General features: G+C 32.8%; 8 protein-coding genes, 1 long non-coding RNA gene and 2 other non-coding genes across 31 annotated transcripts; 6 read left to right on the top strand and 5 right to left on the bottom strand.

Moving 5' to 3' along the window:
* Positions 1-21,755: 21,755 nt before the first annotated feature.
* Positions 21,756-23,867, bottom strand: LOC100253170 (transcription factor TCP20). The gene is made up of 2 exons (XM_010662427.3): positions 22,086-23,867; positions 21,756-21,987 (listed from the first exon to the last, which is right to left on the bottom strand). The coding sequence occupies exon 1, from the start codon at positions 23,196-23,198 to the stop codon at positions 22,308-22,310; it is 891 nt and encodes a 296-aa protein (XP_010660729.1). The 5' UTR covers positions 23,199-23,867; the 3' UTR covers positions 21,756-21,987; positions 22,086-22,307.
* A 10,635-nt stretch (positions 23,868-34,502) lies between these two features.
* Positions 34,503-43,565, bottom strand: LOC100260063 (probable metal-nicotianamine transporter YSL6). The gene is made up of 7 exons (XM_002274523.5): positions 42,865-43,565; positions 40,034-40,206; positions 39,347-39,444; positions 37,922-38,059; positions 37,060-37,249; positions 36,426-36,558; positions 34,503-35,549 (listed from the first exon to the last, which is right to left on the bottom strand). Exons 1-7 carry the CDS (start codon positions 43,223-43,225, stop codon positions 34,615-34,617), a joined length of 2,028 nt encoding a protein of 675 aa, XP_002274559.2. The 5' UTR covers positions 43,226-43,565; the 3' UTR covers positions 34,503-34,614.
* Positions 43,304-50,299, top strand: LOC104881647 (protein LAZY 1). The gene is made up of 3 exons (XM_010662435.3): positions 43,304-43,492; positions 48,722-48,788; positions 49,302-50,299. The coding sequence occupies exons 1-3, from the start codon at positions 43,304-43,306 to the stop codon at positions 50,297-50,299; spliced, it is 1,254 nt and encodes a 417-aa protein (XP_010660737.2).
* LOC100242979 (ABC transporter I family member 11, chloroplastic) lies at positions 46,436-66,007 on the bottom strand. 18 transcript variants are annotated; one of them, XR_009467660.1, is made up of 12 exons: positions 65,527-66,007; positions 65,368-65,425; positions 64,679-64,758; positions 64,179-64,230; positions 63,951-64,084; positions 54,676-54,790; positions 54,440-54,526; positions 54,245-54,293; positions 53,772-53,856; positions 53,045-53,180; positions 50,698-51,014; positions 46,436-46,742 (listed from the first exon to the last, which is right to left on the bottom strand). XR_009467660.1 is itself a non-coding variant. In XM_059742705.1 (10 exons), the coding sequence occupies exons 1-10, from the start codon at positions 65,640-65,642 to the stop codon at positions 53,102-53,104; spliced, it is 855 nt and encodes a 284-aa protein (XP_059598688.1). In that variant the 5' UTR covers positions 65,643-66,007; the 3' UTR covers positions 50,474-53,101. The 18 variants fall into 18 exon arrangements, 6 of the variants coding, with proteins under 6 accessions (XP_059598688.1, XP_010660735.1, XP_059598691.1 ...); XR_009467663.1 differs by lacking the exon at positions 46,436-46,742 and having other exon boundaries at positions 50,474-50,839; positions 50,953-51,014; XR_009467662.1 differs by lacking the exon at positions 46,436-46,742 and having other exon boundaries at positions 50,474-50,839; positions 50,953-51,025.
* Positions 66,008-68,982: 2,975 nt separating this feature from the next.
* Positions 68,983-69,818, top strand: LOC104881653 (uncharacterized). Its single transcript, XR_009467639.1, has 4 exons — positions 68,983-69,171; positions 69,294-69,425; positions 69,516-69,619; positions 69,729-69,818. It is a non-coding gene; the product is annotated as an uncharacterized LOC104881653 (long non-coding RNA).
* Positions 69,819-70,419: 601 nt separating this feature from the next.
* Positions 70,420-70,513, bottom strand: LOC132255129 (small nucleolar RNA Z122). Its single transcript, XR_009467747.1, has one exon. It is a non-coding gene; the product is annotated as a small nucleolar RNA Z122 (small nucleolar RNA).
* Positions 70,514-84,628: 14,115 nt separating this feature from the next.
* On the top strand, positions 84,629-88,339 carry LOC100258305 (uncharacterized). Its single transcript, XM_002271314.5, has 4 exons — positions 84,629-85,136; positions 85,223-85,422; positions 85,686-85,915; positions 87,790-88,339. Exons 1-4 carry the CDS (start codon positions 85,045-85,047, stop codon positions 88,066-88,068), a joined length of 801 nt encoding a protein of 266 aa, XP_002271350.1. The 5' UTR covers positions 84,629-85,044; the 3' UTR covers positions 88,069-88,339.
* Positions 88,340-104,982: 16,643 nt separating this feature from the next.
* LOC100263502 (probable WRKY transcription factor 75) lies at positions 104,983-107,814 on the top strand. The gene is made up of 2 exons (XM_002274351.4): positions 104,983-105,489; positions 107,455-107,814. Exons 1-2 carry the CDS (start codon positions 105,116-105,118, stop codon positions 107,627-107,629), a joined length of 549 nt encoding a protein of 182 aa, XP_002274387.1. The 5' UTR covers positions 104,983-105,115; the 3' UTR covers positions 107,630-107,814.
* Positions 107,815-111,861: 4,047 nt separating this feature from the next.
* LOC100241234 (squamosa promoter-binding-like protein 18) lies at positions 111,862-116,261 on the top strand. 4 transcript variants are annotated; one of them, XM_059742795.1, is made up of 6 exons: positions 111,862-112,078; positions 112,191-112,206; positions 112,329-112,387; positions 112,709-113,237; positions 114,446-114,582; positions 115,175-116,261. In XM_059742795.1, exons 4-6 carry the CDS (start codon positions 112,831-112,833, stop codon positions 115,765-115,767), a joined length of 1,137 nt encoding a protein of 378 aa, XP_059598778.1. In that variant the 5' UTR covers positions 111,862-112,078; positions 112,191-112,206; positions 112,329-112,387; positions 112,709-112,830; the 3' UTR covers positions 115,768-116,261. The 4 variants fall into 4 exon arrangements, with proteins under 4 accessions (XP_059598778.1, XP_010660740.1, XP_010660739.1 ...); XM_010662438.3 differs by having other exon boundaries at positions 111,862-112,206; positions 112,316-112,387; XM_010662437.3 differs by having other exon boundaries at positions 111,862-112,206.
* A 952-nt stretch (positions 116,262-117,213) lies between these two features.
* On the bottom strand, positions 117,214-117,312 carry MIR171A (microRNA MIR171a). Its single transcript, NR_127782.1, has one exon. It is a non-coding gene; the product is annotated as a microRNA MIR171a (primary transcript).
* A 7,469-nt stretch (positions 117,313-124,781) lies between these two features.
* LOC100263446 (uncharacterized) lies at positions 124,782-125,388 on the top strand. Its single transcript, XM_002271208.4, has one exon. The coding sequence runs from the start codon at positions 124,831-124,833 to the stop codon at positions 125,173-125,175; it is 345 nt and encodes a 114-aa protein (XP_002271244.1). The 5' UTR covers positions 124,782-124,830; the 3' UTR covers positions 125,176-125,388.
* Positions 125,389-133,373: the final 7,985 nt, after the last annotated feature.

Genomic DNA, 133,373 nt, shown 5'->3' on the forward strand with positions numbered 1-133,373 from the left:
TCAGTAAAGTTGACACCCAGGAGGCTTAAGCACTTGGAAGATTCCCTGCAATACTGGAGCATCATAATCAATGCTTTCCACATAACGTGGACGATCTGTCCCGAAAATGGGCTTGACCAGGCCAGCCCAGCCCAGCCCAGCTAGCCTAAACCCTTTTCTCTATTTTCCCTTTAAATCAAATAGAAGTTTGACTCTTAAGATTGTCAACATCAGCGTGAACCGGTCCAATTATTTACGGCCACGTGGTGGGGGTGTGAAATATGAAATTTCTGGAAAAAGAGTATGGGATGATTGGGCTTGGGAGGATGGAGGGTGGATATGAACCGAGAGCCGCCTAAAAAGGGCCCACTAAGAAGATAGGTGCACACTAAGTTACATAGAATTAGTTTGGTGGGCTAATAATGGAACAAAAGGGTGGGGCCCATTTCCTTAATGTTGGAATCATAATATACTGGCCCAACTTGACAAGGGCGGTGTTTACTGGATGCAGATTGCTGACATGGCACCTTTCCCCAGATATTTTTTATTTTATCAAAATTTCTTCAACTTCTACATTTAGATTTTTTTTCCCTCTGTATAATTATTTAAATTATATATTCGATAAAATTTTTTAAAAAAATTCAAAAATGTGCAGAAAAATGTCAATTTTTTAGAATGTTGGGGAAAATAGTTTTGAAAAACAGTTTTTTAAAATTGTTTTGTAAAAAATAGCTTTGAAAAACAGTTGTATGATAAGAATATGATTTGGGGAATAAAGTGGAGAAGAAGATCAGGATGGAAAAGAGGCACAGGTGGAAGAGGGAGGAAAACACAAATTGAAAGTAGAATATCTGGTTGGTTCCTGGACAAGGTGGTGAGCCCACATCGAATCCAAGGATTAAGACATCAAAGTTGATATCTTATATGCATAGAATTTTAAATAGATGGAGCATTGACTAAGACATTGCATTCCAAGTATCCCTTTGAAAGTCATACATTATTGCTATTATTCTAATGGCTTAGCAGCCCCCTCAAGGGTTATTTGCCTGTTTGGATGCACATTAAGTTTGCCTCCAACATTGAAAACCCATTCAACACTCTTCACACGAATATCAAATTCAAAGATTCCAAACACTCCTGTAAAGATTTAAGATTCGGTTTTGTAAAACATTAATATTTTTAAAAATAAAATACTAAAATTATTTTTTAAAACTATTCTAAAAAAATAAGTGAAAACAACTCAAATATATTATAAAAAAATATCATGTTTTTTTATTGTTACTAATAAAAAACATAAAATAATTTTTAGTTATCAAACTTGTTTTCTGTTCTAAAAAAGAATTTTGGAATAAATTTTGATGATTTGCTTTTGGAAAAAACAATTGTGTAAGAATACCTTCCATACATCATTATTTTTTTCTTCCCTTTATGTACCCTAAGTCTTTATTTTTTTATTTTTTTTAATTCAAGATATTTTAGGTGTAGTCAAGCATATTGTAAAAGTCTTTGTAAGGTTATACCAATTGTCCTTTTTCTTTTAGGTGTTGGGAAGCAGCTAAGAACACATGACAAAAATGTGGATAAATCATAGGATGAATTTACTACGGTTTGTCTATTCCGAATCTTGACTTGGTATGGCAAATTATTATGATTCTTTGCTTTATCAGAAACTTACACACTATCTAAAGTAGTAGAATTCTTTGGTAGGGCCCTTTTTTTAACAACTGGGTATGTGATATTATGACTTAATAAATCATATAATATAAATATATTTATACTAAAAGAGAAATAATTCCCTTTCTGCAAATGAAACCCACTCATCTGACACCACAGCCCCTTCAATTAATGGAGTTGGTGATGAAAAATATGGAGTGCAAGTGCAACAAAGAGCACAAGGCATGGGATTTGAATGGCTTTGTGGCATCAGATCAGCGTCACCCCTGCAAATGAATGAATTCCACCAAGGATGATGCCATCACGTCAACATGACAAAAGAACCCTCGAATAAATAAATGAAGGAAAACTCTCAAATAGAGAGTGAGGGTTTACTTGAGATGTGAATGGAGGAGATGGGGTTGTTGCTTGTTTGTGGTTATTGGGTGATGTTGACTGAAAAGGTTAGAGGTGGCTGATGGCTCTCTCAATCTCAACGCCCCAAAATCTGATAGTGGGAGTTGAGTGTCAGAGTCAGCAATGAAGGCCTTTGGTTCGATCATGGTTTTTGCCCTTTTGGCTTTGTGAAATGTAGGTGCGGAAGGGACGCTTCCATTTCCACTACACATGTACTGTGTCCACGCTATATTCTCTTAGTGGGTCGTCCCCCCTTTCTTCATATCTATGTGCCTTGCTCCCTGCTTCCGGTTAAAAATATGAAATTGAATTAGGGATTCATACACACAGAACCCACCCTCCGGTTGACACCTCTCATGAAACCTTCTGAAATGGGCCACCTAGGCTACTTCATAGGCCCAATGGGCTAATGGGCTACTCCTTACTTTTGCTTGATTTAGATCAGGCCTGGGCCTTGCTCTAGGTTTCGTAAATTGGAGTCTGTATCTGGTTTTTTGCCCATTTAATGTTTTTCTTATTGTATAATTCAGTAGTGTCTGCCCATTTCATACATATACACATGATGTTTTGGAAGTGATTTTGGTTAAAACGTTTCTTATTTGCAACACTTATTTAAGCGAATGTTTTAATGATATTTGCTATGATGTTCATGAATGGTTTAGAATATTACAAAGATTTTAATCTTTGGACCGTTAGAGATGGGGTTACTTCGATAGTTTATACAAGTATTTTTGCTTCACTAATTACTACTATTCTAGATACATGATGGTATGGGATTATTTGGACTACAAGATCAAACTAAATTATAGAGCAAGATTTGATAAGTAATAGTCAACAAATTGAAATTCATTTGTGAAGTTGTATGTTACAAGAAAAGAGAAGTTGGGATCCTTAACTAGAACGAAGAACAACCAACTATTTTTTATCATTTGTTCTTTACTTGGGTAGAGAAGAATGCTATGTTGATGTCATAGCTTCTTAATTCAATGACTTCAGATATTAGTGTCACTTTCCTTTCAACTTCCTACGGTTCATGCTATTTGAGATGTTGTGGTTCAAACATATTTTGATGGTAATGATGCTTCTTAGATTTATGAACTTAGGCGCAAGCCACATGTCGACCACCCAACCATTTTGACCATGATCGTGTCGTCCAAAGAAAACTTGTCCATACTCCAATAATGTTTTCTCTTCCTTTTTGATAGTGAGTAATTGTTCATGCCCCTAAAAAGCTAATATGAACTAGCTAAAAGAATGATATGGTGATTTAACAAGTATAACAAATCAAACATTTTTATACCTTTGTCCTAAGCCATGATGAATTGAAAAACTTTGTCTTAGTTTGACACTAGCTTTTTTTATCAAAGCGGAATTGTAACATAAATTTTTGAAGTCTCTTAAATATTCTTCAAGAGACTGTGACCTTTTCTTTTTAGTCATCCAATTTTTTTTTTAGATTTTTTCTTTCTCAATTGTAATTAAAGCAATTACTATTTAAGAGAAGTTCATGCCTCATATGTCATTTTAATACTAAAGATCATCTTCAAAACATCTTCTTTCATGGTTGCAAGAAGCCATGGAGTGACAATTCCTTCATTATTGATTCATAGTTGGTATTGTGGGACATGGCTTCTATTTCCTTCATTATTTTCAATTTCTTGGATATTAAGGTTAGTTTTTTTGTGGGTTTAAAGAGAAAGACATGGCTTACAAGGATATGTCAACCCAGCATTTGACTACAATCATTTGCATTTTTTATTTAAATAATATTATTTTAAAAATTTTAGGATGATGTGTCTTATTGTGCCATGATTTGACATCATCATCGGAGTAATTAGAGGTGAAAAAAGTAAGGATGGACATGAATATAAGAGTTATAAAAACCATGGTTAAGGTGTGTTTGGTAGTTTAAAGCATTTGATCAAGGTTTGGTGGAGATGACTTCTTCAATGGATCCTTTATATAAAGCCACTACCATTTTAAACGAAATATTAAAATCAACGTCATGCAAAGTATATGAAGCTTAAAAATGTGCATGTCTTCAAAGTCATGCAAATTCTTTGCATGACTTACATGCTCTATGGATATTGCATGCATGTCGCTTAAATAAAGTCTAGTTGATTTTTTAATTGCATGGAAAGAACATGGTAGTATGATTTAGTCGAGATGGGATAAAAAACAACATTGATATTGTACTTGTGTTTCAAAAATAGTTGTGCACAGATCATGCATGTAAGAACTACTTTTGAAACAAATAACCATTAGGAAAGAATTTAGAAAACCAAAAATAACCTTTAAAATATGTTGTGATTGCAAACTTCAAAAACCATTTTTCTAAAATACACATTCATTATTTTATACAAGGTGTGAGTGTCATCATTGAGTGAGAACACATTATCACTTTGTGAAAAATATTGGTCAACAAGGTGCATCCAATGTCGGGATCAATAATTTGTTAAGCTTAAGAATGCTATGCCTATTGAGATTGAGACAATCATTTCATACAACCTTTTGTCCTTCATTCCAACACTTAAAGAAGAGTAGAGATATGTTACTATGAGTGATCATGTCTTGTTCCAAAGGAAGTTAGATTCATATGTTGAGAAAATCATACTTTTGTTTAACCAGGGAATGATCAGGCTTATGGTTGATTATAAAGTACTCACAAATCTAAGGATAGCATGCCTTATTGCACCATGATTTTACATTATCATCGGGAAGCAACTAGAGATGAGAGGAACAAGCATGGACATGAATATAAGAGCTACAAAAACCATGATGGAGGTGAGTTTGGTATCTTAAGACATCTTATCAAGGTTTGTGTGGAGATAATAACTTCAATGGTTGCTTTATATAGAGCCACTACCATTTTAAATAAAACATTAAAATCAAAGTCATCCAAAGTATATGAGACATAAAAATGCACATGTTTGGAAAGTCATGGAAATTCTTTACATGAACTACATGTTGTCGGGATATTGCACGCATGTTTCTTGTATCAAGTTAGGTTGATTTTTTAATTGCATGAAAAGAATGTGATAGTATCATTCAATCGAGATGAGATCAAAAACAACATTTATGCTATAGTTGTACTTCAAAAATAATTGTGCACAAATTGTACACCTAAGAACTTTTTTGTAACAAATAATGAAAAAAATGAAAAAACCACTCAATGTAAAACAATGAATGAAACTGATGTAAGAGTTTATAGACAATAGACACTTACCCAACTGTAGTTGAATTGCAGGTGGTAAAACATCCTTTAACTATCTTACTTTTAGTCACTATGTGTTGGGATTGAGCTCTTAATAGTAAGAAATGATGCAACAAAGTTAGACTTAACTATCCCCTTACTATTCTTTTAGTGTATTGATATTGATTTGAGCATTCAACCCATGTCTCTTATATTGTACATGACTTAGGTGCATTAGGAGTTGTACAGAAGATACAAGTCATAAGTTCCTTGTAAGTAGATAAGTTGTCCATAATTGGTTCATGAATTTAGGCAATCCAATAGAGACTGCAGTGCACCACCTTCTAATTGGAAGGATGATTTGTATTAACCGTCGAGATAGGTTTCCCATGGTGAGTGTACTAGTATATGTGATGCACATTGGACAAGACATATAGTGAATCATGCCACAAGGCTATCAATTGTCATGATTCATTAAGATATTATACTGCATGGACTCTTAACCTTGAGAATATATTAAGTTTGTGTCAAAATCAACAGGAGGCTTTAACCTATGGATAGGATCCTAAAGTAGTTATATATCCTTATAGGTTGAGTTATTATTGAAAGAGACTGGTAGCAATAAGTATTCTCAATAGAGGCACCATGATATCTTATGGGATTAAGATAGTATGTCCCATTGGGTGATCCAAAGGACATGTGATCATACATTATGTTGTCATAGTAATTCCTTTAGTGGAATTTAACATATGCTCCTAGGAGTTAGAGCATGTTGTTTGATCATATAATAAGTAAGATTTGCAACTCAACAATTTGAGAAATAATCTTGATAGGTGATAGTACTACTTTGTTAGATTATAGACACCAGTTCATGGGAAGTCTGCTTGCAGTGGATAGTAGGTCACAGATTCGAGTAGTTGGTGTCTCGTTGTAATATACATAGAGTATTAGAGTGCAGTTGACTCTCTGTAGTGGGATATTGAGTCAATTTTAAAATTTAATTCTAAGGGAGTGAGTATCCTATGTGTCCTAGTGATCCCCACTTTGAGCTAATATTCCTTGATGACATGATTTATAAGGGTTAAATGAATTTTTTACTTCACTTTTGTGCATAAGGGCGTTTTGATAATTATGCAAGATTCACAGGGATAAGTGAGTGGTATCTCTAGACTAAGTTAATTAATTAATTATGGTATTGTATGGCTAATTAATCAATTGGGGAACTTTTTTAAGTTAGATGAAGTGACCCAAACCCATGGTAGACTTAAGTCACTTAAGCCCAATAGGAAACCTATAAATACCCCTTTAAAGATTAGGGTTTCCATATCCTATCATTCTCTCCTTCAGTCCAAAGAGAAACCCTTAGTCTCCACCTTTGAAATCTTCACCATCTTAGTGCCTAAACACAAGGAAGAATCATTGGGTTAAAGATCATGGTGTTTACTAGATCCATTACGACTTTAGGGTTATCTACATCGATTGGAATGGATTTGAGAACATTCAGATCAAATGAATGAGACATTATTCTCTAGATCTATGTTTTTTTTTTTTTTATGGTATTCATATTGTTTTTTTAATGCATGTTTATTTACTGCAATAGATTTAAAGAGCTTATGATAGATTTATATGCACCCTACACAATCCAGTGCATGAGAACAGAGTAATACGAGGTTCCCAACACTATGGTTTTCCAATCTCATCGCCCAACAACATAATATTCTTCAAACCACTAACGATATGAACATTCTTACTATAAGTCGTTGCCTTTAGATATATTACATACCTTTCATTTCTCGATCCTTAAGATGTTGCATTATTACTCCTATTGTTATGTCATCCCCAAGCTATCATTTGCCATCACAATATTCATTTGGAGGTTGGTAAGAGCTCTACTTAACCATTTTTAAGCATCGACTTGGGTATACCTAGTGTTGGGATCAAAAGCTTCATTAAGTTTAAAAATGATGTGCTCGTTGGAGACAGTCTTTTCATGCAACATTTTCTCGCTTATTCCAAATCTAGAAACCTAGCTATGTGTTATTATCAATGTTTGAAATATCGATAAACACGGATATATAGGTACTTATTTGAAATATCAATAAACACGATATATCAGTACTAGGTACTTGTTTGAAATATCAATCAATAAACACGATATATCAGTACTTGGATTTTACGGTACTTAGATTTTACAAGTATATCGGAAATATCATATAATTATCGTTTAAAATTCATGAAAATGCTTAGAAAACTTTCAAAAAAAAATGTTAAAATAAGAAAGAATACACATATTAAATATATTTTTTAAATGTAAATGACATAAATATGATTAAAGATAATATTTATCAATTTTTTTATATAAAAATAGTTTAAATTCCTTTAATATATTTATATCCATTTATTTTAAAAATTAAAAACCACTTTTATTAAAACATATTTTATTACATTTTAAATAAAAAAAATTAAATTGATTTACATAAAATAATTTATTTGAGATTTAGTTTCTAAAATTTTATTACAAATTTGTAGTTACAATTTTTTCTATTAACATTAATTAATTAAAATTATTAATAATTTATCTTATCAAATTAATTTTAATTTATAAAATATTAGAACTTCATTAATTGCTTTTATATTTCAACAATTTTTTAATAAAATTATATTTTTAATATTTTAAAATAAAAATATTTAAAATGAAATAAAATTAAAAGGATAAATATAAAAAATATTTAAAATTGAAGTGATAGTGATTTTTTAAAATAGGATTAATAAGATAAATATGAAAAATAGTTAAAAATAAAATAATAATATAAAATAAAAGGATAATACAAATTTAAAATAAAAAATAAATTAGAAATGAATAATTTAAAAACAAAAAAAATGATAAATATTTAAAAAAAAAAACTGGTCTTTTTTCGAAAAAGTTGCTAAAAATCAACTATTTTTCCAAAACAAAAAGATAAATATTTAATAAGAAATGAATATTTTTTTTTAAAAAGATAATTTTTTTTTTTTAAAGAGTTTTTTTGGCCAAAAAATTGCCGATTTTTTTGGCGATTTTTTGCTCGCTATCCTCCCCACGCGAGACTTTCAATTTCACTAATTTTCCCCATTTTTTGCCCAACCGATACTCGGTAGCCGATTTCGTTTGACCATCTTTGATATCTACTATTTCGCTAATATTTCGGTCAAATATCCCGAATTTTCAAACCTTGGTTACTATGAGTCATCATAACATAGTCCAAAACAACATTTATGATGTAATTGTGTTTCAAAAATAGTTGTGCGTAGACTAAGCATAAGTTGTGCATGTGTGAACTATTTTTTAAACAAGCAACCTTCAAAGAAGAAATGCAAAAACCAATATTTTTGGATTTTTTATTGTGAAAAATGACTAATTAAATTAAGATAATTACCTAAGATTGGGAAGGGGGTTGAATTGGGTATTAAGAATTTTTTTGAAAACAATCAATTATATGCAAACTATGAGAGAAATGATAAACAAAATAAAGAGCAATATAAAGAAGTTGAGAGAAGGAGATTTGCAAACACTTTTATAGTAGTTTGACAAGTCACCTACATCCATTCTCATGATCCCCCACGTCGAGTGAGAGCTCCACTGCTTTCAAGACTTTTAATAGTCAAAATCTTCAAATTCTTTACACATGGATTCTTAGATTCCAATGGACCTTCACAACTTTTTCAAATAATCAACTAACTTGAATAAGTTCTCTCACAAAGAGTAAGCTAGAGGGAATTTAAGAATTCCAAACCTAATGACAAGTTAGGCTCTCTATACAAGAAAAAACTAGGATGGATTTGAAAGTGTACAAAAAGATTTACAAGTTGAGAATTCAATGCACTTGTAAAAGAGAATTTATCAATTGAATATAGTTGTTCTCATGCCCATAAATGCTTTACTACTTTTCAATATATAGTATTCTAACTTGAGAACCCAAATAGCCAAAAATAGGTCTCAACCGATCAAGCAACTAGTTCACTAACCGTTGAGCATTTAATGCACGAGCAAGTGATTGTTAAGGCTCAGACCCTCAATCGATTGAGCAACCAATTCAATTGGCAACACCATAATTACTAACAGAGAGAGAAGATAACATACGCTCCTTGATTGGTCAAGCCTTATTAGCTCAATTGGTTCTAACCTCCTATACTGACAATATTATAAAGTGCTCAAATGGTCTGCTTTGAGATCTAAAACCTTTAATAACTTGTGAAAACATTTTTAAAACCTTTTAGAATAAGTTTTGAAAGAATTTAGCCTAAAATTTTTATTGAAATAATAAATCATCCAATTCTAAGATAAAAATGATTTTTTTTTTTTTTTTAAGTTCAAGGGTGGATGAAATTTATACTTTAAGTGCATAAAAAGGATTTCAACTTAAGTGCACCAACAAATACTTACACAATGTCCTAGATCAATTTAAGTCTTCAAGGATTCCAAGTCTTCACAATATTGATCTTCTATGGATGTTTGAGCTTTCTTTGAATTTTCACAAATAAACTTGAAAAACTTAACTTGATTTGAACTATTAATAATCTTAACCTTATCTTGTAATTAGTAAAATCCGATTAGGAAAACCCTTGGACTAACATTTGTCTAATTTAAGATATTTCTTATCAATAAAATAAATAAGAAGAGATTCACAATATATACATTTTAATATCTTCCTTAGTTCACGCTCTATATTCTAAAATTGCGACTAACCTTGAATTAAATCAAACCACGATATCAGACTTAGGAGTGTAACAAAGACAGTCCAAAAATATTCTTGCCATGGCCTTCCAAGGTATATCTTGATTGAGCTTTGGACTTCTAAAGTAGTTGATGCCTTACAATGAGAAGTCCAAACTGTAGTGTAGGACCACTGCCTGGTGGTTCAAAGCTCATTACTCTAAACAATCTTACGAAATGTCATGCCCTGAGCTAGGAACCCACGTCCAACCACAACTAAAATCCAAAAGCACAAGCACATATCTTAGCAATTAACATAATGTTTATATGCGACCTTGCATATGAACTAATATAGTTCAAATAAATCTCTCAAATTATTAATTGTATTTGGACCAATGAGTAGCATTAGTATAAGAACTTATATAGACAATTGACACTTACCAACCATAGTTGAATTTTGCAAAGTAGATCCTATGACACTCTTACTTTTAGTGAATATTATCTTTCCAATCTTATCACCTAACAACATGATATCCTTCAAACTACTTCCAGTATGAACATTCCCATTATATTGTTGTACCTTCATACACACGCACACACACACATACGTGTATATATATATATATTACATCTTCAACTTATCTATTGTTTAGACACCATATTGATTGTTGCTCCTATTGTTGTGAATCTTTTGCTACCATAAAATTGTTGGAAAGTGTCTTAAATTATTAATTAGTATAGAGTCTTTTTTGTAAAGAATATCATATGAAATGTTTCTGATATGTTATTATAATATTAGATTTTCTTATAGAATAAGAAAATTTATAAGAAATATCTTTATAAATATTCTAGGCTATGAAGGGAAAATTCATGAGATAGAGATGATTTTGTAAAGATTATACATGGTGAATAAAGATGTGAAGCAAAATGAGAAACGCCTAATGGAATGAGGGAGCTCATGATTCAAAATGTAGTTACAAAGAGTGCAAAAATATGGGATGTTTTAATAACCCAATTTTTGTCTTTTGTAATATTCTCTATGATATAGTGGAATGATTCTCTCATCCATAGATATAGGCGTGATTACTGGGAACCTCTTTTTGTTAAAATCGTTGTAAAGTGTAAAAGATGCCATGGGAATAAGGTTCTGCTTCCTTTAACTAATGGCATAATCACACTCGATACTGGGGCTTCTCCTTCGCAACTGCCATAGTTTTGGTCATTGCAGTTGTGTTCTGGAAAAAGCAGACTCGACATGGGCATAAAGATTCAAAACAACAACCTTATCAATTCTTGGATTGAATTTCTCTGGCAGTAGTGTTTGTGTTTTGAATCTTGTTTGAAAAAGATGATTCGAAATCAGTCGGTTGTAGTGGAGAGAAAGGTTTTCCAGGTGAAGTCTGAAGATTGCAATGGAGGAACGTGGATTTCAATAACAGAGAGAAGTCGAGGTTTTGTGGTTTCTTTAGGTTTTGGAGAGGAGGAGACGAGTTGGCTAGTGGAGCAGTTAGAGAAAGATGTGGATTTGGAGGCTTCCAGGGGTTTCATTCGAAAAATGAGGGGCAAGACTAGGACTCATCTGATGGAGATATGTTTTAATAGCAGAGGGAAATATATGAAAATCACAGAATATGTTGCAAAGAGAAAACCTTTGGTCTTAGTTGTTCCAAGAGGTGTTAATGGCTGTGGGTGGGAAAATCTTAGGAAGGTGATTGGTGCAGTCCAAGAGTTCTCTGTTCAAGCTGAAAGAGATTCGAAGGAGAAACAAAAAAAGCCTTAAGAGAGCAAAGGAATGTACAGAGGTGAGAGGTCCTATGCTGATGTGGTTGCAGAGAAAGGAAATAGGAATGGTGCAGAGATGCCAGTTGGAAAATGGGCAAGAGCTGTGGTTTGTGAAGGCAAAGGAAAAATACGAGACTGGTGTGAGGTTGGAAAAGCTATGGCAAGAAGGGTGGGGATGAAAGGAATGGTTTCTGTAACACCCATTTCTGCTTACAAAGGGTGTTTTTTTGTGGAATCTGCAAGGAAAACTCAATGGATTCAAGATCAAGGGAGTTTCACAGTGAGAGGAGAGGTTATTGCTCTAAGGAAATGGTCACCAAAAGAGAACTCAGTCGTTAATGGAAAATTTAGACGGGGGTGGCTGGAACTAAGAGGTCTCCTTTTCCACCTGTGGGATGAGGTGCAGTTGAGACACATTTTGCAGCAGTGGGGGAGGGTAACGAAGGTGGCGAGGAAATCTTTGGAAGTTTGTTGATTTGACGAAGGTAACATTGTGGGTGGAGATGCTTCCAAATGTCGTGCTTCCAACGCTATTAGAGGTAGAAGATGGAGATTGGACATACATGGTTGCAGTTACAGTCACCAGAGAAGATGACGGAGAAGATGACGGAGAAGACTCTATCAGGCCTGAGTCGAATCGCAGCAAGGACGAGCTGAGGTCAGCCGGGGGTTGCGTCTTGTAGAAGCCACAGATCATTGAGGGGCTACGAGCTATTGACAGGACCATTGAGTGCCATAGCTGGATGCCTCGTCATCGTTCCCATTTTAGTTCTTCAGATTCAAAATCGGCTAAAGGGGAGAAAGGAAAGAGAAGGTGGATGTTGGGCACAATGGTGAGAAGCAACATCAGGCCAACACCAGACGCCTTTGAAGCCCGTTCTGATTGGGCCCAATTTGGGGCAAAAGATTTTGGGCCCCTAGCAGGTCCAGCCCATAAAGGATCCTCTAATGGTGGCCCAGATGCATTTTCGTCTTCAAAGCTCCTAAGACCAGGGCTCACTACAAAGAATAAAATGTCGGAAGGTCTCCTTCAAGTGTCATCAAAGCTGAAAGGATCTTCAGTCTCCGTAAGGCGCAGAGCAAGAAGTGGGCCGCCGAGATTTGAGGAGGCATCTTCTACCCCGAAGCGAAACTTTGAAGGAGGTGGCTCACTGGAGACAAATCGAGACACTTCTCGGGGCAAATCTCACTCCAGAAAGAGCGATCTCTCCACTGGTTTTGAAACATCCAAAGTTTCTACCGGCGAGACAGAGGGAGAAGAGGGGATTCTGCAATGCAAATTGATCAATGAGGTGTGTACTCCTTTCTTTGCTGTATCTGAGCGAGATATTCCTCTGTCTGGGGCTTTTGAGCCAAATTTTATTCCCGAAACCTCTATTTCTTTGGTTCACCTTTCTCGCTGTCACTCTTTTTCTTCGATTCCGTTGGAGTCAAGCTACGCCTTTCAGCGTGGGTCTGTTTTTATCTCTCTTGTGGTGAATAACAACCATCGTGGTGGTGCGTCCTGTTCGAAAGGTGTGGTGGTTCCCCTAGAAATCTCTAACAAAAAATTTAAAGATCGACCCCTCTTTAGGGAAACTCTCAGTAACCCTGAGGTGCGTGGTGTCTCAGGTGAGGCTTCATTCCCAGTGTAAGAACTTTCCACCCTCCCGTTGGAAGGTTTTCAGGTTGAGGGGCTTACGCCTCGGAAGATGGTCAAGGTTCAATCAGTTCTGGAGAGTTTGAGGGTTAGAATTGTCAAGGATAATGGAAAAGGTGTGGAAGGAGAGAACATGAGTGCTCTCTCTGCGGACAAGGTTTATTCTAGAAGAAAAAAGAAAAATGACTCTGGAACTCGAGGAGAGGATTAGTTCTGGGTGTGGGTTGTGTCGGGTTGTGTTTGTTTTCATGAAGATCTTAAGTTGGAATACAAGAGGTTTAGGATCTAGGAAGAAAATGAGGACTGTGAGAAGGTTTTTAAGTACTCAAAACCCAGATGTGGTGATGCTTCAGGAAACAAAGCGTGAAATTTGGGATAGGAGGTCTGTGAGTAGTGTTTGAAAAGGTAAAAGTTTGGATTGGGTTGCTCTTCCTGCTTGTGGGGCATCGGAGGGGGATTGTGATCTTGTGGGATTCAGTTAAGTTCAATTGTTCAAAGAAGGTGTTAGGATCTTTCTCTGTTACTATAAAATTGAACTCTGATGAGGAAGGGTTTTTTTGATTAACCTCAATGTATGGCCCGAATAAGGCTGTGTGGAAGAAGGACTTTTGGATGGAGCTTCAAAACCTGCATAGTCTGACTTTCCCAAGGTGGTGCGTAGGAGGGGATTTTAATGTGATCAGGAGGATATCTGAGAAAATGGGTGACTCTAGGTTAACAGTCAACATGAGGTGTTTTGACGAGTTTATAAGGGAAAGTGGTCTGTTGGATCCCCCTCTTAGGAATGCGGCTTTTACATGGTCAAACATGCAAGTCAATCCTATTTGCAAGAGGTTAGATAGGTTTTTGTTCTCTTCTGAGTGGGATTCTTTTTTCTCTCAAAGTATTCAAGAGGCCCTTCCTAGATGGACCTCTGACCATAGCCCAATTTGTTTGGAAACTAATCCTTTTAAATAGGGGCCAACTCCTTTTAGGTTTGAGAATATGTGGTTGCTCCATCCTGAGTTTAAAGAGAAGTTTAGAGATTGGTGGCAAGAGTGTACGGTTGAAGGTTGGGAAGGTCACAAGTTTATGAAGAAATTAAAATTTATTAAATCAAAGTTGAAAGAGTATAATATAGTGGTCTTTGGAGATTTAAGAGAGAGGAAAAAGCACATTCTTATGGACTTAGGCAGAATTGATCGAATTGAACAAGAAGGGAATTTAAATCTTGATCTGGTTTCGGAAAGGACCTTAAGAAGGAAGGAGTTAGAGGATTTGTTATTGAAGTAAGAGGTACAATGGAGACAAAAATCTAGGGTTAAGTGGATTAAAGAAGAGGATTACAACTCTAAGTTTTTTCACAGAGTGACCACTGGAAGAAGAAGCAGGAAGTTCATAAAGTCTTTGATTTCTGAGAGGGGGGAGACTTTAAATAACATTGAGATTATTTCTGAGGAGATTGTAAATTTCTTTGGGAATCTCTATTCCAAACCCGAAGGTGATTCTTGGAAGATTGAAGGGATTGATTGAGCCCCTATTTCTTAAGAGAGTGCAATTTGGTTGGATAGACCGTTTTCTGAAGAGGAGGTTCGAATGGCAGTTTTCCAATTGAATAAGGAAAATGCCCCTGGCCCTGATGGCTTTACTATAGCAGTTTATCAAGAGTGTTGGGATGTGATAAAAGAGGATTTATGAGGGTGTTTTTTGAGTTCCACACTAAAGGGGTAATAAATCAAAGTACAAATGCGACATTCATTGCTATGGTGCCTAAGAAAAGCCAAACTTTTAAAATCTCATATTATAGACCTATTAGTTTGGTTACAAGGTTATATAAGATAATTGCTAAGGTCTTATCAGGGCGTTTACACAAAGTTCTACATGAAACAATCTTTGGCTCTCAAGGAGCCTTTGTGGAAGAGAGACAAATATTGGATGCTGTATTGATAGCCAATGAAGTGGTGGATGAGAAAAGAAGGTCAGGAGAGGAAGGGGTAGTCATCAAAATTGATTTTGAGAAGGCCTATGATCATGTGGATTGGGGCTTTTTAGATCATGTGCTTCAAAGGAAGGGGTTCAGCCAGAAATGGAAATCTTGGATGAGAGGCTGTTTATCTTCTTCTAGTTTTGCTATCCTAGTTAATGGGAATGCAAAGGGTTGGGTTAAGGCCTCTAGAGGTTTGAGACAGGGAGATCCTCTTTCTCCTTTCCTTTTTACTCTAGTAGCAGATGTTCTAAGTAGGTTGATGATTAGAGCTAAGGAAACTGGGATAACTGAGGGTTTCCTTATGGGGAGGGATAGGACTAGAGTGTCCTTGTTATAGTTTGTTGATGATACCATATTTTTCTCTAAAGCCTCTTTGGACCTTCTTTAAAACCTTAAGATTATCCTTTTGGTTTTTGGGCAAGTATCTGTTTTAAAAATCAACTTAGAAAAAAACACCATTTCAAGTATTAACACTAGGCAGGAGGTGTTGTTTAGTTTGGCTTTGGTTTTGGAGTGCAGAGTATCAAAGTGGCCTTTGTCTTATTTAGGCCTTCCTTTGGGAAGGAACCCAAAGACAATAGGCTTTTGGGATCCAGTGGTTGAGAGAATTTCGAGGAGGCTGGATGGGTGGAAAAAGGCCTATTTGTCTTTGGGTGGGAGGATTACTTTAATTCAGTCTTGTCTGTCTCACATCCCTAGCTACTTCCTCTCCCTATTTAAAATCCCTGTATCTATAGCTTCAAAGATTGAGAAGATGCAAAGGGATTTTCTTTGGTCTGGGGTCGAGGAAGGGAATAAAGATCACCTAATCAGATGGGAGGTTGTTAGTAGATCAAGGGAGATGGGAGGTTTGGGCTTTGGGAAGACTTCTATGAGAAATAGTGTCCTCTTAAGGAAATGGCTTTGGAGGTTCCCTAGAGAAAGGAGTGGTCTTTGGCATAAGGTTATTGCGAGTATATATGGGACACATCCTAATGGATGGGACGCCAACATGGTGGTTAGATGGTCTCACAGATGTCCTTGGAAGGCTATTGCTCAAGTTTTCCAGGAGTTCTCCCCTTTTGTCCGCCTAGTGGTGGGCAATGGGGAGAGAATTCGGTTTTGGGAAGATCTTTGGTGGGGAAACCAAACTTTGTGTTCTCAATTTGCTGATCTCTACAGAGTTATTTCTGTGAAAAACCTCACTGTCTCAAATGTCCTTGGCAATTCCTTACCATTGTCTTGGAATTTTAACTTTCGCCGCAATCTAACGGATTCAGAAATTGATCTCCTTCAAAGATTAATGTCCTCCCTTAATTTTGTGCTTCTTTCCCCTTCTTCATCAGACTCAAGAGTGTGGTCTTTGTCTTCGTCAAGCTCGTTTTCAGTGAAATCTTTTTTATATGCCTTGTCAAAAGTTTCAAATCCTTTAATGTTCCTTCCGGCCAAGTTTTTATGGAGCTCAAAAGCCCCTTCAAAGGTTAAGGCCCTCGCTTGGTTAGTAGCACATGGGAAGGTAAACACTAATGACAAGTTGCAATTGAGAAGACCCTACAAAGCCCTCTGTCCTCAATGGTGCATTCTTTGCAAAGGAAATGGAGAGTCGATTGACCACCTTTTTCTTCATTGTCCCGTTACCATTGGACTTTGGCACAGGTTGTTCAATCTAGTAGGTGTGATTTGGGTCCCTCCAAGGAGCCTTGAGGACATGTTGGTTATTTCTTTCAAAGGCTTGGGGAACTCATTAAGAGGCAAGACACTTTGGCAAATTGCTTGCCTTACTTTGATTTGGATGGTGTGGCAAGAAAGGAACAATAAGATCTTTGAGGATAAAGGGAAAACGGAAGAGATGGTTTGGGATTTGATCCGGTTTTATTCTTCTCTATGGGCTTCTTGTACTGAAGCTTTTAGAGGAGTTCCTTTAAGCATTCTACAACTCAATTGGATTGGGGTTTGCGTTTCAAGAGTTTGAAGATTGATGGGGTTTCTTTTGTTTTTAGAGTTCTATTGTTGGGTGTTTTTCTTTGGTATTTGTGTAGGAAGGACCTCTCATCCTTCCCTTGGTTTTTTTCTCTTTCTTTTGTCTCTTTTTTCTCTCCTGTATTTGTTCTTTTATTAATATAATCTTCTTCGTTTCTGATCAAAAAAAAAAAAAAAAAAATAGATATAGGCATGATTGATCTAATCACGTTAAAACCTCATATACCTTTATGTAAATTGTTTTATCTTTATATTCTTGAACTAATATTGTTTGCATTAAAACTTCCCTTGACATAACAAAAATTAACTAACAAAGCCAAAGAAAATATTGCAAGAGTTTCCATCACCAGACTTCACCCAAGATAGGAAGCCCCTTTTATAAGTAGGCCTAGCATATGGAACTTGGTTGATGGATAGGGTAGCTAATCAACTTGCAACATTGTTGGACATTAGTGGAACAATGTAGTCAATACATTTTTTTCTTGGTAGACCTTGTTAAAAAAAATGAAATTATTGATGATGATGATGATGATATATATATATATATATATATATCATTCATTTGTTTTTCCTTCTCTTTTTGTTTTCCTGATTGTTGCAATGGGAATTCAACACTCAAACAAGTTGAAAGTTGAGGGTGAGCAAATATGTAATTCCTTTAAGATAAATATTTTGTTAAAGAAAAGGGAGAAGAACACTTTCCCTAATTTCAAAAACCAAACCCCAAAAGCACAAAGGCAGTCCTATCCTATTTCTGGGCATGGAAAGGACAAAGCATTTACTTGGACATGAGCATTGGAAATTCGGAATCTTTCCCTTTAACTCATGCATGCAAAATGCAGCACTGACATTAACAAGCACATTGAATGATCCTTTCAGATTTGGTGCTACTGTCATGAAATAACTTCTGCTCCATTTGTGCCACACCCGCCATTTGCACTAAAAACATTTGTCTCTGTTTGAGAATCACACACCTCTTCTCCACATTCTCTTAGATTTCTCATTCCAATCTCCCATAGCCATCTTTCGGCACTTTCATTTATGGTTTTCCTTTTCTCTTTGTTTTCTTTCCCTCTAATCACCACCAAAAATCCACAATATGGTATTGTATGCCATTTTGAGGATTAGTTTTCATGTGTTATTCCCTGGATAGAAACATCAGCTTTCAGAAGGTTGTGAGGTGGGTGCCCATCATTCCCAATGTGTCCTTGACTTCAGCAGGTACACAAAGCCCTGTGACTCATCTTCAAACAACTTCATACATAGCATAAATACACATCAATACCCAACACAAACTGGGTTCCTGGGTCCACATGACCCAGTCAGGAAAAAACATTCAACCAAGAGAAGTTTCATATTTACTTACTCCCATGGACCCATTAATAATGTTATACATCTTCTCCCCTATCCTTTCATACAAGGTACAAGAACAACATGAACAAGATTGACATGGTATCAGCAAAATGCACTGGTGGGTGACTCTGATGACAATCCCATTGTTGACGATAACAACATGGAATTTTCACCTTTCATATTTTGTGTGAGTGGAAATGAAATTATTTCAAGAAAAACTGGATATTGTGCACAACAGAGTTGGTGTAACCAGGGATGATTCAGGACCAGAAGTCGGTGATCACAGTTAACCATCCTGTCACCAACACAGAAGATGGCGGAAAGTTGAATAAAGTGCAGGAGTCCAGAGAGTAATAAGACAATGAAATTTTGTGCCTGATAAGTCAAAGTAATGTGTGATGGGATTTAAATACCAACATTATGTTTGATAGTGAAACAGAACTAGAATGAAAGTGACTGCTTCTACAAGGCTACATGTAAAATGAGAGAAACCAATTCCAGGCAGTAAACTGTAAAATTTAGCCTCGACCTAAAATGATGTCTACAAGAAAATAGAACTCTTGAATGAGCCATGATATTGCAATAAGAAACAATTGCAATTTTCCTTTTTTGGTAGGAGAGACCAAATTTGTTGGTTTTGCAAGCAAGCAGGCTTCTGACTTCAATCAAGTTTAAAGAATAAATCCAAGCTAAGTCAATAAACCACAGTATCTTAGGAGATAAGAGAGTGACGTTTTTACCAAATTCAGTGGTTACTAAGTACACACTGAAATCAAGTCTGTAATCCTAGTTCTGAAGTCAGGTGGACAAAAATGGAGATTCAGAAGTCAAAACATCAAAAATTGGGTAGCAAAGAATGGAATTTTGTTTCACATGTGAACACTAGAAATTGAAATTTCTCTATTCCTAAACAAGGTTCAAATGCAAAGTTTTTTAGTTTTCTCACCACAATTGACATTTAAGTTGGATTTGCAATGGGAAATAAATTGGGTTGGAAAATTTCTGGCATAGATCTTTGAATCCTATGAGACAGACTAGGTGGATTGTGACATGAACATTAGCAGCGGCATGTTTACTGCAACAGGAAGAGCCCTTATCTCAGAAAAAGAAGCACATGTGCCACAAAGCACATGTACCATGAAATTCAACAAAAGGGGCCACCGAAAGAGTGTTGTTAATGACAGAGAGTGCAGGAGGAATAACAATTAGCAAAACCAGACCCTGTCCAGAACAAATGATGAAAAATAATTCACCATCAATAAAAGCATATAATAGTGCCTCAAATTTCAATCTTAAAACACTCAAAAACCCTTAACTTGCCACTATGCATGATATGAATTTTTTTTATGGATTTTGTTAATGAAATACACAAGACATTTGGCAATGTGTGATTATTTGCTGTTTCTATATGATTATTTTCTCCAAATTCTTAATGTTGCACAGTTATTGTTCCAAAGCTAAATATTTTTCTTGTTCAATAGGACAAGCTTTTACGAGGATCTGTTGACTAATGCTTAGTATCCACTCTAAAAAGTGTTGACACGTGATTTACAAATGGATGAACCATTATATTAGAAACTTAACCTTCGTTACATTCTCACTAAAACTTTGTAGAAGAAAACTTAAAGGTGGGAAAGAATGATGCAAGAACTAAATGCAGAAGAAGTGCAACAGGCACTAACTTCAACCAAAAACAAAATCTAGATCATTCATCTCGTGTGGAAAAATGATAATGGATCAAGGTGATGGAATCTAATTGAACCTAGAGAAGAGTATATAAACATGTATTATGGAAAGAGATTAATCTAATATTACAAGGAAAATGGGTAGAAAGTCTGAAGTAGGAAATATAATGTTGCCTGTTGAACACTGATGACAAAAGAATGAAAGTCAGAGAGGTGAAACAAATTCAAGTGCAAAGTTTGAGAGTTGCAAAGACTCCACAATTATATCAGAATTTAACCATGTCATCTCAAGGGCTGACACTTGGATATTTGGCATGAGACTTTGGATAATAGGGATGATGATCAAGAATGACACAAAATGTCCTGCCACTTAATACTCTTAAGACAAGGTGTGACATAAAAGACACATCTACTACACACCAATACTTAAGTTTTTTGCATTTTATTCAAAACAGACAGCTGCACACCTACTGTGGTTTCTGGAGTTTTTATGTGTTTGATGCCTGCAGACACTTTAGATGTAACTTTTCGGTGAATGTAACAAGGTCACTTGCTTTGTGAAAAAATGGCAGTGACATTAACATCCAAAGAGAAATAACAGGCAAAATCAAGAACTGAAGGAATTTGAGGGAGGGTTACTTTAGCAGAAATGTTTTTTGTTAGCAGCTTCTGGGAGTTTTGGGAGACATTGCAACCTACTTGATGGAACAGTTAAAGCACAGTATTCTGTCCTTAATATCCATCTAACGGGACTTAATCCTCTCCAAATCTTCATTTCTATGGAAGCAACAGCACAATACTGGTTCTGGCCCCTCAAATACATAGTATGCAAGTCAAAATGTTGTTAGTAACAAATTTCCGAAAATCTTATTTCCTGATTTTTATTATGTGCCTAGTATGAACAAAGGCCCTAAATGGCATCATGGTAGCTGAAAAGTATGAGAAATAATGGACTTGGGCAGCCAAAACTAGATTTTAAGGGCTACATGGGATCAAAGAATTAGAAGTCAAATTCTTGTACTAAAATTCATCTTCATGGGTTACTACATTGGTTATCACTGCCTCAATTAAGTCAAGGCCAAGGAACAACAAATCCACTGCAGTTTGAAACCAACTGAAATTTACAAGATCAAAGCTTAGACTTTTCAAGGGTAATAGTGAATACCAAAGAGGACAAAATGGATAAAATATCTCCAGACTTATGTATCGCCTAAATATGAAGCAGACCATGGATGCAGATCTTAGAGATAAAAACTCGGATAAAAAACAGAAAAATGTTTCAAGATAAAAAATCTTGGGGATAAGAAGCCAATGTGAATTTCAAGAGATAGGTGACTTGAAGTGGTAACTAGAGAATGAGGCGTACGCATGCGCAAGGAATGGAAGTTAAAACAAAGAATCACAGGCAGTCAGTGTGATAGTAGTGGTCCTTCCCGTGCCAAACACAAAAATATCATAGATAACAAAGAACCATTACAAGATCTACCTGAAAATTGAAGTATGACTATGGAACTCTACGTTTATTTTCACAAACAAGCTGAATATCACTCCATCAAGACCTAAGAAGAAGAGAATAATTAAGGATGCCTTACACTATAATCAACACACCTCTGAATTACACAAGAAGTTAAGCCCAAACCCAAGCTATTTGGCCCTTCACAGTTCCACCTGCACATTCCATACCGCAAGCAACACTACAATAATCAACACCTATATGGATTTACACAAAAGAAAATTTGCCCAAAAATATAAAAACTCGGAAGCACCTGTATTTGGAGACTTGGATGAATCTGTGGAGAAAAAGAAAGGGGCAAACCAAATCCAGTCCCTATTGAATTCTCTCAGGTATCACTTTCCTCACTTTTTTTTTTCTTTTTGCAATTATACAGTACAGAAGCCATTACAAAAAAAACCCAGGTTTTCAACAATGCTACTTCTTTGATGTTCTTCCCAAATCCTCTCCCTTTATGAAGTCGATTTCTCCAAATCTACTGCCCTGAACCTTGAGAATCATCCTTAGCAGGAGGTTGCTGTTGATGCTGATGCTGATGCTGATGTTGATGCTGCTGTTGCTGGTGCACCCTGGCCTGCCCCATCTGCTGGTAAATCTGGCTTAAGGCTTGTGAGTTCAAAACCCCAATATGACCATCCTGTGATAGGCCCAGCTCCAAACCAGGAAGCTGCTGGTTACTCCCACCCAAAATTGAAGTAAAACTCATAGGACCCAGATTTGTTGCAGGCAAGTCAAACCCAGGGAAGGCAATTTTTTGCAGATAATTGGAACTTTCATTCCCCAAATTGGTGGTTGATGGTCCAGATGATGACTGAAACCCAAAACCACTGACTGGGGGCCATAGCCCTGTGGCCACATGGGGTCTCCCCAAATTTGCACCTACCATTGCCCAACTGGTCCTACTACTCCCTGACCCAATACTGGACCCCCCCAATTCATCAATCTTTTGATGCAATCCTGCTGATATAGAAGTTCCCTGTTGCGACACAGAGCCTCCTGCCGCCGCTAAAGCCGACGCCGGTATTGTCCCAGTACCAGTGGCCGCTATTATGGACGGCTCGGCCTGCTGCAACAACCACTGTATGGTTTCCCCGTCAGATTTGTGACCCAATTCCCTAGTCAACTGAAAAATTCTGGCTGCACAAAGAGCCGGCATCCTTATTCTCCTCCCTCTGCCTTCAACCTTGGTGTGCCTGTCCTTGTTTGAGCTCCTCTTGGGGGCCAACTGCTTCTTACCCTCTTCCTTATCTGCAATCACAATCTGAAAGTCCTTCACTTCAGCTGGCTTGTTCTCTCCCATGTTTGGCTGAGGTAGGCTCAAGAAGTTTGGTACCTCCTGCGGCTGCTTTGAGCCCTTGGGATCCATGAACAGGGCGCGCACACACAAAAGAAAAAAAAGGGGGTCCTCTCTCAGTCCTCTTTGATTGAAGAAGGTGACCTGAAAAGTCCTACACTTTCATGAGTTTTCACTGTTTTTGGCAAGGAATGAAAGACAAAACAAAAAAATATTGAAATCCCAAGATGGCACCCATGTCACTCCCCCCTCTCCCTCTCTACGGTTCTACCCCAAAAGCGAAAAAAAAAAAAAAAAAAAGAAAGAAAGAAAAAAAAAGAAAAAAAAAATTTAACTCAGGTTCTAGCCGGTATTCATCTCTTCTTTATTTTCACTGTATTTGGAAGGGTGATAGGTTTTTAGTTTTGACTACCCTGATTTGATGCCACTTTTTAACTGCCAAATTCGCCACTTCATTTCATTTCATTTCAGACACAAACCAGCATTAAAACCCACCATTCCTACATTCCATGGATTCCCCCCCACTCTCTCTCTCTCTCTCTCTCATTATTTCTCCACCCTCCTGCATGCTATTATTGCAACACCCATTCTATGATGCCATCTCTCTCTTGTAAGCGACTCAACTCAACTGCACACGTGGTTGATTACCCTTCTGCCATTTGGATCCATTTCAGTGGATGGTGGGGTTGCTTCCAACCCACTCTAACCCCCCACCCCATCCTTTGAGGTATCTTATTAAAAAAATCATTACAAAAATTCAAGAACAATAACCTAAACCCCACATATAATGATACATAAATAAATAAAATAATAGAATCAACATAGGAGATGGCAGTGGTGGTGATGAAGGTGTTGTTGTTGATGATGCAGTCACAGATCATTGATGGTGAGGTCTTGATTTTTGTTTTCTGTTTGGACATCCAGTCTTAGTGGCCCCCTCTTAGCCCTTGGATTCAATAGTTTTTCAAAGTACATGGTTACATCTACAGAATCCTATCTTCCACATCACTATCTTCATCCACCCATCTCAATTTCCCACTTGCTACCACCTCTGTTCCATTCAATGACCAAGAAAGTTTTTAAAATGGGATTTCAGATTTTAACTACTTTAAAATTTGCACATAATCTTAATATGGAATGTTTCAAACCAGCTGTTCAGAAAAAATTTAAGAAAATTTGTGAGGGAGAGAGAGAGAGAGCGCAGAGGCAATCAATCAGGCAAAGGGAAACTTAGTTTAAGCTTTATGGTGAGGAAATCATGGCAAGTACACACTTGTCAAAATAGTAAAAGGCATATACGTGTGAGTGGATACCAATAAACAGCTCAAGAAAATGACAGGAAGTCCCTTGAACTTCTCCCATGACAAAGATGCCCAATTTCTTAAGAGCCTAACCCCATTTTCAATTCTGCCTTGAAAGCGACTACTATGCCTTAATAAGCTTTTATATGATACAAATCTACATATTCCCCAGTCCTCCAGGCGGAGAATAATTATTCCTGGGCTTTGCTGGTGGATGCTTGTGTACCTCATTTGTACAACTCACATTTGATGGAGTTCTTAACTCTCTCTCCAATCTCAATATACTTGCTCTCCAAAATTCAATATGTATTATTCCCTTATCAGAATTTTCCCTTTTAAAAATGGCTTTTTCTTTTTTCTTCTTTTAATCATAATAGAGTGCATTGGGACACACAAACAACAAATCTATTCCCATATCCTGGTGTGAAATAGTTTTGAATATGAGAACTTTAGTCTTGTGTGGTGCCTTGTTAAGTAGAATGAAAAGGAAATGTCAAAACCTCCCACAAATCACGCTTTTGGGAAGAAGAAAAAAATATTCTATCATTCATCATAGGTTTAGCCCCTTCCTGTGGATAAATATAAGTCCCATACTTGGGTTTTTTTCATATAGCACAAGCTGATTATGGAGGGGATGTGCCCATTCTGTGCAAAATCTATGAAGTGTAAAATCAGAGGTTATCATTTATGTAGTGATGGCCATGGAGTCATGCAAGCAGGGGGATTAGGTGGAGTAATCAGTCCAAAGTTGCTTTTCTCTTTTCTATTTGTCAAAATTCAAAAGCAGGACTAGTTATGATTATAGGAACTTTTTTTAACCATGGAAGGACTAAAGAATTGAAATCTAAAGGGAAGGGAATTGAATGCAAAGAGTGATTATTCAAAAAAAAAAAAGGGATGGTATAGGACAAGCAACTAGTAAAACAAGAGGGAGAGAGGGACATAGTCAAATTGATTTCCCATTGCATGAAAAATGCATGGAGTTGTTGAGAGGTAGTCATGATGCATAGTGGGGGGGGGGGGGGTCCCTAATACTTTGTTTGCCCTTTATTTTTAACCATCACCCATCTCTTTTATCATTCTCCCAACTTGATTACTAAGCAACTTTGGGGGGAGGGTTTTCTTTCCTTTATATAATGAAGGAGAGAAGAGATGGGAGAATGGGCTTCTTTTTCTCCCATCTTTCTCTTTTACAAATTGTTAGCTTTGGCTTTGATGTGGAGAAGACCAATTCATTGTTGTGTGCTGATAATAATGGTGGGGAGTGGTATGTGTGTGAAGGTCATTGCATTGCTTGTCACTTGTGCTTCCCATCTTGGAGACAAGGGAGGCCCCTCTTTGAAAGTTAGCTGTTGAAATATCAACCCCAATATCACATGAATTCAAAGCTTGAATGGGAAAAAAGATCTTGCTTTTTTTCTTTTGTTTTCCTTTTTTTTTTTTTTTCTTTTTCTAATATGGGATTGGCGGGGGTAGTTCTAAAGACATAATTTCTATTAGGGATAAGCTTGGATCTGTGTTTGTCTAAATCATTTAAACCCTCCAACCCCCATCTTTTTCAAAGCTTCTGTTCAAGCTCTTTTTTTGAATGCCCAGGGTGGTTGCAATACTTTATATGATGAAATCAAGCATCAATCAGATCCATCCTACTCAACTAATTTCAATTCCCATCATTGATTTATGGGCTCCTGCTCATATTTAAATAATTTCACAATCACTCATTTAATCTCAAATTACTTTCTTCTCCTAGTGCTGATGAGCTAACCTTCTTGTGAATAGGATGTAAAAAACAAACAGAGACAGAAAAAGAAGAGACTAATCAGTTGATGGAGAGTGCCCTCTAATATTTGACTTTTCTTTAAACTTTTTAATCAATGACCAAAAATGGCACTTACTCTAAATTATTCTCTTAATTATTTCATCAATGGATAGAATGATATTTTTAATAATTTCTATACTACAAAATAATATTTTCATACATTTGTGATTTCCTGAAATATAATTTTGGAAAAATGACATCACATTTGTTTGGCCACAAACATCTCTTTCAAGTGATGTCTCTAGGGATATAATTTAATACTAGATTTTCTAAAATCCTTCTTCCATCCTAGAGGTGTTGGGCTAAAACAGTATCGAGGTATCGAACCTAGACAGTATCGAGATATCGGGCTCAAACAGCACTAGCTTTTGACATGAATATTTAATAACCAGTTACTTGTCGACTCATCATGTCCAAGCTCAAGAACCAAACTTAGAAATCATAGACTCCTAAAACAAGTATCAAAGCATCTCTCCCACAATTATCAAAAGCAATTGAGCAACCCACAACTTTTGAATCACTAAATGCTTTCACACGTTTTAGCCGATAGCAACTAGTTAAGGCACATGCACCAGTAAATGCCTCCATGAGCGATCAACTCTCAAACTTTAGGTGAATCAAAGTAATGCATCTCCCGATAAACTCTAAAGGTAGATGCCAAACTTATCAACATTAGCCACCAAGGCAATTGCAACTCCTTATAGGTGCACATATCAAGAACCACCCATGAGCGTGTACGAGGAACAAATCCCAAGATGAAACCTATTCCATCAATAGAATACATCCCTCCGAGTCCACTATGCACGCCTCAACACAAGCTAGATCAACTAATGACGAGCTCGGTGAAAGTCTTAGACTCGCTAATTCTTAAGAGAATGATTGACTCATACTCCCACTAATCAAATTCTTGTAGGTAAAAACTATAAAAGCAAGTATGGGATTCAAGAAGGATGATACCACACCACAAAAAAAGAATTGAGAGAGAATTCCTTTTCGAGTCTAAGGACACTTGGCTAGATCGTAGGAGTCACTACTTGATATTATAGGATCCACTTTGAGTCCAAAAGGATCATGCACTAGCACATCCCTTGGTAGAGAATAATTAAAAAGTTAATCTCAAAATGTTTGGATATATTTCTTATTTTTACTTTAAAAAATAGAAAGTATCATATAAAATATTGGAATTTCTGTACAAAAAGAAGATGGACATCTCATGTATTTGAGAACATTTTTTTAAATTTTAAAAATTCAAGGAACTAAAAAAATTTCTTCAATTTTTAAAATTTTGAAAAAATATTTTTAAGAAAACAAAGTAAAGTTTTGCTTTTTGTATAATAATTATATTTTGTGTAAAATTTTCTATTTTTTAAAATAAAAAATAGAAAGGCTATCCAAACATCACCTTATTAGTTATAATAAATTTTTAGGAATATTTCTTCAACACTCTCAAATCATATATCATTCTATATCTTGAACAAATATTTGGAAAAAAATAAAAATTTATTTGAATGATTCCATGTCATATCAAATTTGGAATCTAAACTTTTGATGTGTATGATTAAAATTGGATTTGAGAATTTTTTGTTTTTAAATCTCATTTATTTTTAGGAATAAAATGTCATTTTAGAATTCAAATATGACAAATAGTTTCATGATCTATTTAAATTATTTCTTAAAATAATTTACAAAAAAAATATAAAAAAAAAAACACTTCAAATTTATTCTAAAAATCATCCAACTTTCAAAATAGTTCTTAAAAAAATTATTTATAGTCCAAAATTTGTTAAACAAGTTTAAAAAAAAAATGAAAACTCATTTCTTTTCAAGAACAGTTTTTAAATAGTTCTTTAACCAATAATAAATAAATAAAAAGGTAAAAAAATTAAATTAAAATAAAATAAAACCCAATTATGAAATTTGAGCATGTAGCATTGCTTATTATATACCCTTTTAAAATATTATATTAAAAATGACTTTTTTTTCTTTTAATTAAAAAAACTATAAATAAAATATCTACATATTCGATTAAAAAAGAACTATAATAATTTTTAAAGCCAAATTTTATAATATCTTTAAAAAAAAAAAAAAAAAAAATCTTACCTAGAAGTTAAAAGATTCAAAAAGTAACCTTTGAAGGGTATAGAAAATTCAGTGGGGAAAGAAAAAATGTCCACATGGACAGCAGAAAAATTCAACCAAAGGACCTCATATTCCCAACCTATTGCCTGTGCTATTACTTATGAATGTTACATGCATAAAATGAATGGACAATAAAATGTTGCCACGGTGAGATTTGAAATTCCATGTGTCACCAATTTCAGATTTCAATGTTCCTACCCCCTTTTTCTTGGCTTAGGACTTAGGAGTTGGAGCCATTGGATTTGACTTTATTTATTTATTTTTCTTTTTTTTTTGGGTACACGTCATTGAATTAGAGGCTTGATGGCATCTCCCATAAATGCATTTTGTCATTAGTGATTGTATTTCTGACTTGTTTTTCCTTTCATTTCTATCACTGTCATACATTGTATCTTAACGATCAAGCCAATAATTCCATAAATAATTTCAATTTTTAAGTTCCATGAATTTTATCTTGTCCAAAATATAACCACACCCCTGTCGAATTACGATAGGGATGGTAATGGGACATTTTGGGGACGAGGCACTTCATTCAATTTGTCTTGTTTATTTATTTTTATTTTTATCCTCGAGTCTAAAATGAATAGTTAAAGGATTAGTTAATTAAAAAAATAAAAATCATTCTTATTTTATGAATCTAATTTTTATTTATTTTTTTTTAAAAACTTATTTTGAATACAAATGTTATTATTTTTTGGGAGAATTACCGAACTGGAAAAAATAATGACTATGAAGACTCACTCTTTTATAGGATAATTTTACCCCTGAATATGTTTTCTATATTATTTAAAAATAAATTAAGATTGTCAATTATGTGGAACTCATATATGATGATAAGTACATGTTAATCAGCAATCAACGGTACATTTATCAGTTTGAAAAAATTGTTGTCACTTTTGAACAATCAAATGACTGTTTAAAAATTTGCTATTTTTTTTTTCAAAAAATTTGAGATTCTTTAAAGAACCTTGTAATAAAAATAATTTTTAATATCTTATAAATAAAAATCAAATCCTAAAGTTATTATATCGTTTTATATATAAAACATACAATTAAAAACTTTGTTATCATAATATAATGAATAATTATTTTTTACGAGCACTCATCAATTGAATAATATATAAATATTCAATTGATTAACACACACCTATTAAATGAAATAACTCACAATTATTCATTGAGTAATATAGCACGTGAAAAAATTAAATAAAAATAAATTAAATTATGTTGTAATATATTGTAATGATAGTGTATTTATATTGTAAGTATAATGCATTTATGTCATACCTATATTTCATTACAAAAGTAATAATTCTAAAAATATTTATTCATACCCTATTGGTATTAACACATCGTATCAATATATTAACAACATTTATTTAGTGTTTTGAAATTATTTATTATATACGTAAATTCAAATTAGTATTTCATTTGGTTTCAGAAATTATTTATGGTATAGATATGTTGTGAAATATGTTATGATCATACAAAATTACAATTTTTATAAAAAATTTCATAAATTTCATAATTAGGTTTTATTGTAATGTATTGTAATGTAAGTGCATTTATATTGTAATTATAACATATTTTTGTTGTGTTTGTATTTTATAATAAAAGTAATAATATTGAGGATCACCTTTTATACCTTATTAATATTCAACATATCAAATATATTAACATCATCCACTCAATGCATTGAGAAAAAAAATTTATATGAAAAAAAAAATACTATGCAAAGGAAAAAAAATCATATAATTTTTTTAAAATTATTTTATTATAAAAATAAAAAATGATTAAACCTTCTCTATCATTTTCTTATTCTTTTTAGAGAATCTGAATGAAAAATTAAACATTTTATCTTCCTTAAATTTAATACAAAAACATAATTTATCAATTTAAAATTATAATATATATATATATATGAAAAAAATCATCATTTTTATTATATAATTATAAAACTTATTTTTTTTTCATAAAATTAAAAATTAGAATAAAAATAAAAAAGGTAAAAAAACAATAAATGATATTTTGAAAATATTTTTTAAAAGTATTTTTATTTTAAATAGTAAATTTAAATAACAAATTATATATAATTGTAAGGGTTAAACCCAAAATTTTGATTTAAAATTGGGAAAATTATGTTTTGGGGGTAGATGGGCTCCCAAATTAACAAAAGGTCCATATAACTCTTCAAATTGAGTCCAAGACCCAATGAAAGTATGAAAATTGAGTTGAAGGATATCATTCTTCAGTATTTCCAAAAATGTCATTTGTTGATTTTGAGAAAAAAAATTAATATTTTTGAAAAATACTTTTATTTAATTTAATATTTTTTATTTAATTTAATATTTTAAAAAATAATTTTATGTAATTTAATATTTTTTAAAATACTTTTATTTAATTTAATATTTTTTTTAAATAAATTTATTTAATTTAATATTTTTTAAAAATAAATTTATTTAATTTAATATTTTAAAAAAATATTTTTTTAAAAATATTTAATTTAATATTTTTTTTAAATACTTTAATTTAATTTAATATTTTTGAAAAAAAAATTAATTTAATATTTTTGAAAAAAAAATTATTTAATTTAATATTTTTGAAAACTACTTTTATTTAATTTAGTATTTTTGAAAAAAAAATTATTGAAAAAAAATTATTTAACTTAATTTTATAAAATATTTTATATGTGTTCTTAAAGGGTATATTTGTCCGTTACTATTTCATATCCTTCAACTCAATTTGAAGAGTTACATGGACCCTTTGTTAATTTGGGGGCCCATCTACCCCCAAAAGATAATTCTCCCTTTAAAATTTAAATATCAATAATTACAATAAATGTGGGACCCATGTACCATAAATGTATTGACAAATCAAGTGAAATATTTTAAATGTTTTGAATTTTAAAAGTTTTAGTTAAATGGCAATTTTGGTATATTAAGTTTATTAAAATCTTCCTCAAGAATTATTAAAAGGTACCACCCTTTATAGTAATTGTTCTGCCCAGCTCACTCTTTTAGGTAATTCTCCCTTATTTTTTTTATAAAAATAATTTTTTCTTTTAAAACACACATAAATATAAAAAATATATTATTTTTCAAGACAAAAAATAAAGAAGGTTAAATTTATAAATATGATATCTTTTTATTCATTTTAATTAATTATTTCAAAATTAAATGAGGCAAGACAAGTGTAAGGAATTTCCATACCTTTTCCTCTTGCTTAATTTTTCTTTTATTTTTAAAAATTTTATTTAAAATAAATATAATTTATAAATAAAAAATATTTATAATTTAATTTTATGAAATTAATATTTTATAAATATTAAAAAAATTCTCATGATCTTTGGCAATGTTGTTGATCAATTCCATAATGAGTACTGTTTTACCCACTCCAACTCCCCCGAATAGTCCAATTTTTCCTCCACAGCGATAAGGAGCTAAAAGATCCACTACTTTAATTCCTGTTTCAAAAATGGATAATTTTGTATCTAACTGTATAAAGGCGGGCGCAGATCTATGAATAGGAGATGTTGTGCGAGTATCTACATGACCTAAATTATCAACAGGCTCTCCAAGCACGTTGAAAATTCGTCCGAGAGTCGCTCCACCGACTGGAACACTTAGAGGAGCTCCCGTGTCAATCACTTTCATTCCTCTCATTAGACCATCTGTAGCACTCATAGCCACAACTCTAACTCGATTATTTCCTAATAATTATTGTACCTCACAAGTCACATTAATTTATTGACCGACAGTATATCGACCCTTAACTACCAGCGCATTGTAAATATTAGGCATCTTGCTCTGGGGAAAAGCTACATCCAGGACCGGACCAATGATTTGAGTGATATGCCTTAGGTTTTTTTTTTCAAGCGTGAAAACCCTAGGACCAGAAATATATATATATATATATATATATATATATATATATATATATATATATATATATATATATATATAATCGAGCGACAGGAGGTAGGAACTCGAAAAAATAAACAAAAATTCTCCTACACTCGTCTAAACTCGTTTATCTTTATTTTAAATTTATCATATTAGGGTGGGATGGGATAGGAACTTGAAAAAATTACAATATTGTCATCCCAACGCCCGTAAAAGTCTAAGAATATATATTTATACTTATAGAACATATTATCAAAAACACTATTAGAATTATTTTTTATGATTATCCTAAAAGTGTTTTTCATAAAAACACTACGGAAGGAAACAAAGAAAAAAAAAATCAATGGATCATTAAATTTTTCTAGATGCTAATAAATTTTTTATATATTTCAATTTATAAAATTAAAATTATTAATATTTCAAATTTAATCTCAAGAGTGCTTTCTTAGGATATGAGAAAGGACATGTCTATTTATTTATTATATTTGGTCTAATATTTATCATAAAGAAGTTGACAAAGAAATTTCAATATTGCTCATGATTAAACTAGTTTACTTATAACTAAATATACCCAAGAAACCATATTTGGAATGAAAAATAGAATAGTATAGCAACAGGACATTAAGTAGAACCACCACAACCACCGATTACTGGCTTCCAACAAAGTAAGAATCCCCAACCAAATGGGTCCTTTTGATAGGACATACCTTACCATTATCTGCATGTCACATCCCTCCATCAACCATCTCTTTCTTTGCCCATTGTTTATTTACCTTTCTCCCTCTCTATCCGTCATTAATAATTTAGTTTTTCAATTCTCGTGAAGACCAAAAAGAGCGGGAAAAGAATTTTTAGTGTATGGTTGCATGACTACACAGTGTAGGTCAAGTGATTGTTAGGTGGGGATTATCCAGTGAATTGACTGAATTCATGGCAGTGTTTGTGTTTCCGGTTAGATAGGGCAGTGAGGGAGTGGCTTAGATTGATGAATTCAGTGAATTTTCCTTTTGGGTGGGATAGATTCCAACAGTGGCCCACCAAATGAAAGGTCACAGTCTGTGGCATGTGCTTGATGTGCAACCCTTTTTGTATACAAATGTTTGGGTCACCATTTTCCCTCTCAACGTAAATATCCAATTTTGTAGACACTCCCCTCCACCCAAAAAAAAAATCATACTTTTCTTGAATAAAATAGTATGAGATTATGAATAAATAAAGTAAATGGGAAAAAGGGTGAGTTGATGCCAAAAAAGAGAGTAGTAGTTAAACATAGATATGAGATGTGACATTGTATGAAGAAATTCCCAAAAGAAAGTATCACTAAAAATTTACACAACATTAAGAACAAATAATTGAAGACATCCTCTACTGTTCTTGAGACCAAGACAAAATTGAGTTGACACTTGTCTGTTCAAGTTTCTTAGTTTTTTGAATCCATACATTTAAGAAAGGGTATATATCACATATAGTAAGATGATAAGCTTCCATGGGGATAAATTAATGATTATAAGCTAGATGGGTATGCACAATAATAAAAAAGGGTATCAATGGAATTGAGAGTGATCCACGGATAGAGGCAGAGTTGGGGAGGGTCCCACTCAATGAACATTTGGCAGCAAGGCTAAAACAAAATTGGGAATCTGGGGGTATACAATTAATCAAAATTTGAAAGGCCAGACCAATGAAAAAGAGTAGTTGCAAGGCATTATTGTGTTTGATGATGTTTTGCAATAAAGATTGAAACAAGTATTCCAAAATTCTCACATAAGCTTCAGAAAAAGCAGCGGCATCTCTGTGTTTTATTTTGATTGGTAAAGGGCTAAGACTGTACGCATGGATCATGATGGGTGGCCGGCATTTTATCCGGGTTAAAAGACAAACATCTTATGTAAGGGAGGTTAGGACTGTTACACTGAATATAGGAAGAAAATCAGGTGGGTCTCGATCAAACAGAGGAGTACCTCTTGGCCACATATATGTGCCCCCATCCCTTCTCCAACTACTGGTTCAACCTTTTTTAGAAATAAGGTCTTGGGAGTTTGGTGGGGGCAATAACTATTTTCCCATTTCTTCTTTATTCATCCTTCTGTGAGCTGACATGTATTCTCACAGGGGAAAATGATGTGTATCTATATGTTTTTACACATGTAAATGTAATAATGGGCTACCCAGTAGGAAGCAAATTGTCTGTCTCTTAAAGTCTTAACCCACAGTAGGAAGCAAATTGCACCATACATTGACACATAAATACAATATTTACAGAATCCAACAACTGTTCCAATTCAAGAGTCCAAATCATTAGGCTGCTGGACATGGGTTACCCCAGCTCAGCGGCTCAAAGAAGGGCCAAAGTACATGCAGACGGGTGGATTGATCCTGAAAATGGAGAGACTGGCTGATGGTATTGTCCAAATCCCATCTCCACATATTAGGCCTGAGGCAACTGCCCCTGCAAAATCCTCTGCGCCCTTGCGGTTCATTCGTTCCCATACAAACAAAATCACTGTTCCGACAAACATGTCAATGGCAAAATAAGCTCCAATATAAAATGGCACTGCCATTGCCATTGGAATAGGAATAAATTGTGAGACCTTTGCAGGAGTCACGTCCCTGAGAAGGTTTATAACCAGAGCTGCCACAAAGAACCCACAGCATATGGCCAGGCAATGTTTAGGCAGCTCGGAGAAGCCTTCAACTCCTAGAATGGCCATTTCTCTGAAAATAACAGCATATGGTGCCTTATAGGGACCATCTGGGGATCCGATATCGAAAGCGGTCCAGAATAACCAGAATGTGAGAGGAGCAATCACACAGCCCATGGCTGTTCCTATCAATTGGCTCACAAACATAGACTTAGCTGATGATAGAGTAAGGTAACCTGTCTTGAAATCTTGCATGAGATCAGCTGCAGTGGAGACGATGGACATCATAACCCCACAAGCCACTAAACCAGCTACAACACCACCATTGCCTCCAACTACCGAAGCAATAATGAAAAGACCAATCTTTCCATAGGTTGAAGCCAAGCTCCAGTCAGTAAGTCCTGTGCCATAGGAATTACAGAAGGCAAGAGCAGGGGCAATAATGTATGAGCTGAGAACCAGATACCACTTGAGGGCCGGAAAAAGAACTGGTATCGTTGCTGTGGATATTGCAGCTAGGCCCACATATCCAGAAGCTGCAACCCAGGAGGGTATTTGGTCTTTTAGAAATATTTCATCTTGTTTTTTTCGCTGCATTAGTAGCTTGGAACTCTCACTATCTGCCAAGGCATGTATGTTAGAACAATTACTCCTCAGCAAAGAATAATGGATGACATAATTTACATGCTAAACATAATTTACATACAAGTATTTCCATAGCAACAACCTAGAGGTTTGGCTCTAACAAGCTAAACATGATTAACATGGACGGAAAATGATGATACTCGGAGCAAAAAAGTTACAGATATTTCAGGCAGCTCATCATAGAGACTCTTAATAAATGCTCCTCAACATCATAAATTGATTGCTCAACGCAATTAAATATGAGCAATAAAGTAATTGTACAGAGAGTAATAGAATATAAGATATAAGAATACCTGCAATAACAATATTGACAAGTTATGCAATAACAACATTGACAAGCTCCCAGTTTTTTTATTTTTCATTTTTGATAGGTAACAAGCTCCTAGTTTATCTTCATTTCTTCTGAATATTGTCCATTAGCAATTTCTGTTGTCCAATTTAATTATGTCCCGTCCATACATTTATTAGCAAACTAAAATCACATAATCATACAGACTATTCAACTTCCATTTTCAAGAATAACACCCTGATCCATGTTTACACTATATCGCATGAACTTTTTTAAATTCTTGAATGTTATAATCCATAGAGGAGACAAGAACAACAGGAAGTCCAATGCACAACATTTCAAGGCTGCACTGCATCACTGTTTGCATAGTCAAACCCAAAGTTGCAAAACTAAAGCAAATCCCAGAAAAAGAAACAAACAGAGCAGACTAAGGCCAAAATATAAGGGACAGAGAAAATAACTATATAACTCAAATACTTCTTTCTTGTCAATGGAAATGTACCCAATGAAATACATAAAGACACATTCTCACTGAAGATACTGGGACCGCATATTTTCTTACCTAGAACCTCTTTAATGATAGGAAGGTTATTCTGTTTGGTGCTGCTGTTCCACATTTCCTTAACAGTGATTGATATTATCTTGATCAGATTATAAAGACCATCTCCAAGGATAAGGGAAATGGCTATGAAAACCTGCAATTATATGAGGTAGAAATCCACTTTAGAGTGTAGTTATTCTAATAGGCAAAAATAAAGATGAAAATTTCCCCATATTTGCAAAGTATAAATCACTTCAATAAGAAAGGTTATAAGTCCCCTCCTCTCTTTGAAAAACACATATCGGCGAAAATCTTAAAATCATCTCATGCATAAAGGATACCACTGAAGGAAATAAAATCTATCCCAGTTGGATTAAATTTAGATTCCAGTAGTTGCAGAATACAGAACCACTTATAATCATAAAGGTCCTAACCCTTGAACCGTCATTGCAAAATAGAGCACAACTCATGGCACCTCATGCACCAAAGCACAGAGGCTCAGGTGAGGTCCACCTCTCAACGATATCTTGAAAAGTGTTCTACCTTGAGGAACACCTCAAGATGCAAGTCACAAAATCCTTCGATAATGATGGGTTAGGTATTATATAGGCATCAAGGTAGTGCACACTCTTAGGACAAAAAAGATTCACCATACCTTATATCCATAAAGACCTTTAAAGTCATTGCTGCCAAGGTCAGCTGGATACCAGTCCCCAGCATGTTGAGAAATGAAGGGCCAAAGAAAACCCCATGATATAATCGCCCCAAGAAGAACTGAACAGTTGACTATATGAGGGCAAATAAGACCACATCCAACATAAGTTGGACTAAAATCAAAATAAAACCTGCATCATGGAAGCAATGTAAATCACCAGAAATATGCTTATAAAAAATGTAAATTAATGGCAATGTGACCAATACAAATCAAAGCAACACTGTACTTCATATCTTATTGAAAGATAAATGTAGTTTTGTATGACTTTTTGTCATATTGGATTAGTCTTTCCAGGCACATAATTCAGATGTGGAAACAGCTCAAGAAAAATATAAATGAAAATTGAACATACAATACATTAAATTAGACCAATCTTCAAAACTCAGACTGATCACCTTTTTCTTTATCAGCCTCAACTGATAATTTAGTCATCTCTCCTGAGAATTAAGTATTAAACTTTCAACACCCAGGCCAGAGGGCAAGCATTGTAACACTTCCTAATTTATTACATTACCAATAGGAATCATACTAATAAAATCATAGATATTAATCATTATGCTGCCTCACAAGGAATGTATATTGTACGATACAGCAACCAAATTATAATACACACATTGAACATGAAATAACAGCAACAAGGAAATGGCATGAACATTAGTCATTCACCAGTGTGTTGCCCCACTTTTAGATAATAAACTGATGGAGTCAAGAAAGTAACAGATAAAATAAACACAATATTGATATATATATATATATATATATATATATACAGAGAGAGAGAGAGAGAAGCACAAAAACTTACGTGTTCTTGTATAATGTCAAGCCAAGGCTGGGAAAATTATCAAATCCACATGAATCCCCAATACCACTAAAGAACCACTTAAAGCAGCTCCAACTTAAACTTATGCCTAAATATTTTCCAAGACAGCTGACTTGCTTCCTGTAGAAATCCAGTCATTATAAGGAAGCATAAATCTTAGAAGGGGAGAAAAGAAGATCCAAAAGCTATAAACAATAGTAATCAATTCAGAAAAGAAAAGATAAAAACTGTTACATAACTTAAGTTTATGATGCAATCCACAGAGGTTCTGGGAGCTTCTTCAAATAATCTAGTGACGGTTATTCTTAGTTTTAAGCACACTAAAACACATTAAAAACAAATAAAAAAACCAAACAAAAAGGAAAAAAAGAATTATATATATATATATATGTGTGTGTGTGTGTGTGTGTGTGTGTGTGTGTGGGAGCTTCTTCAAATAATCTAGTGACGGTTATTCTTAGTTTTAAGCACACTAAAACACATTAAAAACAAATAAAAAAACCAAACAAAAAGGAAAAAAAGAATTATATATATATATGTGTGTGTGTGTGTGTGTGTGTGTGTGTGTGTGTGTTGTGTGTGTGTGTGTGTGTGTGTGTGTGTGGGAGCTTCTTCAAATAATCTAGTGACGGTTATTCTTAGTTTTAAGCACACTAAAACACATTAAAAACAAATAAAAAAACCAAACAAAAAGGAAAAAAAGAATTATATATATATATATATATATATATATATATATCTGTGTGTGTGTGTGTGTGTGTGTGTGTGTGGAAGACTGAATAAGTAATATTGACTAAGCTTATCTCCTTATGGATCAACAGAGAGGTTGTGGTTGAGTTAGATGATGTAAAGCACACAACTGCCATTTTGGGGCAATCTCTCAGTAGTTCACTATGTTGGTAAAAGTTTTAGTCTTAGAAAAAGATTAATCCTTTTTGGTTAAAGTCGTGTAAGGCACCCAATTACCATTTCGGGGCAAATCTCTCAGTAGTTCATTATGTTGGTAAAAGTTTTAGTCTTAGTAAAAGATTAATCCCTTTCATTTGAATGCAGAGAACAAATTACGGTCTCATTTATTGGATATTTAACAGTGAGTGTCTTAGAATTTTAGCTAATGCATGAATTGGATCTTCTTTAAGTTACTTTTTCTTCTGATAATTTCAAGTTATTTATCTATTTATATCATATTTTGCTTCAGAAAAATCCCTTTGAAGACAAATAATAATCATTTTTTTATTGATGATCTGTTGTTTACAATGATAAAGGTTTATATCCATTCTGCTTAAATGTTTCTGTTTGTTTCTCTTATTAGCATGCTTTTGCATACCGTCTTCTAATAACCTTAGAACAGGAGGAACTATACCAGAATATACAGAACAATTAAAATCCCATATATCTGGTGCTTACCCTGCAAGCTCAGCCCCTGTGTTTGTGTGGAAGCTATTTATCAACATTGCTGTAGCTGTCCCACTAGGGTATGTAAGCTCATAATCCATGACCATAACCTAAAATCACATAACAAAGAGAAAGGAAGGCAAGTCAAAAAACAAAAACACCAACCAGCTTTGTCATTGTCCATTCTAAGACTGAACATTGACACTATTATTAAGGTTCAGTTATAAAACTTACAGTTTTCAATTGCTTTATTAGTTAAGAATCCATTCAAAGTTTTAAACTACAATAATTACATCAAACTAATACACCAAAGATCCAGTGCTTCACATTCAATGGCACAGCATTATTAAGGTTCAGGTAAAACATTGAGATAGAAATTGATACTAGAACCATTAATTGATCTGCTTTTCTTTCATGTTTGGTCCAAAGAAAATTGAAGAACAAGTCAATTCAACAAAAATTAAAATAAAATAAAATAAAAATCATAACCTCAAATTAGAGTGGGCCAAGCCACTAGATTGTTGAAAGGAAAAACTGTCTTTAACAAGATTTAGATAAATTATTGGAATTTCAATCAAGAAACCATTTTGTTTTATAAAGATCAGGAAAATACAGCTTTGACTCATGTTCAAACTTATCCATCTAAAGCATCCATAGGCGTGATTAACAATACTGACAGAAATAGAAGTCAGGAAATACCTTACGAAGAGGAACAAGACTAAAAAGCCCAAGGAAACTGACAACAAACAAGAATCCAATCATCCAACCCAGCCCTGGGTTCAAAACATCTTCTGCTCGGTTACCAGGGTAATCCACACCAATAAGTTGGTATGTTCTCTCATCCATTGCCAATAAATATGAACCAAATCCCCCTGTCAATAATTGAATGTTGAGAAACTACATCAAACCCAAGAAACATGAATATAGAATGAAGTTGGGAACGACAACAACAGCCAGAACTTGAAACAGAAAAGAAAAAACCATTTCTTTTACAATTCAAAAAAAAAAAAAAAAAACCTGTTTTTCATCTATTGATACTTAATTTTATATTAATGGAACTTACTATTTTCCCTTTTTGGGGTGTCATGGGTGCTCCCATATTCAGTTAGAGAGGCGTTATTGGGGTGGCTTGGATCTTGTGTGGGAAAGAAGAGGAAGAAAGTGTGGCTTTCAGCTCCCTCGTGTCTTTTTTGGATAGTTTGGAAGGAAAGAAACAGTAGGGCTTTTGAAAATGAGGGTCATTCAGTTCAAAGGTGTAAATCTTTTTTTCCTTTGTAACCTATAGGCATGGGCCAAGGGGTTTTTAGACTCTGGCCCCCCTTTCATTGAGGATTTTGTAGATTGGTTAGGCTCTATTTAAAGGGTTCTTTAACCTCTTTTGCATACCACCTATATACTTTGGGGCGCTTCCTTGATGTGTCTTTTTCTTTTTATTAATATACTACTATTTATTCATCAAAAAAAAAAAATGCATATTAATGGGCATTCCAAGACAAGGGCTAACCACTAGCAGTCATTTCTAACAATAATCATCTTTCCAGTTTCTCCTTTCTACAAAAAACAAACCATTGGTTGGATAACTGGTCCAATCATGGGGTACCTATAAAATCTAAACCTTTAAAAGTATAATAACTAATCAAGTCATTCCTTCTTCTGCAATAACAGTATCCATTATTTGTCTATGTTCATGCAAGATGCAGCATTCCTTTCCCATTTAAAATATAAAAAATAAAATAAAATTGACATCAGACTAAAATAAATTTCAGTCAACAATTGCATTTGGATATCCTCCATTAAAGATAGAAGAAAAGCACATGACTTGGACAAAGGTGACCACCATCAGATCTAACCAAGGGGCTTCAACCTTTGGCCTATGTAAAACTCCAACCTCCCTAGGACCCAAAACATTTAATTTAGGGAAGTTCTCAGATACCAAGAGATGAAAGGCTGTAAATGAAATATGCATGTGTATTTTGTTGAATATGAGTGCAACATGGGAAACAGCCTCAGTATATATCTCTTCAGGGAGCAAAATCCTGGTATTTCTCAGGACAACTCTTAAAAAATTTCTCACTTTTTGCCATTGCATACAGCACACTCATAATCACCAGTAACAATCCAAACATTAGGTCCTTGTAACTCCATGACAACCACATCTCACACCACAATGATCAGTACAATTATAATATCCATTCTGTTTATTATATCAACAACCCATTTGATTTCTTATTTTCAAATAATCCATACACACACACAAATCTTGAAGCTTAAAAAATGGACTTTTAAACTTCAAGATTATCGTGAGATCACATTACTATAAATGGATGTTCAAATCTAAAAGATTATCATGATACCACAATTACTAGAACAAGCAAAGGGTGATGGAGGAAGCAGGGAAAATGAAACACCTCAAACACAATCGACATGAATATTAGGAAGCATCAAGAAAATAAGCAGATAGGAAAGATTCATAAAATACGTGAGAACTAGTCCCTAGGAAGTACCTAGAATCTAGAAAAACCTAGCCTGGCCACTCACAGCTATGAATTAACTAATTGCTGATCTCAGCAACAATTAGTTTAGCAAAACCTTCCAGGAATTTCACAATGCATTCTTAAATACTTGAGTATGATTTTTTTTTTTTTTGATAAGCGAGAGCAGAAAATATATTAAAGAAGGCCGAAAGGCTTAAATACTTGAGTATGATAGCCTCCTTTTTCCAGGAAACATACTATAAAGGAGGTGTAAATGTTGAAATTGACTTGGGACCTTCTATAGCATGCAGACTTTCATATTTGATGTATACTTAGATGCGTACAATGTTAGCATGTACCATAGTAAGCCCGTGTGAATTGACTTTATAGGAAGAAGGGAAAACTTCCACATGGAACAGAATAAGGCCCTCCGGATTCAGTAGTCAATATGTCATACATGTGTTCCAAGTCAACCTCCTAGTGCCCTATGGCAGCAACTCTTACCTAGAATAATTATTCCAGTCGTTATCTCCAAAAGTAAGAATCAGGGTAACAACCAGATCAGACCTTAGAGGACCAAATACGGCACGTGTGACAAAACAACAAAGACTTTTAACCAACACCAAATCAACACCACAAGAAACTCAACAATAAGGGCATGACATTCAAAAACTAAAAAAGGGTAATACATTCACAAGCAAAATTTCCAACATGGTTGAACAATTGAAGCCAAATGTCAGAAAAACCAAGCATCTCCCTCAAATCTTCGGGCAAGAAAAAGCCCGCATATAGTCATTAAAGCAGATTTTATTGTGCCTCCGTTTGGTTTGAAAGAAAATACAGAAAAATCTTTGTTAATAAATGGAACTTTAGAATCTTACGTTCAGGTATCTAGACCACTGTTTAAGAACATAAATCATCAATCATCAATTATTCTGAGCCCATTCATCCACTTATTTGCAAACTAAAACAACCGCATATCATGGAGATTTTCTTAGCAACCAAACACAACAAAAAAAAATTAAACAAGAAAAAAAAAAAAACAAAATAAGTTACCGCTAAAAGCGAGGCCATAACAAGCAACGACGCAGGTCTGGATGACAGTGTTCTCCTGTCTAGTGAAGGGCCGGACCGAAAACCCTAATGTAGACAAGAAGCCAGTCCATGACTTAACAAAGAAGAAGCCTAGCAAACCAGCAGCTACATTCAAAGAAGGGATGATCCCAACGGTGAGATTGAGTTTGTGGGTGATGATGCAGAAGAGGGAGCCCATCACGGCGCTCACCACCAACCCCCTGAGTGTGATCTGATCTCTCCATTCTGGAATCCTCTCCTCCAACTCAACCTCTCTGACCTTCCCAGAATCCAGCAGCAAGGGCTCCGATATCTCCACCGCCGCACCCTGTTCGGTCCCCATTTCTTGGTCTGAGGTTTGAGATCTGCAGAGATTTCCCTTTGGAGATTAGGTAGAATCCCTTTTGGGGTAAGTGACAGAATGGAAGACGTTGAACGGCAGTTGGAACCGAGCTGGCAGCCTCCAATGATCCCGGTTGTTCAGCTTCACACCCCCAATATTAAAGAAGGATTGGAAGCCACGTTTCTTCTTTCTTCTGACGTACGTTACCTTTGTGAATGGCCGTTGGGACTCCCTCCAGAATTTCAGATGATGTACGCCGATCCTACGGTCAATCTTTACCTGTACATCCTCCTCCCTATCATCATAACAGTAGTCCCGCTATATTTTTGGAAAAAAAAAAAAAAATCCACATGAACAAATTTATTTCCCAAATGATCCACGAGATACTTGATTAGAATTAAGAAAATTTTTAGTAGAGTTTTATTAGAAAAAATAGTAAATAGTAATGTGAATGTAATGACCGGTTTACAACTATATAAATATTGTCCGCTTTCACTTAAAAAAATCTTCACGGATTTAAAATATTTTAATATTGATATAACGCCAGAAACTCTCTCTAACATGATTCATCACAAATACCTTTATATGTAGACATAATATTTTTGTTGTGTCTCACTAAATTATAGAGTCAAATAAACAAACATTCATCACGAAACTAAGCAAACTTTCACATCGACGTTAAGAATCGACTTTGATACCATTTGTAACAACCTGCTATCAATCATATAAATATTATTCGCTTTAATTCAAAAAGGGTTTTCACAACTTTAAAACGTGACTACGTGGTTAAAAAATACTCATACTTATATAGTATCAGTTTGGGTTCCTCTTAGTTATGTAAATATATTTTAAAGTTCTGGTCTCTTTTAACTCGGAATGAACAATATTTATATAGTTAGGAATGGATTATTAACATGACAACAAATTTTGTTTCCATGTATAAAACGAATTAATAATTTTAAAGTCCGATTCATTGACGTTAATATTTGCTTTCTATACTTAATGATATAAAAGGTTAAAAAAAATAGCAATAATTATATTTTAAATATGATTAAATTGTTTTTTATAGATGATAATAAAAAGAATTTTAAAATATTTTAATCAAATAAAAATCTCGTGGGAATTTTAAAAGTTGGTATGATTCCCCCTCAAACATTATTTTTAACGTTTAAAAACTCTATTAAATAAACACGATGCCTTTTTTTAAATTCCTAAATAAAACTTCATAAATTTTGAGTCTAACATTGCACGAAACAAAACTGACGCACTTGATAGGTGACTGAAAGTGAAATGCTTTATAAAAAATAAAATCATTTTCAGAAAGTAATCGAGGGAGAGAGAGATACACTCTAATAACAACCCAAAAGGAAAAGCTGTAAGGTAGTTCATCAACTCTGCTTCTATGTTTTCCGCCACGGCATGTGATTAACGTAGGAGATGGTAAGTGGGTGAGGATATACAACATATGCCTTTTCCCATTTCCCTTCCATTATGATGAAACACAAAAAGTGAAGGTACAAATGATGTGTCCACCACATGATTCTTGCTTTTTTACTTTTTATGATAAGCATTCTCTTTTTATATTAAAATTTTATTTTGGACCTACTGGTGTTGGATATTTTTTTATAAGAAAATAGTTATTTTAAAAGCAGAATTTTATTTTAAAATATTTTTTACAATCAATTAAATAATTAAATATCGATATTTTGAGATATTAGATGATATGATTGTATGATACTTTGGTTTAAGTGAAATCAGAGGTATTTGATGAAATTTTAAATCAATGGAAGTTGTGTATTAAACTAAAATCTCGAATTATGTAAATGAAAATCCGAATCTATGAAAGAAAATATGTGTAAGATTTGAGTCTGATTAACGAATCATACCAAATTTTATCACCTTATTAAGCTTCAAATGAAGCATTGAACTTGGTAGGTTTGCAACGGAAGCATTGAACTTGGTTGCTTCTTCTCGGCTTCAATCAAGGCATAAAGAGAAAGGACGGCCAACCAGCATGGTAACTACTAACTAGCAGCCGACTCGGGTATCTGTCGTTTTGTTTGTGTACGACTATTTGTTACAACGCCTACCATCATGCTTATGTTACTCCAAAATCCCCTGTTTATGTTGCTTCTTAGAGATATTTTAGATGCCGAGGCCATGATTTCAAGAAATTTGTCCATTGTGGGGGAGTAGAGAAGAGCCAAAGCCTGAAATTACTCGGAAATTTCAACTTCCATCAACGCTCGATCCAAGATGAGGATGAGCTCACATCTCTCAACAAACAAACTTGGATTCATAGAAGACGGCTCAGAGGGTCAAACAATGTATCGATTGAAGCTAGGTGGATTCAATCAACAAAATGAAGAGGTGTACTTGGGTTGGTGTCAACTCATTGTTGTACCTCCAGCCCGAAGATAGGCCCAATCCCCAGCCCAACTTGAGAGAAATTTCCAGACAAGTACCGGGCCTGCCCATAATGCTAACTGCAAGATACAAATATTTTAAAGTATTATAATGAGGCGAATCTCGGAGAGATTTAATTCCAATTTAATATGTGGGAATTGGGTTTGTTAAAAAGTCAAAAAGCATTGTTTAGGTTTCCCAGAGGGGCACCAAAGGACAGGGAGCCGCCCAATTATATGAATCACCACACGTGGAGTCCTTGCCGACCTTGTGTGTGCGATGAAGGAAGGTGGGTGGGTGCAGTCGAATCACTACAAACTCATACGTTTTGCATATCTTGTGTTTGTTTGGCATTCTACTTTAAGAAAGGATAAGGGTCTCTCTGTCTCTTGCCCTCCAAACCTGCGTTTTATAGTTTGTTGTTGGTTAGCTTAATCCAAGGATCCATTAATGGTCATTTCAATACTGGAGCGCAGGCCCATACACCACCCACTGAGGGTGTTTTTTTTTTTTCTCTTAGGTGTTCATTTGAGGAAGGGTGGAGTCTATTCTTATCTAATCAAATGCTGCACTAGAAGTGGGTTATAAAGCTCCAAAAGTTCTCTCCCTTGACAGTCCACTTCGTGTATGAGGTACATAGTAAAGATCATTTCAGTGTATAGGGACCAGCAGTCAATTTTATTGATAGGATTATGGAGCTGACACCAGGCACCAGCAACCCACCCACAAAAGGAAAAATGTTAGGATTGACATAATCTTTATTTCTACTTATTTGATAATGTTTGATGGGTGACAGGCAAAATCAAACTCCAAAACCATATGCATCCTACAGCCAACTCGCAAATAATCCATATCATGTAAGGATAAACATAATAATCCAGAGATAATTGAATCATATATTGATTGATGTGGATCAAAGGTGAAAAAACAATTATTTCCTGTAATCATGGACTTCATCAGAGGATTTGGAATAGAGATTTCTGGTGCCTTTTTGGAGATCAACATGCTTACGAAACCAATGTATCATCTGTCATTATCTTGATACCATGGATGATCCTAACAACCATCACACTTCTCCACACTTCCAGCTGTGCTCTTGTTGGTGTTCTTCCTGTTGAGGAATCAGCGGAAACAAAGACTTCCCTTTAATGGTAATAACTTTAGCTGAAATCCACTATACCACAGGCTTAAGAAGTTAGAAATTAGTATGTTCTACACAGTAAGTTACAGTGAAAGTGCTGTACTTTGTTTAACCATATTTGTCCATCTCTTTTCACTTTTCTAGGGTTATTGGGTTGGCTTCCATAACAATAATACACATTTCTGGAGAAGGGTTTTTGGCTGCATGGCTTTTGTCTCCTAGCATACAACAGCTAGCTTTCTTTCATCAGCCCACTTTTACTTGCACAAATGTTTGTGGGGTATTCCGGTTTTTCAGGGTTAGCAGCCCCGTCCAAGTGGGCTCCTCTGCTGAGGAACATTTTCCATAGCAATCAAACCAGTTGAGAAGGAAAGCTTCTGTGATTGTTAAATGTCATGACACATGTGCATGAAGTGTATGGTTCCATGGCAAATGATAGTGACAAATCATGATCAAATGGCTTTGATGGCATCATCTACATGGCAAAGGTAAAATTCTAATTTACAGAAAGCACAAACCAATGGAATGTGATAACTTGAAAAAAGCTTGGTTCTGGCCTTAAATTATAAGCAAAATTGAACAGCTAAAACCAAAGAAGTTGCAGAATTTGAGGCATAAAGGAAACAAATCACTCATTGTTTGAGAAATGCAGCTTTGCAAAATCCAGGAAGGCCATCTGATCACACTCAACATATAATGCATAATTAATTAACTTAAATACTCCATCAAAAACAAATCTTCAATTGAATTTATGATACTTCCAAGACATCTATACTTAGGATTCAAAACCTGCAAGAAAGCACCCTAAATCGGAAAAGCAATCTTCCACTCTGTGAAACCGTTAGGAGACTCAATGTGCTAATAAATATCCAGGACCCACAACTACTAAAGAAAATGTGAACACTACTCAAAAGGAAAGGGAGAAAATTAAGTGTATGGTAAAAAAAAAGTGCTTTGAGTTGACTCCACAGGGCTAAACCTTGAAATGGGTCAGCATAAACAAACACTAATACCAAGTGGCTTAACAAGGACAACAATAGTGGCACTGGCAAACCAGATAAGAATCTCTTCAGTTAGTAATACTTTACGAAAAAGCAGACCTACTAAAATCTTTGGAAAATCATTCAGCCCCTGTGTCCCTAATGATATGTAAAATATCTTCATGTTCTATTTGTAATGTTCAAAAAATTCAAAATATTATTTACAGCCCTATTGATCATTGTGGGCTTCTCCTCCCCAACAAGTATCTCATAAAATATTTTGAAGTACTGTATGATATGATTCATGATTACAACACAAAGAAAGTTGATGCGCTTGTGGATCTGAATCTATTAATTCATACATCCTCGATCACTAATTGTGTGTGTCCAAGCAAATGCATTTAATTATGTGATCATAATATGCACAATCTCATTGATGTGTGGCCGACATGATGGACATTAATTTGTAGTTACATCTTAGTTAATGTCCATGTTAATCAATGGCTAATTGTGGATTTAGTCATGTGCCTGTGTAACCTACTCCAAAGCATGCACTATGAACACAAACGTAGCACCATCAACTTGTGGGTCTTGAACCTACTCCCCAATTTGTCCACATGATTTGATCTTGACAAAGAAAAGCTAACCACAATCTTGTATCTTTCTCTGTGTTTTCTCTCTACTCATCTGTATCTCAGACCCTTCTAGCAACAACTGACCTCCAATTCCTTACCAGTCACACTAAAAAGAGCCTCTGTTCTTTCATTATCAATGCTAAAGCTCTCCTCTTAAAACCCCTATTTCACTTGCTATCTAAATCTATCTCTATCTATGTCTCCCACACCGACCAAAGCACCCTGACATCAAGCCCTCTTAAGGAAAAAATGAAGGTGAGTCCAATTTCTTCTAGATTTAGAAGAGCACATGTCTCCAATCCTTTTAACTTCCTCTTTGCCTTCATTGTTGCAGTTACTTCGGTGGATGCATCATAAGTTACGGCAAAATAGCATCGAGCCATTCAAGGATTTCAAAATTGGTAATTCCCATGGTCCTAATCCACTTTCTTCTACTACGGCAGTTCCAAAGGCTTACATTGGCCACACAAAACAAAGGGAATGATAGGCCACCAGACAACCAAATATGATAACAACAATACCCTGCGTAACAACACAATGGAGCACTAGAATCTATTGTACTGACTCTTTCAGTTTTTCTTTATATCAGTTTGCTATGATATTCTAACCACCTCAGCAAAGGCTAAAAACCAGGCAGGCATGAGGGCCATGATCTGTCAGAAAATGCTCACTTTTATGTATTCTCTAAGACACCATACACATTTGATTCCCCAGTACCTCCTATCTATGTTGGTTTTACACATTCACTTAGGAACTGAACTACTCTCTTAGGTGAAAAGAATGTTCAAAAGCAGCTCAGTGGTGAAATTTTAGTCATGAAATTACTGCACATAAGCACCTTCCTCATTCACCCACATTCTTCCCAGTAATCTTCAATGTGTTCTAATGTATTCCCTTTGGATTTCTGGTTTCAGGAAACTCTTGTAGTTGCCTTTCAGGGCAGCAATGGCTAGATGACCAACCATATTATCCAACACCAACTTGCGGATTCAGACACTTTAAGCAGCCTCAAAAGGAATGTCAAAAGAAAATTTCTGAATGCGAAGCCAAGAGAGTTGAAGAAGACTATGAAGAAGAATCATCTAATGTTGTCTCTGACCTTTTCCATGGCTTTCTTGCCATTGGAACTCTTGGTTCAAATGAGCCTTCAACACCAACATTTGGTGTCTCCTCGGAGAACATGACTGAGAAAGAAACAGAGGTCACAGAGATTGACTTGAAGCTCATTAATGACGAGTTAGAGAAGTTCCTAGAGGCAGAAGCCAAAGATGAAGGGTCCATCGAATCACCAGGTAGGAACAGTCATGTTAGCATCATTACACTTTGTGGCAAGCAAATGGAAGCAGCTGATGTTGAAGAGTCTGGAAAGATGATAGTATGTCCACTACAGGGATATCTTTTTGGGTCTTCAATTGAACTGCCAGAGACAAGATCAACTGAGGTAAAGAAAGGGAAGGCATCACTCGGTGAACTGTTTCAGAGGACTAAAATTGCAGATGAATATGCTACAGTGAAGGATGAGAAAGGGGAGATCCAAGCCAAGGGAACTAACAAATCTGCCATGCACCTGGTGAAAAAGATACTGAGAAAGCTCCAGGCTTCTTCAAGGAGTACCTGTGCCACTTCTGCCAAAGAGCCACAAGGTTCTTTAAGGAGTACTTCTGCCATTTCTGCTAAAGAGCCCCACGCTTCAAGGAGCCCTTGGCCCACTTCTGATGGTAGAACTGGTGGTGATCCACTTTCAACCAAGAGGAAACTCCGTAAGGTGGGTTGCTTAGTAGTACAACTAAACTTCTCAGAGTCACTATCATACAGTAGTTGTCGACTTAAACTTGGATATTTCAGTTCCATAAGTTTGATGATTGATCAACATATAGTCTATATTAAGCTGAATGTGAATGCCTTCCTATAAGCACACAGCCGCAACATGCAGGACAAATGGACGTCAACAAATGAACATAGTGTAGATTGTCTAACTTTTTTTGCCTCTCTGGACCAAGAGTATCCCCAAAGCGGGACTTCAAATTAATGGTGGTTCCCCATTTGTGGTACCCCAAATGGGTCAATAAAGGTCAACAATAATGAGTAGGGAAAAAAAGAACCTAGTAAATAAATCATTAATTCCACCCCTATATTATATGTTCACATCTTAGAATCCTCATGTCACACACTTTAAGCAGCTACTTCTTTAATAATGGGGTCATATCACATGCCAATTCACACTATCTGACAATCCCAGTATACAATCAGAAAGATACCATTTGTATTCAACACCAATATCACAACACTTGTCAGAAGAAACAGAAATACCTGAAATATTTTGCTTGGCCATGGACCAGTAATGGAAATGCTAGCAATTTTTGTATTGGAGTTCTTAATTTCTTTCATGTGTGTGGCATGCAGGTCCTACGAATGTTCCATGGAAAAATTCATCCTGAAAGGAATACTGCAGCTGCAAAGGAGTTTAAGTATGAGATCAAGAATGCTCTCTATGATGATGGATGTGATAATAGAGATGAAGACAGCATAAAGTTTCCCCATGGATACATATCAAGGGATGCCAACCAATGTTTAAACCTTCCACAAGACATGCTCAGCAACAGTGGCTCAAGTGGGAGTAGGGAGCACTGGATCAAAACTGATGCAGACTGTAAGTATATAAGCAAATTACATTTCTAGTTCACAAACATGCAATAGCCCATAGTTCAAACACAATTTTTTTTTTTTGATAGGCAAAATGAGGATATGTATTAAAAGAGCCTGAGAAAGGGCACACCAAAGATCAAATGCAATTGATTTGGGTTGGTTGAATTTAGAATTAAACTGGCACTGAACTCACCTAAATCAATTAGCACTGTTTTACCCCCAACACTAAACCGATGGCCAAAGGGAGACTAACAGAATTTCAACTGACAAAATCTGGTTCTATCTTGGGTCAATTTTAGTTTTGAATTATATTTACTATATGTTATATAACACTAAGTATTACAAATGACATCTTTAGATGAATGATTTGGAACGTGAGTGGACCCAAATTACCAAGAAAACAATAATACCCACCCAAAATGAATAATTATGAACTCAAACAAAACCAGCAAGCCAATGAACTGGCAGGTCATTTCATTACTAGCTGTAAGCTCAGCCTCCTAACCTAGTGCTCGTGCTAAATACTTAGGTTGGATTGGTTTCACAAGCCACAAACCAAGTTAGCTTTGTCATCAATGACCAAATCCCACACAGGATCAGTCTCCCCCCAAAACTGTGGGAAATTTACACTTCCCACTAGTTTGACCATGTAGCCAAAATTTTCGAGGGCTTGACACCATTATCACTCTATTAGATAATAAATTTTGTGATCTATGGACCTTTGGAATAGTTTTATGTACCACTGCTGAGCACATTATAAATTTTGAGCCCTTGAGGCCTAGCTCAAGTAGTAAAGGGATGGGGAGGGTTTGTGGGAGGTTCCAGATTCAAGTCCCAATGGGGACAAAAATTTACCCATTTATAAATTTTGCAGTCTATTCTATTTATTGCATGGTTCATTCTAGAATAAATCACAGACATGCAATAAATCAATAAAAAAATTAAAATAAAATACAATAAAGAAATAGATGTAGCCTGCATCTGATTCAATTTCAAAATGTATCAAAACTATAAGTATCTCTGAAAATTTTTCCAAAGATACAACTGATTTGAGATGACATATAATGGACAAAGGGGACAGGATAATGATGACATTTAAATCTATGTGACGTTTGCACAGGCTTGAAAATATCTCCTGATGTCAAAATCAAACTGCTCAAATGATGCTAACCTTTTATTTGTATATTGCCTTATTGCAGCTGCAATTATTTTTAGGACCAAAACTGTAGTCATTATGTTAAGACAATAACCGTTGTCCTCTGGGAGTATTAAGATGATTATATCTGATGATGTATACAACTAATCATTATCTAATGTTGGCATTGTAGATTTGGTGTTGGAGTTGTAGATGACGAAGTTGTGAGAAATGATTATTAGTTGTGATCCTTTGGGCATGATACTTGGTAAGATCATATATTTCACTATGTAATTGTTGTTGTGAGTAATTAAGTGATGATGAACTCAAGTGAGGTGAGAGAAGACATCCCTCTTATTTGCCTTAGTGTGATTGTAAAGCTGTCTGTTACTTGTATTTCCTGTATCTTCCTAGTTAGTAAAAATGATTTCAGTTAACTGAAACTGTTATTTGAATCTTGAGAATCATTCTTGGTGTCATTCACACCAAGCAAATCTATCATTCTAGGTAGTGGAAAGTATTCAAAATTCTACTTGTCATTGCCACTCCTATCTTGGCCTCTTTCGGAGTGTCAGACAGCTAATGGTCTTGTAGAACACTGGCATATATGTTTATGCAATTACAGATATGAATTCAAACGGCTGGAATCTCAGGAGAAATTAACCTGCATAGTGTATCATTTCCAGCCTAGCAGATCATCTCAACTGCAATAAACTGCAGACATGGGTTTGCAGGCTGTCTGTCTAGATTTCATTACCTTGTGTGGTTTTTTTTTTTTTTCCTTCTTTGATTACATGTCAAATATTAAAATAGTTTCAATTTCCCAGAAGAAGAAAGAAAAAAAAAAACATATATATATATATAAATTAAAAGCACCTGGTTCAAATTTCACAAAAACTTATATTGATGAGGTAGCAGATGGTAACACCAAGATTAAAATGCTATAGGCTCTTCCTTAAGCACTCCACCCATTTCCATCCTCCAGGATCGATCAACTAGAGCTGCTAACTCTCTGGAAGGTACATCAGAAGTTCCGTGAGCAAAAAGCTAACAACCATCTGTGGATGATAAAAAAGGGAAAACAAGAGAAGAGAATCCATAGAGCACTTTATTGTAGGATTGCATTTTATTAGATTATTGAGCTCATCATATTGTATTCACAAAAAACAATCTTAAAATAATTACCAATACGATTCAGGTGGCTTGGCTGTGTCTTGAAGGCAAACCAACATTAATAATCTTACAGGGTATTTGGAATGTCTCTTGAAATTGAATGAATCTATTGAGACTTATATAGCATTCCAAGGTCTATTTAGGACTTAAATCATTTATATTCTTTGATGATTATGATGATTCCTCTGCATTATGTCACAAACAGGATAATTATGACAAGTGGCAACTGATGCAGATATGCTTTGTATTATATATTCAATTCAGAAGAATTGACATGGAATGTTAAAATATACACAAATGAAGTTCACCATTTCAGTTTTGGTCAACAACATATATTATGGATTATAGCTCTTGAATGGTATCAAGACAACAACCTGATTAAATAACAACAATAATAATAAACAGTAATATTAGGAAGGCATATACTTACTTGAGATCATGGCTCACAACAAGTATGGTTAATTCTTTTTTTAGATGCTTTAACAGCTCAACAACATCCGCACGTGCCTTCCAATCTGATGTCAAAATAGTATGAAAATAAATAAATAAACTATTTCAGTAGTTCTGAAAAGGTAACAGAAGAATGAGCTAAGGTCCTGATCTTGCAAAACAATGAGAACCACAAGGCTAAATTCTCCAAAATCAAGTCAAATATGATCAGTAACGACTGCCAACCTTTGACTCTGATTTGCAAAGAAGCCAAAGCAGGCATTTTGGAAATGTCATACAATTTTAGTACAAGTCTGACATAGTTGGAGAGTATCACAGAGATTGTAAAAAATTGTTGAACAAACTTAGTAAATCTTGTGTTTATGAATCATTAACTAGCTTTTTTCAGTTAATGGAAGATAACCAGTAACCAAGAGATGACAGGGTTAAAGATCAAGAAATGCATCATCATACCAAGACCAGCAAGAGGCTCATCCAGTATCAATAAATCTGGGATTTGCACCTGTAGAATAAAAAGGTTTAACTTTCAGAAATCAACTAACCATGAAAAGTTGTATGAGTATTGAGCTTCTGAATTGGTACAGTTAAAAGTAACTTTGCATGTGCCTGTCCCCATGTTTATATTTATATTTACATTCAGGTTCTTACTAATTGGATTGCCAGGGCAAGCCGACGTTTGTATCCACCGCTTAGGGAGTGAGGATCTTTATCCAAGGAGATCCCGTTCAATCCAACCTAAAATTATTAATAAAATAATAGATGGTGTTTACATTTGTCTAAGAGATATAGATCTTGAAAAGGGGAATGGAGAAAAAAATAAAAAATAAAAATAGAGATGCAATTAATATAGGACACTTTGTTTGAACTTATAAAAGCACAGGTACCCAATTAATAGCTCGCTCTAGTCCCAAAGCAAGATGCTCTTTCAATTGGAAGCTGCCCCTTTGCCTAGGCCACCCAAATGTAACTTCTTCAAGCACATTGTCTGCCACAAAATACCTATCCCACAATATAAAAATTTTATATACACTGAACATTAAAAATATTAACTGAAATAAGTGAAATAAATACGATCACAATAACACAATTTTGTAGTATAATGTGAAAAGGCAGGTAAAGAAATGTCCCTGTAATGTCCTCATATCAGTTGAGTTACTTGAGACAGCTATCCGGTGTGAGGTGGTTTCAGGTTTGAATACCAACTTAGCATTGTCAGTTAATTCCAGTTAGAAAGGTTCCTAATGTTGAGAAGTTAGCTCCATTGTGGGATGTGGTGTAGATAAACTGCCTTCTATGTATTTCAATCTCTCCTTGGGTGCTTATTTCAAATTTGGCTCAGTTTAGGATCTGATAGAGGAGAGGTTTCACAAAAAGGTTGGCTTCTTGGAAGCACCAACATCTTTCAAAGGATCAGAGATCGACCATGTTAAGGGGCTTGCAGATTTACTTACACCCCTTGTAATATCTAAGAAAGTGCAGTTGAGAGTAGAAAAGATTCAGTGGGACTTTTGTGGGGAGGTGATATTTTAGAAAAGAAACCTTTAGTAAACCGGTCAACCATTCACTTAGATAAAAGAAGATATGGTATAGGTATTAAAGGCCTATCCTTGTTCAACAAAGCCCTTTTTGGAAAGTGGTTTTAGAAGTTTGCAGCATGTAGGGATAGATTGTGGCGACTGTTATTTTGGGTAGGTTTGGCTTTGGCAAGCAGATGATTAGAGAGAAAAGTATGAAGTGAGCTTGTAAAAACCAATTAGATGAGGGTAGTAGGAGGTTTAAGCTAGGACCAAATTTGTAGTGGTTGATGAAAGGAAAACAACATTTTGGCATGATTCTGGTGTGGTAACTCCCCTTTGAGAGACGTGATTCAATTTTTGTTTTCCATTACCACTTCTAAGGATGCTTAGATAGCAGATGCTTGGGATAAGAGGGACAGTATGACATGTCTGAGCCCTTGCTCTCTAAGGAGTTTCCATGATTAATAGTTGGATAATGTGCAGTCCTTTCTTAAGCAAATTCAACAGCAGTTAAGGGTAGGGATCATAAAGACAAGTTGGTTTACACAACTAAAAAGGATGTGAAGCTTTCTATTAAATCCTTTATGGCTCATTGGAGTTGGTTTCTGGAAGTTCTTTCCTAGCCAAAGAAGTGTAAGGGGCACAAGTTCCTACAAAGGTGGGATTTTTTTTTTTAGAAAGCTACTTAGAAGAGAATTTTGACTATATACCAACTTAGAAGAGGATGGTCTCCAGCTAATTAGTGTTGTCTATGTAAGAGTGCAGAGGAATTGGCTAATCATATCTTACTTTACTATAATGTGGCTAGAAGCTAGTGACATTTTCTATTGTCACTATTTAATGTTAGCGGCTTCTCATTCAGTTGGTGAAAGGGTTGCTCTTAAGCATTGGTTTAAAAGGCCAAAGGCAAGCTTGAAGCATTTTTCCCTAAAGAAGTGAGGCATAAGCCTTGAGGAAAAAATAAAATAAAAAATTAGGAAAAATTAGTAATAATCACATAAAAATAGAATAATAAGAAAAACGTATATTTCATAATAAAAAAATTATTTTCTTGTCATCTTCAATAATATCTAATTTAGTTTCTTTCTCTTTTCCAAAGTCCAACTTTCTCTCCTAACTCCATCAAGTAGTCTTTAACACAACCATCACTATCACTAATAAAATGTTCCAAGAGTGACCTGATTTCTTCTTCTAACAAATAACGACTTTTTTTTTTCCTTTTTTTTTTTGGATTGGTTCTATCAAATAATGATTATATATGAACTGAACTACTGTGGGAGTCAACAACTCCTTTATTTCTTCTTCTCAATCTTTCTTCTTTCTTTATTTTACAGAGTGGATAGAAGCTAGCCAAGCTCTTATTTTATAAGAGATTTAACTAGAGGTGGACACTATTTTGCATGGTTTTGTTTTAACTCTACTTTTAACCAAACTAAGTCAATCAGTTAGGAAAATATATCTAACTAAACCAAACTATCCATATGGTGGTCAATTAGGGTAGGGTTGGTTAATTGGTTTGTGCTTAAAGTTTTTTAAAAAAAAATTAAATAAAATCTGTGCTTTGTAATTTATTTATTTATTTTTGTTGATTTCACTCATTTCTCCTGAGGTTTGAATTAAATACATCTAGTCACTATTAGTTTGAAATTACATCAACTATCTTCCCCATCCTTCTTATTTGTTTCTTTCACTAGCTTCCCATTTGATTCAAAATAAGGGAAGTATTTGATAAAATTTCAAACTCATGGTGGTTAAGTGTATTTAACCCAATCCTTAGGGGAGGTGAGTGAAATTTACCTAATTTTTTTTAGAACCAGTCCAAATGTCGGGATGTCTAAATTTTTAAACCCCCTTCAAAATATTGCTTTCTTAGTAGTTTCTATTGCTATTTTAGATGATAAAATCAGGCAATATAACTTTCTAGGCCCTAAATCATAAGTTTTCTAAAATTTATTTGTTAAATTGCAAGATACATGGAATAAAAAATTAAAGGAAAAAAATTAATACACAAAAATCAAAATGCACTGAGTTAAATGACATAAAAATCCTAACATAAAATATTTTATTAGGGAATTGGTTTGGTTCAGGTTAGTTCAGTTAGAAAAACTCCTACCCCACAACCTAGTGAAACTTAAATTAGGCAACGATCCTTGTTGAAAGAGAGAGAGAGAAAAAAAAAACCTTAATTCTCATTCATATTCATGACTACTTACAACTTACAATAGAGGAATATATATACAAGGCTAGGTTAAACTAACTACCATATATGTGACCTATATTAAGAAAGGAAAGAAATATTGTACACTATAAATACATTATATTCAACACTCCCCCTCAAGCTGGAGCATATATGTCATATGCACCAAGCTTGTTACAAATGTATTTAATCCTAGGACCTCTGAGAGATTTAGTGAAGATGTCTGCTAGTTGATCATTTGAATTAACAAAACTTGTAGCAACACACCCTAATGCGATCTTCTCTCTAATGAAGTGATAGTCAACTTCAATATGCTTGGTCCTTTCATGAAAGACTGGATTGGATGCAATATGTAATGCGGCCTAATTGTCATAGACTAGCTTTATCTGTTCATCTTTTCCAAATCTCAATTCCTGAAGGAGTTGCCTCAACCATATGAGTTCACATGTTGCCAAAGTCATAGCTCGATACTCAACTTCGGCGCTTGATCTAACCACTACATCTTGTTTCTTACTCTTCAAGGATATTAAGTTACCTCTAATAAAAACACAATACCTTGAGGTGGAACGCCTATCTGAGGGTGAACCAATCCAGTCTGCATCTGTGTAACCAACAATTTGGGTATGGCCCCTGTCTTCATACAACATACCTTGGCCTGGTGTTCCTTTAATATATCGAAGAATGCGGATCACAGCATCCTAATGGTTGTCACACTCACAGGAAATTGACTAACCACACTCACAGGAAAAGAGATGTCTGACCAAGTGATGGTGAGGTAGTTCAGTTTGCCTACAAGTCGTCGATATCTCCCAGAATCTCTTAGAGGCTCCCCCTGTCCTGGTACAAGTTTAACATTTGGATCCATAGGAGTGTCAACAGGTTTACATTCTAACATACCTGTTTCTTCCAAGATGTCTAAGACATACTTCCTTTGTGACATAACCACACTTGAACTGGATTGAGCTATTTCAAGTCCCAGAAAGTACTTGAGTTTGCCCAAATCTTTGGTTTGAAAGTGGTTGAAAAGGTGTTGCTTTAGTCTTTGGATACCCTCCTGATCACTACCTGTAATGACAATGTCATCCACATAAACTACCAAATAGATGCACTGGCTCGAAAAGTTATGATGATAGAAAACTGAATGATCTGCTTCACTCCGAAGCATTCCAAACTCTTGAACAACTGAACTAAAACGCCTAAACCATGCTCGAGGAGACTGTTTCAAGCCATATAGAGAGCGACATAACTTGCAGACTAAACCAGACTCCCCCTGAGCAACAAAACCAGGTGGTTGCTCCATATACACTTCCTCGAAAAGTTCACCATGAAGGAAAGCATTCTTAATATCCAACTGATAAAGAGGCCAATGACACATAACTGTCATGGAGAGAAATAAGCGAACAGAAGCAATCTTGGTAACAGGAGAGAAGGTGTCACCATAGTCACAACCATAAATCTGAGTATAACCTTTAGCAACCAAGCGTGCCTTAAGGCGATCAACCTGACCATCAGGACCAACTTTAACAGTGTAGACCCAACGGCATCCAATTGTAGATTTACCAGGAGGTAAAGAAACAAGATCCCATATGCCATTGGAGTGCATAGCATCCATTTCATCAACCATTGTCTATCGCCACCCAGGATGAGAAAATGCCTCACTAGTGCGCTTAGGAAGAGAAACAGAGCATAAAGTAGAGACAAAGGCAAAATAGGATGAAGATAATCGATGGTAGCTCAAAAAATTATAAATAGGATGAGGATTACGAGTAGATCGATTACCTTTCCGAAGAGCAATAGGCAAATGGTCAGTAGATGACAGGGTCGGGGTAGGAGAAATCAGTGAGACAGGAGGTGAGTCATCAGGTACCTCAGCTGAAGATAGAGGAGGAGCAACAGCACGATGTCGACGATGATAAACCTAAAGAGGACGAGAGAGCGCATCTGAAGAGGGGGATATATAGGAAAGTGGCAATACTTTAGAAATGGGAAGAGATTCAGAGGATGAGAAGAATGAAGAGTTCTCAAAGAAGGTGACATCAGCGGAGAGAAAATAACGATGAGTATCAGGGGAATAACAACGATAGCCCTTCTGAAGTCGAGAGTATCCCAAGAAGATGCATTTCGTAGCCTTGGCGGAGAGCTTGTCCTGTCCAGGTGTGAGAGTATGAACAAAGCAAGTACAGCCAAAGACACAAGGAGGAAGGAAATAAAGAGGTTGGGTAGGAAAAATGAGGGAATGAGGGATTTGGTCATGTAATATAGATGAGGGCATACGATTAATCAAGTAACAGACTATAAGAACAGCATCTCCCCAAAAACGAAAAGGAACATGACTATGGAGAAAAATGGTACGAACTGTCTCAACAAGATGTCGATTTTTACGTTCAGCAACCCCATTTTGTTGAGGAGTATGAGCACAAGATGACTGATGGAGGATCCCATGTTGAGACATAAAAGAAGTAAAGGGTGTAGAAAAATATTTCCGAGCATTGTCACTGCGTAACACTCGAATAGAAACATTGAATTATGTTTGGATTTCAGCATAAAATTTCTGGAAAATGGAGAATAACTCAGCTCGATTTTTCATTAAAAATAACCAAGTACGTCTTGAATAGTCATCAATGAAAGTGACAAAATACTGAAATCCTAAAGTAGACGCGGTCCGACACGAACCCCAAACATCAGTGTGGACAAGTTCAAAAGGAGACTTTGCCCGATTATTCAAACGCTTTGGGAACGAGACACGAGTATGTTTCCCAAGCTGACACGACTCACACGCAAGCGACGACAAAGTGGAAAAACGAGGGACCATCTTCTGGAACTTGGAGAGACTAGGGTGACCCAAACGACTGTGAATGAGAAGAGGAGCATCGGTGGAAATGCAAGCTACAGGAGATGAAGGTGATGTGAGGTAATAGAGGCCTTGAGACTCACGCCCTATGCCAATGGTCTTCCCCGTACTCCAATCCTGCAAGATCACAGATTTATCAGAAAAAGTGATAGAATAGTTAAAAGTGCGAGTTATTTTGCTGATGGAAATAAGATGAAAAGGACACTCAGGGGCATAAAGGACAGAATGGAGAAGTAGGGAAGGGAGAGGATGAGCCAAACCAATACCTTTAGCCATAGTTTGGGAACCATTAGCTAAAGTAACAGTAGGTAAGATAGAGGTAGTAGTAATAGAGGAGAAAAGGTGTTTATTACCAGAGATATGATCAGATGCTCCAGAATCTAGAATCCACGGGCCAAGAGAAGGAGATTGAGTAAAGCAGACAGAGACATTACCGGTCTGGGCAACAGAAGCAACAGAAGCTAATGTGGCTGCCTGATATCAAAGATAGGCATCATAATCACTACCAGTTAGGTTGATACTCTGAGATGTGGAGCTCGCAGCAGAGTTAGGTCGAGATAGCAAAGGATTAGATGACTGAGCAATGTGGGCAGTGCGAGGAGGCCGTCCATGTAACTGATAGCAACGATCTCGAGTATGACCAAGCTTATTACAATAGGTGCACTGAGGACGTTGTCCTCGACCCCGATTGCCACTACGTCCTCCTCGAGAGTTAGTCTGAGAGGCTAACATAGATGAATCTGAAAGACCATCAATCGACAAAGTCTGAGTAGAGGAGAGGCATAAGAGATGAGCGAACACATCATCCAATGATGGTACTGATGGACTAATAAGAATCTGATCTCGGACAGACTCAAGATCTGGACGGAGGCCAATGAGGGTTAACACCATAAAGAACTTGTCAGTCTGTATTTGTTGAGCTTCAGCACCATTAGTGAAGGGCATTAAAGTTAAGAACTCCTCCTTAAGAGACGCAATCCGACCAATATAAGTAAACAGATCCATGTCCTACTGTCTCACATGAACAATATTAGAAACCACCTTATAAAATCGTTGAATATCATTCGTGTATAATCCTTTAGCCTGAGTCCAAAATTTAAAGCAGATTTTGTAGGTACAAAGATGATGGAAAATTTTGGGATCAACAGATTGCCATAATACACTGCATAATTGTGCATCGATCTTCTTCCATTGCACTTTGTCAACATCAGGTATAGCATCCTCAGGTGTAACAAGATGATCCTCATAACCTTGTCCCATAAACCAGAGTTCCACGAACGCTGACCAGGAGAGATAATTCTCACTACCAATCAATTTTTCCGATGTGATAGTAGGAGATCAAGAGATGACGGATGTAAAAATGGGATTTTTAGTCGCCATATCCACTTCACCTGAGATTGAATCACGTTTGGATCGAAGAGAGCCCTAAAAGGAGGTCGGATCACAACTGTGAAAGAAGAACCTGGTATGTCGGGACCCAAACAAAGGAGAAAAGTGACTAGGGATGAAGAAGAGGCCTTCCCAAGGCACACACAGGTCTCGGCCAAGGAAGGAAGCTGCCGTCGGAGGCCGAAGGAGGCTGAAAGAAGACTCGCGGAGGCTAAAATGCCAAAAAAATGGAGAATTAGGGTTCGGAGAGGATTGACGAAGGTTTAGAAGTGCAAGACAGTGCGAACGAGCCTGCTGGAAGAAGCTCGGCACCAGAAAGTGGGCCACACGCCCTCACACGTCAGCACGTGGGATTCAGGCCACCGGAGAAAAGTGGCGCGTGGGAGGCGCGTGGGTGGGTGTGTTGGCTCCGGTGCTTTGAGAAAGTTGCAGATCTCCTTTTTGCGCTCCTGATGATGTGGTCGGTGTCGGAAAAAGTCCCCGGAAAAAGTCGCCGAAAAATATCGTCGGAAAAATGTTAACGGTGATGAGGGTTTTCTAACCACGATACGGCTGACCGGAAAGCTTTGGGAGATGGAAAAGGTGACCGGAATGAAACACGGTCACTAGACGGATTCCTGGAATTAATTACACGGGTAAACCAGAAAGAATAAAGTTTTTTCCCTTGACTCTCATACCATGTTGAAAGAGAGAGAGAGAGAGAAAGAGAGAGAGAGAACCTTAATTCTCATTTATATTCATGACTACTTACAACTTACAATAGAGGAATATACATACAAGGCTAGGTTAAACTAACTACCATATATGTGACCTATATTAAGAAAGGAAAGAAATATTGTACACTATAAATACATTATATTCAACAATCCTAATTGAACCAAACCAAATAAGGGCTCAACTCAAATGAACTCATGAGGGTCGGTTTAGGTTGGTCAATTTTTTCACCAAAAAAAAAATGACTGCCCCTAGGGTTAACCCAAGAACTGAGCCCAAGACCTAAGACTTATAAAACATATGTGAAAAATGCATAGAAGCTCAAAATCCTTTAGAACCCCTTGAACATTTAAGAAGATATATACCAAAAGCCCACAATGGACTAAAATGCATTAAAACCCATTAAATATTCAAGGCATAAGCCTCAATTATCTCAAGGTAGTAGGCCTCACCCTATACTGTGGCTACAGCCCTAAGGCTAATTCACAGTATCTTGCCTTGAGGCAAACCTTGGGACCTAAGCCTCAAAATAACCTTTTAAAAAATTGTTACTAAGTTGGCATAGAAGCTTTGTGGAAAGAACAAAAAAAAAAGTGCAAAACTGAAGGATAGTTTCATTGAGCCATTGATTCAAGGAACTTGGGACTTCTTTATGAGAAATCTTTTCCCTCGGTCTAAACTTTGCTTAGAAACAAGAGCCTTGTCTTTAATAGATTTATTGGTTGTTTAGAGACTTCTTAATGTGGCTTTGTTTCTTTTTTGTTGTTGCCATTTGGCACCTTTTTTATGCTTCCTGTGTTTTTAGTGTTTGTACCCTTTTTTCTGTTAGTGCTTTTAATAACATATTCTTCTTTGACCTATTTGAAAAGGTGAAATGTACCTATAAAGAAGATGCAAAACTAAACTGCTAAAACAACAAAGTAGAAACAGAGACAAGATTCCTTCTAGATTTCAAAAGGAATTAACAGAAGAGAACACTGCCATAAAAATTAACAGTCTAAAGTCCAACTAGCATTAAAAGAAAATCAAGATGAGTGGATAGCAAACAAAATGGATGAGAGGCAATGCAAGAAAAGATCAAATAAAAAATAAGCTCATTCATAAGACAGCTGAATTAGCATCAGTTGAGGACAAGATGAGGAAATGTTGTCTATGATGGTTGAGCCATGTGCATCAAAGAGCTTCAAGTGCAGCATTACAGAAGATTGATTTGATTCAAGTCAGAAGGGCTAAAAGGTGAAGAGATAGGACAGGAAAGATGTTGGTGGGAATAGTGAGGAACAATATGATCACAAAGGATTTAATGGAGGATATGGCTCCACATAGAGCTGAATGGCAAAAAAGGAATCATGTAGACCACTCATATTGTTGGGACTAGGGCTTTGCTAAGTTGATTAACAAATATACATTCCAAAAACTATATACAAATGCAATTCCTCCTGAGTAACTAACAGAAAAAAACAACCTTTGTCTCAAATATATATTCAATACCTCTCAGGAAACTGAAAGAGAATACCAACTCTTTCTGAAGGCAATGGTTCAGAAGTCTGAGTCAGCTTGCCATCATCTCCATACTTTTGAACAAAAATGGAACCTGATGTTGGTTTGTTTATCCCTGCGAGAAGCTGTATAGGAGGAGGAAAAAAGAAAAGGAAAATGGATAAAGTAAATCAAAAGATAGAAATTTCTATGAAATAAAACTCAAATGGAGAAGTAGACCTGCAACAGAGTAGTTTTTCCACTTCCACTGCGTCCAAAGATCAAACCAAAACTGCAGCAATGAACACCAGCAAGTAACACTATGAGGAGATTGCTCATCTACAAAGTGAGTACAAGCTACCCATCAAGTAGAACTTGAAGAGAGATTTTTGCCACCACGATTGTACAGATGGTGAATCCAAGTGGGAGAGAGGGTGTCCCAACATTTTATGCACCTAAACTCATAGATTTTCTGAACAATAATATATCCAGTTGGATGACAGACCATCATATCTATCTCATTGTTTTGATGGTAAAAAAGAACACAGGAGATGTGGTTGAAAAGGGGAAAAAGTCGATAAATCCAATCGCAAGGATAATCTGTTGGGAACGGTTCCTTGCCAAGGGTAACTCCTCAACTGGACCAATTGGATGGAAAATCCCAAATTCATACCAACACATTATGGATGCTCAAGAAAACCATATTCATTTCCAACAAAATCAAAGGGCAAGATGAGTACCTTTTCTCTGGAAGGGAAAAATTAACATCATTCAAAAGGTCGAACTCTGTCCCTTGGGGTCGATAGCTAACACCCCTAACCTAAAAGCAAACAACTGTATTGTTTTAGAATCTTCCAACCGCATTTCATTAGAACACACCAAAAGAAAAACCTTAGAATTGAGACAATAAACACCCTATCTTTCATTATCTTCTACTACCATTGCATCAAAATACACCAGAGGACCTTTGACAGCACTCTAAATCAAATCATTAAGGGACTTAGAGCCTGTTTGGCTAAAAGCACTTTTAGAAAAAAAAAAATCAGGTGTTTGGAAAAATTTAGAAAACACTTCTAAAAGTTGGAAAATCACTTGTAATTCTTCTAAAAACACTATCAAAGAAAACATTTTCACTGAAAGCACTTTGAATAGCAATACTGTCAAACACACTCTTAAATTAGATCAAATGATCAATTTGCATATGAAACTTAGGCTAAATTCAGAAACGAATTTTATTTCATAGTTAAGACTTTCCTTTTTGTTTTGTGGGTATTTGCAATCAATTGAATTCTGAATTCAAGTGCAGAACATTAGGCATATAAATCAACCAAACTTTAAATTCGGAATGAACCCTAATGCTTTTGATAATTTGAAACAATTTCTCGGAGTACACCACCATTGTCGATCAGTGGAATGAAATGAAACTTACTTCGATACAAGAGTATTCGCAGCTGATTCTAAGATTTCGAATTCTCCAGAACTTTGACCTGCGAATAGAAATGAATTTTGGGAAATTAAAATTATAAAAAAAAAAAAAAAAAAAAAAGAGTTCGGTGATGGACAAAATTGAATAAAAGAAAGTGCTTGCCTGCATGGTCTGGTTAAGATTGCAGGTGGAGAATGGAAGAAGAGTGAATGTCCAAAATACGAAGCGGATGAGACTGCCGTTGGAGGAGGCTGTGCTTTACATACATAATTCGTCATTTCTTCAACCGGAGCTGCAGTTTTGAGATTTGACCACCAATACTTCGGCTGCGGCACTTGTGTTCAGCCTTCGGGGGCGGAGCCCCGCATCCCCCTGAAATTTTAAGTTTACTTAATTAAGAATTTGAAGTAAATAAATATATATATAATTCCCTAAAAAAAACTTTTTCCCACAAAAATTAAATAGAATAAACAGGAAAATAAATAAGAAAAAAGAAAAAAAAATAGTTTATCATGAATAATAATCTTTTGAGATGTTTAAACATTTGAAATTTAATATTGAATTAAATTATTGTAGTCTATATTATAGTATTTGCGTCTGTTTATTTTTCTGATTTAAGTCTTAGACGAGTAAAGAAATAAGTGTTTCGAACAGTTATGTTAAGAGCAATCAAGAATATAAACGTCTGACTTTAAGTATAAAAACCATTATTAACAAGACTAGTTATTAACATTTAAAATGATAAAGAAGTCAAGGGATATACTCGAAAAAAGTTCCCTAAAAAGTTATAGTATCTTTTAAAAAAAAAAAAAAAACTAAGCTTTAGAGAATATGCCCAAAAAAAACCATAATATCATTGACCATGTACCAATATAGATGATTTTTGAATAAAATATTTTATTACGTTAAATAAATTTATATTAATGTTGACTTTAAAATTTATCCCAGTTTTAATTTTATATTAATTTTTTATCCAATTTTATTCTAAAATTTCAAAGCCCATTACCTTTCACTAACATCTTTTAATTCTTAATTTATATTATTTTGTTTTATTTATTTATTTATTATTATTTTATTTTCTCTTCTTTTCTTTTTTTTTTTTCTTGTTTTTTTCTCTCTCCTCTCTCTTTCCACTCTCCCCAACTCCCACATACGGCCACAGAACCTACTCTACCCCCACATTCCTTCATTCTCTCTTTCTTCCCCATTTTCTCTCTTTTACTTTTTCTTTCTTTCCTTTATTTCTCCCCCATTTTTCCTTGATATCTTCCCCCACCCGCCCACACTCTCTTCTCCCCTCGTCGTTCCCTTTCCCTTTCTCCATTTTCTCCTCTCATGTTTTTTCCCAAAGACTTACCCACTCACCCACGCGGCACCTTTTTTTTCCCTTCCATTTTGTGGTTCCTTTTTTCTTTCCTCTTCCTTTTCTTTCTTTTTTTCCATTTTCCCCACCCAAAACCCATTTCTACCGCCTCACCATCTCCCTCATCCCCCCCTCCCCACCCCTTTTTTTTTTTTTTTTCATTTTTCTTCCTTTCCCTCTTTGCCCTAAAACCCACAACACCCGAACCCACTGCACCGGGGGTTTCTAACGGGTGGTAAATTTTTTATTTGGGTTTGGCCAATTGTGATTGTATTTTGGATATTAACTTGGAAATTTTGAAGTAGAGCCATTGACATGAGGATATTTTTAGGGTTATATTTATTAATTTGGATCAATAAACATTTTTATTGGTAAAATTTATTAGACCAAGTTTGATTTTGGACTTGAATTTTTTGGGGTGGGCATATTTCTAGATATTTCCCTCGGGCTCATTTTTGTTTGGGAGAATTACCCTTAAGGGTAGGCTGGGGAAAAAAATTACCGATGAGAATAGGTAAATTTGATAATTCTTCTGAAGGCATAACATTTTTATTAGACCAATTTACCCTCAATTAAATTCTAAAATTATAATTTATAAGGAATTTCCGATCCTGGATCTGATCTCACTGAATAATCCTTGGGGAGCAATTTCACGGGGGAGGCGGAGCGAGCCCTTTATCCAACCCAAACAGAAAATTCGGATTGGTCTCAGAGGCTGCCGTCTGAGGTGAAGAACCTTCTAGAAGCTGGATCTGCACAGAATTCAGTGCGTCCACGAACCACTGCCGCTCCGATTTGGTCTCGTTGGAACCGAAACTGGTGGATGCAGGAGGGGTTAACTGGAAGAGAAATAACTTGAGTCTGGCCTGCTTGTTGGATGGGCGGCACAATCAATCGTACTCGAGCATCATGTGTTCAAGATCCTCATCGTTGGTAACCGAGATTAAAGCGTTGAGATCTTCACCAGGTAACTGATACTTCAAGCACACTTCCCCACTAGTCCAAGGTAAAGTCCTCACAAAGCCTTCCAAATCTATCCCAATCCAAGTACGATTCTCAACCCGACGCCTGACCCTAGCCCACCCATCCTTGTAGCTTTCTGCAACCGGCATCCTCAACCCTCACCTCATCCCCAAAGCGATAATTTCTTCATTCTCCTCCTCCATTACTCTCCATCTGAAACTATACAGTTGAAAAGACGTTCCACTTTCATTCGACATTGTTGATCTGATCAAATGTAACCCTCAATCCAAATTTATTTTGGGTTTTAGGATTTTAATAGAGCAATTGAGTCTCATTTCCCAACACTTCTATCTCTAAAACTCTAATTCTTTATTTTGGTTCACATATGCAAGTGCTCTGTTTAGGGTTTTTGAGTTCACGTGTTGCAGGTCCTAAAATAATTTTAAGATTTCTAGGCTTTGTTAAAGGACTTGTTTGGGTGTTTTTTTTGTTTGAGTTCATTTTTAAGAAAAGATTTCTAGGCTACTGATTTTGATTGAGATTACAAAGAATGTGGGTATCGGGTATTTGGGTTTTTGTTTGAGTTCACGTTTTTTCTTTAATTTTTATTTTCTACTTTCTCAGCATCCAAACAGACCCGCAATTGTTATTAGTGTTGTTGTATTTGCTTGTGTTTGTGATTAGCTAGAAGATTTGATGATGAATCAACATGGTTTTGTTTAGATGCAATTGGTCTAATTCTGAAACCCATTTGGAATTGGGTTGTGCCAATTTATTTAGTATTATGACTGTTGATAGAGGTTGATTTAGGTAATCTGTCTGGATGCCGAGAAGCTGGAGGAAAATATATGAGAAAAAATATTGAATCCTTGAACTCCTTAATAAATGTAATCATGGCAGTGGTCAAATTTCTTAGAAAATGCTGTTCTGAGCTACTTTCTTATGTTCTTGGATCCCTAGTTAAACTTGGAATCAACTGAGATGTATTTTCTGCTGTTTTGATTCTATTAAAAATCAAAAACAAGTTTGAACATATAATTGATTTTGTTAATTGTAATGTGGGAACTGGTAGTGGACCTCTTGTTGTGGCAATGGCATGTATGTAACTGTATTTGGGATCACTAATAGTAGTTAAATCAAAATAAATAAGGGTACAATACAAATGCCTTACATTTACAATACAATTGCACTAGAAGTACAATATATTACAACATTACTTGATTCATTATACATTTAATTATGACAATTGATTATTTGATATAAATTCCATAGTGTAGTGTGGAGTATAATACATGGATAAAAGGAAAAAATTATAGATTGGTTTTCTTGTTTTACGTAGATTGTTTTAATCTAATGTATGGTTTGTAATTTTTTTATTACAGTCTGATGTGGAAAACAAGAGGGGTTCCTTATCTCCAAAATACATATGTGACAATTTATGGAAATATTTCAAAAATACTCGGTTGTGCACATATGAACAGGTTTTATTTAGTTTAATAAAAGTACTTTGTAGTTGGATATTTTTAAGTATTGTGCAGAAAATACATGAACACAACTAATTTGATAAAATCATTGTTTTTTTTTTTTTTTTTGTTCCTTTTAGTTGTTCATACCAATATGCAGGAAAAATCATTGGTATTTAATCATTTTGAATATTCATGCGAAAAGAATAGAGTTGTTGGATTCATTAATTGACGGAAGGAAAAAACGGATGGATGCCTTCATAGAGAAACTGGTAAATATAGTTATAGTCCAATTACTTATGTGAATCGTTGTCATTATTTTTTTAAAGATGTCCATATTTATAATTGTATATTGTGTTAAGGTGAACGTTTTGTCAACTGTCATTGGGATTCAAGAAAGAAGACCATCAGTGGACATGACAGAATTTGAATTTGTTGTTCCAGAAGTTGTCCAACAATTGAATCCGTAAGTTGCAAGATTTGTATTCCTCTTTAACTATGGAAAGCAAATCGGGTTATAAATTTACTAATTTGATACCCAATTGACTTATAATTTCCTTAATTACTATTTGCAGAACGGATTGTGGCATATTTGTAATCAAGTTTATGCAATTATGGAGTAACCGTGGAATTTCTCGTGCAATTGCAAATGTATTATATTGTGGTGAATAAAATATATATATATATATTTTTTTTATGATCATGAATTTTTCTTAATATTATATTATATACTCTTTTGTACAGGACAATGTCATAAAGTACAGGGAAAAACTCCTAATACAACTGATAATGTTTCCAGAAAATGAAGTCAAGGAAAATGTCTACCAGGCTATGGATCAGTGATGTTGTAATTTTTTTGGTTTATAGTTGTTGATATTTTTTTATAGTCTGATGGAGTTCCATTTCCAAATTTACTAGTCTGATATTTTTTTACAAATTGGCTTACATCAACTAATTTGTTTGGAACTCATAGCTGCTACTATTTATTAATAATTATTGTTATGCCATCATTTGTTTGTGATTTTCAAATTTCTCTGAATTGCTGTAGGCATTGCATTGTCAACTCATCTTTTCTCAAACTCCATGGTATCAAAATGATATCACACATTGATAACTCCAACGCATCAATGATAGGCCAATCTGGGATAACTTAGCTTAGCTACTTGGGTGATCAATTTTTTTTTTTTTTGTCTGCCAAAGCAGAATTGAAATAACAACATCAAGAACAAAACAAAAAGACTGTCATATTTGTTGTACCTCACAAAGTTTGGGATCAGATTGACGTGCAAAAAATATTCAACATGACAAAAAAACCATTAAGCATATGCTAACCTGTTTGAATCTCTCATCATTTCCCAAACTCCAAAATATGAGATTGATTTCATAATTATATTGTCATACAATGAGAAATCTAACCCATAAAATAAACACACAATGAGGTCTATTATTATAACTCCAACAACATAAAATTGCACAATCACTGATTCATTGTAGTGATTACTATCGAAAAGTGCTATTTTGTAGACCTAATTATAAGGGTTTTAAGCACCTTTGAGTAGTAATCATATTCATTTAACCCAATTAATTCATTAAGCTCCTTAGTAATTAGTTCTAACCATTTTTAGTGGCAAGTTTACATGTTTTTCATCAGCTTATGAACCAATTCAAGCATGCCAATTGATGGAGGAGCTACTTGGGCGAGTTAAGCAAGGATTTTGGACGTTTACAGGCTTGAATTTCAAGTGGAAACACACGCACAAGCAATGGGAACACCATTTTGCAAGGGAAGGCAATTCACCTTGCCAAAATTTCGCAAGGGGATTTTCCTCATGGTGTGAAATTTGGCCATTTCGCACCATGAAGAACCCACCTTGCGAAATTTCGCAAGGTGGATTTAGGCACCTTGCGAAATGCCAAATTTCACAAGGTGGCTTTTCACCTTGCGAAATTTGGACCTTTCATCTTCCCCCTTTGCGAAATGCCTTTGAAATCCCCTATTTTGAGACGTTGTTGATGATATTCCACTGCCGGTTCTCCAAGATATTTTGCTTGACTTTTAGCTTTGTAAATACCTATTTTACCCTTGTAATCAACCAATGAAAAGGTTGCTTTTGTAATAGCTCTTGTAATTTAGCTTTTTATTGTCTTTAAATAGAGGTGAAGAGCCTCAGACACGATCATCTTGTAACCTGTAACTTTATAACTTATAAGAGCACTTTATAAGTTACAAGATATATCACTTACCAATAATCATTTTGCACATTGACTATACCTCCTTCAACTTCTACTCTTCGAGTCCGTTTTAATACATAAATACGAGCATAATCATAACTATGGGATAACATCATATGCATGTCCTCATCATCATCCAACTGTTGAAGTGCAGATGGATCAAACTCAAGGGTGTAATGAAATGTATATCCATTTGAATTAATATCCAACCGTTCACATGCCTTTGAAACAAATTCAGCATATGACATCCTTTGTCCAATGTACATGCCTTTTTGTTGTCCACCCTTGTATTGTATTTGTTTATCCTCCTTAGGTACAATCTCCCCTCCTTCATGAAGGTAGCCATAAATGAAATTTTCCAAGTCCATTTACCAATTCAGAAGTATGTCTTCCTTCACCGACAATCAAATCAATCTATTTCACAATATTACAATCAATGAAAATTTTACAACAAATACAAAATAAACAAATGAAAAGTATAATCAATTGAGACATATTTTATATAATAAATAACAATATTTGTTGTATATTATACATGTTAGGGATATGCCAAAGAACCCATAATTGCCCAGTTTCATAAGAAATTTGACATTTTTAAAATTTTACCTTATCGTAATGTATCGTAATGTTATTGTATTTGTATTGTAATTGTACTGTATTTTTATTATACCTCTATATTTTTATATAAAAAAAATTAATTTTATAGATTTTTTTTTTATCCATCATTGGAATATCATCAACAACTATTTCACAATATTACAATCAATGAAAATTTTACAACAAATACAAAATAAACAAATGAAAATTATAATCAATTGAGAGACCTATTTTATATAATAAATAACAATATTTTTTGTATATTATACATGTTAGGGATATGCCAAAGAACCCATAATTGCCCAGTTTCATAAGAAATTTGACATTTTCAAAATTTTACCTTATCGTAATGTATCGCAATGTTATTGTAGTTGTATTGTAATTGTACTGTATTTTTATTATACTTCTATATTTTTATATAAAAAAAATTAATTTTATAGATTTTTTTTTATCCATCATTGGATTATCATCAACAACTATTTCACAATATTACAATCAATGAAAATTTTACAACGAATACAAAATAAACAAATGAAAATTATAATCAATTGAGACATATTTTATATAATAAATAACAATATTTGTTGTAAATTATACATGTTAGGGATATGCCAAAGAACCCATAATTGCCCAGTTTCATAAGAAATTTGACATTTTCAAAATTTTACCTTATCGTAATGTATCGTAATGTTATTGTATTTGTATTGTAATTGTACTGTATTTTTATTATACCTCTATATTTTTATATTAAAAAAAATTAATTTTATAGATTTTTTTTTATCCATCATTGGATTATCATCAGCAACTATTTCACAATATTACAATCAATGAAAATTTTACAACGAATACAAAATAAACAAATGAAAATTATAATCAATTGAGAGACATATTTTATATAATAAATAACAATATTTCTTGTATATTATATATGTTAGGGATATGCCAAAGAACCCATAATTGCCCAGTTTCATAAGAAATTTGACATTTTCAAAATTTTACCTTATCGTAATGTATCGCAATGTTATTGTAGTTGTATTGTAATTGTACTATATTTTTATTATACCTCTATATTTTTATATAAAAAAAATTAATTTTATAGATTTTTTTTTATCCATCGTTGGATTATCATCAACAACTATTTCACAATATTACAATCAATGAAAATTTTACAACGAATACAAAATAAACAAATGAAAATTATAATCAATTGAGACATATTTTATATAATAAATAACAATATTTGTTGTAAATTATACATGTTAGGGATATGCCAAAGAACCCATAATTGCCCAGTTTCATAAGAAATTTGACATTTTTAAAATTTTACCTTATCGTAATGTATCGTAATGTTATTGTATTTGTATTGTAATTGTACTGTATTTTTATTATATCTCTATATTTTTATATAAAAAAAATTAATTTTATAGATTTTTTTTTATCCATCATTGGATTATCATCAACAACTATTTCACAATATTACAATCAATGAAAATTTTACAACGAATACAAAATAAACAAATAAAAATTATAATCAATTGAGAGACATATTTTATATAATAAATAACAATATTTGTTGTATATTATACATATTAGGGATATGCCAAAGAACCCATAATTGCCCAGTTTCATAAGAAATTTGACATTTTCAAAATTTTACCTTATCGTAATGTATCGCAATGTTATTGTAGTTGTATTGTAATTGTACTGTATTTTTATTATACCTCTATATTTTTATATAAAAAAAATTAATTTTATAGATTTTTTTTTATCCATCGTTGGATTATCATCAACAACTATTTCACAATATTACAATCAATGAAAATTTTACAACGAATACAAAATAAACAAATGCAAATTATAATCAATTGAGACATATTTTATATAATAAATAACAATATTTGTTGTAAATTATACATGTTAAGGATATGCCAAAGAACCCATAATTGCCCAGTTTCATAAGAAATTTGACATTTTTAAAATTTTACCTTATCGTAATGTATCGTAATGTTATTGTATTTGTATTGTAATTGTACTGTATTTTTATTATACCTCTATATTTTTATATAAAAAAAATTAATTTTATAGATTTTTTTTTATCCATCATTGAAATATCATCAACAACTATTTCACAATATTACAATCAATGAAAATTTTACAACGAATACAAAATAAACAAATGAAAATTATAATCAATTGAGAGACATATTTTATATAATAAATAACAATATTTTTTGTATATTATACATGTTAGGGATATGCCAAAGAACCCATAATTGCCCAGTTTCATAAGAAATTTGACATTTTCAAAATTTTACCTTATCGTAATGTATCGCAATGTTATTGTAGTTGTATTGTAATTGTACTGTATTTTTATTATACCTCTATATTTTTATATAAAAAAAATTAATTTTATAGATTTTTTTTTATCCATCATTGGATTATCATCAACAACTATTTCACAATATTACAATCAATGAAAATTTTACAACGAATACAAAATAAACAAATGAAAATTATAATCAATTGAGACATATTTTATATAATAAATAACAATATTTGTTGTAAATTATACATGTTAGGGATATGCCAAAGAACTCATAATTGCCCAGTTTCATAAGAAATTTGACATTTTCAAAATTTTACCTTATCGTAATGTATCGTAATGTTATTGTATTTGTATTGTAATTGTACTGTATTTTTATTATACCTCTATATTTTTATATAAAAAAAATTAATTTTATAGATTTTTTTTTATCCATCATTGGATTATCATCAACAACTTCATGTATTGAAATTACAATAGTGTATTTTTATTGTTGTTTTTTTTTATAATTTTGGCTTGCAAGGATGCTTTATGATAGAAATACAATATGATAGCCTAGAAATGCCAATTCAGTTAAAAATAATTCAATATTTTGTCATTTTGGTATATTGTAATGTATCATAATGTTAATATTTTTTCATTGTAACTATATTGCATTTGTATTGTAGTTATACTTTATAACTGAAATAATGGTTCTTTTACACAACCTTCAAACTACTAGGCATTCGACTCATCATACCAAAATAATACTTATACAAAAAGGTAACAAATTTATAACAAAAATATAGTGATCTTAACTCTTTAACAAATTCATAATAAAAGACAAAGTGGTCTCGTACAAAGGGGATTTCAGTTTTCAGTGACAATCCAAATATGTTTATAAATACACAAACAAAGTGGTCCCAAACAAGCATGAAACAACTGAGAACATTTTTTCTTCAATCATGTCAAAAAGTCTTAACAACAAAACTAAAGTGCAAACCTTTTCAATGGAAATTAATAATAATCATATCAAACAACCCACCCAGAAAATAAATTAAAAATAAAAACACATCTTCAATATGACCTAAATAATATAAAAAAATTCAAAATAATAAATTTAAATAACATTTAAAAAAAATGTAATTTCTTTCTCAAAACCTCATTCAATATTTCAGATCTAATATCTTACAGCTACATTGTTAAAATTATTAACTTTTCCTTCATTCAATCCGATTTTTAAATTATTTATTTATTTTTCCATAAACTGACGTTTTTTTTTGTATTAAAAAAAAAAAACTGACATTTAATGGATTTCTTGCTAGATTCACAAAAAAAAAAAAACAAGTTTTGTGTATCGGTTGCAGAGAATGACCTGAAGTGCGCACCTTTTTCCTTTCCCATTTTTCTTCTACAACTCGGCTCCAGGTAGGTTAAAGAAAGGGAGAATAAACTCTTTTTTATTTTCTGTTGCTTTTCACTTATTAAGGGTAGTATTGGCATTTAAAAAAAATAAAGTCTTTGGAGGAATTATCATAATTTTACCCTACCCTTTACAATAATTATCAAATTTACCCACCCTCATTGATCATTTTTTTCCCCAGCCTACCCTTAAGGGTAATTCTCCCTTTTTGTTTTGCATGTGTCATTCCACTATTGGTATAGGTATTATGTATTGGTATTGGTATTGGTATTGGTATCGGTATTATGTTGGTTGAATATGAATTTATAACATGTGAAGAACCAAATTTCATGGAATAAAAGGAGACTCGAAAAAGTTATAAATTGGACATTGAGCTTGTTGTATATTTGTTTGGGTTCATATTTAATTTCCATGTTTTTATTTAATTTTATTTTTTATTGATTCTTGTAAATATTCCATGTATATATTTTTATTGAATGTATGTAGAATTGAATAGTTGATAACATAGAAATTTTGTTTTAGTAAAAGAAATAGTTCAGTAATTATGTTTTAATAAAAATAATAGTTCAAAAAAATTCATAAAATATAGTTTTTAATAAATAAATAAAAGTAAATTGTTTTTCATAACTATTATTGAAAAATTTATTTGTTTAATAAAAATTTTCCAAAAAAATTGTTTTGAAAATAAATTTGCCTACTCAATTACTTTATATATATATATATATATATATATATATATATATATATATATATATATATAAAAAAAATTGTCCAAAAATTTTATTTTTTTTTAAACAAATTCTATTTCCTTAGTTAGGATAGGATTAAAAGTCCCTTCTCTTAAATAATTCTTTTTTATAAAAATGGAATTTGCAAATTAAAGTTGTAGAAATAATTTTTTTAATAAAATTGGATTGAAAATATTTCTTTTTGTAAATAAATTAATTCATTTGTAAGTAAAATCAAATTGTAATATTTTTGTAAATAATTTTTGTTGTCAAATTGAAATTTTGTGAAAAATTATTTTGATAAAATAAGTGTAGATAATTTTCTTGAAAATAAAAATTGCATCAAATCATTTATTGAAAATAAATTGAAAGTTTTTATTTGTAAATAAATAAATTGAAATCATTAATTAGAAATAACCTTCTTTGGAATTTCATGGAAAAATAATTTTTGAATCATTGTTTTAATCAGTTTTAAAAAAAATCAATTTTCATATTTCTCTTGTCATTTATTTTGTATATAATTGTAATTTGTTAACCATTTGTTTCATAAACTTTATGCGGAAATAAATATTTAAAAAAACAATTTTGGATGCATAAAACAAAATAAATGAAAGTACTAAAATAATGATTATATTTTTACCTTGATCCATGATACCAATAACACTTTTAAAGTGAGATTGAGTCATCTTATGAATTATATTGTTAAGGTCTTCAACTCACTACTCTCATATAGTGGATAGGTCACTGGTGTAGTATATGTTGTTAAAAATAAAACAAAAAAAAAGACATAAAAATGAGAGTGTGACTTGGTATCTTAACTTATAAAAATTGTACATCTCTTAGTCTTCCCATAAAAAACTATATGGGAGTTATACTCATTATTTACACCTATTATGTACAAATTAATGAGTAATGATGCGTTATTAGCTTGAATGCGTCTCTTTAATTGTTAGGTTATATTTTTCCATTTTCCTCCATTACTCATAAACATAATGTGCCAAATAAATTTCATAATGATGGGGTTACAAAAGTTGTAACACTATATTTATATAAATTAAATTTTCTAACTCCCCATTTATAATTTGAGTCTTCCCTAAAACTCTTGGATACTCAATCAATTGATTCACCTACTTATCAATTGATACCTTTAAATAATATTTACACAAATGTAATTATATATGGCTACGCATTATAGGAAAAAAGCTAACAATTAATTATCATGACTCCATCAATTCGTTTAGTAGAAACCGTAAGTATACTAGTTTAGAGGGGTGTTATTGCTTTTCACCGTACATTCCCGATAGGTAACCTGACTCTCAAATCTAAACTTGGTTTTTGTAAACATGTATTTTATAAATAAGGAATCATGTTAAGGTTTCATTTCTTATTTTGTTTTTCTCTTTTAAAAATAAACTAAAATAAGTGACGATTCCAACTTTTTTTCAAAAATCAAAATTTTTTTTTTCATAATAAAAAGCGAGTTTCATCGTTTCAAGTAGGGATGTATGTGAAAAATGCAAATCTACAATTAGTTATTTAAAAATAATAAAGTTTATTAAAAAAATTATTTAATAATTTAAAATTTTAAATGTTTTTGCTACAAAATTGACCAAAATTATTGAAAATTTTTCATTGAGATTTCTTACTATATTTCTAATTCTTTTGAAAAAAAAAACTTTAAATGTTAAAACTTTTTTTATTAATATTGTTGACACTTTATATTTAAGGTCTAAAATTGCTTAATTTGTCGAATATGAATGACTTTTAAAAAAGAAATAATGACTTAATATTTCAAATGATCACCAAGTAAAACAAAGATTCTCCCCTCATGGTTTATAGATTAGCATTATACCATATCAATTAAATACGTTAAAGTCTGCAAAGCCTAATTAAAAGTTTGGGAAAATTAAATACTAAGGAAAGAAAAAAATATATTAAGAGAAATGATTTTCTCGGTTTTACAATAAAAAAATCAAATATAATTGAAAATTAAAAATATTAAAAAATACATATTTTTAAATTATTTAATCTTCACGTACAAGAGTCATTTTGAAATAGAATATAAAATTATTTTTTATTATTATTTTTTTACTCTTTTTTTTTGTTTCTCAATTTTTTTTCTCTCACGTTTTTTTTTTAATTTTATGGGAATCAAACATAGTCATAAAGTTTAATACCTAATTGTAAAAAATGATAGAAAGAATGGGAGATATTGGGGTGGAGCTAGAAATAGGATCGATGAGGGGCAAAGCTATAACAAATTATTGTGTGTAAGTATTTAAAGTCATGAGAAAAGAAAAAAGTAATCTCATAATATAAAAGAAAATTAAATATAATTAAAATTAATCAAAAATTTATATATTTTTAAATTATATATCTTTATATAGTAGAGAAAAATAAATTAAATAAATTCAAATAAGCATATAAAAAATAATTTATTGATTTTAAATCTATTTTTTTATCCAATTTTTTACACTCCTAGATTTTTCAGGTCACCTTCATTAAATGCCAAAAAAATCCATTAATTAACTAATAAATAAATAATCATTAGGAGGACCTCCATTATTTCATTAGTTTAAACAATGAATCATTGAAATATCATGTGAGGGTTATAAAACTTCAAGTGATGCTTTGTGTTAATGTTAACGTTGTCAAAATAATATTATTTGTCACTTTTCTCCAACTTTTATTTTTTATAATTTAATAAAATAAAATAACAAAAAAAAAAAACCCGTAAATCTAATGGTGCATGATTTTATTTGCCCTCTGTAACTTTTCCTACTTACCCCATTGTCCCTATGGGTACCAACACCTAATAGTTGTTCCAAAATGTAAATTTAAATGGCAGACAATAATGTCTTATTTGTAAGCATTCAAAAAAATATAATACCTGTCTAATGACTATTTTAAAAAATAATTTGTAAAAACGGTTTTTGAAAATTATTTTTAGTTTTTTTTAGAATAAAAGTCTGTTTAAAAATCTAAAATATTTTTAATCTATTTTTAATAAATTTAAATATGTTTTAAAAGTACTTTTTATATCTAATGTTTTATTTTTAATCATTTTATATGTTTATATAATTATTTATTAAAACAACTCTAAAAAAAATAAAAAACAAAAAATAGTTTTTATTATTAAACATTTTTTCTATATTTTTTATTTTGAAAAATAGAAAATTGTTCCAAAAAATAGTTCTCAACTAGGTTATAATATCCCGTGTACATTTATTGAATTTTAAAGGTAAAAAAATTGAAACGCCCCGAGTATTTTGAATATTTAAAATCTATTAAAAGCCAAATAATGTGTTCGTGGTAGACAATCATTTTATAGAATTAGAGTAAGAATTTGAATTCAATATTCTTTTACTCAAAATTTAAAGTTTTAGTAAATGCAATCCAAATAAAAAATTTAATTTGAGATCATTTGCAAAGTGATGACTTATGTCCTTAAGAGATAGAATATTTAATTGGTGGAATTTGGCATAAAGTAAAGTTTTAATTGATGGAATTTGGCATAAAGTAAAGATTGTTTGAAAGTACTAAAAATCATTTTATTTGTTACATATTCTCTATAGAATAAAAAAAAAGTCGTGAAAAATATTTTAAAAGCATTTAAAGTCATAAAAAAAAAACTCTAGATATAAAAATGAATATATAAAATTTACACTGAATAAATAGAAAAATGAGAATTAATAGTCTATTTGATAGTGATTTTAAGAGTATATTTGATAGTGATTCTAAAAAATTATTTTTAATTTTTTTTAATATTTGAACGATAAAAATTTTTAAGTGTCGGAAAGATTAAAAACACTTTCTAAAATCACAGTATTTTAATTTTTTTTAAATTACTTTTTAAATTATTAAAATGTAAAACAAAAAATAAAAAATAAATAAAAATATTAAAACAAGTATTAAAGGGGTGTTTAGTAAAACTTTATACTTGTTTAATAACTTGAGTTGATTATAAGTTAAATTATATTTAAGTTGTTTACTTAAAACTTATTATTTAATTCTTATTTTAAGTATTAAGCTTATTTAATAAAATTGACTTATAGCTTATTCTAAATTATCACATTAACATATTTATCTTCATAAGTTATAATTAAGGTAAAGAAAGTCGAATAACAATGGAGATCATGAAATATCAAGGAAGATTGTGGAGGTAACTAAGATAAATTGGATGAAAATGTAAAATGAATATGTTGTTTTAAGAATAAATTAATTAATTTTTATTTATTACTAAAAGTTGTTTTTATTTTAAGTCATACCATTAAATTATTTTATTAAATATACTTAATTTAGTTAACAACTTAAATTAAGTTATTAAGAACCTATTTGGTAACTAGTTTTAAAAACAATTATGAAAAAATAGTTTTTAAAAATTGTATGAAAATCTAAAATATTTTTAATATTTAAAAAAATAATTTTCATACCTAAATTTTATTTTTAATCATTCTACATGTTTATATAATTATTTATTAAAACATTAATAATAAATAAATAAAAATAATTAAAAAATATTATCTGAAAACACCCTATTTTTTATTCTTAACAATAATTAAAAAAAAAATTGATTATCAAACGTATTTTTTGAGTTTTTTGTTTTGAAAAACATAAAACTATTTTAAAAAACAATTCCATACTGACCCTAAGTCACTTTAAGTTATTAAATCGATTTAAAAAACACAGTTAAGTTAAAGTATTAAGAGAAGAAATTTATAAGAAAAATAAAAAATAACGGATTAAAGAAAGAATCTGGAGCCTTAACTAAAAGTCCAAGACACATTCCTCCAACCACAGAAGTTAATGCTGAGGTGGCTTTCCCGCCACTTCCATCAATTGCCAAAACTACCCATCAAATCATGTGAATTTAATCCATTAATTAACTAATAAATAGATAATTAACAGAAGGACCCAGCCGTCCATGCTTCCTTTAGTTCAAACAAAAAATTATTTAAATACCACATGAGGGTTATAAAAATTAAAGTGATGCTTTTTTAATTTAATAAAAATAAAATAACTAAACATAAATCTAATGGTGCTGGACCATGATGTCGGGCTCCAATAGCAGTCCTTTTCCCTTCATTGAAAAATAAATAATAAAAAAATAAAAAAATTCTACACATAGTGCAAGCTGACATGGAGATTCGACAACATATTAAAAATATAGGCAAATTCAACGTTTCAAACTCAATGAATTTCATTTAATATAGGAAAAGTTAAATATTTTTTTTTATTCAATCAAAAAATAAATAACATAAAAAATTATATATAAATAATAACTAAATTTATAAATCTTATGGGTTTTGCGAAATAAATAGCTATTTGGACCAATCATCCAATTCAAATTTTGACTAGTTGGTAAGAATTCAAATAGTGTAATTTGACTATTGTTAAAAGGTATTTATTGAATTAAAATAATCAATACACAAGTGCATTGGGTTTTAACATGGTTTAGTAAACTATACCTACATCCACATAGAATTGAAAATATTATAAATAATAGAATCAATACAACTATTGAGTTATATATAGAAAGGTCCTTTGTCTGTCATGTGCCCCCCTACACTGTCCAAAATAGTCAAAATCTACGGTGTTGGATTGAGCAACTAACCATATATTATATTCACACATAAAACTTCCAGCCGCCCATGGTCCGTCACTTCCATCTACCCGAATCAATAGCTCTATTAAATAATACAAGGTTATTTTATTAAAAGGCCATGAAAACCCAAAACCTAACATTTCATCATTTTTTTATTATATTTTAATAAAAATATCCTTATTTTTTTTAAATAATAATTTATTTTAAAATTTACATATAAATACTTAAAATAGTCAATAATATTTATATAAAAAATAAATTACCTTTTAAATAAAAATATGAAAAATATTAAATTCACAAATATGAGAATTATTTCATCAATTTTAATCAATTAATTCAAAAATATAAATCATAATCGTTCTCTATTTATTAAAGTTGATCAAAAATACCTGATTTATCCGGTAAATTACTTGGGGCTCATGTAGCCTATAACAAATTAATCGTATTCTAAACTAGAGCATTGAAAAATATTTTTGATGTAGAAAATCTTAAATTCAAGATTTTCCATTACATGGAGCCACTAGATATTATGAGTTTCGTGCATGTAGTTATGTATAATATATACACATAGATATATCTTATTATCTGCATAGGGATCAATTCAAGAATTAAATCCAATGGGCTGTTTTGGATGGCTTCAAAGCCCACCAAATCAACCTTAATAATTAGATATTAATGATTAATTTTGGAACATTTTCTAACATAGGAAAATCCTTCAATGGGTTGACACTAAATTGTGGGCAAATCCTTCTAGAATTTACCCAAATCAATTTGAATACTCAATCTCAAATCAATTTGGTTTACACCATGAGAAAGTCCTTCTAGAATTTAGACAAATCAATTTGAACACTCGATTTCAAATCAATTTGATTTCTAAATCTTGTATGCTTCAAACACGTTTATGGTATTTCCACTTCAAGCAAAGAAGGTTATCTTCCCTGCAGTTTTAGCACCTCTCAACAAATATAATATATATTTTTTTCTTTTCTTAATTTAAAAATAAAATAAAATATAAAATTACAATGATTACTCTTATATATTATTTTGTTTTAAAGTTATTTGATTAAAAAGATTGTTGAAAACCTAGATTTAGAAATTTAACTTTTCATCATTTTTTAGCCTCATTTTGATAAAAATTCTTCATTTTTTTTCTTATAAAAATATTTTTTTTTTCCTTTTAAAAAAAAAACTACATGTAATTCTTTGAAATATTTATAAAAAACTAAATATAATTATATATATAATTTAATTTTTAATCTAAGTATTAATGTTATTAAGTAAAATTAATTTAAAATTTATTTTAAATAGTCACATTCACATTTTTATCATTGTTAATTTTAATTAATATTTATCCTCATTGATTTTAATTCATAATTCTTTCATTAGTTTTAAATAATAAATTTATTTATAAATTATCCATATTTAAAGTATTTTAGGTACATAATATAACTATAAAAAATTTATTATAAAAAAGTGGAATCATAATTCTAAAATATACTCTCAATAGTATGAATAAAGGAGACAAAAATGATTTGAAATTAAAAATATGTTAACTATTTTGACTTAATATTTAAAATTAAAAATAGTTAATGTGAAATTATTTTATCAAACATGTCTAATATAATTAATGAGTTAAATTAAGTTATTAAAAATAGTTTGCTAGTAATTTTAAAAAGTGCTTTTAACTCTTCTAATACTTAAAAGATAAAAAATTTTAACAATTAAAAAAGTGTAAAACGCTTCCTTGAATCAATACTAAACGAACTTTAAATCAAATTAAGTAATTAAATTGATTTATCAAACAAACTCTTTATCAAACACTCTTTTAAATTTAGATGACTTAAATTTCTAATACAATTGGGTATAGAAAAACTATAAGTAGTAGGTTGTTATAAAATTTGAAACTCTTGTAGATGATACCCAGGCACATGGAGGACACAAATTTAGCAATATTTGATATAAAGGGAAAATGACAATACAACCGAAATGGGAAAAACAACCATCGTTTCTTTTGTAAGATCAAATATGAATTTTTTTGAGAAAAGATGTGGTGTTTGTTTATTTGTGTCTTTTTTTTTTTTTTAAATTAAATATAAATAAAACTTAATTTAGCTTAATTATAAATATAATTTAATAATATTAAGTATTAAATGATTTATTTTTTATTAAATATTAACGGGAAGATGATTGTGAGGTTATGTTTGATTATTTTTAACATTTAGTAAAAAGTTAAATATTTTATTTTTTTATTTAATAAAAAATAAATAATAAGTAAGAAAAAAAAAGCTAAGAACAAAATAATATTTATTTTTTGACTTTATGGAAAAAGCCTACACTTAATATTAAGGTAAAAAAAATACACCATTTTAAGTAATGATCGGAAAAGGTGGGTGAATCCGGCCGAAGTCGGCTGGCTCCCAGTTCCCACCTAGCCTGTGTGGAGTCACGTGTAAAACTCGTTGCTAAAGACTTCTTTTTTAGTGTAAAGAAAGAACTTTGGGGCGGCACCTGCACCGGTCAAGCTTGGTCAAATGTTTAAATCATAATTAATTGTAAGATGCATTTAGTAGGTTAAGCCACCAAAAGGTACCAAATTTTGGATATAAAGCAAAGAAAGATTACAATTTGCAGGGTCCAGTTATTAATAGGCGCCAACCACCGAAGCCCACAGTAATTACGCGGTGGTCGCCGTGGGGATTGGGGTTGGGGTGGGCCAGCCCCTTCGCTACAGTCCTCTCCACGCAGGTCTTCCTTTTTAAGCGAGGTTGGCGGATCAAGCCATGGTTTTTCTTTATTTGTTAGTTTCGGGTTATTATTATTTTTTTCCATGGAATGGTGCAATGTTTCCCACCTTGTCTCTTCATAAAAGGCTGAAATACCTGCTCATCCTTATTAAACACATCCCTTCCACCCACTTTTCGTCTCTGTTTGCGTTTGAGGTGTCTGAAGAGGGAAAAACCCAAAAGAAAAAAGGAAAAAAGAAGGATCAATTTTGGTTTTGGGAATGGAGAATCAAGGGAAGAAGGTCTTGGTGACCTCCAACGGGGATGAGATTTCGGCGAACATTGCTTTCCATTTGGCAAAGCGGGGTTGCAGGTTCGTCTTACTCTGTTCTTGTTGATTTGGTTTCCTGAAATTAGTTTCATGTGAACAATTGGTTTTTGTTTTTTTTGGATAATTAGGCTGGTTTTGATGGGAAACGAGAGCGCTCTTCGGAAAATTGCCGAGGAAATAATGGGTTCTATAAAGGGTGCCGCTCCAGTGGAGGTGGTCGGAATGGATATGGAAGAGGAGAAGGAATCGGTTTTTGATGAGGCAGTGGGCAGGGCAACGATGTGGCTAGGCAAGTTGGATGCTTTGGTTCATTGCTACTCTTACGAAGGTTTGTCTAAAACTCCTGCTGAATTACAACGAACACCCATGTATTACTGTTCCACTTAAACAGAAATCAGACAGATAAAAAATTGATCATTCAATGGATACTCCTCTCCCACTCTTTTTATTTTTTATTTTTTTTTATTTTTTTATGTTTCTTAGTATTTTCCAAGAAACCAAACATAGCCTGGGTGGTGGGTATTTAGTGATTTTTAGTATGAAATAATAATTTGCGAGCATTATTTATTTATTTATTTATTTTTCAAATAGGGAAAATGCAAGAGCCTCTGAATTTACCTGAAGATGAGTTCAAAAAGATAGTGAAAATAAATTTCATGTCCTCATGGTACCTCTTAAAGGCTGTTGGCAAAAGATTGAAGGAGCAGAAGTCAGGAGGTTCCATTGTATTTTTGTCCTCCATAATTGGCAGCGAGAGGGGGCTCTATCAGGGGGCTGCTGCTTATGGTTCTTGTTTGGCAGGGGTGCAGCAGTTAGTTAGGGTAAGTGATCTTTTCATCCTTTTTATTTATATTCCTATTCTTTGCCAAGAATTTCCTTCCAATCATAATACATTCACCCTTAAGATTAATATTCACAGGCTATCGATAGCAATGAACATGAACATTTCTAAATATCTTGAAGACTGAGCATTTGTGTGTTGATATTGTTTGCACTTGGAAAGCCTTTTTTCACAGGGAACAGTGTGATTTCATCTTGTTGCCTATCCAAAAAAAAAAAAAAACGTGATTTCATCTTCTTATGCTATGTGGCTTTGCAACCTGGCTATTTCAGTATTTTGGTTGTTCATGTGTGCTTTTTTTGCTTGACGCATTGGGTCTCTTGGGTAACACAGAAATATTATACTTGGTACCTTAGCAGATTATAGGATCCCTTAGTTGTTAGAGTTTGTAGTGGATCCTTACATGCCTCCAATCAGCTTCCTTTGCACTTGACCATGCTCATCCATTTTGTTTAAAATAACCATTTTTTTTTACCGATCATTCAATCTTCGGATGAGTTGCTGCTTTGTGATTATGATTTGTCAACATATATAGATTTTGAATGTAAAGTTCATAAGACTTGTCATCAGTGTCCGGTGGTAGGCAAGGATGCTCTAAGATGCTTGAAGCTTGTTTTAGCTACCTAGTTGTGTTGAGTTGTCTTCTTACCCTGAACTTTTGAATGGTGCATAGGCATGCACCTAGGTTCCTTGCTAACATAAAAACTTGTTGGTTGGGCAAGCACCAAGAGAGCAAAGAAAGTGTTAGGTATGCTTGCTAATTGGGATTTGGTTGGGGGGATTCTTTTGGGAAATGTTCTGCTGGCATTTTGGTTTGAGGGTCAGTTTCATGAGACTAAGGTGTAAAACTTATCTCAGCCAGCTGATGGTTAGGATGCTGTGAGGTAATTCTGCTGCATAAAAAAGAGCAGAATGTGGCTGGTTCCTTTGTTAATATGGAATGGTGCCTTTTGGATTTTTAGGGGACTAGAGTGGCAGGTTGAGCAAGTTCTTTATGACATGGGTTTTCTTCTTTGTATTTTTGGTTGTACATCTACATAAAGTGTAATCTTTTGTAAGAATCGGGTTTTTCTGGTCAGATAAGGTTTTGCAAGTATGAAAATTATGTATGTATATTAATTGCATATATAATAGAATTACATGGTATACTGTTCAGTACTAGATACTGGTACTGGGTTTAATTGTTGGCACCACATGCCAGTCATATTTTTGGCACCATCATTGTGTAAAATCTCAAACAGAGCTGCATGTATAGGTCCTATGTGAATATGCAGGTTTAAGGGCATGTGCATGTATCCATACCTGAACACAGAGGGAGTGTTGTTAACCTCCGAAGGAAATTAAAAAAAGAAGAGAATATGAAAGGCTTTAAGCCCAATGGTCTTCAAGGCTTTAATACACGTTTACTCAGTTAAGTTTAAGTTGAGCCCACTACATATATAGTGTGAGAAACTTCTCCTCCTAACTGATGTGGAATACCACAAAATAAATCCTTTTGAGCCTCAAACTCTTGAGTCTGCAATTGGCACAAGTCTTTACATTTTGAAGTTGTAATCTTGTGGGATGTTCTTCTAAGGTTTTGTTTCTGGGTGATTTTGGGTTTACCTTTAAGCAGCACCTTAAGGCATGGGCCTCAACACCCATTTGTAATACCACCTATGATGCTTTGTATTGTATCTTAAAGGTTGTAATTTGTAAAAGAAACTAAGCAGTAGGATTAAGAATCCCTGATTGTTTTGGATATAATCTAGCCTTTTATCATTATAACACATGGGAAAAAAATTGCAGTTTTTCTAAATCATCAATTTCTTCAGTAGCGTTATTTGTATTGATATCTCTGGTTATTATTTTCAGCATGCAGCTCTGGAGATTGGAAAATACCAGATCAGGGTCAATGCAATTGCCCGTGGCTTGCACTTAGATGATGAATTTCCATTGTCAGTTGGGAAGGAGAGGGCAGAGAAGTTGGTGAAAGACGCAGCACCACTCCACAGGTGGCTTGATGTCAAAAATGATCTGGCATCGACAGTCATCTATTTAGTCAGTGATGGGTCGCGCTACATGACTGGGACCACCATATTTGTTGATGGGGCTCAGTCTCTGGTAAGGCCAAGGATGAGATCTTATATGTGATTCATATTTTTCCAGCACATCTTCAGGAAAGCGCGTTAGGAATCATGTGTCGACCTCAAATACTTGTGTTGAATACTAGTTCAGATACTCTGCAATTGTCCAACATCTGTTATGATCTGTAATAATTTTGGGGCCTCCAAATTTCATTGATTACTCTGCAATGGCAGTTCATCTGATGTTCTAGCACCTTCATGGTTACATTGTTACCAATTATTTATGAACACATCCTGCAATAAAATTGAAATAGATGAATGGCCTGATCTTGAAACAAGCCTCAGAGGTGTGAAACCAGATCCTGCTAAGCACATACACCATACCTACCCCCACTTGCAGCATATGGGGTTGGGATGAAAAGGGCACCATGACAGTTGATTTTCATTTTTTTTTTTCTTTTTGGCGTGTTAGATGCATAGTTTCAAAAACTTGTGAGAATCCGCCAGGAAAATCAATGTCTCTTGTTTGATTGTGATAAAAACAAGGACCATGGTCGATGGAAAATTCGTGATTAGTTGATTGACAGTGAAATGGGTAAAAAATTTCATCATGGATTAGTGGATTGATGGTGGAGTTGGGAAAAAAATTCATTAGAGATTAGTTGATTGATGGTGAAGGGTAAGACTATTCTGTTTGAATAATATGTCACATGTTTTAATATTTGATATTTATTATTAAAATAGGAAATCAAGTCATTTTTTAATTTTAAATATAACATGTAATTTTTTATTTATTATGATTAAAATATTTAAAAATTTATATTCTATTATTCAATATATAAAAATAATTTATATATTCAATAATACATGTATTAGCATTATTTTACAATAGTTTTATACATTTTTTTAAACTACAAATTATATTTTTTAATCAGTTTTTTAAAAATAAGTAATATAAAAAAGAAAAGAAAAAAAACAAAGAATAAATTATGACATATATTAAAAAAAATATAAGAAAGAAGTTGGATAAGATGTCATGTTTATAGTATCCCGTAATCAATCAAATATAGATTAATATATATTATTTTATTTTTTAAAGTCTATTTGATAAAAACGTTTTTAATTTAAAAAACATTCTCAAAAAGAAATTAATGATTTGACGAAATATAAATTATTACTTATAATACTTTTAAAAAAATTTCTTTCACTAAAAATATTTCAAATAAAAATAGGATCAAATATCCTAACAACATATTTGAGAAGGATCAAGGAAATGGGTCCATTCAAATTCATGTAGAATTTCTGGATTCATTTCCAAAATTGATGAGGTTTGAATTTTTTCATTCTAAACCCAGTAGTGAGCAGTAAGGACCAGAATTTCAACTATTTTTGGTGTTCCTCCAAGCTTTTTGGTATCACAAAGCATGAGAGTCGATTAAATGACATAAAAAGGATGTCGGAATATTATAATCAGAATAAAAGAAAGTTGGGTTCGATGGCACTGAAGATGAAGACGAATCATAACGTGTGGATTGCGGTTACCCGTCAATGGGGACGAACTGCAAGTTCCTTTCCATAGTTTGAATTCCGCAAAGCATCTAGACCCACTTGAATTCAAATCAAAAGTAAATTTCTATCTCCCCGACTTCCATCCATTTATTTTCTCCCCCACCACTCCCATCACCCCTTCACACCAATTCTCCAACCAGGCACATCTCGTGGCTGCTCCTCAACTACTTGTCCGTCCGACACATCATGCTTTGACAAATTTCCCCAACATGGTTATCAATTATCATCATCATTTCTTGAAGGGGAGGCCGCCTGATTGATTGACTCTCATGGGTGTGTTCCCCATTTTTCAAAGTTCCCCTCCCTTTGAATTTTGCTTTACTTCCCAGAAATCTTCCTTCTCAGAACTCCACTCCCCACTCCCAAATCGAGGCTCCATGAATCCCCCCATTCATTTTTGTTCTATCTCTTTCCTTCTCTTGACTCTTGAAATTACTTTTAAGCATGTAACTTTCATGTGACATAAAATAACGGTAAAAAAAATAGTTTTAAGTAATAAATAAAAATAATTAAATTTTTTTATTTATCATAATTATTTTTATATATTTTTTTTATTTCATAATTTTTATTATTACTCAAACTTATTTATTTTAATTATAATTTTTAAAAATAAATATATCAATTTGATAATTTAGAATAAATTTTAAATTAATTTTATTAAATAAATTTAATACTTAAACTAATAAATTTTAAATTAATAATTTAAATATAATTTAAGTCATTAAATAATAATATTAATTTTATCCAACGCCCCCACCCCCTAGAATGTCTTATAAACCTATTATTGCTATTAATGGAATGAAATATTTCCATTATTTTAATTATTTTCTTCAATATTTATTTAGGCGTAGAGCCCATCAATTATTCAAATTTTATAAATCAAAAGTAGAAGCATCAAGCAAGTGACCCATGTCAAGTGGCTACAAAAAAAAAAAGGTTGTTGGGCACGCACGTGTTCAAACTTTCAGAGCTGGGCATTTGAGAATTGGGATGACGTGGGATTTAGAAAAAGATATATTATTAAATTTTTTTTTAAAAAGTTTTATATTCACACCTTCCATTTCCTCTCCTTCAAAGCATGCCCCTCGTCAGCATTCACATTTGGCCTTCCTTTGTTAGACTTTTCCACCACCCATTAGGAACTTGGACTTTGAACTTTCTCCCTCGTATGACCTACTTTCAAATTTGTACACGTTGGATCATCATGATGTTCTTCTTATAAAATATCAAAGTCTCACCTCCTTACGTGTGTTAATTTTTTAAACGTTGTTAATCCTAAGAAGTACTTCTCATACTTTCCAAACCCAGGTGTTTTACGATGATCAGACGGAAATTGCATGTTTCCACCGGCCAACTGAATCCATTAAGCTAAACAATCGAAGGAAAGAAGGGTTTCATTGGCCCCTGGTTTTAGAGGAGGAATTGGGCATGAGTAGGCCAAGGCAAAAAGGACACATTTTTCAAGTCACGTGGAGCATGACTTCCAGCCTTTTCTAAAATACAACGCAAGGTTTGAAATTTCTAACCTAAGACATTTCTTTCAAATGATTTTTTAGAATCAGCCAACATAAATCACGAAAAAAGATTGATTATTTCTAAAGAGATTGACATTATAAGGAAAAGGAGGATGTATGACAAAGTCTATATTCGATAATCACTACTCTTATAAAGGACAATGCTCTCATTTCATTTTACAAGAAAATGAGTTGTTGATTAGCCTTGGAAAGGAGGATTATTGGAACAAATAAAAGTTACTAATATTTTAATATAATTTGTTTTTGCTCGATTTTATAGATGTTTAATTTATTTCAACATTACTATTATTGGCATTTTGCTTGGTTAAGTACATTGAATATGGTTCGGGCATGTGAAGATGCATAAAGGCACAAGTCATGAATTTGGACATTTCAATAGAAGTCGTCATGTATCATCTTCCATAAAGTGAAATAATTTGTTTAATCATTAGAATTGGATTTTGAAGTAGATGTGCTAGTTTTATGAGTCATATATCGACATGGACCTACCAAGATACATGTCATAAACATGTAATTTCTCTAACTACTATGTTATACATGATTTTAATATCGAGAGACCATTGATTTAATATTAAATTAATAATTACTTATAATTTATATATGACTGAGATCCTTAAATGATTATATATTTTTATTGACTTTGATGATTCCATTAAGTTAGAATTTAAGACAATTATATTCTCTTGAGTAATCTCAAGGACAATGATACAACTTAATCCATAACCATGATGTCATAAGTTAATTCCATTTACGTCTCCTAAAGTTTTAACTAAATGCACTTATCCTTCATTAGTCTAAAGTTTCATCAAATATATCTCGTATCATTTTTATTTATTATTTTTACTCATTTTTCTTCTCACTCAAAATAAGAGAGGTATTGGAAGAAATTTCAAACTCATGAGAACTAAGTGTATTTAACCAAATCTTGAGAGAAGATGATTGAAATCAATCCTAATTCTATTAAGTTAGAATTTGATACTTATACCAAGGGGCATGGATATATTAATTAATCATGGAAATAAAGTTGATGTATAACTCAAGGAATAAGATAAAATTCAAATGGTGGATGACAAATTCCAATTTGAATTGTGGATATGAGTTTACGAAGAATATCATGCAATGGTATAGTTGGTTGTCGCCAAAATATTTATTGATCCATTGTTATTATAATTTTTATAGAATTTTGGAGTGCAATTAATCTTCTTTACTAGAGTGAATTTTAATTATATAATTTTTATAAAATTATTCTATGGTAGTAAGTTATTTTATGGGTTCTAATGGTTCCATTCGAACTATTTAATTAAATATATAATTATTTAATTAAGCAATCGGGAAATTAGGGTGCATCATGTGGTCTTGAGTGCACCATGAGGGCCATGACCAAGGTGAGATCATCGAGGGTAGTTTAGTTTTTAAGGTCTATAAGAGAATTTATATTTGTATGCACCTAATTACTCTACATGCCCATTTTAAAACATTAATTTTATTAGCACATCCACCCAATTTTTTTTAATATACCTAAAATACCCCTTTATTATTCTCTTCCATAGTCATCCTCTTCCTTCTCTCAATTTTTAGTCTCAATAACAAACCCTACGGCAAAATCCTTTCTTTGAAGTATATTCGTTAAAATAAAAAAATAAAAAAATAAAAAAGCATTCAGTTGGAAAGGAAATTTAGATCTTATGATTTATGTAAATTTTAAGTGTTCGTAGGATGTATGCAAGGCCTCGACAATCTTCCTTTAAGAAAATTTCTTCAACAAAACCAACTTTTGTTCTCTCTTGTCGCATTGTCTAGTTGAAACCCTGAAACTTCTACTCTATAACATAGCAAACTTAGCTACCTACATTGTCTCCAAAATTCTAAGTCTCTGTAGTTTTCCTTACATAATCAAGAGTAATTCCATGTGTACATCTTGTCAAATGGCTAAAAGTCATATATTTCCTTGTAAAATTAAAGAGTAATTCCATGTGTACATCTTGTCAAATAGCTGAAAGTCATATTTCCTTGCATAATCAAGAGTAATTCCACGTGTGCATCATGTCAAATGGCTAAAAGTCATATATTTCCTTGTATAATCAAGAGTAATTCCATGTGTACATCTTGTCAAATAGCTGAAAGTCATATTTCCTTGCATAATCAAGAGTAATTCCACGTGTGCATCATGTCAAATGGCTAAAAGTCATATATTTCCTTGAATAATCAAGAGTAATTCCATGTGTACATCTTGTCAAATAGCTGAAAGTCATATATTTCTTTGCATAATCAAGAGTAATTCCACGTGTGCATCATGTCAAATGGCTAAAAGTCATATATTTCCTTGTATAATCAAGAGTAATAATTCCATGTGTGCATCTTGTCAATATATTACCTTTTGTTGCTTGACAATCAAACTCAATAAAACCATTCAGTTTAATACATTCAGACTAAAGGGGTCTTTCTCCTCTAGTTTCTATCAACGATGCAAAATATTTTTTATTGTTCATAGATGATTGTATATGTTTTTGTTGGTTATATCTATGGTGTCCAAAAGTGAAACTTTTTAAAGAATAAGTTGAAAATTAGCTTGATATTTTTTATTATTCATAGATGATTGTATATGTTTTTGTTGGCTATATCTATGGTGTCCAAAAGTGAAACTTTTTCATTCTCCTTAAGGTTTAAAGAATTAGTTGAAAATTAGCTTGATGCCACAATAAAAGTCATGCAAACAGAGGTTTCTTTTTTTTACATGTTTTTATAATGTTTTGAGCTAATTGAAAATGAGGAGAATACTTTGGTAACTTTTGCATTGTCCACAAGTCTACAAATTGTGAAAATTGGTTTTTAGAATTATTTAAAAAAACATTCTAAACATGATCTTATATTCCTTCATCATTCTCTTAGTGGACTCCTTTTTATGAATGACAATGGGGTGGATTTGGAATGGGTCCCCCATCCCAACCGACCCCATTTTTTAAAAATAATTTCCCCATTAAAAGAATTAAATGGGGTGGGGCGAGATAGGTAAGTGAATTTCCCATATCCGTCTTACCTAACCTTATTTATTTATTTGTTTTTAATTTTTTGAAACTCTTTTTTTAAAATTATTATTTAAAATTTTTAATTATATTAAAATAAATATATTTTATAAATAATTAAAATATTATAATTTTTTATAACTTATTTTATTGAAAATTAATTTTTTATCATATATATTAAAAATAGGAAAATAAAAATTAAATTAATTTTTATTATTAATTTTATATATAATTAGGGTGGGACAAAGGCAAAATAAGGCAATATCGAAACCCACTTTGAGTTTTAAAAAAAAATCCCAAACTCACCCTTAACTAATTTATTTAAATTTCAAACTCATCCTATTAGCGGTGAGGTGAGACGGGTACTCGAGAAGACCTGTCCCATTACCATCCCTACTCTTTTTGTCCATCACAAAAGTGAGCCACCCTAGAAAGGATCTAACATGTTTTTTCCTTTATCTAGGTAAGAATATTTGGATTACTTCATTCCAAACCCAAAAAATCAATAGGATTCATGAAATTAACTTCATAGGGATACTAGATCTAGGTAGTAAAAGCATTATAATCATAAAACTTAGATCCAAGTACTAAAAAATATTCTCTTGATTTGAATGTTCTTAAATCATTAGTTAATGAGACTGATGATGTAGATTTCAATACCTTGCGATCTTCTGCTCGATGACCCTCTCTTAGAACTCATCATATGAAAATGATGAAATTCTCTCTATAGGGATGGAAGCTATGACTTTCTCTCTCTCTCTCTCTCCCTGGAAGACAAAATAATTAAAGTGCTTTACCTTAAACCCTTAGGAGGTTTATATATATAATCTTTCATGTGAGTTTAAGTGACTTGAATCCATCTTGAGTTTGAATTACTTAATCTAACTTATAGAGTTCCAATTAATTAATTACCCAATTCATAAAAAGCATTCATAAGTTTTGGTGGAATCTTATATATTTACCAAAATGCTCTTATGTACATATGAATAAAGAACCCAAATATCCTTCAAACAATATGCCATTAAGGAATATGAGATCAAGTGGATACCATTGGGGCCCATAGGAAAATACTGGCTCTCTTAAAATCTAATTTTAAAGTTGACTTAACATCCCATTATAAAGAGTTAATTGTACTTCAAGATCCTATTATATTAAATTGAGATATAAAGCTTAGGTTTGTGACCTACAAACAACTGTATTATGAATGGGTGGCCATATTCTAACAAGTTGAATGCTATCAACCTCCTATTATGTGATCAAGTGACATTCTCTAGCTTCACATGAGTAAATGCCAAATTCTACTTAAGAAATTAATATAACCATAGTTTGCATGATCAGTTGTTCTTAAGACCATTCAAGGGACACCCTGTCTCAAACCTATTAGATATAATGATGCATTTCTTGAGAATACCTGTTGCCACTTGCCTTAATCAACAATAACATAATTTGTAGGGATTATATGACCACTTTAGACTTTTACTTTTTGGTCAAAGCCGTTGAAGACCTCAATGCTAACTTAATATTCTCTTAACATCAAGAGCTTATGCAATATAACAACTTTGTGATGTCATAACTCCCTAATAGCCAATGGCATGACTCACTATAGTTTTTGTTTAATATATAATCATACACACTAGTGCATGGTGGGATAGAGCCCTATAAAGCATGACATTATATAGTAGTTTTAGATTTATTAATAAATTTATTTATTTATGTTTCTTGTTTACTTTACTATCCCATATGTATTAATTGGTTATGTGAGTATACATGTCTATATCACTTGCATTGTATATGACCTAGATGCATTAGGAGTTGGATAGAGAATACAAATCATGGGTTCCTTACAAGATGATAAGTTGTTTATAGTTGGCTCATAGATTTGGATAATTTAGTAGAAACAATAATGCACTTCTTTTTAATTAGAGAAATGGTTTATCTCAATCGTAGGGATGAGTTTCCCATTATGAGTGTACTAGTATATAATTACACATTGGAAAAAACTTAGGATGAATTGTGATGTAAGACTATTGATTGTCATGATTTACCAAACTACTATAATGCATAGACTTTTAACCTTGAGAGGATATTGACTCTGTGCCAAAATCAATAAGAGATTTTAATTTATGGGTGAAACTCTAATGTGGTCATATATTCTTATGGATTGGGTCACTATTGATAGAGGTTGGTGACAAATTCTTAATAGAGACATTATGATATCTTATGAGAGTGAGATAATATGCCCTCTTGCGTGATCCAAAGAACATATAATTTAGAAGATTATGGTCATAATGTTTCCTTAGTGAAAATTTGACATATGCTCATAAAAGTTAGAGTATATTAATTGATCACATAATAAGTGAATTTGTAACTCAATGATTGAAGAGGTAATCTTGATAAGTGATAACACTACCTTGTTAGATTATGGATAACAGTTCACGAGGGGTTTACATGTAGTGGATAGAAGGACACAAATCCAAGGTTTGTCTTGTTGTAATTACATAGGATACTGAAGTACAATTGAGTCTCTTTAATGCAAGTTATTTCTCTTGTTAGAAGGTAGTACACTATACCCTTAAATGGATTGCCCAAGTTTATGAACTGCCTAGGAGTGACGTCCCTATTTGCAAGTAACTCATGATTTGAATTTTTTGCGCAACTCCTCATACACTTAAGTCATGTGCAAAGCAAGTGATGCAAGTTTGAATGCTCAATATAGATGCATAAATAGTATAGTGAATGAAAAATCACAATCATAATATAAATAATAATGAAATTCATTTATTATTACATCATATCATGCTTGTAAGGGTTCTATCCTAACAAAACAAATCTCTTAAGTTAGCTCCACAAGCTTGGTATATCAAGTAAATGGCTATGTCTTTGCTTTAATGGGGTTTTCCCGATTCTGGATCAGATTCTTCTATGTTTGTCTATGTAGGTGACATTATTGTTACAAGAACAAATTCAATCTTATTTCAAGAGCTTTTTTGAGGTTACTTTATGAGATCTTAGTAAACCAAATTATTTTTTTAGGAATTGAGGTCACAAGATTATAATTGACACTTTACTTGAGTCGAGCCAAGTATGTTCAAAATTTATTAGAAAAGGTTGATATGTTTTTTGCCAAGCCTATGTGTACACCCATGTTATAAGGAAACCTAGACTACTCCATTCCTTGGCCTTGGATCTCGTAGGGTGTATGCAATTATTCCTAGGGTTTTCTAAATCTAACGACAAGAGAAAAATATGGTTAAAAGAAAAAAAAAACTATAATGACTATAGATCTAGAGATTTTGAGTAACATAATTGTGATATGGATATTCCTAGATTGAATTCAATATGATGAAGTAAACTATAAGCAACATAGATTTTGTATACCCAAGGATCTTCTATTTAATCTCTCTTTTTACGAATTATGGCACAAGAAAAGGGTAGACTTATCTAGAGAGAGACTAAGGTTTTCCTTTTTAGTGTCTGAAAGATAACAATGCAAAAGTGAAACCTTAAACCTTTAAGAGGGTTTGTATAGGTTTTCTGGTAGGCTTAAGTGTATGATTTGAGTAGAATTTCTTCCATTTTACTTTTTACTTTAAAATCTGCTTTTTTTTATTAATTCATTTTTTTTTACATTATGGTACTTTTAAGTGAACTAATCCTAAAAATTAAACAATATTTGATTTTTCAAAGGTTTGAGTGAAAGAAAATAGAGAAGAAAAAATTTAAAGAAATTAAGAAAAAGAATATGAAGAAAATTTATAAAATTTTTCATATTTGATTGTTTGTATATGAAAAAGTTGAGGAAAAGAAAATTAAATTGTTGAAGAATATACCTTTTTCAATTTTTCTTCAACTTTATTTGAGGAAAATAGGGAGAAAAATCTTTTAGTATTTCTCTTTTATTTCCTTAACATTTTTTCTCCTATTTTTTTAATGGCATTTAAATATAAGAAAATAATTTTATTTAACAAATTTTTCCTTTCCTAGGTACTTGTCAAAAACCAAATACATATATATTTGAAATTACTATATTGGTGAAGACAATTAAAGTTTTGAAATTAGATTAAAGACATCGTTTTAATTTAATAGTGTAAATTAAAATTTTAAGATTAGATTAAAGTTATTGTTTAAAGTTGAAAATGTATATAGAGTTAATTATTTTGCAAGTGAATAGACATAATTATATTATTTGGTTTTATATATAGTGTCCCTAATCTAATGAAGTGAATCCTATCAATATCTTAAAATTACCTCTACTATCCTCAAGTTTCATATCTTTTTATTATACAATCAACTAATACACTCTTACTCATTAAGAGCATGTGTCAAATTCCACTAAGGGAATTAATGTGACCACATATTTCATGATAAAAAATCTTTAGGATCACCCAATGGGATACATTGTCTCAAACCTATAAGATATTATGATACCTATCTCAAGAATACCTATTGTCATATGCCTTAATCAATAGTAAACTCAATCCATAAAGAATATATAACCACCTCAATGTCTCATTTGTAGGTCAAAGTTATTGAAAACTTTAATATTAATTCAATATTCTTTCAAAGTTGAGAGTTCATGCAATATAATAACTTAGTGAAGTTATGACTACTCGTTAACCAATGCCATCATTCATTGTAGGTCTTGTCCAATGTATAACTATACACATTAGTGCATTTGTCATAGGAAATCCATCCCGATGACCAAGACATGTCATTCCTCTAATTAAAAGGTAATGCATAATAACATTAGATAGATTGCCTAAGTCCATAAATTAGTTGTAACAAGCCATCAACTTGTGCGAAACTCATGAAATGGATATTTTGTGCAACTCCTATTGTATTCAAGTCGTGTACAATGCATAAATAGGATAGTAAAAAAGAAAACTGGAATCATTGTGTATAAATAATGATAAAATCCATTTATTGTTACATCATGTTATACTTTTAAAGACTTTATCCTAACAATGTTATTTTTAATGAAAATGGTTTTCCATTTTATAAAACCAAACATTGCATTGTAGTTTTTTCTAGTGATGAAATCATTATTATCTTATTGATTCTCATAGCATGACTAGTAGCCAAAGACTTCAATCAAGTTGAGGGGACTGACTATTTTAAGACTTTTATCCCAATAGTTAAGTCGACTACTATTTGAATTGTGTTAACTGTCAGCTCCTTAGACCCTTGACTTAACCATGGAGAAATAGGCCTCATGGGTAGGCCTTGCACCCATGAAAGCCTAGGATGAAAGCAGGGAAATCCTGGAGGTTTGGTGGTTCAAACTCTAGGAGCTAAGTGAGGAGGCCGCGGGTAAGCCAGACACGCACCGCGCGCGCACCATGGGCGAGCCAGACGCGCACCGTGAGCGGGCCAAATGCGCACCATGGGCGAGCCAGACGCTCAACGCGCGCGCACCACGGGAGAGCCAGATGCGCATTGCAAGCGAGCCAGACGCGCATTGCGCACGCACCACGGGCGAGCCAAATACGCACCGCGTGCGCACTGTGGGCGAACCAGACATGCACCGCGTGAGCACCAGATGGGCATCGCGCGTGCACCTGACTTAGGTAGTGCAGATGAAGGCTGAGGGACTTGGAATTTTAATTTATAATTAAAATTATTATTCCATTATGTTTCTTCAAACATATTGATGTCTCCTCAAGAAACAATGAAAACGGCTCGTATTGCTCTTTAAGGGGGGGAGGGGGTAGGTGACTTAAAGGAGGGAGCCACTAAGAGAAGCCTTGACCGCACCAAAGGGGTACCATGGCACAGCCTTGGGCGTGCCTAAAACACACGACGCGACTCGAGCACGCACACATGGGCTCCACGACATGTGTGGTGTGCACCCCGTGGCCGCAACGGCATGGGGCATGGTGTGGCCTACCCCATCCCCGCGCAGGCACGAGGTCGCTTAAGCCTTGTGCGGTGAGCCAGCTGATGAAACCATGAGCGCAATGCCATGGTCTGATGGCTCCAAATGATAGCTGACTCGCACCAAGATGCCTACGCACAACACAGGGGCGCAATGCCCTGTGCACCAAGAGAGATCAGCCATGGGCGTAATGCCATGGCTCGTTGTTGGGAAGCAAGCAACAAGCCCAAGCCATGGACACCTAGACATGGCATGGGCTCACACATTAGTGTGGGGAAGGCATACTGATGCACCAAATGCTTGGTCAAATGGTTGGTGCACGTTGTCTAGCTCAAAGGGCCTTGATCAAAGACATGCTGATGAACACCCGGTCACAAGAGGCACCTTACGGGGGAGGGGTCGACTTGTTAGGAAGACTCACTAGCAGCTTGGCGAGCAAGACCTAAGGAGATGGCAATGCAGCTAGCTTAGTGACCAAGTCAAGCCGTCATTTGACCTGCAGTTGGCTGAGGGATGATGGATGGTGCAAGTGGGTGGCATGTGCAGGCCACTATCTGGGTGGTGGGTGGTTATGCAAGGTAGTTGAGGGCGGTTCTGGCCAGTTGTATAACCACCTAGTTGGCTCTAGGAAATTCAAATTTGTAACTGCAGTTTGAGTCTTTTAAAAGGGCTCCTGCAGCCTTGAAATAGAGAGAGAGAGTTTGGGGAAAAGGTTCCTTCTCGTATGCTTGGGTGAGAGCACTGTACTCTGGTTCAGGAAACAATTTTGTCTTGTAAGAGTGATTAATACAAGTTGGGAAAGGATTCTCGTAACCTCATGTGTCATTGTTGCTTTGTTCTTTCTGTGTTTTACTTTGTTTTTCTAGACGCTGGGAAGGAAGGTTGGCTAAGGAAGGGTCCTTAGCACCGCGCACTTGTGAAAAATTCAGTGAGATTTTCAGGGGTGTGATATTAACCATAGTGATCTCTTAAATTCTAAGGCAGTGAACTTAATGGAGTTAGTTATAGCGATCCTGCTATTGTGAAAAAATATGCTAGATATGCTCAATTAGGTGAAAATTTTGAATTAGATCATGCAATATCACAACTTTAGTGGTTAGATGTCCATAATGCATTTTTTTAATAGTGATTTAAAGGAAATAGTTTTCATGATTCAACCCTAAGGGTTTATTGATGCATTCTATCCTACAAAAGTTGCACAATAAACAAAACTCTTTATGGTCTTAAGCTAGCTCCACCAACTTCATATATCAAATAATTGGTCATATCTTTGCCTCATTGGTGTTTTCATGGTTCCAAATTAGATTATTCCATGTTTGTTTACAAAAAACATAGTGATATCATCATTCTTCTTCTCAATGTAGATGATATTCTTATTATAATAAATAATTCAATTTTAATTCAAAACCTTATTTCTTTTATCAATGATGGCTTTGCTCTACAAGATCTTTGTAAACTAAATTATTATTTTAGGAATTGAGGCCATAAGATCAAGATTACACTTTCCTTGAGTCAAGCCAATACATTTTTGATTTATTAGAAAAGGTTGATATACTTTAAGTCGGCCTATGCCTATACCTATGTCATCTAGTTCACCAATTTCCCTATATGAGGGCAGTCCCTTGTCATGTGTCACACATTATGGAAGTCTTGTTGGTGCCCTAGAATATTGCACTTTGACAATACATGATATTAATTACTTCATCAATAATATATACTAGTTCTTACATAACCTTATTAATTGTCACTAGCAAGGCTTAAAGCTTATACATTGATACTTGAAAGGGGCAATCAACATGCTTTCACCACAAGCTCATCCTCAACTAGCCTACTTGTTTATACTAGCTTGGTCGGTGCCGTTGATGATAAACTCAACACTAATGGCTATTGTGTTTATCTTTGTTCTTATCTTATGGTCCTTTAACAATTACAAGGTTGTCTCTTGGTCTTCAACTAAAGTTAAGTACAAAGGTTTGGCAAATTCATGAGTAGTTTTAGTGGATTTTAATATATTTTGCAAGGATTATCTTTGCCTTCGACTCTACCACCATCACTCCTATGTGATAATATCAATGTAATCTATCTTTTGATCAATCCTATTCTACATTTAAGGACTAAACATGTGGAGGTCGTCTATATCTCATTTTCTTTACATGAGACCCTAAACTCATTGTCCTTTGGAGATAATGAGCTTGAATGGGGATGTTAGGAAACAAAGCAATGTTTATATTTTTATTTTAGTTAGATTGTTTGTTAGTCATAATTAGTTAGAAGTTAACTTATGTATAATTATCTTTTATAGTGGGGTGATTGTGACTAATCTCTATCATCCAAAAACCTTTATATGTAAGTACTATAAATACTCTTAGTAATGGCATGTGAGTTGCATTCATTCTATTATATTTTTCACTTCAAACTCTATTATGCTTCCTTTCATTCACTCATTTTTTGTACACTATCATTTCTAAGTGGATTAGTCTAAAAACTTAACTTATGATTGATTTTTGAAAAAATTGAGAGAAGAAAATAGAGAAGAAAAAAAAATTATACAATTTCTTTTATTTAATTGTTTATAGAAAAATTGAAGGAAAGAAAAGTAAAGTATTGAAGAACATACTTTTGTCAAAATTTTCTCACATTTATTTAAGGAAAATAGTGAAAAAAATATTTTAATATTTCATTTTCTCTTTCCTTAGTATTTTTTTCTTTCATTTTTCTTGATGATATCTTGATATAAGAAAATAATTTTATCAAAACTAAATACATATATATTTGAAATTAATATATTGGTGAAAGTAATTAAAGTTTTGAAATTAGTTTAACGACAGATTTAAAATGACAATGTATATTAAATTTTGAAATTAGATTAAAGCTGTCATTTTAAGTTGACAATGAATATAAAGCTAATTAATTATTGCCCGAAGGAATAGGCATAATTACATTATTTTGGCTATATATATATGCAGTCATTAGTCATTAGTCATTAGTGGCATGTTTTAGGAAAGGAAAAGGTTCATGAATACTCCCCTTCTCTTAAGATTTCTTCGAGCAAATGATGGCACAGAACTTTTAGTCCTTGCTCTTTTGGAATTTAATTCAACTACGTTTAGAAAATGACCACCTTTCAAATTAAACCTCCGTCAATATCTCGTATGAATGATTCGCCTTTCAACATTTTCTTCTTCGGTAGGGAAGAAAAAGACACCCACAAAGGCACTAACAACAAGTTACAGGCCAAAGCTCCTGGATTCGATGCCAGCTACTAGGGGTCCAGTTGGCCTCAATATTTGGGTGGGAAGTGTACAATGCCACTGATTTCTAGACAAAATTAAACACCATGGGAACGGTGTGCTTGTTAGGTTTTTAAACAATGCAAACTGTTCTCGTGTTTTTAAAAATAAAAAATATAGTGTTTAATTTGAAAGAATTGTTTTTAATAATTTTTATTTATTTTTTAAAGGTTATTTTAAAGAATAATTACAAAATATAAAAAATTAATTTTAAAAATATTCAAAATAAATAAAACGCATATCAAATTTTAAAGCAGATTTTTGTTCTATAAAAATATCAGAGAACAGTTACATGTTATCACCAGGACTAAAGTTTCTGGATTCCTCCCCCCTCTAAGTATCCTTTTATATATAAAATGGCATGTGCTAAAACTCTTGCAGCCATCATTTAAGACCGTTGACATGTTGCAGCTGATCAGGAAGTGCTTTGGAGGAGAAAGAACAACCATGGAGATCAGTATCTGTGACTGTGACGCCATTAGCATTCTAAATTTGAGAAAGGATCGAAAAAACTTTGAAGTGAGCAGTTTCGAAGATTGGATATGAAAAAAAAAAGAGAAAAAAAAGTGGGTGTACGCATAGGACAGTCCTTTTCCCCATAATTCCGGCGAATATTAAACATGAAAATGGGGGAGAAAGACCATGGAGGACAGACGTCTTGTGGGGCTGAGTGGTTTGACAATTCGAATGAGGTTTGAATAATCGACACACACTCTTACCTTTCAAAATGGAGCAACAGGCTGCGCGGACCTAATCAGACACCCAGCTTACTAGTCATCCTTCAAACTCAAACCCACCACTTGTCCTTTATGACCCCACCTAAGAAACTTCAAAATCAATGTGCTGCTCTCCTTCCCCCTCACCTTCCTTTTTTTGCTTTCTTTATTTCTTTATTCTTGTACAATTATTATTTTATTTATTTTAAATATAACATAATGCTAGAAGCAGCCTAGCACAAACCCACCAAATCCCTTGGTTTGGAATGACCTTTCTCTTTAACCTGCTTAACGAAAGATAAGCAGCCGGCTCATCTGATCTATGGATACAGTAATGACCTCATATATAGATATTATATCTGAAAGGGGAAATTTTCCTTCTGTTTGTAGCATTTTTTTTTCGAATGAAAATGTAGGGGAGGGAGTGATGGAAAATGAAGTTGGTAACGTGTGTGAAGTAGGGCAGGCTCGATGCCCCGTGTCTACTCCATGGAAGTCAATTGGGAAAGTGAGATCTGGAATGTTTGGCCGAGGGCCTAAGTATCCACTGTGCCCATGTAAGACGGCTACATACGCGTATATATAAAATTCCTTACTTCAAGAAAAAAATAATTAGTTAATTTCTTCTTTATGATACATTTGATCACAGGAGAATAATTCGGAGGGTTTAATAAGAAAGATCTAGTAGAGCTTAATTTTCAATTTACCGTTTGGTCATTATGGCTGATTACATGAAACATCACCAGCAATATTTGTATAATAATTAATAAAGCGATGATCATGCCAAGATTAAGCAGTAAGTGCACCAATATTAATTTTTTAATATGGAAAAACCATATTCACAATCTTAATGATGAAGCCGCCACAAATTTCTACCTTTCTTTCTCTAAGCACATCCAGTAATGAAGCTATTTTTCTACCTCAAAGACACTATACGTGCCGTTCACGACACCTTCCACGCTATATATCTCTCTTCCGTGGTTTTTCTATCTCTTTCCATTAAGCTGGATTTTCCATTGAGCCGCCTCAACCCTTTGTAGTACAACTTTCTCTACCTTTATTGGAGACCATCTTCCCGGCATAAACATTAATTTGGTTGGTTTCTGATGGAGAATTATCAGAACTTCTTCGCTTGCTCGTCATCGGCGCCGCCACCAGCTTCGATGGGTTTTACATCAAACATGGAGAGTTCCAATGTTTTCGGTAATGTCCATGGTCACAGTATTCCAAATGGGTTCTTGGGGTTGAAGTCCACGGAGATCCATGTCCCTACAGGACAAGAAGTCGAGAACATTTCTAGGAGCAGTGGAGGCTTTGGTAGGTCTGAGAATGAGGTGAAATCTTGTAAGAAGAAGTATGAGAAGAAGATCAGGAAGCCCAGATATGCTTTTCAAACCAGGAGCCAGGTTGATATACTTGATGATGGATATAGATGGAGGAAGTACGGTCAAAAGGCAGTTAAGAACAACAAATTTCCAAGGTTAGTTGAATTCTCCCTCTTAGCTTTTCTAATTAATGTTGTGTTTTTAGTGGGATTTCTTGATGCTTTATGATCATGCAGAAGAGTACTCCACCTAACATCTTTGCTGAAAAGCAACATAGCCCTTAAATCTTCCACCGCATAGAGAAACCTGGTTCAAGAGAAGAAAGACTTCACTACAGTTTTCACTTCGAGACTAGGGTTCTGCTGTGATGCGATTGCGAGCATGCTCGCATGGTGGATAGGGCTCTTCGTGCATCCTTTCAAGGGCACATTACTGCAGTTTTAACTTTTATAGATATGCATCTTCCTCATTTTTTTCTAAGGCTCTTTTCATTACTTAGAGGTGAAATCTGCCATGGCAAGGGATTAATTTTTCAACAACTATAGGTTTCTTTTGCAGTAGAGATCCCTAATATAAGCCAACTTTGAACGTAGAACCTGTTGATGGCGTATATATTCATACGATGATACAAATTTCCCTCTAACTTTCATGATCCAGTATTGTTGAATCCATCTAAGAATCTTGATAGGTCACAAAAAAAATTAAAGAAAACCTAGTGCAAATCTTCTTAATTCATGGGGATAAAGAGAATCCATGAACATCTAGGTGCATAAAAAAAAAAATGGTATTTCATAGCTGCATCGCATCATGTTATGGGATAAGGGATAAATGTTATGATCTAGTCTGATATTAACTTTCTAAAAACAATCCATTGTTAACTAATTAAATTAGGATCATAAGTGAAATTCCCCCATACTAAAATTGCACTGACATATAGAGATAAATAAACATGGGTTATTTTCATTAGATTGCAAAAGGATATTGATCTCTTATGTACAGTCTTTTGTCGTTTGGATCATCTATATATGTATCAAATTAAGGCCCTTAATCCCCATAATTACTGGGGATGAATGCTTGAAGATGTATATATAAATATATTGCTTAGCTGTCCATTAATTTTGATGAGTAAAAATAGCCTACCGCAATGGGTTTATCACGGAAATCATAAGATTGAACCTGGGTTTTACAATTTTTTTCTTCTTCTTTCATAAAGGAGACTACGAAAGTAGAATACCTACAAATAACATTAAAAGATATGCCACAATAATCTTCAAAACTGAACTTTCTAAGATCGTTAGGGAGAACTCTAGGTTTTACATTATGAGCCTGAAACATGCTACAAAAGCTAATTGCCTAGGAATCAAATATGGGTCTCCCTTGTCATTCTTGCCAAAATTATAACAATAAACCCGGGAGGAGCTAAAAAGTTGAAGACCGTAATCAACCCAATCGATATTAGCTACAGTTTCCATGTCCTGTCATTTTTATTTTTCTTTACTAATTACTTGATCTTAGTTAAGGATAATCTTTGGTAGGCAAAAGATTGGTTCTGTTCCAGGAATATTCTACATCACTTTGGCCATGGGCATTGTTGTTTGATCACATCCCATTGGAGTTGTTGAATCAAACTAGCTTCTTGGAATTCATTCCATAAATCTTCATGAACAATGTAAACTTAATTTTGGTGGCTGAATATATTGCTTTTTCTGATGATGTTCTATTTTACTTTTCTGGAATCATTTTATAAAAATAGAGATTTAAGATAATTAATATTTAAATTGTGCTTGTAGGTGTGAATGAGGTATGGAATATTTGGCTGTCTATTTCTTATCTTGATTTAGGATATGAACCAAGTCTTATCTACACTTGAGAATCTTTCACGTAATCATGTCTTTGGAGAATTTAACAGGCTAACAAATATCAACATTTTTGGAAAACAAAAACTGTCCCACTGATGTATTTCATATTTGCAAATTAAGAGTCTATCCCCATGTCAGTGGTGTTTGTTTCTCTCAATAACAATAGTGTTTGATAGAATATTTTCTCATATACAAAACTTGTTCCCACTCAGAAACATGGGGATAGACTCTAAATATTTTATATTGGTTTTGTGTTTGCAGAAGCTACTACAGATGTACCCATCAGGGATGCAATGTAAAGAAGCAGGTGCAACGCCTATCCAAAGATGAAAGCATTGTGGTGACTACTTATGAAGGGGTGCACACACATCCAATCGAGAAGCCCACCGACAATTTCGAACATATCTTGAATCAGATGCAAATCTACGCTCCCTAATAAGCTCCTCCAGACTCTGAATTATTAATTTATGCGTTTGTAAAGGGTATATAATATGGATTTTAATATGACACTGGTTAATAGCAAAGACATGCGTGCATGCAGCAGATCAAATATGCTTCTGTTCTGCAGTACTATATATATTATCAATAGAAATGGACAATGCAGTAGGTGTTTACCAGTCATCAGGCTTCCTTAGTCCCTCCTTAGTCCGTACGTGTAGTGCAGTACATTTTTTTCCTATTTTATATCATTTAGATGTATTTTTTAGTCAATCTGCTTAGCCCTTACGTCTCAAAATTATGTTGTACCTTGTCTATGGTCGGTGTCTTCAAAAATAATTTATTTTTGAAGAAATGTACTATGAAACAAATGATTCTGAAAATGTTTTATCATTCATATCTTTTTATATTTTTTATGTTCTACCTTCCTATTTTCAGTATAGAGCATGCAGGTGCGTATGTTGCATGTTTTGGCTGTGATTAGTTTTAGTCATGAGCTGTTCTTGGCTCATGATTGGGAGCATGCATGGTTTGAGACAGTGGATGTTGTTAAGAAATTGAGAGTATGCATGAAAATATTTGATAGATGTATCTAATTCTTATTTCTTAATATGCTTCATCCATTCCTTAATTTAGGTTGAAATCGTAAAATTGGAGAATTTTCCATTATTAATATTTTTTTGTGAAATAAATTTTTTTATTAAATATTTAGTATAAAATTTTAGAAATATTTCAAATCATTAATTAGTTAGGAAAAAGGGTTGGAATTGAAGATATAATTTTTTTTTCTTGTGTGGATATATAGTTTTTTATGTTCGGGTTAATTTTATCTTTGTGTCATATAGGACAAAATGACACAACATAGAAAAAAACCAAAATAAGAAACAAAAAATGTTCTCATCTTTCCTATTGAGATGAAACATTTAGCATGAAAAATAATTCAAATCTATCATTTATAAGGTACTAGATTGTTGGAACTTTTAAAAGGAAATTAAAACCATTCAAGAAAAGTAAATAAAAATAAGTTATCGTAAACAAATATTTATCTAATCAAATTAATCTACCAAATAAAACTCAAGACTTACTTGATTGTTTGTTTGTTTGTTTTTTTTTCTTTTTGTTTTTTACTTTGTCTTAAATGTTAGAAAATATGAGTTATTACATTATTAGGATTCATTTAATTAGATTCATAAGTATACTAAATAAGACATGAGACTTGCCCTATTTGCTTTTAATTTTTTTCAAAAAGATAAGTTAAAAAAAAATTAAAGTTGATCTAATAAAATGAATATACTAAATAAGAGTCGAGATTTCCTACATTTGGTTTTTTTGTTTTTTTTTTTTAACTTTTTATCTTAACTTTTAATAAACTTGAGATATTAAAAAATTATATGTTTATTTTATAAGTACTATTTATTTACACGGAGTTCCTAATGGTATAAAGTTAACCATATGGAACACTAAGGTTGTGTTTGGTTCCCGAAAAATATTAAGGAAAGAAAAAAAATATAAAGGAAAATGATTTTTTCATGTTTGGTTGTCCTATGAAAAATATAAAAGAAAATAAAATATAATTAAAATTAATTAAAAACTTATATATTTTTACATTATTTAATCTTTATATTGATGAGTTAAAATAAATAAAATAAGTTTGAAATAATAAAAAAAATAATTTATCGATTTTTAATATATTTTTTATTTTCCTTTACTTTTTCTTTCCTTCTACTTTTTATTTGTATTTTCTTTCCCTTACATTTTCCCTCAAATTTTTTGGGAACCAAACATAGCCTAAGTGTTAAGAGTTTCCAAAATGTCAAGAGCTAGTAAAACAAAGGGAAAGCAGAAAGAGTATTAAGAGCTAGTCTCGATAAGATTAAAGAGAAAATTCTAGAAATGTGAAAGTTTATTTCATATTTAGTTTGACGAGGAATGAAGTCCTTTTTTTTTATTTTTGGGGTATTCTAAAGTAGTAATTCCCAAATTAATTGTTCAAATATAATATTGAAGTCTTTCAATATGACACATCCTATAAATAGATGATGGTCCTCTCTTCTTCTTATTCAACCAAAATGCAATTAATACAAGTCTATTTTGTCTTACAAACTTTTAGTTTTAGCCATTAAAATAAGATCTTCAAATTAGTTCAAAAAAGTGCTTATGGGGTAGGAGAGTTAACATGATAATACCATTGAGATGCACTAATTTTATTTTAAACTTTTAAATAATGGTTTCGACTTGGGTACACCTATGGACATTACATATGGTGGAATACCTAAAAAGGTACTTGGAAGAAATTATAAAAAAAACCATTTAATCATAACTACCTTGGAGGAAATGTTCATTAATTTCTCATTATAGCAAGAGGGGAATCCATATCTGATACACATGATGTGATGGAGGGTCTACTTGATGATAAACATGTACATACATCCAAATCATATGAAAATATGTAGAGGGAGATAGTGTATCCATATATGTATCAAATCAAACATTTTGTCTATGGAAATTGTCTTGGATATATGATAGTAAGTCTTGGATATGTCACAAGTTAAAAGCAAGGTAAGTAATAATTAGTCTATGTAAACTTTACAAAGTAAAACATCAAAAATTGTTATTTTTATATATTTTAATTACCATAATTCAAAAAAAATTTAAATAATTTTTTATATAAAATTTGAACTTTAAAACGTACTCAGGTTGATTTTTATTCAAATTACCCATTTCAACTTTAGATGGAAAAAGCCAAACCCCTATAAGTATGAGAAATTAACAGGACCGTAGTGGTTGATGAAGGATGTGTGGCTAGAGCTTAGGAAGAAGGCAAAGTCAGCCGAGGGCGCCCTTTGTCCACCTGCATGCTCGGCCACTTAAATGCAGCACCATACCCAAACTTCAGTTTGAAATACCATGGACGCTAGGTCTAATGATCCCCAGCTACCAGTTGTTCTGTCAACCTTATGATCCATATAAACATCTCGTGAGGCCCAGCATTATTAAAATGTCGTCTTCCATTGGATGATGACACATTTTTTTCCAATATATTTTATCATATCACTATCTAGAAAATGCTCCTTTTAAGTCCTTGGACCATCAAAAAGTCCAAAAATTGTATTAAACCATCTCCCTTGTGTTTGGGTCAGTGACATGCAACAAATAGACCTTTTCCTAACTCATGTTGACCCATTTTGGTGGACATGCCAACCTGGGTACATTCATCCTTTTTTGCCTTTTCCCTTTCAAATTGATCATCAAGGTGTGGGGTTTGTTTTTTTACTTAATTCTAAATAGAACTTTAATACTTAATAGTATTGAATATTAGGTTATTTGTTTTTGTGGTATTTTATTTCTATTAAGTATTAAAAAGTAAAAAAAATCAATATGTTATTTTTTCTATTTAAAAAAAATTACATATTTTAACTTTTTCTATTTAGTAAAAAGTTTATAATAAGTTATGAAAAAAGTAGAAAAACCAAAAATCTAAATTCTAAAACTAAATTGCTTTCAGTAAAAAGCCAAAAAAATAAACACCATCAATAAAAAAAAAAAGAGCCCTTTATGTTTATTGTAATTTTATTATGACTTTTAATTTCAAATAATAGTTTTTTCATTACCAAAAAACGGAATTAATCACAACATGTTATACGTATAATTTGATTTTATTACTTTATATCAAACTTATATCTGTCTTTTCTACAATGATTGTATTTATTTGTTTTGATTTTGATTTTGATTTTTTTATTTATATTCTCGTTCAATAGTCTTAGATTTCATTGCATGCTTTGAATAATCGATATCGTAAATTTGACAAATATGAATCATATAAAAATACAAAGATGGTTTAGGAGGGTTAGAATTTGGACAAAGATATGCAGGAGGAATGCACTTAGACAATTTCTTTCCTCATCACATCACTGCATTGACAACCCATACTATTTGAAAATTTAAAATAATAAGACTAATAATTAGCTGCAGTTTCCATCCCATTTCCTGGAAAGCTGCATTCCAAACTACAAAATAAAGTGATTTTTTTTTCTAACTTTGAAAGCGATTTTTCATCCCTTGGAAATAAAGCATACATTGAATATAAGACTACTTTTCCTCCCGTGATGTGAATTTTTCAATACCATTTTTAGAATGTATTGTGCCCCAAAGCCAAGCAGGGACTCGCCAATATGCTACAAATTTCGAAACATGCTTCAGAAAAACTATGTGCCGGTGCCTGCCCGGTTGCTTTCTCTCCTTTCCCTCATCGTCTGTCATTGTTCAAAAAGTTGAATGCAATTACTCTCTGTCCCTTCTGTGCCACTCATCTCTCTCTTCTTTAAAGGTCCAAATTTCCAAGCAAAACCCATCTAAAAAATTGGAGACATCAGACAAGCAGAAAACAACGGAAAGAACAAAACAAAGATCTCTCTTAATTCTCTCTAGTCTCCAATGTTGCTTTGAGGTATTTTAGTTCAGCCCACTCACTGCCTACACTAGTTGCTTGAGATAGATAATACATCATCCTTGTGGATTGCTCTACCTAATAATTCTTTGCTCCTTTTTCCTGGTTCCAGCTAGAGGGAACAGTGAGTGAGTCTCTTTTAAACTCTCCCTCTCTCTCTCTCTCTCTCTCTCTCTCTCTCTCTCTCTCTTTTTGCTTTTCTTTCTTTTTACCTTTCTTCTTTACCGAAATTTTAAGGAGTCCTTGTCAGGGGGTGAATGGAGCTTGCAAAGCAAAGCTCAAGTCAGTTTCCCTCTGCTGCACTTTTCTGTAAGTGCTGTCGCTTACTTTTATTTCTCTTCAATCTCTTGCTTTTATCAGTCATTTTTCAGTTTTGCATTTTCCCTGGAAGTTTTGCAGCAATTAAATTTGTCTACCATATGAGATTGTGTGAACTGCTCTTCTTATACTCATCCTCTTGTATTCTCTAAAGAAAACAGAAACAAAAGAAAAAAACAATTGAAAGTTTTTATTGATTTGTCCATTTCTAATGTTTGTATCGATTGTTTGAACTAGGTTTTTGATCTTCTATCATTCCTGGAGAACCCATTCACTTAACTTTGGTTTTCTTTTTTATTTTTTTATTTTTAGGTAGAATTGCGTTCTGTGTGATGGTCTGGGAAGATAAGTTGGGAAGGAGCTTAGTTGGTTTGGAATGATAAGGAGAGGAGAGAGAGAGGGAACACATAGTAGGAGCGAGAGCGAAAGGTCTAATGGAGTGGAACTTACAGCCATCCACTTGGGATTTAATTGAATTGAATCAAGAAAAGGATCCCTATATGCCCACCACGGTTGGTTCTGGTACCTTATTAGGGCAGAAGACTAAAGAAAAATTTTCAGTTGATTTGAAGCTTGGAAGATTGGGGGATTTGGGAGACGGGTCCACAGATAAATTCAAGGACTCTAAGTCCTTGAGGGTTTCATCACCTTCAGGGTCATCAAGGAGGGCTAGAGCTCTAAATGGAACTCAGAATGTGTCATGCTTAGTTGATGGGTGCACTTCCGACCTACGTAATTGCAGGGAGTATCATCGACGCCATAGGGTATGTGAGCGTCATTCTAAAACCCCAGTTGTCATCATTGGCGGTCAAGAAAAACGTTTCTGCCAGCAATGCAGCAGGTAAGAATTGGGCTTGCTTGCAATCATCTAATTAAAATCCTACCATTCAGTTCTGATTTTTCTTGACTGTACTGATTTATTTTGAAAATGCATACAATTAAACTTTGTTATTAGATGTTGTACTTCATGCATTAGTCAGTCAGATCATTCCAAGTAGCTGTTTGTGTTTATGGATGGCATTCTGCAGAGCATATATCAAGTAAAATAAAATTTATCCTCTTTTAACTCTGTTAAAGTGTAGGAATGGCTTCTGAGGAGAGCTTCACCAGTGTGTGTGCTGCATCACTTTGAGTTTAATTGTTAAATGAATGGCTTGATGTTGGCATATGATATTGTAACAGATGATAAATATATGCCAATGGTAAACAATTGCACACTACTTGTGGTTAAATGTGTTATGGTTAGATGTTGTTTAAGCTCATTCTATGTGTCAGTTTTAGCCCTGTGGATTTTGAGATGGATAGTGATCTCCAAAGTGAACTCCAAAAAATTTCATTTCTCTGTTCTCCCAGGATATTTGATATGCTGATTTCTGGGCGATCATCACATCAGACTATCAAATGACTCCTAAAATTGAGTGAAAACAAGCCATTATTAATGTAATTTGCTAGGGGTTGCCCATTTCTTGAACTCCAACATGCATAACTATGCTTATGCAAAATAGGCATCTCAACCTTCAAGAGTGTTACTGTTATTTTTGGCATCCTGTCAATTTTCAGCAATTCAGTACTTCTGTTGATTTCTCAAAAACCTCAACTTTGACTGAAGGAACTTTAGTGTTAGGAGAAATGTAGAAGGCATTCGGGGAGAGTTTTGAAATGTTCACTAGTCAGGATTTGCTAAAAAGAATTTAACTGAAAACTACCCATCAAATTTTTTTGTCAACAATACTCTGGGGGAAGCTGTTGGTATTCTCAGTTCTTACCTCTGGGGGAAGCTGAAAAATGTTGTCAGTTTCTCAAATCCAGGAAGTTTTAGAATTGTATGTGGCAGAAAGGCCATGCTTCGGGGTAGCCATACGCATGCATTTAGAAGTTTTGAGCAAGTTTTTCTTTTATTAGGAATAATGCTAAATTATATGGTCTCTTTCCAAGTTATTTTTGAATTGCTAATTCACAGCAATTGTTAATTACCTTGTCCCTCCTGCTTTGAAGTTTCAATTCTTGACAGACCTTTATTTTTCACCAACTTTATCAATGTTCTCTTAGATTCCATTCCTTGGGGGAGTTTGATGAGGTAAAGAGAAGCTGCAGGAAACGCCTTGATGGACACAACCGGCGCCGAAGAAAAACTCAGCCAGAATCCTTTTACTTGGGATCTGGAAACTTTCTCTCCAATCACCAAGGTAGGAATCCTCTTCTGAATACCTTGTGAGAAAAACAAGTTTTTATTATGGTCTGTTTCTATTCAAACTTGTAATGAGTCAAATTACAACTTGGTTGTTTTTACACCCAGTCATGGCCTGAATCCTCAGATCAAACTTGAAGAATTAGGACAGTTCATTTCTCCTTCTACACTAGCCATTAGTACCAGCAATTTGGCTGAAATTTCATCATTTTGTCTATTTCATAAGTCAAACCATCACCAGAAAGCTTGTTAACGGATGGTTCTGCCTTTACTAACCCTTTGAGATATCTACTGACATGAAGTGAGAAGAGCAAAAATACAAGGTCTTCAGTTTTCAAGATCTGGACAAATGATCATTCTTATTTGTAACCGTGGCATCTTGGTGGTATTCCATTAAAGTTGGTCCATCAATTGTTTGCTAGAACAAGTGATCCTTTCCCCTTCCTCTTCACTATGAATTGCTACTTCCTAATGCATTGCTTGCATTGACATAATGTTGTCCTTTTAAATTTTTAATCCCACTGCTTTTGTAAACCATTTCCTGTTTCAGCTCATCGGTCTTTGGTAATAACATCTCTTCCAAATTTCAGGTACAGGATTCTTGCAATTTGGAAGTTCACAGATGCTTACAACCTCTACTGCCAGCAGTCCCACATGGCCCCGGATTGCTAGAAGTGAGGAAGAAGCAATGTTTTACAATCATTGCCAACAGTTGCATGTCGGCCCAATTCCTTTTCCAAATTCAATGTACAACAGAGGAGGAGATAAAGAATTCCCCTTCTTGCAGGACAATGACCCCAAAATAAGCCACCTAGTAGTAGCCCCTGAAGTTCCCAACTTCCATCCAGTTCGTGTCCAGTCAAAAAATGGTAGGGCCAGCCATGAATTAACTCGACCAGCTTCCTCGGACTGTGCTTTCTCTCTTCTGTCATTGCCAGCAACACAATTCTCGGGGATCAGTTTAGCTCAGTTGCTGCATACCAATGCTACCCCTCCAGTTCAGACTATCAGCTCAGGCCCACATTGGTTCAATAATTTAGCTCAGGACTCATGCTCACAGGTTATAGAGAGCATGCCAATCAGTCCAGTTTTGGTTCCTGTCGACACCACCAAGGCGAACGACCATTGCAACACAATGTTTCATATGGGATCAAGTGGGTTGTCAGAAAATGAGCCCTCATGAAGGGAACCAAATTCTTGGCTCCTCAGGTTAAGTTGTGGAATCTTCCCATGTTCTTGAAGCTGTTGAAAGAACTTTCTTGGGACGGGTCTAACCATGGAGAGCTCCTGCTGTCCTCCCTTGTTGAATGCTGACGAGTATTCTTAACATCTTGATTGATTTCCTTTTATCCTTTGTTGGAATAAACATTGATTGTTAAGATGTTTTCACCATGTTTCCATTCAAAAGAGAAAGAGAGGATCATATGATTGATGGGAGGCAACGGCATCCTTTAAGGTTGATGAAACTCAACTGCAATCCATTCAACACATTGCTGTTGAGTAGTCTTTTAGAAGGATTCATAGCATTTGCCTGGTTTCCTGCTTGAATCTGAATGAAACTGTCAACCAAAAATGAATTTTCCAGTCCTGAACCTGTTGAATTTTGTGATCAACCACGGTGCTTTGTGGGAGCTCAGACTACATATATTCACTAGAAGAAGCCAAACATTGCTGACTCTTTCGTTTTGCATTAGGGAAGAGCAATGGTCTTATGAAATTGCAGGGGTTAGAAGGATTGGAGTTATGAATTGTTCTTTTGATTTGGTCCTATATAAAGAAGGCGAAAATGATCTTGCCCAACTGCTTAGGAACCATGAAACAACCAAACTTCTGTATCCATTGAATTTCAACAAACATTTTCATCATTAAAATGGAGCTATTCAAGGAATCCAAGCTGATTGTAGATTAAATTAAAACACATCGCCTTGTTTAAATCATGAATTGATCGTATTTTGATTAAACACAGAAAATCTAATGGCCTTCCTTGATTTCTAAGGACTCGAAGAAACAATCCATGAAACCGACATCAAATGCCAGAGAGAAACTGTCATGGCCTAAGCTCATTCTCATGTTGGTTCCCAAAATAACTACCCGCAAGAATCCAAGGAAATAACAATTCCAAATAGAGTAGGTTCAACAAACGTACACACTCCATCCTCCATAGGCCACACAGAAGAAAAAGCAAGACTAAATTCACTTTCAAAATCCAAATACCCCTTCTCCTTCCTCCTCACAAAATAAAAAAGGGAAGGACCCAATCCAAATTGCACCATCAGGAATAACCGGAACCAGTGGACTTGGGACCCAGTAAACTTGTGGAATTAGAATTCCCCTTTTCCCAAAAAAAAGGATGGGAAAAGGAAAAAAGTGAGGAAAGAAGATGAAAGAATCCCCCTTAGATGGTATTCTGATAAAATTAATACTTTCTCCACTCTTCCTTGGTTTTGTTTTCTTCCTGTTTTCCCCTTTTCCTCCCTGGTTAGTCCATTCATATGTTGATACCTGATTGATACAAGCACAACACAGCTAGCAAAAGCAACAGCAATGAAAAAATTCCAGAAAAGAAGCAGAAGAAGAAGAAGCACCAGAGATATATACATGATTATTAATTTCAATGGAGTCATTTGAAGTATTGAACATGATATTGGCACGGCTCAATCAGATTAAAGGACTCAACCATTGAGATCTTTGGTTTGATTGAGCCGTCCCAACATCACGCTTCCCACCAAGTATCCATACATATAATACACACTTTATACTATTGCAAGCGAAGAAGAAATTAAACAAAGATCCACAAATGAGCCTCCTGGTTTTGATGCTGCACCCCCATTCAGGCACCTCCCAGAATTGACGATCATGAATTGGAGAAAGAGAATGAAACAATTTGAAGCAAGAAAGTCCTTTAAGAAGAGCAAACGTTTGAATGGCAATTAAGAAGAATGGTTGGGAGGTCTAAATCCAAGCTTTATTTGGAAATAATTAAAGCCCTATATAAAATTGAAATTGGTTTCACTAATAGTGATTGATGTCACATAAAAATAGTGATTGGAAGGTCTAGTAGCCTGCTTCTTCTTCTTTTCCCCTGTTTAAAATGATTTTTTATCATCATTGTTGTCATCATAGCATCATCCTTGGCGGTCCTACTAGGTTTGCTTGTACGTGGATTTAGTAATATACTAATAGTATTTTATGAAAATATTAATTTTTTTTCTAAAATATTGTGTGGTACGTCACATAGTTATTTATTAAATAAATGATATGACTAGATAACATAATAAAAGAGGTAAGAAATAATATATTTTGATATCTTATTATCATTCTTTTCCACTAAAGACAGAGAAATAATGAATTTAACTTAATACACAATTTAACCTAATCCTTTTGTCTAATTTAATTAAAATTTGCTTTGAAAAGACTTTCCTACTAATTCTAATATTTTTTTATTTCTTTGTTTACAATTGATTAATATGATAAGACTTAGATATGATAATAAAAGATGTAATATATATTTAAATATCTTATTAATGCTTCTCTTCGCTAAAGATAATGAAATAATTGATTCTTTTATTTGCCAACTTTATATACAATCTAATCAAATTCTTTTGTCTAATTTGATTAAAATTTGCTTTGAAAAGTATTTGGTATTAGTTATATTATTTATTTATTTCTTTGTTTAACATCGATTAGAATGATATGACTTAAATAACATAATAAAAGACGTATATATATATATATATATATCATATTATTGATTTTTTTCGCTAAAGACGCAAAGAAATAATGGATTCTTCCATTGTCAACTCGATATACAATCTAACCTAATCCTTTTGTCTAATTTGATTAAAATTTTCTTTGAAAAGTATTTGATATTAGTTCTAATGTTTTTTTATTTCTTTGTTTAACATTGATTAGAACAATATGACTTAGATAACATAATAAAAGATGTAATATATATTTATATATCATATTAGCGATTCTTTTCGCTAAAGACACAGAGAAATAATGGATTCTTCAATTTGTCAACTCGATATACAATCTAACCTAATCCTTTTGTCTAATTTGATTAAAATTTTCTTTGAGAAGTATTTGGTATTAATTCTAATATTTCTTTGTTCAACATTGATTAGAACGATATGATTTAGATAACATAAAAAAAGACGTAATATATATTTATATATCATATTAGCGATTCTTTTCGCTAAATACATAGAGAAATGATGGATTCTTCCATTTGTCAACTCGATATACAACCTAACCTAATCATTTTGTCTAATTTGATTAAAATTTTCTTTGAGAAGTATTTGATATTAGTTCAAATATTTCTTTATCTAATATTAATTAAAATGATAAGACTTAGATAACATAAAAAAAATGTAACATATATTTAGATATCTTATTGGTGAATATTCTCTTCACTAAAGACATAGAGAAATAATGAATTCTTCTAGTCATTAACTTGATATACAATCAACCTAATCCTCCGGTCTAATTTGATTAAAATTTGTTCTGAAAAATGTTTGGTATTAGTTCTAATATTTCTTTGTGTAACAGCGAAAAAGTTAAAAGAAAATTCTCTAACATGTGAAGCTCCCTAAAATTCTTCTTTTCTAAACTTATATTATATGAAGCAAATAATATTTCTATATTTATTTCATTAAAAACTAGCATTAATTGGTGATGAATGGGTACATAGCCCAAGTATACATTTCCTTAAGAGGATTGTACAAATATATGAATCTCATACTAATCAAGATGTTTGGTCGGTTGTACCTATCAGCCTAGTCTAATCTCATCAAACTTATTTGCTTTAATGAATAGGAAAAGGCAACAAGTAATTGTGATACTACTTCTTTCCCTTTTCTTTCGGTAGACCTTTAGTACTTAATAAACTAGAAACTTCAAATAAAAGTAAAGATATACCATATTTAATATGTGGAAAATTATTCTACTTACCTAAATTAAATTTAAAGTATACCATATTTAATAAATTATGCTTTCAATCAAATTTTTTAATTGCTTCTCTTACAAGTTCCGATCATGATAGCATGAGGGAAAATAAAGAAAAAATATATATATTTTAAAATATTTTTCATCCTTTATATGGGAGAATAAAGAGTTTAAAAATATATGAGCTTTTACTGATTTTTATTTACAATTTTTTTTTTTTTTAAGACCAATAAAAAAAATGATTTTCTTTCTATTCCCTTTAGAGATAATAAATGATGGGAGATTGCCTTTGGATTAAAATTTGGAGCTAACAGTCTACCAGAAAAAGCCCGTTTTGTGATGGTAGGTTTACGTCAGTGCAGATCTGGCCTTGGAAGCCTTGCTTGAAGATTGGGCCCAAGCCCACATGCGTCTTTGACCCACAAAGCGGATAAAGTCTCTGGTTGATGAACTTGATGTTTCTTTCGCTCTTTTCTTTTGTATCTTCTCTTTTTCATTTTATTTTTTTGCCCTAGAATATGCTTAAAGTACTCCTTCTTCAAGGGGTTAAGCGAAGACTTAGCAAAGAGAAGAAAATGAAATCAACCCTCTTATCATAATTCTGAAAACTGGAGGCCGAGCATCTATCTCCTGTTTGAGAAACTAGTGTAAAATTGATTCTAATCAAGTTGAAAGCATCAATGCTCGACTCCCCACTGATAAGAAAATGAAGAGGGTTGGGAGATATGATATGCACAAACTTTTAGGCCATCATTTTTCAGTAAGTTTCCAAGAAAATGGTGAAGGGAGTGGTAAAATGGAATCCTCAAAGAGAAAATGGAAGCCAAAAAGTAGGCATCATCTCCCCTCCCAATTCATGTTCATCAGTTGGGCAAATGAAAGCATTATCACTCCTTTTCGAGGTGCTGTGGAGAGGAATCTCAGCGAACGTGAGATGGTGCAAAAGATAAACCATGGCAACGACTAGGTGGGGTCAACACATTGCGTATGAGATTCCCCCAACGACAAAGACCCAATCAATACGCTAGCTCTTTAAATTAAGCTAATCAATCTATGCTTATATTAATTCAGATATGTTTGCATGAACTCGACTTCAACTCACTCGTAAAAGAAAAACAGCAATCCATGCCTGCTTTTTCTTCAGTATGGTATGAAGCCAAAAGCTGAATCTTAATTAAGGTCTTAAACCCATAATCCGGGAAGCAAAATAATCAAAGCAAGTGCATGCACTTTTGGCCCACGTAAAGATTCTCCCTTTTAGGTACCGAAAGCAAAAATGAAGACTGAAAATTCAGACCCATGTGATCTTAGTCAATATAGACAAAGAGATATGATATCTAGACAAATGGAACTCAACTTGCAGTCAATTCATGAGCAGATTATGTTAGGGTTTATTTTCATTAAATTAATCAAATCTTATGATTCATGATCCTTAAAAATGTTCGGATACATATATAGAGAGGGAGAGACATGCTGACGTACATAGGCGGGGAAATGCATGATTGGAATTATATGTGAGCTAGCTGGATACAAATCCATAACACAAAACTCTGGAAAAGATTAAGAATCCAACAATCGCCCACTTGCGGTGGTGCGATATATGACTAGTCAAGCAGGTAGAATATCTTATCCAGCAACAGTCGCCAACGTGGAAACTTTATCACTGCCTAGTGGGTGTCCGAGTAAAGCAAACCTCTCCAATTGCACGACTACTGTAACAACCTTAGCCGTAGCGTGCTCCATCATACAAAAGTGGAGGCAGATTTGAACGGATACCTCGCAATCTTATTTCTAAAGAAAGATAAAAGCAAGGAGAGCGCGACCTTGGATAAAGTTTCTATACCCATCGTCACTAATCACAAGCATTCTGTACTTATGTTAATTAAGTGGGTGTTTATGAACGATGGTAAGAATTAATGCTTCTCCCACATGTACTGCATGCATTCAATTGTATATATTCTTTTATATCTCCCATGCATATAATATAATGCTTGTTTGGAGAAGAAGTTTCATGATTTTGATAAGAAAGCCTATCTCTAATGGTAAAAACTGAATAAAAGTCAAATAAGCAAGAAAATGATGTGAAATCTAGCTATTTTATAATAGCAGATATGTAAAACCAAAGGGTCATCGCAGTATTAAAATACATTTATAAGGTTAAAAAGAACTTTTATATATATATATTGCGTTAAAAACTTTTTTCGTCATCCAATATGAGATATTACAATTGTTCTTCATGCAAATACAATGTTCTTATTATGTTTTATGAAATTATAGGATCAAATAGATATATAAATACTTGCATCCTATGGGATTATAGAATCAAACAAATATATAGGTATCTTCATAAGGCCAAACAAACTCTCACATCAGAGTCGGAGATCAACTTTGATATAATTTATAATGATCTACTCCTAATTATATAATATTATATATGTATGAGTTCCTTTTAATTATGTAAATATATTTTAAAATCGTGAGGGTCTATTAGGTTTAAAATGCCAATATATATCTACATAATTGGAAGTGAGTAGTCACAAGATAAAATCAAGTTATAAGCACAAAAGTCATGCATGTGCATTGCTCAATAGTGTTGCAAGCCTAACACAACTAGGTTATGATCGAATCTTATGGTGTAGCCTGTATTTTCTTGATATCTTTCAACAGTCTCCCTTTGGTGGATTTACAGAAGGATTAAGGTCATCTAATTTGGCTGTTAAGGCCATTCCCCATCAAGAATAGAATTTATGTTGACAATGAGCATGCAAAATTCATACATGCACCAGCTTGAATAAGCACATGATATAGAACAAGTGCTGATGTATATATTTTTTCTGGAAGTTTCAGTTGTTGTATGGAACTGGATAAGAACTAGTACTTTATATTCTCTATATTGTTGGAAAATGCTTGCATGGGAGAGTGGAGGGCATTGAAAAAGACTCCATTCTTATCCGTCCAATATGCCTCTAGAATTTATTTTTACTATTTAGTTCGTTAACTTGAATCTTCTCTGACTGTTCAGGGTGCCTAGTTACTGGAATATTGCTTATGCACCAGATGGACTTGAAGAAGGCATTTTGGACTCTATATCAATAATTTACAAGTTGATCAATCTTGTTGAGGTTGAATTATTCATCCTTTGATGTTTATGATTTGTCATGATGGTCATGAAGTAAAAGCATAAACGGACCATTCTGGTTCGAAATTATCAGAACATGATGCTGCCTACAAGTCAAGCCCCTCAACAGTGCCCCATATGAATTATTTTTTAAAAAATAAAGGACATAAATAATTTTTTAATTATGTTTAAAATTTTTAGAAATGAGAGAAAAACCTTTTTCCTGTAATTTTTTAGGATTTTTGCTATTTCTATTTGTGTGTAATGCATTTGACTATTGTATTATTTTCTTTATTATTAATAAGAATTATCTTGTTAATTAATTAAGACCTATAAATCAATTGAAACCTCAAATTCATATCAAAACCAAGATGATTCAAAATTATTTTCAAAATTTTTAATCATAAATAAAAAAAGCTAATAACTTATGCCTAGTAATTTAGGCCTATCATAATGGAAATTATTTAATTTAAACATATTATATTAATAAAATTACTCTAATACCACTCATTGTCCTAACAAAAACTTCAATACCCAATTTTTTAATATAATAATATAAATATAACATCTCTTCATGTAAAAATATAGAATATTTTAATGTAATTCAACCGCTCATACTTGATTATTATATTTATTGATGCAGGAGAATGATCATTTCAATATACCATAATAAATATTAGAAAAAAATAGATACAATTGTTAAGTACTAAAGCATCTTATGTTTATTTCTCAACATGTCGGGAATTTTTTTTTTTCTTTTTTCATATCTTTATTTATTCTATATATGTACGTATCATATCCATCTTTATCTCGTAACACTTCTCCATGTTGACCTTTACAGAGATATTCACATAATTTTCCATGAGAAGCTTTAATACTCTTGGCAGAGTTCTTATACCATATATACAAATATATAAAATATAAAAAAAGAATCATTTATACTCGAGCAAAATCAGATAAGAACTAATACAATGCACTGTAATAACATTAAATAGATCAATTCAAACATGACATGAATAATTATTGAGTCAAAAACATTAATATTAACCAGACTTAATTATTAAACAAGCAATATATCACATAACCAATTTAATAATGTGGTCCTATATATTTAATGACTAGGTCCAATCAGATTTGACTTAAATCAATATGATTAACTTTTTAAATTAATATGTTTATGATTCAATTGATTTATTTATTCAAAATTAAATTTTAAATAAGTCAAATATGAATTAAATTGGTTATCATTATAATAAGATTAATTAATACAATTATCAATAGATTAACTCAAGTCAAATTTGTATACCATTAAACTAAAAAACAATCTATTTATTAGGTAGTTTAATATTAATTAGATTGAAACACTATTATACCCAATCCAAGTACTTGAAAAATGTGTCAAGTTCAAACTTTATTTGATGAGTGGTGTCAAATTTTAGCACCCTCCAACGCACCCAAGAGGAGCAAACAGGAGATCCTGCTGCCGGAAAATAGCACAGGATTTTCAAAGATCATGTGGTCCTAGTGAAGGGGCTAAAAGAGTAAAGACCAGTGCAAGAGCAAGAGGTTGTGGGGTTCCTACGTAGCCAAGAGAAGCGGCGCCCCTTGCCCGTCTTCAAGACCATTGCTAAGGCACGTATATGTCCCTAAACAAGGGCCAACCCAGAAAAGGAAACAAGGTGTTTGTGCTGTTGGACCACTATACTGCCCAACGGATAAGCCACTTTTCCTGAGACTGCTTCACTTTACACTTTCAAGCGCATTCATTTCTCCGTATTGGTATAAGAGCTAGCTGTATATATGCATCAAAGATAGCTAGCTCAAATCTTTTAGGCATATCGAAATAATATTAGTATACTATCATTTCTAAAGTTAAAGCCACAATCTTTTGGAGACCCCAGGTTCTCCATATCTAGAAAGTGTTTGAAACTTCTAAACAAATACTTGGAATATATATCTAATCCTTACAGAGAATTAATCAAGTTTAAAAAAAGATCATGATTCTAGATATTTAGCTCATATGGTCCACACCCCATTTGATAGTTTCATGTCTATCTAAAACTCTTTCCAACAAACTCCAGTACTCCTACAAACTACTATATATAGGGACTTTCCACCACGCCGAAGAGCACACCATCTGATTTTGAGAGCTAGATAGACTAAAAGTGCAGGTAAATATTAATGGAGTCGAACCGCAAGCGCAGAGGGTTCATGAAGGGGAAGCTGGCGATGCCCTTCTACCGGGTAGCCAAGCCTTCCTCGACCGTCCAGTATAGCAGCAAGGTTAAGCCTAGCCAGACTTCTCCTTTGGCTCCTTCGGTGGGGTTCGTGGTCGACCAAGAATATGTGATTCCCCAGCCAAAGCAGAAGGTTGCCTTTATCATTCCAGCAGAGAATGGCCGTGACTCTCTGTTCGGCACCTATGGTGCAGGCGGCGATGAAGGTGTGGATGCAAAGGCTGCAAACTACATCTCCGTGGTTCAAGAACGTTTCAAGCTTGATCGAGTAAACTCAAAGAAGTCCTAAGACACGCAGAAGAAGAACAAGTTCCATGAGCAGTGCTGATCAGTAGCCCTCTCTGAATAAATTATAATCAATCATCCAAAAGATACGTTAATTTGTCTAGAGAATTAAGGTTCCTTAATTTTTGTTTCGTGTATCTCTAGGCTTAGTTCTTGTTAATTTAGTACTGCCTTCATGTAATTATCCTTGTGATAAATAAGAAAATTTTCTTTATCATTCACTTTTCCCTTTACCTTCACTCACACCACTATACTCAATTGTCAGAGCCAATATAGCATACATAAAAAAAAATTGGCTAACATCTCTGGACTCCATGTTATCCATTTTTATATGTTTTTATACCATTAAGTCTTTATGGAAAGCTTTTATTTAGCATATACTCCATCACTATGGCCAGCTAGTTTCTTTCCACTGTGAGTACATAATTGAATAGTGTTACTCAGCTTGATATTCACTGATCATTATTAGCTCATCCTTAAAGCACTTTAAGCAAGCTTCTGGGGACAGAATAGTTTAAAAAGTAGGATCCCCAATAATCCAAGAAATTCAACAGTTCAAGAATTGGGAGCAGTACAATTTTTTTTTTTTTTTTTTTTTGCCCCTTTTTGAATAAATTTTCTTGTGAGTAAAGGACTTTTTGCAGCCAAACAGTTATTTGCTTGCCCTGAATTCTTTCATGTAAAAGGACGCCTCAGAACAAAGGAATATCCCTTCCTAGAACTCGAATTTTTTTCCCTTTATTTTTTCTTTTTAAATGTTTGATATTTAATTTTTTTTTTTTTTTTTCTTTAGTGGGTTCCCTTTGCAATTATCAGAGAGAAAGTACTGTGGGGGAATCCAATGCAACAGCCTGAGAACAAGTATTAAGAAATTCATCCATGGAATTTTGCAACAGTCTGACAGTGAATCATGGAGACAGAATAATTCTTTTAGAGTCTAAAAAGGTAGAACATCTGGTGCTCCACTTGATTCAGGCAATAAAACAACACCCAATCATATAATAAATAAAATATTTTCTTCTGACCCATGAGTAACATGTTACACATCTGGAATAATATGTGTACAATATTTAATATCTAATACGAAAAAGTTGCTTTATAATGGTATTCGGGAAATTGTGGGTCTGATGCCTCTTTCTTTGGCCAACGGCCCCATCCCCTATTTGTGCTCTAACTTTAACGGTTGTGAAAAGTTTTGGTAAACATCTGTTCAATTCACATCTGTTGAATAATGATATCAGGTTATTAATTTACTCCCAATTTACCGCAAAGCTTTTTTGAGAGGAAGAATAATGATGATTGTGAGCTTTTCAATGCTTTGATCATTTAATATTTGAGCTTCATGCATACATCATTCCTTGGTTCTATAAACTCTATAAATATTCACTTTTCTAAAAATAAAAAATAAATAATTTCAATTAAATCCCAACAAACTTTACATTTGACTCAAATTCTCTTAATCTTGTATAATTAATGAGAATAAATATGCACATAGTTTAAACTCTAGTCAAACTTAGACTCGAGAAATTATATTTATCTTTTTCATAACCAATGATAAAAATATCGGTAATCATCGATATATCGGTAACTTGATTTTACGGATATATCGGATATATTGGAAAAAAATTTTCATATGCCAAAATTTGATCAAAACTCATGGAAATATGAGAAAAACTTCATAGCAATGTAATTAGAAATATAATAGACAATTTAAAGTTGTTTTGTTGAAGAATTTGATATATATATGATATAATTTACGATATTAAATGTAATTATATCATGTCGATCGAAAAGAAATGTGAATTTTGTAATTGTACACTCATTATGAAGTTTCATGAAAGACTTGATTTCATTAAATATCAATAATTTATACATATTACATTGCAATGACCCTTTAATACCAAAATGAGGATCAATGTGGTTCAATAGAATTAGTAGATGAAGGAATCCCATCTTGCTGTTGGAGACAATATTGGTACCAACTCATTGAGCTTCGATAATATTGATTAAAAATTCTAACATGTCATGCATATATCTCTTGAGTCCTACCCATTGCCTTTACATGGTTAGGATACTCAAGATTGACCCATGTGTTCATGTCAAATATGAAATGTGGATGAAATTGGTGAAAAATGAACTATTTATAGAAAAAAAATTGGGCCAAAATGGTTGTTGGAATCTTATTTTACCATTGGAAAACAATATTGGTCGTTGGATCGAAATATGGGCGAAATCTGATCATTGGATCATCACATAGTCGTTGGGGTTCAATTCTGGCCGTTGGATCACATCCAACTCAATTTGGACCATCAGATGCACATGAAATTGATCGTTGGAGCTCGGACCAAATCTGGACCGTCAAATCAATGTAGAGAAGCTGGGAGCCGTTGTATCAGCAGTAGGTGCAAGGCGTCGATTTTTTCAAAAAATCTAAGAAAAAATCGTTGAAATAAACCGAAACAAAAGGAAATTTCTCTGAAATTTTCCAACTAGAGGCGATTTTTTCAAAAAACCACCAATATTTCTCTTTTTACCGAAATTTCTCCAATTTTTGGTGAAATTTACGGATATTTCTTTTGTCGACATTTCACCCCCCTCTTTCGTTTCCTCGACCCCTGAAACACGAAATTTCACCAAAATTTTGGCAAAAAAACCGAAATTTTCATCCTTGTTCATAACCTTATTTCTTTTTGTAATTACTCTCATCCCTGTGCCAATGGGTATTCTTAATAAAAAAACGGAGTCTTGATCATCTTGTTGCTCTTTTCTTCTTTTACAACTTTTTTAACACTAGCAAAAGACTTTTCATGACGTGAGTCCATCTAAAATTGTCTTATCAATCAAAATGTATGAGATTTTAACCAAAAGTGTCCAAAGCCCTTAAAGAAATTAAACTCCTTAATTTGGAAATATATTTAACATTATGCGATGTCCTCATAACACCATCAAATATTTGGGAGAATTGTGTTTTGGGCCCATCTGGGCCCAAAAATTAACATTTGATCCATATATCATGTATATTTAAACCCAAGAACCAAACAAAGTATGAAAATTAAGATGAAGGATATTCTCTTTCATTAATCTCTAAAATACTCTTAACCCTTACATAGGCACAAATGAGTATGAATTTCAATTTTTTGTGTTTTTTTTTTCCCTTTTCTATTCCCTATTAAATATTACTCATTTCTAACTTTTTTTTTTCTTCCAATCTATATTTTTATTTTATGTCAAATAAAAAGCAATAATGTTTTTTTGTTTTTCATTTTTAAAGATATTGAATCTTTTTGCTCTTATTATAAATAATGATAAAAATTTTGGGATTTTTCATCCAAATATTTTTTATCTTTTTGTATTTATCTTTTAGTTTAATTTTCATTTTTTATTTTAAATTTATATTACCCTTTCATTTATATTTTTCTCTTATTTTTTATATTTTCTACATTAATCATATTTTAAAATTTTTTTAAATTGACTATCACTTCACTTTATTATATATATATATCCTTTTAGCTTTTTAATTTTTAATGTTTTTATTTTAAAAAATTTTAAAAGATAAATTTATTGAAAAAAATAACTAAAATATGAAATTCTAATATTATATTAATATTTTTTCTTATCTAGATAGAATAAGGCAAAGTATTTTGACTTACAACAAGAAAATTGTCAATACAATTTTTTAGTTAAACTTTAAAAATGAAATTTCAAATAAAATAAATTATATAAAATTTTATCTGAAAGTGGTATTTAATTTTTTTTATTGACTTTCAAACTTATCTAATTTTTTACTTGAAAGGCAACAAAACATGTTTAAAAAAAAAAAATAGTTTTTCATTTTTTTAAATAAATGAGTATAAATATATTAAAAGAATTAAAGATAATCTTAGTAAAAAAATTTGATAAATATGATTATAATTTTAAATATGATTTTTTATTTCAAACTTATATTATTTCTTATATATATTAAATAATTTTTAAACACCTCATAAAATATTAGTATTATTTGTTTGTTCTAACTTGTAAATTAGGTATCATCAAATATTATATTTTTTTCAAATTTATAGAACATATAATAAATACTTTTTAAATACCTCATAAAAATTATTAATTTTTTTTTTCTAACTTGCAAATTAGACACATGGTGTTTATCATTTCGAAAATAATGTAAACACTCACATGCAAATATATATATATATATATATATATATATATATATAATCAATAAGACAATATTTTCAATACTAATTTATCAACCTTCCAATAATTTTGAAAGTGTAAATAGGGTAATTGACCGAATTAAAGTCTTCGAAATATTCAAATCATTAAAATAAATATTTTCTTATTAAAGCAATTTTTTCAAAGTAATAAGATAAAAATCATGAAATCTTCAAAACTATAATTACAAAAAACATTTTTAATTTTAAAACTAATTTCATAATTTAAATTAATGGTTAAAAAAGATAAAAATGTTATAAAAATAATTTTTTGTTTATTTTTAATTCCATTTAAATATGATTTTTTTAATCTCTATTGATAACAATGAAATTATGTTTATAAAGGTAAAATAGTAAAAATATATATTTCATTTAGTTTACTTATAATGAACAATTCAAACATGATTATTTTAATTTTATTTCCTATATGTTAATTTTTGTCGCGAATGTCTTAATAACATAGTTTGGTAAAAAAAAGAAAAAAAAACTATCAATAATCGTTTTAATGTCAAATTCAAGTTGTTTAAAAATTATACAAAACCTATTAGGAGCTTTATACACCCTTGTACACTTAGCACATTTCCCTTGTACAGTTAGTGTAATACCCTTGTACAATGACATAAATTTTATATTTCTCATAAGTTATATGTTCATGTAGGTGTATTCATCATATTTTCAATGGTTTGGTTAAAAAAATGGTGGATGACTTATGATCAAATTTTTTTCCCCAAATATCATTATTGGGGAAAATATTAGAATTTTCATGTGAGAGTTAAATAAAATGCATGACATAGGCGTACAATCCTTTAGTAACAAGGAAAATAAAAAAGTGGTTTAGAATTGATTAAAATAATTCACAAAGGGTAATCTTGTACACATTTGTATAATTAGTATATTTCTCTTGTACAGTTAGTGTAATACCCTTATACAATGACACAAATTTCATATCCCTCCTAAATTATGTGTCCATGTCAATGTAGGAGTGTTTAACCATATTTCCAATAGTTTAGTTGAGAAGATGGTGGATGACTTAATGTCAAATTTTTTTTCCCCAAATATAATTATTGAAGAAAGTATTGGATTTTCCATGCGGGAATTAAATAAAGTGCATGACATATATGCACAATTCGTGAGTGATAAGAAAAATAAATAAATGACTCATAATTTATTATAATCTTTCACAAATGGTAGCCTTTTATGCGCTTAGTATATTTTTCTTATACAGTTAGTGTAATACAATTGTATAATAAATGAATAAATAATTTTTTTCTTATAAAAAAAATAGTACTAAACAAGGTTTTCAATTTTCATTTTTAAAAATAGTTTTCATTTTTTAATTAAAGGTATTTTAAAAAAGAGACAATATAGAAAATAAAAATTGTTTTTAAAAATAAAAAAATAAAAAATAAAAACTAGAAAAATATTTTAAAACCAAACTCAAATATAATCTATATAATTTTTAGTTACTTGTTTTCATCTAAAATAAGTAAATATACATTTCAATCCTTTTATATAAGAAAAATTCAATCTCTACTATATATTGATATAATTCATTTCTAAAATTTATATGAAAACATTTTAGTTGAGTACTTAAAATAAAAACTCTTCATCCATCTTCTTTATTTCTTTTTCTTTTTCTTATTTTAATAAATTTTCAATTAATTCAAATCATTAAAAAAAAATCCTTAATAAACAAATTTGTAACATTTCATATAACTTATTATTAAAAATCATGTTAAAAAAGTTATTAAAATAAGGAATGAAGAAGATTAAAAAAATTAAATTAAATTTTTTATTTTATAATAGTAAAAAAAAAACTTTAAAATACTTTTTAGTAAAAAAAAAATTAAAATAGTGAATTTATTTATTTTAAATGGGATTTTAATCATTAAATTATTTATTTCTAAAATGTAAAAGATAAAAATAAATGTAAAAGATAATTTTTATTTATTTAAATTAATATTTTTTTAGAAAGTATTTTCCAAAATAGTCTTGAATCATTAATATAATTTTTTGTTTATTTATAATTTAAAAATAAAAAATAATGTTAAATTTTCAATTATTTATAAAAGAGTTTAAAAAAATAATGAAAAATCAAAAAATGGTTAAATAAGAAAGAATAGTGGCAAATAATAGAATAAAGACAAAAATAAGTTAAGAAAGTATTTTTGTCAATTATTATCTCATATCCTTATCATCAATTATGGGTGGTTGGAGGACCTTATGTTAATTATGAACCCTATATGGGTTGAAAACACAATTATCTCCAAATATTTTTTACAACACCATCAAATATTCTGACGTTTATGGTACCAATCCTAATGACTTTAGGACTTTAATCATTAACATTTGAATAATACTAATATCACATTCCTTATAAGTATCAAACTATTCCTTATATGATTTTTTTTTCAATTTTAGAATAATTTTTTCCAATGTTTTATGGGCAAAATAATTATAATCTTTCTTTTTTTAATGCTATCATGGATTCTTAGAAAATTTGAAAAAAAATTAAATTAAATTTAAAATTAATAAATTATTTTTATATATTATTTTATCTTTATTGTATTTTAATTTTTTATATAAAAATTAAATAATTTAAAAATACATCATTTCTAATTAATTTTATTATATTTGATTTTCCGTATATTTCACTTTTCCACAATTTGTCTCCTCCGGTATATTTTCTCTGTCCGAATTTTCTGTGACCCAACACAATGCCGTCTTAATCTTTTTCTCCTCCGCTGTACTTTCTGACCTGAATTTTCTCTGACCCGACTCAATGCCTCGAAGCGCGTGAAGAGATCGTCTTGGATTTCCATGGGCAGTAGCAGACTAGCAGGCTAGCAGCTACTAACAAAAGAGGAAAGGCGGTGACACAGAGACCAAAATCATCACTGTCATGCACAAAACCCAGGTATCCATGTCTGCCCACATCTTTGACTTAAAATTCATTAAAAAAAAATTAAAATAAAAATAAAATCGATATCTTCCCTGTTTCTAATATCTTGCATCTTTTGTTTTGTCTTTGCAGCTCCACCTTTATGAAGGTCACATGCATATCAAGAATCCAAAGCATCTCAGAAACTCAGTTCACCTCTCTGACATGGTTTTTGTCCGGTGGGAGCGTCAAATATCATTTGGAGTTAGCAAAATGGTACTCTACCTTAAGCAGCTACCCACCAAGAATGTGTAAGAATGTCTCGTGAAATCTAAAAGCACAAGATCATAATATTTTACAGTTTACTAGGAAATTATAAAAAATAATATTAATATTTTAATAAATTTACAAATTATATCTATATGTAAAAAATTCGTAGTAATAATAATAATAATAAATTGATAAATAATGACTAGTAATATCTGTTCTAAAGTTATTATTATAATGTTTTGAATTGATTTATTCTAAAGTTTCATAATAGTCGATATAATTTTTGAGTTTTAAATTATTAAGCTTTTTTAACAAAGTAAAGACATTAAATATCCCATGATTTTAAGTCCATTTGTCTAATAATTATTATTATTTCTATTTAGAAATACGTATAATTTACAATATTAAAATATTAATATTTTTTAAAAAGAAATTATAAACTATTATCATTTTTTTAACCAAAAAAATACATGATGGGAATTATAATTATCATGTACCAAATTTGTCATTGTATTATTTATTGAAATAATTGTTATCTATTTATTATAATTTGATATTCATTTTAAAGTAGACAAAATTTGTGTGAATTTTTAATTATAAAGTAAAAACCATTAAAAATAAATAAATAATGAAACAAAAACAATGAAGAAAGTGAGATGAGGTGAGTAGAAATTTTTTTGGGTATTCACTTTAATGGGAGAAATCTGAAATTTAAATAAATCGAAGGATGAGTTTAAAATTTAAGGGTGACGCAATGAGACGAGAGAGTGGCAAAGAGGGGTGAGAACGTGATAAAAAGACGATTTGGATAACTGCTATTTTTGGACACTTTCGTTAATT

The sequence above is a fragment of the Vitis vinifera genome, chromosome 14 (genome assembly GCF_030704535.1).
Source record: "Vitis vinifera cultivar Pinot Noir 40024 chromosome 14, ASM3070453v1".
In the NCBI taxonomy this organism is placed as follows: domain Eukaryota; kingdom Viridiplantae; phylum Streptophyta; class Magnoliopsida; order Vitales; family Vitaceae; genus Vitis; species Vitis vinifera.

Coding starts and splice junctions, on each gene's coding strand:
- LOC100253170 (XM_010662427.3), bottom strand. CDS start 23,198: ATGGATCCCAAGGGCTCAAAGCAGCCGCAGGAGGTACCAAACTTCTTG.
- LOC100260063 (XM_002274523.5), bottom strand. CDS start 43,225: ATGGGGACCGAACAGGGTGCGGCGGTGGAGATATCGGAGCCCTTGCTG. Junction 39,445..40,033: donor GTCTTGTTCCTCTTCGTAAG/GTATTTCCTGAC, acceptor ATGTGATTTTAG/GTTATGGTCATGGATTATGA. Junction 36,559..37,059: donor AAGGTCTTTATGGATATAAG/GTATGGTGAATC, acceptor ATATAATTGCAG/GTTTTCATAGCCATTTCCCT.
- LOC104881647 (XM_010662435.3), top strand. CDS start 43,304: ATGGAAGACGTTGAACGGCAGTTGGAACCGAGCTGGCAGCCTCCAATG. Junction 43,493..48,721: donor TGATGTACGCCGATCCTACG/GTCAATCTTTAC, acceptor TCATTGTTGCAG/TTACTTCGGTGGATGCATCA. Junction 48,789..49,301: donor ATTCAAGGATTTCAAAATTG/GTAATTCCCATG, acceptor TTCTGGTTTCAG/GAAACTCTTGTAGTTGCCTT.
- LOC100242979 (XM_059742705.1), bottom strand. CDS start 65,642: ATGACGAATTATGTATGTAAAGCACAGCCTCCTCCAACGGCAGTCTCA. Junction 64,759..65,367: donor GCGAATACTCTTGTATCGAA/GTAAGTTTCATT, acceptor GTTTGCTTTTAG/GTTAGGGGTGTTAGCTATCG. Junction 54,791..63,950: donor CTCTTTCAGTTTCCTGAGAG/GTATTGAATATA, acceptor ATTGTGGGATAG/GTATTTTGTGGCAGACAATG.
- LOC100258305 (XM_002271314.5), top strand. CDS start 85,045: ATGGAGAATCAAGGGAAGAAGGTCTTGGTGACCTCCAACGGGGATGAG. Junction 85,423..85,685: donor TCATTGCTACTCTTACGAAG/GTTTGTCTAAAA, acceptor TTTTTCAAATAG/GGAAAATGCAAGAGCCTCTG. Junction 85,916..87,789: donor GGGTGCAGCAGTTAGTTAGG/GTAAGTGATCTT, acceptor TATTATTTTCAG/CATGCAGCTCTGGAGATTGG.
- LOC100263502 (XM_002274351.4), top strand. CDS start 105,116: ATGGAGAATTATCAGAACTTCTTCGCTTGCTCGTCATCGGCGCCGCCA. Junction 105,490..107,454: donor AAGAACAACAAATTTCCAAG/GTTAGTTGAATT, acceptor TTGTGTTTGCAG/AAGCTACTACAGATGTACCC.
- LOC100241234 (XM_010662438.3), top strand. CDS start 112,831: ATGGAGTGGAACTTACAGCCATCCACTTGGGATTTAATTGAATTGAAT. Junction 113,238..114,445: donor TTCTGCCAGCAATGCAGCAG/GTAAGAATTGGG, acceptor ATGTTCTCTTAG/ATTCCATTCCTTGGGGGAGT. Junction 114,583..115,174: donor CTTTCTCTCCAATCACCAAG/GTAGGAATCCTC, acceptor TCCAAATTTCAG/GTACAGGATTCTTGCAATTT.
- LOC100263446 (XM_002271208.4), top strand. CDS start 124,831: ATGGAGTCGAACCGCAAGCGCAGAGGGTTCATGAAGGGGAAGCTGGCG.